Source organism: Pan paniscus, chromosome 1 (assembly GCF_029289425.2).
Source record: "Pan paniscus chromosome 1, NHGRI_mPanPan1-v2.0_pri, whole genome shotgun sequence".
NCBI classification, from domain to species: domain Eukaryota; kingdom Metazoa; phylum Chordata; class Mammalia; order Primates; family Hominidae; genus Pan; species Pan paniscus.
The window spans coordinates 192041833-192184415 of NC_073249.2; the positions used below are offsets into that span (position 1 = coordinate 192041833).

The following is a 142583-nucleotide window of genomic DNA, read 5'->3' on the forward strand; positions in this document are numbered from 1 at the left end:
TTGTGAAGAAGTCTAAATTACTAAGAGAGATTTATGACAAAGAGAATTTGAATAGATAACTAGTTGCTGAAGACAGTGAAAAAGTTTTTGAAGAATGACATATAAGAAAGACACTGAATCCAGTTGGCTTTACAGGCAAGTAACGTATCCAAACTTTCAAGGAATTATGCTATTAAAATGATTGCAGGCCTGAGTATAGGATTCCACATTGAAAATTGTTTTCCTCAGGATTTTGAAGGCATTGTTCCACTGTCTTGTAGCTTCCAGTATTACTGCAAAGTCTGAGGTCACTCTGATTCTTGAGCCTATGTGTGAAACTATGTTCTTCTCTGGAAACTTGTAGGCTCATCTCTTTGTCTCTGGCGTTCTGAAAATTTTCAGTAGAGTGGACCTATACTCATCCATTGGGCTGGGCACTCAGTGGCTCTCTCAATCTAGAGATTATTGAATTTCCTTTGATTATTTACATTCCTATTTTTTCTACTCCTCTTTTCCGAAGCTTCCGTTAGACCTTCTGGACTTGTCCTCAAATCATTTTTTATATTTTCTACTGTTTGTATCTTTGTATTTTATTCTAGTTTCTGGGGAATTGCTTAACTATCTTCCAGCCTTTTTATTGAAGTTTTCAATTCTGCTGTCATACTTTTACTTTCCAATACCTTGGTTTTGTCATTGTTGTTCTCTATGTAGCTGTTTCTTAGAGTATTGTCTTATTTCATGGCTGCAATACCCTCTTTATCATATCAGAAAGATGTGATAAAATCTTTCTGAATAAAGTAATATTAGTTTTAAAAATATTTTATTCTCCATGCATAATCTCTCTTTTCTCTGGAAAGCTTTATTCTGATTATTTTAGACTCTTTCATATAAGATGGTTTTCTCAAATGCCTGGGATCCTCACCCATGTGCTCATATTTAAAAGAGGGTCACTAAAACGCTGTCTGACCAAAAGAGAACCCTACTGTAAACTATGGACTTTGGGTGATAATGATGTATCAATGTAGGTTCATCAAGTGTAACAAATGTACCTCTCTGGTGGGGGATGTTGACAGTGAGGAGGCTGTGCATGTGGGAAGTGGGCAGAGGATATAAGGAAAATCTCTTTATCTTCTGCTCAGTTTTGCTGTGAACCTAAAAATATTCTAGAAGAGTATTTTTGAATATTTAGAAGATAAACTCTGTTCAACAAATACAAACAAAACATTTGTTTTGGACACTTTAACCATTGCAGTAGGCAAATAAAAACCCAACTTAATGGGGAAAAAAAAAGCTGTTTGGACGATCTGTATGCATGATTAGGACTTCCTGACTGTGATTTTCATTGTGTGGCCATCTAGCTGTCTATTTCCTTGGACAGCCCCTGGTGCCCATATCTTTAGGTTTTTTCTTTTGGATCTGTCAGATCCACTGGCAACACTCTTCCAAACACTTGCATAGAAAATACATACCTGGCTTCCAGGATTCTCAAGAAAAGTATAAGTAACAAAAGGAAAATGGATTCTACCAGATACTAAAACTGTATTACATGCAGGGTGTGGTGGCTCATGCCTGTAATCCCAGCACTTTGGGAGGCCGAGATGGGTGATTGCTTGAGCTCAGTTGTTCGAGACCAGCCTGGGCAGCATAGTGAGACCCCCGTCTCCACACAAAAATACAAAAATTAGCCATGCATAGTGGTGTGTGCCTGTGGTTCCAGCTACTGGGGAGGTTGAGGTGGGAGGATGGCTTGAGTACAGGAGGTGGAGACTGCAGTGAGCCAAGATCGCACCACTGCACTCCAGCCTGGGCAACAGAGCTAGATCCTATCTCAAAACCAAACGAAACGAAACGAAACGAAACGAAACGAAACCAAACCAAACCCCGAAAAGATTGTGTTAGAAAGCTACACTAATGAAAAGAGTGGTAGTATCACATAAATTGACAGATTAATGGAACAGAATTATAGGTAGTCTATAAAATGTAGTCTGTTACATGTAGTATAGTGAAGCTGTTATCACAAATTAGTATAGGAAGGATTATCCAATAAGTGCTGCCAAAACCATTGATTATTTGGGGGGAAAAGTTAGCACTTCACCTTATATGCTAAAATTAGGTTGTTTGTTCATGCTTTGTCTTTTGTTCAATAATTATTTTTCTCCTATTATGTTCAAGCCAGGTTAAAGATAAAATTAAAAATAATATTGAAAAGGGGATAACAGTGTAAGCCTAAAGTTACTGGAAAGGAAAAAAATCCATAAATTTGACTACATAGAAATTAAAAATATCTGCAGACAAAGGAACAAAATAATACAGAAAAATTTTTATAACATATGCCAGATGAAGGGTTGATATCCTCTACCTATAAAGAGTTTATACAAGTTGATCAGAAAATAGTAAAACCTGATAGAAAAATGGGCAAAAAACATTCATAGAACAAACATAAGTGCTGAAGAAGTGTACGTTAAAAAATCTACCCTCACTAGCCAGGCATGGTGGCTTATGCCTGTAATCCCAGCACTTTGGGAGGCCGAGGCGGGTGGATTGCTTGAGTCCAGGAGTTTGAGACCAGCCTAGGCTACATGGTGAAACCCCATCTCTACAAGAAAATGCAAAAATTAGCCCAGCATGGTGGCACGCATCTGTAATCCCAGCTACTAGGGATGCTGAGGCACAAGAATTGCTTAAGCCTGGGAGATGGAGGTTGTAGTGAGTTGAGATTGTACCACTGCACTCCAGTCTGGGAAACAGAGTAAGACCTGCCACACACACACACACACATAGAAGTCTACACTCACTAGTAATCAGGCCTCCCTCATGAAACGTGATACCATTTTTTCCCTGTTTAATAATTAATAATAGGCAAAGCAATTTAAAAATTACAATAATGCTTGTATGCATACCTTGAAATGAGCACTTTCATACAATGCTATTGAATGAATAAGTAATTTTTTTTTCTGGAAAGCAGCTTGGCAGTCTGTATCAAAAACAACCCTGAACAACAAATATATCAAGCCCCTTCCTCCTTCTTCAGAGCCTTGAAAGTGCTATTCCGTCTACCTGGAATGCTCTTCCCCATCTCTTCCTAGATCATTCCTTCTCACCTTTCAGGCTTTCTGAAGCCCACCTCCTGCAGGCAGGCTTCTATGACCTCAGGCTAGATCAGATTCTCTCTCTCTCTTTTGTTTTTCAAAGCCTGATCCATCAGCCAGTGTTTTGGAAGCCAATTTTGGGGAGAAGGCAGAAGGACCCACTGTTCAGTATGTAAACTTCCACTTAATTCCTCTGTTTTATTTATGGTGCTCCTACCCTCAATTATGCCTGGCATTTCTCGATTTTTTTTTTTTTTTTTTTGAGACAGGGTCTCACTCTGTTACCCAGGCTGGAGTGCGAGTAGCTGGGAATACAGGTGCACACCACCACACCTGGCTAGTTTTTCTATTTTTAGTGGAGATGGGGTTTCGCCATGTTGGCCAGGCTGGTCTCGAACTCCTGACCTCAAGACATCCGCCCGCCTCCGCCTCCCTCCTGGGATTACAGGCGTGAGCCACTGCACCCGGCTGCATTTCTCTGTTTTATCCTCTCCAGAGAATAAACCTCCACCTCTTCACAGAGTTGGGAAGATGTGGTCACCTAGCTGCTCAGTGCAGGGATGGAATCCCCAGGCCGAGGTGCTTTCAATGAACTCTCCTGTTTTCAGCTCCACCCCAATTCCCACTCAAGAGGCAGTTTGTGCTTTCATTTCTTGTAATTTGTGCTTTTCTGTGTTTCTGAGTCACCCACAATGAATCACTTTCACAATCAGATAAAAGCCCCTAAATTTTCTTTATTTAAAATTTCCTACTTTGTGACCCAGTAATTTTACTTCTTGGAATATCTTTTTCTTTTAAGGAAATAGAAATTTGGAAAACATTTAGGTACAGACATCTGCATCACAGTACAATTTATAGTAGAGGATGATTAGTTGCAAACATCGTAAAAATCCAATATCAGGGTCATGGTTTAAGTAGGCACTGATAAAGCCTTTAAGTGGTATTTCCAAAAATATGTTCTTAACGACATGGGAAAAAACTAATGATTTATCATAAAATGAAAAAAGCATAATATAAAATTGTAGGTATATCTTTACTAAGATTTTATTTTAAAATATGCATGGAAGAAGGCTGGAGGGAATTACTTCTGAATATTAACAGTTGTTGCCTCTGGATGGTGGGATCTCATTCACTCTCTACAATGATCATGCATTATATTTATAATTCAAAAGAATTTATATATATGTAAAGGAGGAGAAAATAAAAAAATTATAATCTTAGGTTGCATTAAGAGAGGTAGAAGTTTTGGGGCAAGAGAGGCAATAATCTGGATTCGGACCAACTGGAGTGTCATATCCAGCATACAGGGAGGGTGGCACATGTTAAGAGGAAATTAGGCCAGGCATGGTGGCTCATGCCTGTAATCCCAGCACTTTGGGAGGCCGAGGCAGGTGGATCACCTGAGGTCAGGAGTTTGAGACCAGCCTAGTCAACATGGTGAAACCCCATCTCTACTAAAAATACAAAAATTAGCCAGGCGTGGTGGTTCACACCTGTAATCCTAGCTACTGGGGAGGCTGAGGCACAAGAATTGCTTGAACCCAGGAGGCAGAGATTACAGTGAGCCAAGATCCTGCCACTGCACTCCAGCCTGGGCAACAGAGGGAGTCTTCGTCTCAAAAAAAAAAAAAAAAAAAAAAAAAAAAGAGGAAAGTAAACAAATTGCAGGTTGGCCAGAGACTTCTGGAAACAGGATTATCTGGAGGAATAGGAGGAGAGCAGGCTCAGGCTGAACCTGGTGGCTGTCTGTATGTGGCTGCAGTACTGTTTGGGAAGGACAGAACTGGGTGTCCTGTGGCTCTGGGATCAGAGCCAAGTCTGGAGAGAGATTCTTAAAGGTGGAGAGAGATGTTCTGACAATCCTGTGATGGATACCTCTTCCTGCAAACGTCAATAGTCATGCTGAGGTTGGTGTGAAAACGAAGAATCCCCAGTCAAGGAACTGGAGGTGATAGAACCATGAGGCTGGCAAGCCAGTGGCCAGTGAGCCAGCATGTTAGATTGGGAAGAAGTTTTGACATCACCCAGCTTGACAGCCTTGTTTATGTGCAGCCCGTGATGTTCTCATGCTCCCATCCATCATAGATAAGATGACCTTGGGTTATGCAAAATTCCCAGTGCACTCCACATAACCCCATCCCTGTCTTTCCTACTCAGGAAGGCAATGTGAATTTAAGCGACTGGAATTAATCTTATTGTAGAAACAGCCTTGACTTTTTTCTGATTCATGCGAAATAGCACATCACTCATGAGTTTCAGATCAATGATCAGTGACAGGTTACCACACGCAACGCTCCTCATACCTAATTGTCACATACGTGTTTCTCATCCAACCCTTTCATTTCACAATGGGGAAATTGAGGCCTAGAGAAGGGAAAGAGCCATAGTCAAGTGCGTATGAGAGGTGTGAGGTAGGAGCCAAGTCTCCTAACTCCAAACGATGGCTCTTTCTCTAACTGAGAGCCACTAGCTGTCAACTTAGATTTTGGTTGGTGGCAGCAAGGGATAGGCTGGTGAGAGGAAGAAGGAAACAAAGGAAAAGAAAGGTGTGAACCTGCTGTGTTTCATCCTAGTGACATCACCAAGGAGATGCCTGCGTCCAACAAACCTAGCGTTCTCCAGAGCCCCCTGCCTGACCAGTGCTTGGAGGTGAGGTGGGGCCACGAGGGTGGTGGTATGGGTTGAATGGTGCCTCCTGCCAGATATATTGAAGTTTTAACCCCTAATACCTCAGAATGTAACCTTATGTGGAAATAAGGTCTTTTCAGAGGTAATCAAGTTAAATCAAAGTCATTAGGGTGGGTCCTAATCCAATATGAGTGATGTCCTTATAAAGAGGGGAAATTTAGACACAGAGACACAGGAAAAGGGAGAACACCAGGTGAAGATGAAGGCAGAGATGGGAGTGATGTGTCTAAAAGCCAAGGAGTGCCAAAGATTGCCAGCAAAACACCAGAGCTGGGAGAGAGGCCTGGAACAGTCTCCCTCACAGCCCTCGGAAGGAACCAGGCCTTCGGATATCTCGATCTCAGACTTCTGGCCTTCAGAACTGAGACTCAGTTTCTGTTGCTTAAGCCGTGCAGTCTGTGGTACTTTGGTACAGTAGCCTTGGCAAGGGAATACAGGTGGGATGGGGCTTACAGCCACTCTTCTCTCCATAAAGTCTTCACCATACCCCCAACCCAAATGGTGTGATCCCAGCCCCATGACACTGTCCTCACTCTTAAACCCCCAGCCCATATGTGCTTGTGTTTGTGTGGCCGCCAGTCTAGGACCCAACTTGTCTTGCCAAAGGTCCAAGTTCCTGAGCCCCAGCCTGACCCCGGCTCTGACACCAAGCTCGGAGTGGGTGAGCTTTGAGGGAGGGGAAGGATGCCATTTCTGCTCACTGAAACCTTTCTTCTCCTACCTTTCCAAAGTAGGAAAGGTTGGGGATAACAGAAACACCAAACCAGGGCTCTCAAGCCCCTCAGGTAATGCTGGCTCTAACGCTGGCTTCTAACCTGCAGCCTCTGGCCTCTCACCCTGGCTGGAGGAGAATCTCTTAGACAGGGACCTCAACTTCCAGTGGTCATGGACTTCCAGTATGTGAACAGCCTCCTTTTTGAGGCTTTCAGGATTGAGCCCAGCCTCACTCAATCAAGCAGTGGTTCAGATCCCTGAGAGGTAGAGGTCATTGCCGGAGACTAGCTGGAGAAGTCAGAGAGCGCTTCCTGGAGGAAGAGCCTATGTTAGTCTGGCTGAAAGGTGTGAGCTTAATTTTACTGCATGACTACTGAGCCAGGCACAGTCACATACTTTCACTTATTTGGTTTCCAGTCAGTTGTGAGGCAGGTGATGTTATTTGCATTTTAGAGGTTAGAAAACTGAGACTCAGAGAAGCGAAATGATTGACTCCAGACCACAGCATTTAAATTCAGGGCCCTCTGGTGATAAGCTCATCTCACTCTTCTGCACCAAGCCCTTTTCCAGGGTCCAGTAGTATTTAAAGGATTTGTGGAGTTTCGAAGTGTGGGGGGCAGGGATGCTGCATGCTGACACAGGGGCAGGGTGGGAACATACTGGGTGAATCTGGGAGCCATGAGGAAGCTGGCCTGATCGATTTCAGCGATTCAGAGGGAACAATGGGAACCACAGCTGGAAAAGGAAGAGGGTCGTAATTTATTAGGCTGAGCATTCAGACTCGCTGGGTAAGCAGCGAGTGAGCGAGTGAGCTCTGGATGAGGGGTACAGAGCTGGTGTTTTCAACACCCATCCTGATGGGAGAGGGGCCAACTTGCCAACCTGCTGTAAAGGCATTGTGGCTCTCAAGGAGAAGCATGTGGCCACATCAGAGAGACCCCCTGTCCTTCTTCAACCCTAGCCCCAGATGTCCCTGGGAAGGGAGGACAACCAGCTTGCCTCTGAGGGTCACTACCTAGTGCTGTCCCCTACCTGGGTCGCCTCCACATAGGTCAATTCTGCCAGCAGTGGGCCCATCCTCAGCCACGCCTCCTGTATCTAGGTGGCTCATCAGGACCTAAATGCCCCCTCAGCCTGTCAATCCCTCCTCTGACTTTGCACAAACAGTTTTCTCCGCTTGAATGCTCAGTGTTCTCTTTCCCTCCCCAGTGAACTCCTAGTCAAGACCCAGTTCAATTGTTCATTTTGTTTCTGCAGCCTTTGTGGCTCATTGGCAAGATTCAGTCTCTTCCACTTCTGTACATTGCCATTGTCCTCACTGAGGTCTGGGTGCATGGAGAGCAGATATGAAGCAGATCCTTCAGTTGCTTCTCCTGGTGGGCAGACTAGAAAGGGCCAAGGTAGAAAGGACTAGTGACCTAAACCTCCCTTCCCAAATACCAAGGATGAGGATGAGGTGGGATGAGTGCAGGGCCCATCTGAACTGGACTGCGAAGGGCTTGGCTGGCAGGCACGCTTGGAGGGCAAACCATCCAGTAAGGAAGCACTTTGCAGGGGGCAGTGTGGCCAGGGCGACGATGGGCATGGGGGAGGCAGGGCAAGGACGTTTATGCTTTGACCACTGATTAATGCGCTGGAGCAGTGGGGATGAAAAGAAGATAGTGTCTGAGGCATTTCAAAAGGCAGAGCATTTAGAAATCAGGGCTGTTGGAGGCAGAAGGTATGAGTTTGAGGGTTCAAGGTGTTGGCTGGAGTCGGGGGTTATAGAGACCAAAGAGATTATACAGGACCAAGAAGTAAAGGAAGCCTGGGCAAAATAACTCTATCCCCCAACCCCCAGCACATCGTGATAGCATCAATACACACCTACTTGTGATCAAGTCCTGTTTATTTCAGAAGCATGAACAGTAGAACTAGGAAGGAGTGATGAAAACAAGGCACCAGTCCCCTTGACAGGGCCAAATCCGGCACAAGCTCTGTCTGTGCGATCAAGGCTGACCCAGCAGCCTCAATCCGCCTTTTCCTGTGAGGAGAGGGTTTGAGGACAACCTGCGCACAGGTGACTGTTCCATAGGGTGAGGTTGGGGTAAGTTGGCTCTGGGTTCCTCTGGATCAGCTGCAAAAGGCCAGAGGGCCCCCAGTACCCTTGGCCAAGAGCATTCCATGCTGACTCTGTCTGTGCTCAGGCAAAGCCACATTCTGGAGAGGAAGCCGTAGTGCCTGGTGGGCACCAGGAAGGCCTCAGGTGTTCAAGAACAACTTGCAATGAGGTTCCATGGCCAGCAAGCATCTGCTTCCCCAGCCCAGTCATCTCTGCAGAGCCTTCCAGGAGGGGGCAGGGGGCATCCCAGGCAGCCAGACTTCTCAGGACCCCTCTGTTGGGTGACATAAGCCACAGGCCTCTATACATACTGCTTCTTAGAAGCAGAGCTGCTGGGACGACTGGGGGATTTTTGGCCATTCTGAGGGGGTGGGTCCAGGAAGAGAGGGGGCCTGGAAGACGCCAGCCTCTCCTCTGTGGTCAGGTTGGCCCAGTTCTGCTCACTGGATGAGAGCCCATTGTAGGTGGGGCATGGTGGGGATGAGGGCCCCTGGCCCACGGGGAGGTAGAAGAAGACCTGGTCCGTGTAAGGGTCTGAGGAGGTGCCCTGGGTCGGGGGTGCGTCCTGGCCTTGCCGTGCCCTCATCCCCCGGCTGAGGCAGCGACACAGCAGGTGCACCAACTCCAGCAGGTTAAGCACCAGGGAGATGAGTCCAACCACCAACATGAAGATGATGAAGATGGTCTTCTCCGTGGGGCGAGAGACAAAGCAGTCCACGAGGTAGGGGCAGGGTGCTCGCTGGCACACAAACACGGGCTCCATGGTCCAGCCGTACAGGCGCCACTGGCCATAGAGGAAGCCTGCCTCTAGCACACTCTTGCAGAGCACACTGGCGACATAGGTGCCCATCAGTGCTCCGCGGATGCGCAGGCGACCATCTTCTGCCACCGAGATCTTGGCCATCTGACGCTCTACGGCCGCCAGCGCCCGCTCCACCTGTGGGTCCTTGGCCGGCAGTGCCCGCAGCTCCCCCTCCTTCTGCCGCAGCCGCTCTTCTCGCCGAGACAGGTAAATGACATGGCCCAGGTAGACCAGGGTGGGCGTGCTGACGAAGAGGAACTGCAGCACCCAGTAGCGGATGTGGGAGATGGGGAAGGCCTGGTCATAGCAGACGTTGGTGCAGCCTGGCTGGGCCGTGTTACACTCGAAATCTGACTGCTCGTCACCCCACACTGACTCGCCGGCCAGGCCCAGGATGAGGATGCGGAAGATGAAGAGCACCGTCAGCCAGATCTTACCCACCACGGTCGAGTGCTCCTGGACCTGGTCCAGCAACTTCTCCAGGAAGCCCCAGTCACCCATGGCTCCCGGGCCTCCGTCTGCAAGGAGACAGAGCACGTCAGTGTGTCAGCATGGCATCCTTCTCGTTCGCCCAGCAACAAGCCTGCAGGGAGGTCTGCCACGCCCGTTCTACCTACAAAGAAACCCAGGCTCAGGAAGGGGAAGGACTGGCCTGGAGGCTCCCACTCCGCAGTGCAGGCAGGACCCAACCCAGATTTTTGGATGATGGCTGCCCACCTCTTTGTATGGTCTCATTCTGCTTTGGCTAAGGTCCCTGCCTAATCAGACATCTATGTCCCTCTTGTCCCCGAGCCACTGCCCCAGGATGGACACAGGCCAAGGAAATCTGGGTGGAGTTGAGGCTCCTTTGCCTATGGGAACAGAATTTGAGGAACTTATCCAAAGTTGTGCAGCTGGGCTAAGCCCTTCCTCCCTTTTGCCCAAGGCTGGCTACCCCCAGACAGTGGGAGCTAGTGCTGATGGTAGAGGTGTTATCTTCTGCTTCTTAGGGGGCTCAAAGCCTCAGGTCCCTGCTCCCCGCCTCATATCTTACCCAGCTGGCTTCACTCTAATCTTTGAGCCTGCAGGGGCTGGGTAGCGGGAGGGGTTTTAGGAGCTGAAGGCAGCATCATCCTTTAGCTCCACCGGTCAGCAATAATGACCACCTGCCACTTGAGGAGGGACACTTGGTCCTGTCTTCTTCCTCCGCCTCCACTCCCACCCCCTTCCACCTCCAAAGCTGATGCTGGCAAATTCTAGACTCTTGAAAGGAATTGTCATTGCAGGGTGAGGCACAGGCCACAAAGTTCCCGAGGGGGAGGTGCCTCTTCCCAAGTGCAAAGCTGTTTAGAGCCAGGCTCTGGAAGCGGCCCTGGGTTCAAATCTTGCCTTTTAGTAACTGCGGCCCCTTGGATAAAGAACAACCTCTGGGCGCCTCAGTCTCCTCCACGATAGAGTGGAAACAATAGTATTCCTCCCGCCTCGGGTTGTTACAAGGATTCCATGGAAAGAGGGTGGGAGCCTGGCCAAGGCCACCTGGGTGAGCGCGGCTCTGTCGCAGCGGGCGTTCCGCAGCAACCCCCGTCCCGGCATCGGAGGACCCAAGACTCCTCCCGGCCTCCCGCGAGCAGGTGGCGCCCCTGGTCCCTTCCTAGCCCCCGACTCACCGCCTGCCTGCCGGGCGGCCCAGGTGGAGGTGGGGACGATGGCCGGAGTGACGCCCGCGGGAGCCCTGCTGGACCGCACGGGCGGCGGGGGCGCCTTAAATAGCGCAGAGGGGCGGGGTGGGGGCAGGAAACGCGACGGGGAGGGCGGCGGGCGCTGGAGAGAGGGCGGGGGCGGGGACTGGGAGGTGCAGACTCCCTAAACCCACTCCGGGGAGGTGGGCCTGTGTGATTTGCGGTGGGGAGGGGCAAGAGGGGCTGACCTACCCTTCCTCTCCTCTGTTCTCTCTCCACCAGGTATTCCAGACAGTAAACTCTCCTGTTGTTTCTTTGGCCAGGGAAGGAGAGTTCTCCCAGGCCAGGATCTCTCAGGGTGGCTGGATTTGAAGGGGTTGCAGTAAGGGCTGTGGATCTGGGCAACTGGCCTGCGGGGCTGTGAGGGGTGGGCGGATGGGGATGGAGTGTGGGGACCACTCATTTGCTAGGTGGCTGGCCCTAGTGTGCCAGGATGAGGCGATCAAGGCTAATTACGGCGCGGGAAGCTCCAATGGGGGACAGGGGTTGTAATCCACACCTCCAGCATACATGGTGGAGCAGGCGTCTCTACCCACGCCCAGCCCACGTTCTTCCAGAATTCTCAAACATCCCCATGTCTGGGCAGGCTACACAATCAGAGGCCATTAAGCAATTCCCATGGACTCCTTGAGACTGGGGGTGGGGGAACCACCTGACCTTTAGCTTGGACCCCGTTCTTATGCCTCTAAATGGTGGCCGGGTGGTGTGGGGGACATCCATAGGAATGAAAGGGCTATGCGGAGCCTGCCTTCATGCATTCAGGCATCACAGGTGGATGAGCATCAGTGAGCATCTGCTGTGCTGCAGACGCTGCTTGGGGACCTGGGGATACCCTGAGGAACCAGCCAAACTTGGTCTCTGGCCTCCTCCCTCACTGGCTGGTGCAGGGATTGAGCATATCAGCCCTTGGATAACGGTAAGATAATAAATGTGGAAAGTTCTCCTGAGAGGTACTGGGTGATTCCCAGGGGACTTGGTTAGGAACATTTCCTGGAGGAGAGGAAATGCTTTTCCCCCTCCATTAGCCAAGTGGAAGGGAAGAGCATTCTAGGTAGAGGGGCGGCATGAGTGTGGCTCGAGGGCCTGGAGCTGTGGGGTTCTGAGACTGTGGCCACTGCCCTCGGAGTGCTGAGACGTTGTTGGTGGCTGAGCCCAGGAGCTGAGACTTTGCTGTTGACTCCTGTACCCTTAGGCAAGTTACTCAAATCCCTGTGCCTCAATTTCTTCCTCTACAGAATGAGAATAGTGATAGTATCTACTTTGTGGGGTTGATGGCATACAGTGTGATCAAAGCACATAGTGTAATAGTGGTACATAAAGTTTTTCAAGTGAGTGGTGGCTAAAAACATTGTGATACTGTAACAAAAAGGGTCTGTGGGTTGTTCTTAGAGGGTGGTAGGGGCTGGCGCAGCTGAGGAAAGTGAAGGTGGCAGGGGGCTGTTGAGGCCTGGGGCTGGTGGCACAGAAGTCCCTGTTCCTCCACAGCAAGATTTAGTCCTTGGATTCCCTGGGCCCCAGGGCCGGGTCCCTGAGGGTTCTGTCTTCAGGACCAGCAGGAGGACATCTTTGGGGACACGCAGACCTGAGAACTTCAGGGCTAGCTGCCCTGGGGGATCCGGCTGGGCTGGCTTCCCCTCTAGGCCTCTCCCTCAGGGCCAGGCTGAACTGAGTCTCCTGGATTTCTGAAGCTAACAACTGCCCCACTTAGTTCTGACCCTTGAGGGCATGAGAACCGAGGCCCCTGGAGGCTGGTTCTCACCACGCCCCCACTGCAGCCTCTGCTCACTACCAAGTTTTCCTCTCTTGGGGCTGGGCCCAGCTCTCCCAAAGCCTTTCTGATTCAGTATACTGGGAAAGAGGGAAGAGCCAGTGGAGGGCTGGGGAGTGACGTCAAGGCTGCCCTCACCCTGCTCTGACTCCTTCCTCAAGGGCTTTGGAGGTTTGAATAACTCGGCCTCTTCCCCAGAGGATGAAGAAGCTGGGATCAACTAAGACAACAGTTGCCACAACCTGGTCATTCCACCTGGAAATGTCCCTGGAACCACATGCTTCCCTGCATTCCCTTTGCCCTGGTCCTGTTCAGGCTGCTGCCACCTCAGTGGCCTCCCAGCTGGTCTCTTGACCTCTAGCCCCACCCTTCCAACTCAGCCTCCACACTTCCCTAGAAATCTGACCAACATCGCCCTGCTGAAAAGTCATCTATGGCTCCCTATCACCTTCTGGGTAAGCCCTAGGCTCCCCAACCTCCAGTCCCTGGCCACTTCTCCAGCTTTACCCCTCACCCTTCTCACTGTGACCCAACCAGGTCTCACTGATGGGGTTCTCTGTGCGCTCTTGCCTTTGTCCATGCTGTTCCCTCTGCATGGAGCACCCTCACGTGCTGAACGCTGTGAATCAGGACTTTTCTCAGTTGTTGCCTTCTCCCAGAAGTCTCCTTGCTGGCTCCCTCTGTGCTAGGTGTACCTTTGTGCTCTCAGCAGCTCAGCTACTACCCATGGTGCTTTGTTTTTGTTATTTAAAAATTTTTAATTATGTTAAAAAGCAGCTACCATAAAATGTATCATCTTAAGGATTTTAAGTGTACAGTTCAGTAGTGTTGAGTATATTCACGTTGTTTTGCAACAGATCTCCAGAAATTTGTCATCTTGCAAAACTGAAACTCTGTCTCTAGTAAACCACTCCCCTTTCCCCATTCCTTGGTGCATGGTCTACTTATCTTTATTCCCCTCCTCCATTAGACTGTGAGCCCTTTGAGGGCAGGCAGCTGGGTCTTTATCTCTCCACCACCTAGCAGGGCACCAGATCTGTATATAAATTTGTTAATTTAACAAGTATTTAGTTTGGTGCAAAAGTAATTGTGGTTTTTGCTATTAAAAGCAATAGTTACTAAGCACCTCCTATGTGCTGTGATGCCATCCTAGACAGTGGAGATAACCAGGGAACAACAACAAAAAAATCCCTGTCCTCGGAGGTTTTACATTCTAGCAAAATGTAGAACATGTTAGACGGTGATGAATGCTCTGGGGGAAATGAAGTAGGGAGGAGCGAGAGTGCAGGGGTGGCAAGTTTCAGTTTCTTTTTTTTTTTTTTGAGATGGAGTCTTGCTCTGTTGCCCAGGCTGGAGTGCAGTGGTGCGATCTTAACTCACTGCAACCTCCACCTCCCAGGTTCAAGTGATTCTCCTGCCTCAGCCTCTCAAGTAGCTGGGACTACAGGCGCATGCCACCACGCCCAGCTAATTTTTGTATTTTTAGTAGAGACGGGGTTTCACTGTGTTGGCCAGAATGGTCTCGATCTCTTGACCTCATGATCCACCCGCCTCGGCCTCCCAAAGTGCTGGGATTATAAGCATGAGTCACTGTGGCCGGCCTCAATTTCTAGTAGGAGAGGAGAGAATGCCTCACTAAGCAGCTGACATTTGATGCAAGCCCTGAAGGCAGGGAGGGAGCCCCGTGGCTATCTGGGGGCACAGCATTTCAGACAGAGGGAACCTAGGATGCAAAGGCCCTGGGGAAGGAGTGTGCCTGGTGTTTCCTGGCTTGGGGGACAGCAGGAGATCAGTGTGGTTGCAGCAGGTGAGCAAAGCGAAGTGAGTTTAGAAAGGCAACAGGCGAGATGCGGATGGGGCAGATCTTGCGGGCCCTTGAAGGCCTGTGTAAGATGTCTTTGGAGGTTTGGGACAGAGGAGTGACATGGCCTGACTTAGGTTTTGACAGGATCACCCCAGCTGCTGTGCTGGGAATAGACTACAGGGGTGGGTGACAGACAGACATCCCCCTTCAATGTAGGACTTGCTGTGTAGCGGTGTGGAGTCTGGCCAGCTGACTGCCTCCACCTATCAGCACTTCCAGGTGTGCTTCTGCTGTCTAAGTGGCCATGTTCTTCTTGGGGTGGCCTCAGGCCATGACTGAACCAGGGGGTGGTCAAGGCCTCGCCATTGCTGTCCGGTGCAGAACTGCCCGCATGGACAGTCTCTGCTTCTGAGCTCCCTGGGACACGTCTTGTTGCTCAATCCTGCCTCCTCCCCTTTTACACTTATAGGAGTCACTCCCCAGTGCACCCACTTAGCCCTTCCTCAGAGTCCACTTCCCAGAGTCAGGGGCAGGAAGCGAGAGATGGAAGCAGTCATCCTGGGGAGAGATTTGTCAGTTTGGGCTGCTGTAAGACTGAGTAGTTTAAACAACAAACATTCATTTCTCACAGTTGGGGAGCACAGAAGTCCGAGATCCAGGTGCCAGCATGGTCAAGTTCTTGGTGAGGGCCATTTTCTCTTTGTATCCTCACATGGAGGAGAGAGAGAGAGATCATCTCTTTCCTATCTCTTCTTATAAGGGCACTAATCCCATTCAGGAGGGCTCCATCCCATGACTTAATGATCCCTGAAGGCCCCACCTCCTAATACCATCACACTGGGGGATAGAGCTTCAGCATATGAATTTTGGGAAGACACAAACATTCAGTCCATATGGGGACTTGGACCAGGGTGAGTGAATACAAAGGAATGTCCTGTTTATCTTGGGCTGCAGGGTGGCTGTGACCTTACACAGTAGATGTAGATTTGAAGACTATATGAAATCCTAATCTCATATGCATGATTGGAGGGAGTTTGCAGTGAATCCTCATGGGTGGGGAAGGCAGAGGTAGAGGAACGTACCCTGAGAACGTCAAGGGGACGTGAGGGCCACCTTGTGGTGACTTAACGTGCCCTGGGTCTTGGTGAATAGTAGTCACCCAATACATACTGGATGAGATCAGTGAACTGCACTGCTCAGAACAGCTTCAGGCCAAAGGCAGGCTGTGCAGGGCTGGAATGTCCCCTCCTCCATGGTCCTGGCCCACAGCCTGGAGAAATGGGGCCAGGACTAGAAGCTCAGTCCTTGCTGAGCGTTAATTCTCTGCAGGAATAGCCAGTGATGTTCTCTGGTTACTCTGACCTCCAAGCCATCCTTGGCCAGGCAGCCAGAACCACCCAGGAAGATGCTGGAATGCATGTCGGCAAGTAGGTGGAGATCACCCCTCCCTGAGACCTTTGCAACCCTCCAGCCCAAGCAGAGGCTGACCTCCAGTGCATCAGGCAGAGACTTTCCTGAGCACAGTCATACCTGGGAATTTATCAGATACATTAGTGCTGTGCTAATGTTTTACCTACAGTGTCTCCTTCTACCTCTACAAAAATCCTCTGTTTAGGAACAACTGGGTGTCATGCTGACCGTATTCCCTGTGTCCCTCAGGTCTAATCTCCACCCTGCCCTGTACACTGGGAGGCTGACTTGTCCTCTGACTTCCGGTTGGGTTAGGTCGGTGGGAGCCACTGGCAGGCAAGCAGATGGGAGAGTGAAGTTGGGGGATTTACTTGGTTGCTGGCATTGGATGCATCCTGTCCATTGTTACCCTGGTACTAGCCCCAGGGTGCTGCAGTAGCCATACCTTTGAAAACAGTCTCTCTAGGAAACTCCCTTTAAAGTTACTTGGTTTGAATGTGCCATCTGTTTTCTGCTAGGACCCTGATTGATCCATTTCCCATTGTACCGATGGCAAGACTGAGGTTCTAAAGGCCTGCCCAAGATGTAGTGTGGTGAAGCTGTGCTCAGGAATGGTCAAGCTATGAACCAGTCATGGGGGTGTAGGGACAGTGTCAGCCGGCCCTGGGTCCTTTAAACTTGGCTGGCTTATCCACCTTCTAATGGCTACTTGTGAGAGCACAGGTGAACCACTGGCTGTTCTGTTTCCGTGATGACCCCACCTGTCTTTGCTGGCTGTGGCGCTTGGCTCACTGGGACTGAATTTCTGACTCCCGGCCTTGGCTCTGATAGTCACTAAGTGTTCCACTGGGTTAATATAGCCTTGCATCCTCTTTTGCTTTCCATTTGGGTCTGGCCTTGGGTGTTGGTGTCCCCTAAATTTCAGGTCATGACACAGCACTGGGAGCAGGGCTGTGAGCCATCCCAGGGGTTGGTTAGTGTGGGAGATGAGCCTGTGTTCCTGTCTCTTAGCTCCGTGGGCATAGGTCCTACCTCCTTGCACAGTCCCAGCATCCTGCCAGGGCCCTAGTTCAGCGAAAATGTTCAGGGAAAATGGGATGAGCCGAATAAAATACAGGGTGAGGCTGGGATGGCATGCTTGAGTGCAGACTACATGCCCTGTTGAGAGTGCGCATAAGGAGTGAGAGTATGAATAACAGAGATTGTGTGTACACAGGGTGGGGATGTGTGTTGAGATGGCAGTGACTGGGTGACAGAGGAGGGAGTGTGGTTTGTCTATAGTGAGAGTGGCAGTGATTGTGTGTGTACTCAGGGCGAAGTCTAATTATGAAGGCTGGAAGCGCCATTGCAGAGGGAGCACAGCGCACTCTTGTGGCCACAGCTAGAATCCCAACATATGTATCAGTAGGTTCCACCCCAGCCTCCTCCTCTGGTACAAACCCAGCTCCCGGCTGTCAACCTCAGCCCCAGCCTAACCGAGCTCCAGCTCAAGCCTCAGCTGCAGCCACAGCCACAGCCCCCACCCTAGCTCCACCCCGAGCCATGGAACTCTTTCCCTTTCTGAGGGCTTACCTTCCCTACCTTCAGGGTCCTGTCAGTGGGTGGGAGTGTGGGAGAACCAGAGACAGAGCCAACCTGTATAAAACACAGCATTTATTGATTTCAAGGAAACTGTCTTGAGGATGTTCTATCAGCGCATCCACCCAAGTCCCTGGGAGCAGGGTCTGAAAGGCTGGCACCAGGCTGAGCACAGTTGTGGGGAGGAAGATGGGAGCACCACTGCCTGAGGCTGAGGGAGTAGGATTTGGGGAAAGAGGGCTTCCACTGAGCCAAGTGATGACCTGGGGGACCTCTGGGTATCTCCAGAACCTCTAGTCAGGCTCATTCTCAGGCCTCCAGACCTGCTGCTGCTGGAAGACCTCCTCCCCACTGCAGGAATCTGGGTGGCTCCTCTGGAGGGAGTGGAGATGCCTTAGGTCTGCTGAGGCTAGCCCAGGGAGAGCATCACTTTTTGTGTGGCCTCCAGACCTCTGTGCTGCTGTTGTGGCTGCTTGGGAGCACTTCTCACCTCTCTTACACATTATGTCCTCAGGGAAGCCTCTCCTGATCATCCCTTCCTGGGTTAGCTGGAAGCCCTGCTAGCAGTGCCCTAAGTGGCCCCTTACAGGCAGCGTAGATAGTTAATTTGCTTGTTTCAAAGTCTATGTCCTTTGAGGGCTGGCACTGGGCCTGTGGGTTACCTATACCCGGCTAGACAGCCCAGTGCCCAGTGTCAAAAAATATCTGCCAAAACGAAAGTTGCATAGCTTAGTGAACTCAGAGTGGGGTCACTCAGCCCCTGTAGGACCTCTCCACCTGCCACACCGCCCTGCATGTCCCATTGGCAGCCCGTATGTTGCCCCACCCCTGCCCTGTGGTCAGATGGGGGTCAGGTTGGGTGCTGAAGCCTGCAGCTTGTTATTGCCTGGGTCTGGATCCACCTCCCCAGCCTCCACCAGCTTGTGGTGGCAGCGGCAGGTGGAAGCTCGGCTGGCGGAGGACGAGGGGCTGCAGCCCCCTCGAGGCTTGTCCTTGTGCAGGCCTCGCAGGACCCTGTGGCAGATGAGGTAGCAGAGCTCACAGATGGTGAGTACAATGCAGACGGCGGAGGCGCCTACCATGAAGTAGGTGAAGATTTTCTTCTCGGTAGGTCGGGCAATGTAGCAGTCCACGATGTTGGGGCAGGGGGCCACGTTGGCACACTGCACCAGGCGCGGCATATTGAAGCCATGCCAGAGAGTGTGCAGCAGGTAGAGGAAGAGGAACTCAATGATGAGCTTGAAGATGAGGCTGAACAGATAGGTCCACCACAGGCCTCCGTGCTTCTTGCCTGCGTTGTCGTACAACTTGGCGCACTGGTCCCCGTGCTTCTGGCGGTGCCGGCGCTCCCGCTCCTCACGGTAGGCCACATGCAGGATGACCAGCAGCGAGGGGCATGTGACGAAGATGAGCTGCAGGGCCCAGAGGCGGATGTTGGAGATGGGGAAGTAGTTGTCGTAGCAGACGTTGGTGCAGCCGGGCTGCTTAGTGTTGCAGTCAAAGTCCTTCTGCTCATCCCCCCACACGCGCTCTGCAGCCACCACATACACCAGCACCCGGAAGACGAACACCACGGACAGCCAGATGCGCCCGAACGCTGTGGAGTACTTGTTCACGCCGCTCAGTAGGGCCTGGAGTGTCTTCCAGTCCATGGCGCCTGGTGGGGGCCGTGCCTACCTGAGAGAATTAGAGGAAAAACCATTGTATGAATGAATAGGTGACTTTATTGAGCATTTACTATGTACCAGGCACTGTTCTGAGTTCTGACTTGTTCAATCCTCACAACGACCCTCTGAGTTCAGAACTATTATTCCTCCCAAGCTGCAGATAGGAAACTGAGGCACAGCAAGGTTATATAACTTGACCAAAGGCAACAGAGCTAGTATGCTGGAAGGAAGCAAATGTGCTTTGGCTGATAATAACAATCACCATTTATTGAGTGTTTACTCAGAGTCAGGCACGAAGTTAAACACTTTATGAGCAGAATCTCATTTAATCTCTTAGAATGACCCCATAAGGTAGTTATTACAGTGCTCCTCACTTACAGATGAAACTGATCATTGAACGATTGCAAAGCAAGTAGTACATAGTAAGTGCCCCATAAATGCTGGCTACTCATTACTGTGAAATTTAGAGAGGTCAAGTCACTCACTTAAAACAAGAGGTGGATTCAAGGCCAGGCTGTTGGGTACCAGAGCCTGTGCTCTCCACCACCTCCTCTTCCCTTCTCCGCTGGACTCCTGCCCCAGACCAGATTCTTGAAACGTTTACTTTGTGGATGCCTCACTACTATACTGTGAAGTTGCAGTTATGAGTCCCATTCTACAGCAGGGAAACTGAGGCTCAGAGAGGAGAAATAACCAGCTCAAGGTCTCACAGCTGCTGGGTGGTGAAGAGGGGAGACCAGTTCAGGTGGGGGCTGCATGGAGGCTTATGATCTGACTCCTGGGAGGACACTAGATCCAGGGAATATTAGAGAAAACTCCCTGCTCCCTGTGCTGGGCCTAGGGAAGCCCAGCCACCCCCAGCCACACTAGTTGCCAGGGCCTTGTGGTGGAAAGATGTGCTTTGTTCAGGCCTTAACTCGCACATCTTCCTCCCAGTCCTGGAGTGACTCAGAGGGTGTGGACGGGTGGGTCTGCCTGAGTGTGCCTTGTTTCTGTGCTGCTGTTGGTGTGAGAGCACCCGCCTGCCTGTCCACGTGTGTGTGTGGGCCTATGTGCATGTGAGTCCCCCTGGAGCTGACTTGCACCTCTGAGCATGCATGATGCCTGCGAGGCCACCACCCTGCCCCAAACCACTATTATTCTGGCCTGTATTATGGCCTCTTTACTGGCTTTTCACCTTCCCCCTGTGCCCCTAGAGTCCATTAAATCAGTTCATGCCACTCCCTTGTTTAAGACTCTACTAGCTTCTCGCTAGGCTTAGCGAAACCCCAGATTCGACATTTTCACCCTGCCACCCTGGAATAAGGGCCTTGGGGGCTTTTTACTGATTCCTTCTGCCTGGAATGCTCTTCCTCCAGAACCTCACATGGGTGGATCCTTCTCATCACAGAGGCCTCTGCTCAAACCTCATCTCTTTAGAGGCCTCTCCAGATTACCCTGGGTCTGAAAGAGCCCCTGCTTCTGTCACTCTGTTCCTGTCCCCTTTCTTTTTTTTTGAGACAAGGCCTTGCTCTGTCGCCCAGGCTGGAGTGCAGTGGTGCGACCTTGGCTCACTGCAACCTCTGCTTCCCAGGCTCAAGGGAGCCTCCTACTTCAGCCTCCCACGTAGCTGGGACCACAGGTGCACACCACTATGCCCGCCTAATTTTTCCAGCCCCCTCTGTTTTCTTTATAGCACTTAGTCACTATCTGAAATTAAAGAATTTGTCCTTTTTTTTGGTCTTATTAATTATCTGGCTCCCCCTCTAGAATGTCAACTTGGTCTTGCTCACTGCTTTATATTTAGTGCCCAGTGCTTGGCACATAGTAGGCACTCAGCGCTGAATGGGTAAACAAATGAATGCTGAGTTTTCAGCAAGGCAGCTTGGAGGGAGGGGACAGGAGGGTGGGCAGGATCCTGGTCAGGGGGCAGCCTGGTCAGGGGGATTGGGGGAAAGACTTCCCTACACTGGAGAGAGGGAGAGAGCACAGTTCCTTCTCAGCACCTGGCTCTCCTGGCTGCGTTTCCTCTGGGAATCACAGTCTGGGCAGGATGGGGCGATTGGGAAGACCTCATTCTTGGAAACCCTCCTCTTCTCCCCTACTCTGCTCCTTCTAAGCCCTGGTGGTGGGGGAAGGGAGTGGGATAGCATGGAACACGGAGTTCCACCTGGATTCAAACCTCAGCTTGGCCACTTAGTAGCTGGGCGACTTCCAAGAATTCCCTAATCTCATTGACCCTATTTACTAATCTCTAAAGGGAAATAATTCCTACTTTCTGGTAGAATCCTGAGACTCTTCCCTCCCAGGCTGCTACTCACCTGGTGGGAGTTCACAAGAACTGAAGTGAAGGTTGGAGCCCTGTCTGTCTGGACAGAGAGCAGAGAGGGACCCTGACGGCTGCTTCCACCTGACACACTCCCATGGCTGCCCACCAGGGTGCAGCTCCCTCCTGGGCCCCCATCTTCCACCCTTGGGTGCTGTCTGCCCAGTCCCTCCTGACACACCCCAGGGAGGAGCTTCACCGGCAAAGAATTTCCTTCCCAAGTCTAGGCTGGGGACTGGTGGAGCCGGTTCTGGTTCCCCCAGCTGCCCTCCAAAGCCAGCTCCCAGCGCAACCGTTTTTTCCCTGACCCCCAGACTGTACTGTGCCCAGCCCTACCTCCCGCCCCACAATGTCCCTGAAGGATAAAGCTCCCTTTCCTTCCCAGTTTCCCTCCATCCTAGGCAGCTTGGGAGCTTGCGGACTTGGGGAGGGGGTGTCTCGGAACCTTCCCGCAGCCGGGACCCCTAATGGGCCCAGAATTGAGAGGCGAGAGGGAGGATTGAGAGGTACGGGGTGGCGGGCTCCCCGCACCCCCGCTTCGCGCCCCATCCCAGCGCACTGGCAGGCTCAAGCCCCAGCCCTGCCGCAGGGGGTCGCCAGGAGCGCTTGGCGCCCCTGAGGGTCCCGCCCAGCCTCGCCCCGCCCCGTCCAGCACTTACCTGCAGCGGCCTGGCCAACGCGGTGGCCTGACCCCGCGTCCCCGGGGCCCACAGCAGAGGCGAGGGCGCCGGAGCTGGGCTCAGCAGTGGTGCACACAGACGGCGGGCACACCCCGGGCGGCGCGGAGGAGGGAGCAGGAGGGAGCCGGCTCCTAGACCCGACGCTGCCAGGCGCTCCCGGGCCAGCCTCCGGAGGGGCTGGTGGCCCGTCTGAGCCTCCGCTTCCTCAGGCGTGAAATGGGGGCATCGGTGGCCATGGGCTGGGCTGTCCGAAGGCTCCAATGAGATCAGGGGCGGGAAGCACTCTGCAAACTGTTAAGTGCCGCGGCGGCAGGTCCGACTGCAATCAGGACTCGCCCACGCTAGTTTGCCGCGAGTACCGTGCCCGCTTCCGGCCCAGCCCGGTCCCCGCTTGGCGCGGGACCTTGACCGTGCGTGGGGCACCCCTGGGAGCCCCCCCTCCCGGTGCGACGGGCCTTCGACCTCGGCCTCCAGGGAGGCTGGTGGGCTTTGGAAAGCTGGGGTGGGGGGCAGACCTTGTACCCACAGCGGGAAGGGGCACAGTGAGTCCTGTGCCAGGAAAGAAGTTCAGGAATGAGGGCGGGTTGGGGGAGGTCACCGCCTGGAGTGACTCAGAGGGGCAGACTGCAACCGGAGCTGCCTACCTGAACACCAGGGTCCCTAGTTTCTTGTTTTCCTTCCTGAATCGTCTGTTCATATTCAACTATATAGTCTTAACCTGTGGAAGTATGCTATCTACACTCTTCTGCACGTTGCTTTTTTTCACTTAGCAAAATACGACATTTCTCCCATCAGTCGATATAGAGCTGCCTTGCTCTCTCATTTTAAAAACAGCTGAATAGTATATGTACTGTAATATATTTTATCAGTCCTACTCTGATAAAAATTAAGGCTGTTTCTAGTTTTTTATTTCATTCTATTACAAATACCATTGCAGTAAATAGCCTCTGCCAGAGCAGGTGGGTCTGCGGCTGGGGTGGGGCTGGGCTGTGCCCTGGGGATAAGGACACATTGTCTTATTTACTAGTGTGTCCTGACTAGGAACTAATAAAAGCCTGCAGCGCCCCAGCCTCTTTTGGAAAACCCCAGGGTTTCCAGCCTCCCTGGGAGTCCCTGGATCTTAGGGTGGGGCCCGAGTCCTGTCTCCACAGAGATGATATTGCTGGCACTATGGTGGCTCCACATGGTGTTTGCCCAGGACTGTACTGGTTTATGTTTGCAGTGCTGGCATCATTAACAATGTCCCCTTTTACTTTCAAAAATGCCCCAAAGTTAGGAGCATCAATTATGGTCACCCTCCTCCTACTCATTTTGGTAGAGAATGAGCACTGAGTTGGGAGCCCAGCGGCATCTTTGCACCCGACACTGTCCCACATGCTTTATTTCATCATGGCAGCATCCAGATGAGGAAGGTCCAATCCCTCCTGCTTTTATGAATGAGAAAGCTGAGGCACACAGGGGTGAGGTGACTTGCTCAGGGTCACACAGATAATAAGCAGCAGACCCAGCTCTGGAGGCCTCAGCAGTGTTGTTTCCAGATACAGAAAAGCCGCAGGGCAGAGGCTCCCTTGTACTCACTGGGGTCATGGCCCTTGAAAATCTTTGCTGAGATTGAGGAGTGCCAGGTGGCTCAGGTGCATGTGCTATGCTCTGTGCATGGGCAGCGGGGAAGTGAGCATGAGGGTGTGGGGCCCTGGACTCTGCCGCCTGCTGCTCTGCTCCCTGTCAGAGCAAGACTTGCTCCCCTCTACCTCCCCTCCTAGTCATTTTTTGACACATTTGAACAATGTTCCTGTCCCTACCATGTCACTAAAAACGGCTTATCAGAGTCTCCGTGGATCTCCATAATGCTAAATCCAGCAATCACAGCTCTGTCCCCATGACCCTTGACCTTCAGAAGCACCTGGGACAATGGGACACTCCTTCCTTCTAGAAACACTTTCTTCCCTGTGCTTCCTTGACACCACAGGCCTCACATCCTGGCCTCTAAGGTGCGCATGTCCCAGGGCCCAGTCTCTTCCTTCCCAGGTGAGCTCACCCAGTCCTGGGGCTCTAGATACCATCCACTCACTGATGATTCACACATTTCCAACACCGGACGTGACTTCTCCCTGAACACCAGACTGTAACCGGAGCTGCCTACCTGAACACCAGGGTCCCTAGTTTCTTGTTCTTACTCCCAAATCACCTGTTCATATTCAACTATATATTCTTTTTACATTTAACCTATGGAAGTGTGCTATGCTATCTGCACTCTTTTGCACTTTGCTTTCTTCATTTAACAAAATATGAGACATTCCCCCCATCAGTGGATATAGAGGTGCCTTGCTCTCTCATTTTAAAAACAGCTGGATAGTATATGTACTATATTTAATCAGTCCTATTCTGATGAAAAGGCTGTTTCTACTTTTTTATTTCATTCTATTACAAATACCATTGCGTGACTATCCTTGGATAATCATTATTTAACACATTTGAAAATTGTATCTACAGGACATATTCCTACATGTGAAATTTTTGCTTTAAAGTTGCATGTGTATTTAAAATTTTGATACATATTGCCTAATCGTCTTCACAGATGTTTCAGTTTGCACTCCAAGGGACAAGGGAGTGCCTGTATCCCCATATACGTACCAATAGAGAGCTTTATCAAACTTTATGATCTTTGTCAATGATATCTCATTATACTTTATTTTGCATTTCTCTTGGTATGAGTGAGATTGAGCATCTTTTCATATATTTAAGGGCCGCTTTTGTTTGTTATCCTGTGAACAGTCCTTTGCCTTTGCCATTTTTCTATTGGATGGTTGACTTTTATTATTTATTTCTCAGGAGCTCTTTACATACTAAAGAAATAAGCCCTCCTCTGTCTGTGATACAAATAGAAAGGATTCCCTCTGCCTCTGCTGCTGCTTGACACCTGTGATTTGACTTTATAGATGGGGGTTTTGCCATACAGAATTAAACATGTTTTATGTAGTCCAGTGTATTAATATTATCTTTTATGGCCTTTGGGTTTTGTTGTCATGAGAAATGCCTTCACCACTCTGAGGACTGCAATAACATTTTTTCCCGTGGTTGCTTCTAGCTGAAGTAGTGTTTTAATGATCTATTAGATTGGTGCAAAAGTAATTGTGGTTTTTGCCATTGAAAGTAATGGTAAAAACCGCAGTTACTTTTGCACCAACCTAATAGATCATGTCACTTCCCTCTTAAAACCTTACAGTGACTTATCATTAACTTTAGACTGGTATCCACTCTCTTGACGTTGAGCCCCAAGGCACCAGGCGACCTAGTCCTGCCTCTCCCCCATCTCTCAACCCCTTGGGCGCTGTAGTGGCCTTCTTTCTGGTTCTTGAACAAGCCACATTCAGGTCAGCCTTCTGGTTTTTGCCTTTGCTGTTCCCTCTGCCTGGACTGCCTTCTCCTGACTCTTTACTTGGAAGCTTCTTCCTCCTTATTCAGGTCTCACCTTCTTACAGAGGTGTTCCCTGGTTCCCCCACCCCCACCCCAAATGTTCCTTGCTCCACTTCCTCAGCAGACACTCTTCACAGCCGTCTCTGAAATTATCTCCAGGAGAGCAGGGAGCTCGCTGGTCACGTTCCTGCCACATTACCAGGGCCTGGAATGTACAGACTCTCAGTCACTATTTGTAAACACTGGGTGCACATAAGGTTATGTGCGAGAACTGTTTCTGTGTGTGTAAGCCTGGAGAGCTGTGTGTTAAGGGTGGTATGTGGGCCGTGTGTGTAGGCTTTGATGTGCGTTGTTGTGAATGTGTGTGATGGTGGAGATGGCTGGGGTGGTGTGGGAGGCTGTGTGCATGTGTGGTTGTGAATGTGTGTGATGGAGGTGGCTGGGGTGGTGTGGGAGGCTGTGTGCATGTGTGGTTGTGAATGTGTGTGATGGTGGAGGTGGCTGGGGTGGTGTGGGAGGCTGTGTGCATGTGTGGTTGTGAATGTGTGTGATGGAGATGGCTGGGGTGGTGTGGGAGGCTGTGTGCATATGTGGTTGTGGTGGTGTGTAGTGGTGTCTATGTGTGTGGTTGGGTTATTCTGCTCTGGTAACCAGGTGATTTTATCACCTAGGTCCTGTCATTCTGACTCTGCCAGATGCTGGCTTTTCACTCTTGATATGAGATAGTGCCCCCAACAACTGGCCTTTGCTTTTTCTGGAGTGAGCTGGAAGAGTTCCCCATTTCAGAGAGAATGGCTCTGAGAACCTTAATGCCTTGTGGTCCTGCCCTAAATTTCTGCTCCCTGAGTAGGGGAATGTGTAGGAGGCCATCTAGGCCATCCCCCTGCCTCAGGACAAAGCTGTGTTGCACCAGGGATTGGCAGCTGCCCTCAGGGCTTACACCTGCTCTCTAGGGGTGGCAGGGCCAGAGCCTGTACCTCTTCTGGCCCTGGCCCTGGCCCAGGTGGTGCTGCTCCCAGGCTGTCCTCTCCACCTAGAGCTCTGCCCAGGCCTCAGGCAGGTGCTTCCTGAGATGGGAAGACCACCCCGCCCCCCACCCCTGCCACCTCTCAGACTGGAGTTTTCCTTATCTTTGTGTGTCTGCGGCAGAGGCATGAGGCCCTTTCCTTCCTTGAGTGGAGAGGTGGGGCAGGCAGAAGCCATGGGAAACAGATCAGGCAGAGGGATGGGGGCTTTTGAGCCCTGCTCAGGCATGTCTGGGGCTGCAGGCAGGGAGGAGGCGATCTTCCAGGGAGGCCCTGGGCTGGAGTGTTGCTTATTTTCCAAGACACCTAGAGTTGCTCGAAACTTCTGCCCACACACCTTGCTCCTCGAATGGAGGTAATACGTGACTTTGCTGAGCTGCTGTCAGGAGCCAACCATACCATTCTAATATGCACGCACCCCTTCCTACCCACCAGGCACCTCCCTCCACCTCCTCTCTTCCTCCTCCATCATTGACCTTTTGCTCTTTACTGGATCTTTCTTGTTACAATAACCGTGTGGGTATTTCTCCATCTTAACAACAAAACAACAAGACACCTTAACCTGAACCCCACTTCTCCTTCCAGCATCTGCCTCATTTCTTTCCACTCCTTTACAGCAAAATCTATCCAAAGACTTGTCCTGATTCATTATCTCCATTTTTTCTCTTTCATCTTCTCTTGAACTTACTCTAATCAAGCTTTAGCTTCCTATATGACACCAAAACTGCTCTTGTCAAAGTCCCTATAGCTAAACCCCATGGCCAAGTTTCAACCCTCATCTTTCCCTGAACCCTCAGCAGCGTTGAATGAAGTTGATTCCTCTTGCCTTGACACTATTCCTTTGGCTTCAGAGACATCACACTCTCCTGACTTTTCTACTTCCTTTCTGCACTTTCTTTCTCAGTCTCCTTTGCTGGTTCCTCCAGATCTTCCTGACTTTTAAGAACTGGGATGCCTTGAGGCTCAGTCCTTGCATTCTTTCTCTTCTCTGTCCTCCCTTGCTCACTTGGTAACATCAGCCAGTCTCAGGGTTTAAAATACGAAAATTTAGCTGACAACCGCTAAATACGTATCCCCAGCCCAGACCATTCCTCTAAACTCTGTACTCATGTGTCCAGCTGTTAGTAAACTTTCTCCTAGGATGTTTAACATAGGTATCACAAACCTATGTTAAGCTCCTTACTTACTAGGGTTGCCAGATTTAGGAACAAAGCAAAAGCACAACCAGGACACCCAGTTAATTCTGAATTTCAGCTAGTACATGGGACACACATTAAAAAATTGTTGGCTGGGTGCGGTGGCTCACGCCTGTAATCCCAGCACTTTGGGAGGCCGAGGAGGGCGGATCACGAGGTCAAGAGATCCAGACCATCCTGGCCAACATGGTGAAATCCCATCTCTACTAAAAATACAAAAATTAGCTGGGCGTGGTGGCGCGTGCCTGTAGTCCCAGCTACTCAGGAAGCTGAGGCAGGAGAATCGCTTGAACCCAGGGAGGTGGAGGTTGCAGTGAGCCGAGATCTTGCCACTGCACTCCAGCCTGGTGACAGAGTGAGACTCTATCTCCAAAAAAAAAAAAAAAAAAAAGTTTGTCTGAAATTTGCTCATCTGGCAACCTACTCCTTTTCTTCCTCTCTGACCTTTTCTCTCACTTGTTCTAGTAAATGGCAGTTTTACTCATTGACTTGCTCAGGCCCCAAACCTTTGAGTCTTCATTGATCTTCTTTTCCCATATCCCACATTCAATGTCTGTGAATCATTTTGGTGCCACTTTCAAAATATTTACAGGGTCTGGCCACTTCTTGCTGACTCCATTAATATTATTGGGGTAACATGAAATCAAGAACCATTTCTTTCCTAGATGATTGCAGTAGCCTTGTAACTGGTCTTCCTGCTTTAGCCTTTGCCCCTACCCATTTGCTGCTAACAGAGCCGCCAGAGGGCTTGTGCTCCTGTTTGCTTAAAAATGCTGCACTGGCTTCCGACTCACTCAGACTGACAGCTGATGGCATCAGGATGGCCTGTAAGACCCTACACGATCGAGTCCTTCTCAGGCCTCACCCACAGGCTCTGGCCTCATTTCCACGTCTCTCGGCTCACTGGCTGCCCTGCCTCATTGGCTTCCTTGTGTCCTGGGTATGTGCCAAGACTTTCCGGGTCTCAGTGTCCCTGCACTTGCTCTTTCTTCTCTCTGAAATAGACTTACTGACCTTCCCCGGCCTCCCCATCTAAAATCGTAGTTCCTTTCTCAGCCTACCCTACTTCCTTTCCTGATTAATTTTTCTCCATAGCAGTATACCCATCTGACATATCCTGTATTTTGTTTGTGTTTTATATTTGTTGTCTCTCATATCACTAGAAATCTGTGGGGACAGCCATTTACTTTCTGTTGTATTTGCTGCTATATTCCCAGTGCCTGAAACAGTGCCTGGCACTTAGTAGACAAAAAATACTTGTCACACGAGTGAATAAAACCCCCACAGCATTGTAAGCTCCTGTCCCAGGCCAGTGCATGGCAGCCGTGTCATCAGTTCCCTTCTAGCTCAGCATCGCCACCTCCTACCCTCCAGAAGTTCCTCCCTGACCAGCTGCCCTCCTCCAGGGAGCCTTTTTTGGCTGAGCCTCATTTTTCCTCTCTCCTTCCTGCCACCAGGTAAGAATCCCTGGTGCTCAGGGGTCAAGTCAGTTGCGTGGCTGGCAGTAGTCTATCTGTCCTCATCCAGCTTCTTCCCTCCTTCTGGATGGGAGGAGGCTCTTTGCTTGGCTGTGGTTTGAGCTGCAAGAGTGTAGGGCATCAGGATGTCTGGGGAAGCCAGCTTAGGGTGAGGTGTGTGCAATAGGCCCTGAAATCAGTCTGCCACCTGCCATGTGGGAGCTTTTGGTGCCTTGATCCTGGGCTGAAGAGGTGATGGCAATGGATTTCAGGGCGTAGAGCTTAGATTGTATCTGAGCTGTAGGGCCATATTGTTCCCAGCCTTGCTGTCTCTACAAATTTGATAAGCACCTGATAAGATAGTTTGCCATTACCTGAGCTGTTAAGGATGAGGAAAGGAGCATATTGGGAGGGGCAGAAGAAAACAACAGGGTCGTCGTGCCTGGAGTTTGCTAAATGATCTGTATGTTTGTAAATGTGTTCTGGCACAACCATTTTTTTCCTTTTTTAAAATTTTATTTCAATAGTTTTTGGGGAATAGGTGGTTTTTGGTTACATGGATAAGTTATTTAGTGGTGATTTCTGAGATTTTGGTGTACCTGTCACCCGAGCAGTGTACACTGTAGCCAGTATGTAGTCTTTTATCCCTCACCCCTCCTACTGTCCCCCCAATTCCCCAAACTCCATTCTGTCACTCTCATGCCTTTACTTCTTCATAGCTTAGCTCCTACTCATGAGTGAGAACATACAGTATTCTGTTTTCCATTCCTAAGTTATTTCACTTAGAATAATGGTCTCCACTCCATCCAAGCTGCTGGTGCAGCCATTCATTTATTTATTTTAAAATTTATTTAATTTTACTTTAAGTTCTGGGATATATGTGCAGAATGTGCAGGTTTGTTGCATAGGTATACATGTGCCATGGTGGTTTGCTGCACCTATCAACCTGTCATCTAGGTTTTAAGCCCTGCATGCATTAGGTATTTCTCCTAATGCTCTCCCTCCCCTTGCCCCCGACCCAGCAACAGGCCCCAGTGTGTGATGTTCCTTTCCCTGTATCCATGTGTTCTCACTGTTCAACTCCCACTTATGAGTGAGAACATGCGGTGTTTGGTTTTCTGTTGCTGTTAGTTTGCTGAGAATGATAGTTTCCAGCTTCATCCATGTCCTTGCAAAAGACATGAACTCATTCTTTTTTATGGCTGCATAGTGTTCCATGGTGTACATGTGCCACATTTTCTTTATCCAGTCTATCATTGATGGGTATTTGGGTTGGTGCCAAGTCTTTGCTACTGTAAATAGTGGGAGCAGCCATTTTTGACAAGGCCATTGGAACAGTTTGACATGGCCTTTAAAAACCATTTCTTATTATGATAAAAGTGCACAACAGAAGCTTCACCCCATCCCACATGCATTCCCAAGCTTCACCTAATCCCCAGCACTTAGCCCATCCCAAAGCCTCAGGGCTGGTTGTTTTCACACAGCCAAAATGTCCTTTGCCTCCAGATGCCCTGCTATGGTTGGGTCTGAGTTTCCCGAGAGACATGTGTGTTTGGATGTCCAGCGGCAGCTGGATGCGTGGGACTGGGCCTCAGGAAAGAGAAGAGGAATTGGAACCCTTGTGTGAGTTGGTGCAAATGTAAAATAGTGCAGCCCTTCTGGGAAACAGCGTGGCAGTTCCTCAAGCACTTAAACACAGAATTACCATAGGGCCCAGCAAGTCACTCCTAGATATTCATGCAGAAGGATTGACAACAGAAACTTAAACAAATACTTGTACATGAATGTTCTTAGTAGCACTGTTCTCAATAGTCAAAAGGTGGAGACAACCCAAATGTCCATCAGTGCATGAATGGATAAATAAAATATGGTCTATTCACACAGTGAACTCTTATCCAATCATAAAAGTGAATGAAGTTCTGATACGTGCTGCAATATGGATGAATCTTGAAAACATTATAAGTGAAATAAGTCACACACCCAGGGACAAATATGGTATGATTCCATTTTTTTGAAATATTGAGAATAGGCAAATTCATAGAGACAGGAAGTAGGTTAGAGGTTACCAGGGGTACCAGAGGTTGCTGGGGGAGTGGAGGTTATTGTTGAATGGGTACAGATGGAACTCTTGCTGCGGGTGATAAAAAGCCTCTGGAAGGCCGGGCATGTTGGCTCACGCCTGTAATCCCAGCACTTTAGGAGGCTGAGGCAGGTGGATCATCTGAGGTCGGGAGTTCGAGACCAGCCCGACCAACACGGAGAAACTTCGTCTCTACTAAAAATACAAAAACATTAGCTGGATGTGGTGGCGCATGCCTGTAGTCCAGCTCTCAGGGGGCGGAGGTTGTAGTGAGCCAAGATCATGCCACTGCACTCCAGCCTGGTGACGAGCGAGATCCATCTCAAAAAAAAAAAGGGCTCTGGAAATAAGTAGTGGTGATGGTTGCACGACATTGTGAATGTAATTAATGTGACTGAATTGTACACTTAAAACAGTTAAAACGGTAATTTTTATGTTAAGTATATTCTATTACAATATGAAAATTAAAAAAAAAGAAGGGTGGAAATACAGATTTTGGAGTCAACAGTGTTGAGATGGTGTTCAAGGCCATGGGAGAGGATGTAATCGCCCAGGGAGGGCATGGAGACTGAGGAGAAAAGGTGGCCTGGGACAGAGCCCCAGGGACCTTCCTAATTAAGAGGTGGGCTGAAGGAGATTGAAAGGGAGCGGCTGGAGCAGTGGGAGGAAAACCAGATGAGTGGTGTCCCAGAAGCCTGGGTGTATTAGTCAGCACTCTTAATTAAAAATGACAGAAATGCAGCTTGAATTAGTTCCAGGCACAGAAGGCAATTCATTGGTTTATAGAAACACGGGAAGGGCAGGGGGGCCTTGGGGCCCCAGGGGTACCTGGAATTAGGTCTGGGGTGCATCTGGAGCTGCTCTCCTGCCTGCTTCACTTCTGCTCCTCTCTAACTGTTGGCTTTCTTCTCTCCTTGCACTAACGGGCTTTTGCACAAGGTTACTCTTAGCTTGAACTCCTCCCTTCCAAGTTTTACCATGACACTCTTCTCTTAGAAATGGTTGAAATGATCTGCGGAAGAACGCTGATTGGCCTCACCTAGAGGACACCCTGAGGACAAGGGGCCTGGACATCAGCCTGGCAGGTGCCTTTAGAACCCCAGTTTAGAGGAACAGGAGAAGTGCTGAGTGGGCAGAACAAGTAAGGACTCAATGGCCTGGCGGAGAGGCTGAAGAAGGAAGACCATCTACCCTGCTAAATGCCTCATCACACAGACAAGGGCTGGAAAGCATCCACTGGGCTTAGTGACAAAGGAATCGTAGGTGAACTTGGCAGAGGCAAAGCAGTTTGAGTGGCATGTGAGGACAGAGACAGATCATAGCTGGTGGGTGAGTGAGTGGGAGGTGAGGAAGTAGAGACAGTAAGTGCAGACATCAGTTTCAGGAGGCACAGTTGTGAAAGCCAGGAGAGAGGTAAGGAGGTAGCTGGAGGGAACGTGGGATCAAGGAAGGGTTTTGCTTTTGTTTTTGGATGGGAAAGATCTGAGCATGCTTAAATGCTGAGAGATGCAGGAGAGAAGTAGGTGTTAAAGATGCAGAAGAAAGCAAGGAGGTGGGAGAGAAAGAGGATCCTATGCACAGGTGGGGAGTTTAGAGAATTAACAGTGGGCCCACCCATTTGTGCTGCGGGAAAGGAGAGAGGGAGGTTGTGGATGAGCATTGGTCTGTAGGTTTGGTGGCAGTCGAGAGGAGAGCATTCTTCTCAGATAGCTTCTACTTTCTTTAAGAAATAGGATGTAAATAAGATGGAATATGCTAGAAAGTTTGAGGAGAATGGAGAAATTGAGGAAACTGCCACCATGTACAACAGCAGAGAGACCAAAGCAGAATTCGTCAGGTGGCACCGAGCACCCAGGTTAGGTGGGAGAGCAAGAATTTGCAGTGGCCTCACTCTGTTTGGTTGGGTGGTTTACTCTAGCAGAGTCCAACACAGGGTGGAGAGATGGAAAAGCCCCGTTGGATTGATTGGGGCCTGGAGTTCTGCTAAGGAAGGAGGGGCAGAGGGTAGTGGGGATGCCATGCAACAGCAGTTCATTCTAGTCACCATCTCAGCAAATATTCATTACCCTTTTACTGTGTACTGGCCGTGGCGCGAGGTCTGAGGATACATTGCCAAACCAGACAGATACTGTTCTTGCCCTCAGAGAGCCTGTGGTCTAGTAGGGAAGGCAGCTCCCATGTGAGATAAGGGTGATAATAAAGACACTGTGGAGCTCAGGCCTAGGCTGGCTGCAGAAGGAAGGGGATGTAGGGCAGGGAGGCTGGTAGATTGAGAGAAGGACACAGCGTCAGGTCTGGAAGTGCCTATGGGGTCACGAACAGGTGTTGAGGGAGGAGCTAAGTGAGGGGGCGGGGTGGAGGCCGTGGTCAGAGCATAGGAAGACTTCCCATCGTTAAAAAAATCTTCGCTGGTCCCCTCATTCTCCTGCCAACAAACACCCTCTTGTTTCCTATTCTTCTCACAGCCACGTTCACCAGCCAGTTGTTCACACCTGTTTCCATGTGCCCAGCCCTCACTGTCCCTTCACTGCCCTGGGACCTGGTTTCTACATCCCATACTCCTGCACAGGTACACATGACCATCTTGTGAATCGAACGAACACTTTTCAGTCCTTATTTGATTTGGCCTGTGTCAGCGTTTGGCTCTGATGATCACTTTCTCCTTCTAGAAACACTTCTCTTGGCTTCTGCGACACCATCTTCCTCCTCTACGATGTCATACCCCCATGGCTTGTATGATCTCTACTTACCCTGCCCGGAGCTGTCTTTCCCCCATGTTATTTGACCTGTAAGTCTCCAGCCTAGGGTATCTTCTCATCTCTCCCCCAGTCTCTGTATGGTCTTACCCACTCCCAAGGCTCAAGCCCCCAACTACCATAGAGGCCCAGATTATGTCTCCAGATAAAAGGTAACCCCCCATATTCCCATTGAGGAGAGCCTCAAAAATGTGTGGGGGCTGACCTGGATACATAAACTTTTAGTGTGGTTGAAATAAAATGTACTGTATTAACTTAGTTTGTTATACATTTTAAAAATCACATTGTATACAACAATGTAGTAAGAAGTATTAGTTTTTCTCTCCTCATGCTTTATGAAGTAATTTTATTTAAATTTTTAACATTTTTCTGTAACATCTGAGTCCATATCATTAGAGCTTTGGTTGTTATCAACATTTTACAAAACACAAAAACTTTATTTCTGCCCAAGTTATTTGTGACATAGTGCTTTTTGAATCTGTGTATGATGCTGGAGATTTTATTCTTTGCCATAAAAGTCTGGCTGCTTAATATTAGGTTGCATAAATAAAAAAAATCTTCCAGTAGTATTTGTCATCTCCATAACATAACCACTTCCTTTATTGTTTTAAAGTGATTTTTTAAAATGGGCTTGCTTACAAAGACAATCCTTGCAATTGTAAAGTCCTGCCCTTGGGAATAATGATTCAATATACGTGAAATGCCTTTGCCTTCACTTTTTTTTTTTTTTCTGTTTCTGCCAAGCAACCACCATGAATATCCAAAACTTCATTGATTGAGGTTATTTCGGGCTAATGAGTTTTCCCCAAAGAGCGTTTTGTTGTTCAAAATGCAATAATTGAGAGCATGCCCCGCAAATGCAGGGAACTTTGTAAAGACTTGAATGAAAGACAAAGGCTTCCTTCCTAAAGGGTAATTTTGGAGCAAAATCATGTCTTATATTCATGCATTTATGCTGACAACTCCCAAATAGATATCTCCTGACTTGTCCTTTTCCCTCTTACATCAGCAGCCTACTAGACATCTCCTGGGTGCCCATCATCAGTGTCAACCCATTTTAATTGAGTGCCTACTATGTGTCAAGCACTTTTCTAGGTGCTGGAGGATAAAAGGGTGAAGACAACACAGTCCCACTTCTTTTTTTTTTTTTTTTTTTTTTTTTTTTTGAGACGGAGTCTCGCTCTATTGCCGGAGCTGGAGTGCAGTGGCACGATCTCGGCTCACTGCAAGCTCCGCCTCCCGGGTTCACGCCATTCTCCTGCCTCAGCCTCCCGAGTAGCTGGGACTACAGGCGCCCGCCATCAAGCCCGGCTAATTTTTCGTATTTTTAGTAGAGACGGGCTTTCACCGTGTTAGCCAGGATGGTCTCAATCTCCTGACCTTGTGATCCGCCCGCCTCGGCCTCCCAAAGTGCTGGGATTACAGGCGTGAGCCACTGCGCCCGGCCCAGAGTCCCACTTCTTAAGGAGCTCATCCCAGTGAGGCAATAAAGAGAATAAATATGTAAAAAAATAAGAAAATTTCATATACTAGTAAGTGCTACAAAGAAGATAAAATGAGATCACATAATGGAGAGTGACAGTGTGTGGTGGGTGAGGAGGGTGGGTCAGAAAGGGCCTCCTGGAAGAGGGGATGTCTGAGTTGAGATGTGAATGCTGGGGAGACAGACATGTTAAGCTGGAGGGGAAGAGCCCTGTCAGCGAGACAGGTGCAAAGACCCCAAGATGGGAGAAGGCCAGTGTGGGTGGAGCATGGCAAGAGGGGAGAGTGAAGGGAGGTTGGCTTGGAGCAGGAGCAGTAGTCAGTGCCTGACCCCATAAGACCTTGCAGGTGATGGTAGAGTTTGGCTTAAATTTATTTTTCTGGCCATGATGGGAAGCCACTTGGAGGATTTTAAGTCAGGGAGTGACTCCACTGGTCTGACTGACGTGCTAGAAAGATATTTCAGGCTGCTATGTGGAAGAAGACTTTTAGGGGAACAAGAGTGGAGGCAGGGAGACCAGTTGCTGCAGGTGTCCAGGTGTAGAAATGAGGTGTCTTCGCCTGGGACTGAGGCACTTGGAAAGACTAGGGTGTTGGCTATGAAGTCACCAAGTGTTTGGATTTTGATATGGTATTTTGGAATTATAGCCAACACAACTTGCTAATGATGCCAATATGATTACGAGGAAACAGACTCCAGGTTTTTGAATTGAGCATCTGGATGGATGGGGATGACATTTTCCAAGGTGGGGAAAACCTGGAGAAAACTAAATCTGTTCTCAGTTAGGGGAATTAGGAGTTCTATTTTAGATGACCAATAGAAGTTGAATACAGGAGTCTGACCCTCATGGGAACAGTTAGGTCTGAACACATCAATGTGGGAGTCATCAGTTTATGGATGGTTTTATAGGTGGTACTGGATCAGGTCACTGAAGGGGAAATGTATAGAGAGGAGGAAAGAAGGTAGAGAACTGGGCCCTGGGGCATCTTGCATTTAGAGCTTAGGAAGAGGAAGGAGAGGCATTGAAGGACATCAAGAAAGACACATCAGTGAGGTGGGAGGAAAGCCAGGAGAGATTCTGCCTGGAAGCCGAGAGGAGACAATGTTTGAGGAAGGAGCTCTTCATGGCTGAATGATGCTGAGGGAGTTAGGCCAGGCTGAAGAATGGACCACTGGATGTAGCAGCTTGGAGGCCCTTGGGGATATTGACAAGAGCAGTCCTGACTGGAACAAGTTAAAGCAACAAGGAAGTGGAGGCAGCAAGTATAGGAGGCTTTTGTTTTGGCAATGAGGTAGCAGCTGGAGAAGACTGGAGTTTCAAGAGAGAATTCAAAAAAAGAGAGAGATGAAAGCATTATAGTGTATTGGTAGAAAGGGAAATGGCAAGGCAGGAGAGAGAGGCACCAACTGTGGAGCACAGTCTAGAGTAGGTGAGGGGTGAAGGGGTCCATTGTCCAAGTGGAGGAGGGTGTCCCAGGAGCAGGGATGCTTTGTCCACGTTACAGGGGAGGAGCAAGGCTGACAGCCGCTCATGCTTTGAGTTTGGCAGATGTGGTAGCTGTAGGCTGAGTTGAGCTGGCCTTTTGCTTCTATTCCCAGCACGCTGTTATGCCTGACTATCAGCTTAAATGGAGGATTAGGAGAATGGGGTCTGGAGGTTTGAGGAAAGAGGAGAAGGCATGATAGAGTCATTTTGGGGAGTAGGGATAAAGTTTTAGGAAAATATAGAATTTCTTAGAGGTGCTGAGTGTCCACTTGAACTTTGTGGTCAAAAGTTTAAATGGAGACCAGTCAGTCCAGTTGTATTATCCTCCAGGTGCTCAGGAACAGGTGCCATGTGGAGAGTTGGGTTTAACCGGAGTTAGGGTCTTGCCAGATGAGTACTGGAGAGGCATGAGAAGGCGAGGGAGTGGAGGACACCCGCAAGCTGGTGATTATCTGGGGGACTGTGGAGTCTAAGCTGAGAAAGGAGGGCAGGGAGAATGGAAAGGGGTGGGGGAACATAGTGGTGGGTCAGTAGATGGGGCAGAAGGATTGCTGGAATGGGAATCAGGTTGGGTGAGCCACATAGATGGGAGATGATGCAGCTCTTGGTGTAGACAGAACTAGGGTGTGAACACGCAGGTGGGTGGGTTGGAAGGGTGGATAAAAAGGTTGTTGAAATCAAGGAAGCCAAGGAACTGAGAAGTCAAGGTGTTGAAAATGGAGTCACTACTAATAAATGTAGTAGCAGATGGAAGACACTGAACGAGGGGCTGAGGTCATCCGTGAAGGAGAGGGAAAAACCACGATATCTTACTTGTATCTCAAATTCAACATGTCTGAAACTGAAGTCATCCACACCTCCCCACTCAAGTAAATGGTACCACCATTCACAGCCAGAAACCTGGGTGTCACTTTGATCCCCACACCCAATTAAATCACCACATCTTTTGGATTCTATCTTGTAAACATTTCTTAAGTCCATCTACTTCTTTCCATCCCCAAGGTGCACACCCTAGTTCAGGCCATTGCTGTTTCTTGCTTGGACGATTGCACCAGATTCCAAACAGGTAGACCTGCCTTGGCCCCGCCACGTTGTATCCAGAGACGTTGCAAATTGGATCATGTCACTTCTGTGCTACATCTCTCTAGGGACTTGTCATTGTTCTCAGGATAAAGTCCAAAGTCATTAGCAGAGATTTACAAAGAAATCATTGCAAGGAGCCAGCCTCTGTCTACTCCAGCCTGACTCCTACCTGAGCCCCTCACCTGGCCCAAGCGCTCCTGGGTTCTTTCCATCTTTGTCACCAGGTATACTCTCCCTTTGCATAAGCTATCCCCTCTGTCTGGAATTCCGCCTCCTTGCTTGGCAAAATCCTCCTTCTCTAGATGTCTCAGGGAGCCTTTTTCTGGATGCCTGGATGTTAGATCCTCTTCCCTCTCTCCCCAGCTTCCCCAGTGCACCATGAGTTTGGTAGTTGTCCTCTTCTCTAGAATGTAAACTCCATGAAGTCAGGGACCATGTCTGATTTTTCCCAGATGACTCCTTAGCACCTTATATGGAGCTTTCACATGAAAGTGAATAATAAAGAACAAATATTTCCAGGAATGGAAGGCTCTAGAGGTGAAACAGTTCTGGGTGATGACCAGGTCTGGGGTGGGGTCCTGCTAGTGGGTAGCTTAATGTTGTGGCAAAGGTGGTCATGGGATAGAAAGGACAGGGTGATGCACAGGTGACCCCTGAGGCCTTGGATCATGGGAGAATAGCAGGAGGAGAAGGCCTTGGCTGTGGGCTCAGTCTTCAATGAATGAGGAGAGGTAGGTGGCAATAATGTGGGCAGGACAGAGGGCAGAAGAGGAAGCAAAGGGGGATTTTTCAAGAAGGTGAAGGTGGACAGGTGTGAGTGGTGGTGAGAGCAGTGTGAGTCTTGACATTGTGGGTGGGATTGAGGATAAATGGCCTGATGGCTGAAGCAGTTCTTAGTCGCAGCCTCCTCTGAAGGTCCCCACTTGGCTCAGTGGCTCAGGACTCGAGATCTTTGGGAAGAGCATCCAAGGAGAGGTCGCCATGGGAGCTGTCAGGTCCTGGAGTGAGCTCACTATAAGCTGGACCAAGCAGCTGCCCCTGGAGGATGGATCTGGAATCTTGGGGGCATTGGCTATCGTGGGGTCCTCTGGCCTGGACTTGGGAGCTACTGTGGTCTGAGCAATGTGGGGCTATCTGGCTCTGAACTGGTCAGGAGTGCCACCCTGTTCTTTTGGGCTGGTGGTCACAGCTCTAGTCTGGATTGGAAGTGGGAGCTACTCTTGTTTCCTGGAGTCAGGAGTGTAGTAGATGGTATTGGTGCCCTGCCCATATCTCCTTTACTGGGGGAATCCATTCCCCAAATGCTGTGAATATTGGCTGCTGATGGCTTATGGCTACCCCTGAAGAATTGATTTTGACTGAGCCAGAGCCACCTACCCCTTCCTGCCAACCCTCCTGCCACTGGGGGCACCTGAAGTAATGACCGACTGAAATGTGGTGAGACTTATGATCTGAAGCCCCTTCATCCCACAGGGGTCGGGCCAAGGCTGCATCTCCCTGAGTCTGCATCCCTGCTCAGCTCAGCCCCTCCTTCCCCCACTCCCCTTGCTTCTTCCTTCACATGCACAGAAACCCCTGCCTCTGGCTCTGCTTCCAGGGAGCCTGCCCTAAAGACAGGTGACTTCGATCTTATGCCATAATCAGGGGTGGGTGTGGAGTCTACCTGTGGACCACAGAGGACAGAGCCCCTGACAGACTCAGCAGATCTGTGTGGTCTTGAAGGGCCTCTTCCCCTTTCTAGACCCAAGTTTGCTTACCTAAAGGTGAGACTTTGATGCTGGCTCTAGTTGAAACAACAAAAACAAAACAAAGCAAGCAAACAAATGCTTTGCTGAAGTCCACAGGCTAGGTGTGGTGGAAGTTTCCGATGAACAAGACTCAGTTCCTTCCCCCAAGCAGACTATTTACTCATCTAACAAGCATTTATTGAAGGCAGCAGGGACCTGGATGACTCAGTGACCTGCCCATTAAGGGCTCACAGACTGATAGGGAGACACTCAGGGGAAGTGACAATTCCGATTTGGGGAGAGTGGCAGAGGGACAAGCGAGGCTGGCACTTAGAGAGATGGGTAAAGCTGTCCTAGAGGTTCGAGGGAGGATCACAGAGGGGGTGGGAAGGGCATTCTAGCCAGAGGAAATAGCATGACAAAGGCACGAGGAATGATACCACATGACGTGTCTGCCTGGGGAACCAGGAGCCCTTTGGTATTACTTGCAGGTAGAAAAGGGGAGGAAGCTGGGATGAAGTGGGGAGGTCAGCGGGGGCCATGCTGAGGGCATGGGGCTGGTGATGGTGGAAGAAATTTTAAAGCAGGTGGAATGACATGGTCAGTTGCATAGACAGATAAATCACTCCATCCCTGTAGCGGAGGGCAGATGGGGGAGGTCCAGGAGGTAGTTAGGTTGTTGTAAGGAGAGGAAGAGCAGATTCAGGTGGCATTTAGGGACTGGAATCAGTGGGATTTGGTGCCAGTGGGGGTGTGGGGTGTGAGGGACAAGGATGTCAGGCTTGTCTCGTCCCCTGGCTTGGGCAGCTGGGTGAATAGCTGTGTCCTGCATGAGATGGGGTGGGGCATCTTCGAGGCGGCAGGTCTGGGTGAGCTGATGAGGTCAGCTTGGGAGTGGCGAGTATGAGATGCCTGGGGGCCTCCCAGGGAATTGTCTAGTGGGCATTTGGTGGGACTTGGAGGCATGTTAGGGTGGAGGTGTGGTTCTGGGTGTTGCCAAAGTCTGAGTGGTGGTGGGGTGGGGGAGTATGGGATGGGGAAGTTGTATCAGTGAAAAAGAACATGAAATTCCATAGACTCCAGGATCCAGGAGGGACCTTTCAGCTCAGACACTCTCAGTGGGCCCTGGCCTGTAGGATGTGCCTCTTGGGCACCTTGACAGATTCCCATCCCTGGCTTGCTCTCAGCCCTGCCCCTCCCACCGTCAGAGGGGACTCACCTATCCGGGACCTGTGCTGGGCAGGGCTAGGGAGGCCCGACCCACGCTCATTCCTGTGATGGACTATCACTGAGAACCGACTCCTGCTGGGCACAGGGTCTCCTGGAATTCCTCTCCTCCTGCTTTGGCCAGCTGGTTGCAGAACCCAGAGGCCCCTGGAGTAGCCTCTGCCTTTGGGCACAGCCCACCATGTTCTGGGGGCACACTCTGTGTGTGTTGGGGGGTGAGGGGTGAGCCTGGATCTGAGGTTCCAGTGCTCAGGTGCTCACTGAGTAGTCTCGGCATCCTCTCTGAGGTCCACCTAATCCCCCCCGCCCCCCGTTTTCCTATCGGCCACTCCCCACCTGGTCTGCAAAGTACTGGGAAAATCATATTTATTAAGAGGTTTGACATACACTGTTGCCATATACAAAATCCCTACTAGCCATCAACCTCCCTCCCCTGAGGCTCAGGACCCGGGGACCAAACTACCCCCAGCCTCCCACATTGGCCCCTGGGCGAGCTTCCTGAGCCCCCACAGCCACCCTCCTCACCACCCTGCTACCGCAAGGATGCCACTGCCCCTGCCGGTTTTCCTGGGTGGCCTCAGGTGGGGGGGACCTGTTGATCTTATCTGCTGATCTCGCAGGTTATGGATACCCACCTGCATCCACTGGGGCCGACCCAGCCTTCATTAGGACAGAGTTCCCATCCTCAGGGTGCCCTCCCTGGGAGAGGACATATGGTGGGCACGTGTCGGGTAGGCGTTCCCGGCGCCGAGGCCGCCGGTGCCTGGGGCCGAAGATCTCCATGCACCTCTTGCCCACCAGGTAGAAAACTTCACTGAGGTTGAGCAGGATGCAGATGGCAGCTGTGGTCACCATGAAGTAGGTGAAGACCTTCTTCTCCGTGGGCCGGGAGATGTAACAGTCCACAGTGTGGGGGCAAGGCTCCACGGAGCAGGCTACCACGCGGGGCATGTCATAATCCTTGTAGAGGTGGTGGAAGATATAGAGGAAGCCAGCGTCCACGGCGGCCTTGAAGATGAGGCTCAGCAAGTACGTCCACCACAGTCCGCCCCGCTTCTTGCTCAGGTTATCGTACAGGGACGGGGCATTGGGCCCGTGTTTCAGGTGGTGCTTGCGCTCGCGTTCCTCACGGTAGGCCACGTGCATGACCACGAGCAGTGAGGGGCACGTGACCAGGATGAGCTGTAGGGCCCAGAGGCGCACGTGGGACACGGGGAAGAACTCGTCATAGCAGACGTTGGGGCAGCCGGGCTGCTTGGTGTTGCAGACAAAGTCCTTCTGCTCATCGTCCCACACCTCCTCCGCTGCCACCACGTACACCAGCACGCGAAAGATGAACACCACAGACAGCCAGATGCGGCTCAGCGCTGTGGAGTACTTGTTCACGCCACTCAGCAGGCCCTGCAGAAATGCCCAGTTCATGCTGGCTGTATCCTGGGTGCTGCACGTGGAAGGTCTATACCTGGGTGCTACCTGCCCACTCAGGCCTTGGGAGCCTTGAGGCCTGGGGGAACCTGGAGATGGGCACCCTTAATGTTGGTGCGATTGACAAAATCTTTTCACAATCACCGTGTCATCATGTCTTCACTCCCAATGACTTGGTAGGGTAGGGATTACCCCTGTCCTCATTTCACAAAGAGTAAGTGAAGGCCCAGAGATACCTGCCCAAGGGTCCACAGATGGAAGTAGCAGAGCTAATCTTGCACTTTGGTCTTCAGGTTCCAAAATCAGGGTCTACCTTATTCTACAAGGTAATAGATACATGTGAAGACAATCATCCTGCATGGATATGCCAGCCAACCTCTATTACCCCAAGTTTCAGCCCATGACTTCTAAAGAGACCGTAGGTTTGAATTGGACGATCTGCTCTCCCATCAGCTTCCAGGGCTGGGCCAGGGCAGGAGGGGTGGGAACGTATCCTTATCTGTTGTCAGATCCATCCCACTTTTACTGAACACCAACAGGAGCCTGGCCCCGTGTTGGGGACGTTCACATCAGCCCCTTGGTAAATCCCAGAGCAATCTTCATCCTTACTCCTTGCCTCTGGCTCCAGGAAGGTTCTCAGCCCTGGCATTCCCTCCCAAACTAAACAGAGGTGCTTTGGAATCACGGGGACTTGATATCATCCCTGCCAACCCGTGTACTGGTGCCGGGGCCTGAGGGCTGACTGTCTTGACCACAGTGGGTTCCTCTGGAATTCCAACCATTCCAGCTTTAGGAAGGACCGAGGATGGATTCTGGCATGGTGTGGACCCCCCATTTACTTTCTCTGGGGGCACCCCCTCCTCTGTCCATTTAGTGGCTGTTTGCTAGCTGCATTTCCATTATTTCCTCTCAGGCCCCTCTCCTGTGGACTCTGACCTCCACACCCCCTTGTCTGGAGTCCCCGTCAGGCCCCATGTCCAAACCCTCCCCTCCTCCTACCCTCCTCCTTCCCCATCCCCAATCCCTGACTCTGCTCTCAGCCTCTTCAGACATCGTGTGCCTGGGACACTTTCAGAGCAAGAGGCATCGCCTGTACCCAAATGGTCTGTTTACCTGTCTTATTTTTTTTGCCAGGCTGTCAGCTGCTAGAGGGCAGGCTCTTCACCTCTGTCTCCCTAGCACCTAGCACTGGCCTGGCCCAGTGAACACACAATAGATGTTTGTTAAACTGAACTGAAACCCATTTCTTCCTGATACCCCCTCTTCCCCAATCTTCTGTCGTCCCTTAGGTCAGCCAGGACATTCCTTCTCCTCCTTGGCACTTCCCTGGGGATCCTCTACGGACACTGACCCTCTGGCTCCCTCCCTGAAGCCCAGCCCACAGCCTGAGGTCCCTTGGATATCCTCAGCTCAGCTGGTTGCTTGCTTCCTGGCCAGCCTCCTGCCCTATTCGGTCCTCACCCTTCTTGGGTCCAGTAGCTGCTTCCTTGTCCTTGGGCTTGTCTGTCTGCCTCAGGACCTCCCAGAGGCAGCTTTTGTTCCTCTCTCCCTTGCTGGGTGGGGCTTTCTGGGCCAATGAGCCAAGCGAGAGTGATTGGGTGGGCAGTCAGGAGGGCGGACTTCCCCGGGCACATACTCAGAGCAAACACCTGCGGCTCTTCTCTCCTGGCCCACGCCTCCTCTCTAGCCTGGCTAGGTATGGCTGAGCCTGGCTCCCAGGCAGGCAGGTATGTGGGTGAGACTGCGGATTCAGGAGCCTGATATCATTATGCCCAGGCCTAGGACTGCACCAGTGGGATTGACCCTGTCCCCTTCCCATTGCCTCCTTACCCTGCCTCCTTGCCCTCTCTCCTGCCCTTTTCCTGGGAAGCCTGATTCTGAGGTCCTCAGCAGCTGACATCTACGGAAACGGGCAACCTTAATTTAGTGCAGGAACGCATCCCATTCTGGTGGTAGGATATTTCTGGGACTGGAGTCTGGGAAGTTCTTGGATTGTGTAGGGGATGGGAGGGCTCAACTATGACTTTTCTAGACCGGGGCACCCATAGCCTTGGTGGAGGCAAGGAATGCAGGTCAGCAGCATGAAATGCCCCAGTTAGCACAGGGCCGGGCACAGCATCGCTGTCCATCCTCTGTGGGTCCTGGGGAAGGCCTCCAGGGAGGCTGGAGTGGGACCTCACATATGCTGGTGGGGGGCCTGGGACCCGTGTTCTGGCTGGGATGATGAAGGTTAATGTGCAGCTAGGGAGGGGCCTTCTGCCTCGTTTCTCACAGGCATTATTGAGCACTTCCTAATACCAATGATTAACATTTATGTGTCCTTTTACAGCTGGCTAACCCTGTCCACAGCTATGAGCTCATCAGTCCTCAGCACAACCCCACAGGCTAGGTATTATTAACCCATTTTGGAGAGAAGCTTAAGTTACTTTCCCAGAGTCCCGGTGGAACTTGGATTCCACACAGGCATTCTAAGTTCATGAACTTCCCACTGCAACATGGATTAAGCTCCATTCTCTCTGCAGGCAACCCACAGGCCTAAACTTGCCATGGGGGATAAAGGCTAGATGGGAGCATGAGCAAGTAGCACGTCCCCTGGAGTACTGGGGGCCCCCTTTCTGGAAGAGAGGATGCCCCTCACAGGCTGGATCAAGTGCAGCTCTTCACGGGGGCAGAGAGATTGACACCATGAACGTGTGAGGGTCACGAAGGCCGCACAACCAGAGGGCACCTGGAACCAGCAAACGAGTTGACTTTTATTAAGTTCTGACAGTGGGCCACACACGATGAAGGTGCCCGCATGTGTGTTCTTCTATGAACGCCCTCCTGCCTCCAACCCTGGGCAGTGGCCCTCACTATTTCCATTCTAGAAAAGGAAACCGAGCTGCAGAGCAGAGGGGAAACTGGCCCAGTGCTGTCCAGCTGGGACAGGTGGCTGGAGTGGAGGACTAGGAATTGGCTCCCAGAGCGTCTGAATCCTCTCTCTTGCCTGCCCCTACCTCGTGGCTTAGCTCCCCCACTCTCAGGTTGCACCTGCGAGAGATGCTAGAGCCTCCCCATCCAGGCCCAACCTGCCAGACCAGTCCAGGCAGCCCCTCACAAGATGGTTTTCTTCACATGGTCTCGGGGACGGTCTGGTAAGAGAGGAGGATGACTGTCTGAGCCCAGAAAGATGAGGTCACCCGAAAGGAGATCGTCTTGTTTGCAGGAAGAGGTGGTACCGTGTGGGTGATGAGCTGTGCACATGGCTCGAGCTTTCCTTGCTGCCAGGCACTCGTGGCATCTCTTGCTCACCAGGTAGATGAGCTCCACGAGGTTGAGCAGGATGCAGATGGCAGCTGTGGCCACCATGAAGAGGGTGAAAATGTTCTTCTCTGAGGGCTTGGCGATGAAGCAGTCCACTATATTGGGACACGGATCTGCGTGGCACTTGACCACAGGAGGGAGGATATATTTGGGGTAGAATGAGTGGAACACATAGAGAAAGGCGATGTCCACGCTGGCCTTGAACACTAGGCTGCAGACATATGTCCACCAGAGCCCACCCCGCTTCTTGCCGGGGTTCAGGTAGAGGCGCCCACTGTTCTCCCCATGGGCTTCTCGGTGCCTCTTCTCCTGAACCTCCCGGTAGGCCACGTGCATGACCACGAGCAGTGAGGGGCACGTCACCAGGATAAGCTGCAGGGCCCAGAGGCGCACGTGGGACACAGGGAAGAACTCATCAAAGCAGACGTTGGAGCAGCCGGGCTGGCGAGTATTGCAGTCGAAGTCCTTGTGGTCATCACTCCACACACGCTCGGCCGTCACCAGGTACACCAGCACGCGGAAGATGAAGACCAGAGACAGCCAGATGCGCCCAAAGGCTGTGGAGTACTTGTTGACCCCACTCAGGAGTCCCTCAAAGATACTCCAGTTCATGGTGGACCCACGCGTCAGCTGCTACTGCAGGGAAACAAGAACAATAATTTCCTACATTTATCACAGACTTGCTCTGAGCACTTTGTAGAAATATGTCATCACATTTCATCCTCACCATCACTAGAGGAGCTGGGTTCTACTACTGTCCCCATTTTGTAGAGGGAGGAAGCTGAGGTTTAGTGGCATTATACAAGGTTACACAACTATTAGGTGCAGGGCTGGGATTTGAGCATAGGTAATTAAGTCCAGAACCCAGCTCTTACCAATACCAGTGGATAAGGGCAGGTCCAGGGAGCCACTCATTCCTCCCGGGGCCTGAGGCTCTGGTCTTGAGGTTCTGCAGAGTGAAGACTGACGGAGCTGGGACAATCTGCCTGCTCCCTCTGTTTCAACCCTGGCCCTCCTCCTCAGGGGGCTGAGCCTTGAGATGGTTCTCTCCTTTCTGAGCACTGCTGCCTCTTCTCAGACAGCCCCTTCCCCAGGGGAACCTGCTCTTTGTCCTTTTCTTGGCTCAGGGATGGGACTGGAAAGGAGGCTGGAACCTTGTCCCCAAGCCCCCATCTGGTCTAACACTCTGTAATTAGCCAGGCAGAGTCCTGCTCAAGTGCCACTCATTTGAAGCATGGCCAATGCAATCCAGCTGAAAGCTAAAGCAGGCAGCAATAAATTCTCTTCATACAGTAGGCTTCCTAGAGTAACCTGGTATTCCAGTGTTTCCCAAACAGTGTTCCCTGGAACCCTGTCCCATAGGTTGGCAATAGGAGAAGTGAGAGAAGAGGATTCTGTGTGAAGAAAAGTTGGCAAACGTTGGGTTTAGTAAAGTTAAATAGGGTTCTTTTGCTCAACCGTGCTAATAAACTCACTAATAAATTCACCAAAAGAGGTATGAAATATGTGGCATTGCCCAAACTCATTTGCCCACAGAAGCCCTTTTCCTCCTGACATAACATTTATCATCTTGTGGAACAGCCTTGTCAAGACATCAAGTGGAAAATGCTGCTCCTGTCAGTTCTGCTGGTGAATTTGGCCTGATGAACTCACAGAATCAGATTCACCTCCACGTAAGGACTGTGACTGCTAGGCAGAGTAAGGGGTCCCCACTTCCTCACCTGCGAGTCCTCTGCCTGATTCCTGGGGATGGGAGTGTGTCCATTAAGACCCATGCACTGTGGTTTCAACCAACTGTGCACCCTGGGACCCCAAGGAACCTGTCTGCCTAGCCACTAAAGGGCTCATGATGGCCTTCCCATGCTGGTCCAGGCTGAAGCTCACCAGGCTCTCTGGAGCCTCTGCATGATCAACTGCAAAGCAGAGTAGTGATAACAGCCAATATCCATGAAGCATTCATGCCGTGCCAGGCACTGCTCTAAGTTCTTTATATGAATCAGTACATTATTCCTTCACAGCAACCTTAGGAAAGGGCATATTTTTTATTCCCAATTTACAGATGAGGAAAGAGGAACACAGAGGGATTAATTAACTTGCTCAACGTCACACAGCTAATAAGTGGCAGAGCTAGGATTTGAACCCAGGCAGGCTGGCTCTAGAGCCCACCCTCCGGGAACTGCCCAGCCTTAGGCCTCAGACCCTTTCCTCAAGTTTCAATGAGCTGCCTGCCTGTTTGTGTGCAGACGGATTCTGTCCTTCCCCTTGTGGGTGGATCCTGGATGAGGGTGGCTGGGGGAACCTTTGCCCACCACCCTGTCTCCATACCACCTGTGCCACTTGGATGGGGGATGGGTGGGGGTGGGGGCCGGGGGTTGGGGGGAGCTCTGTTTTGAATCACCAGCTTGCATGCTCAGTCCTGTCTAAGGTAGGACTCTTGGCAGCTTCTCAGGGAACACCCAGGAAGGCCCCACCCTTAGCCCCAGGGACTCTCACCCAGCCCATCCCTACTTGGGGAGGAGTGGGGCAGGGCTTTGCAGGCCCAGGCAGAGCTACCCTGCCTGCTGAGCTTCTGGTCTGGCCCCTGCTCCCACCTTTGCCCGGCTGGGGAGACCTGAAAGAACCCAGAGCCCCTTATTCCTCCACCATCAGGACCCAGGGTGGCAGATGTGTCCAGGCCACATCCCACCACTCCCCAGCAGAGAAGTGTCCTCCTGCCACGTATGCCAAGGGGCAGGGCACGTGCGGACACAGATGCCCTTACCTGAGTGACTACTCCTCAGGGCTCTTCTGGCTCCCAGCAGCTGGCAATAGGACTCAGCAAGCAGCTGGAATTTCATATCCAGAAGCGGGGAAGGTTTTCGGGGAAGCCCGTTGAAGCCTGTTTCCAGGACAGAGCCTGCCGGGTGTGCTGGCCCAGCCTGGGAGGAGGAGGAGCTGGGACCTGCACTGCCATTGGCTGGGCCCTAGCCTCCCCAGACTGCTTCTGATGAGGCTCAGGAAACTGAGGGGTTCACTCCTCCCAGGGCGCTGAGCCTCGAATCCTGGTATCCTCTCAGGGGAGAGCCACAGGTCCACTCTGACTCCTTGTTCATCCTCCCATCTGTGGGCTTGTGTGGGAGAAGCTGAGGCCTGAATCCCAGCTCTGCCACTTTCTCACTGTGTGATTTCTTGCCTTCTCTGTGAAACTGGGAAAAGAACAACACCTACACCATAGGGTGGATACGTGGATTAACCCAGCCTTAGGGGTGAAGTGTCAGTGCCTGACACAAGGGAAGCCCTGTCTACAATTGCCTATAATGCGTGTAAACTGCCCAGCACAGGCCTGCCGCATGGTATGTCCTCAAAAAAATGTTTCTTCCTCCTCCTTTTCCTTATTCCTAGGCCTTTTCTTTCTGAGATACAGGGAAGGCAGAGGAGAAGGGAGGGAGAGAGAGACGTATGCACTAGAGAAAATCTCATTTGGATGCATGTTGTCTTTGGGTTAAAAAGGCCAAACCCAAGCCAGGCAGGAACCACAGGAGAGGTGGAGAAGGTGGGCAGGGGCACCTGGGGAAGGCTTCTCATTAGTGCACAGACACAGTCTGTTGGCCTAATTAACTTCCAAGGTGCCCTGTATCAGCAGGTCACTTGGGGTCAGGATTCAACAGACAAAGTATCCAGGAGCCACAAACACCTCATGTCCACAAGCAAACACAATGCAGCTTCACATGAGCATACTCTTACACACAGGCCACAATTATGGGCACAGTGTTGCACACACATGCAGCAGTGGCTTTATTTTATTCACTGCTCTATCCCTTGTGCCTAGTATGGTGCCTGGTGTCTTGTCCAGTTAGGCTTCAATTTATATTTATTGAGTGAATGATGTGTGAAATGCACACACCCTGCAGAGAGTCACACATTTCTATACTCCATGCTCTTTCCAAAAAGCTGTTGCCAAGTACAGGAGAGAGGAGGCATATAAAGAGATCAGTTACAACATTGTGAGAAGTCCTAGAAAAGACACAGATAGAGAAGGGAGTTTTAAGTTCTGCCAGAGGGAGAGCCAGAGAAGGTAACATTTAAGCTGGGTCTTGAAGGATGTATAGGAGTTTACCAAGAAGAGATGCTGAGGAGGGGCCTTTGAGGCAGTGGGCACATAGCGTGCAGAGGACCTTTGTGAAAAATAATGGAAGAGCATTGGAGAGTGGGCTGGGTAGTGGTGGGGACACCACATGGCAAGGAGCCTGGAAGGTCAGCAAAGACCTTCCAGACCATGAAGGACCTGGAATGTCATGCTAAGGAGTTTGAATTTATGTTGGGTGCAGAGGGAGGCATGAGGGAATTCTTTTCTTTTTTTCTATTTTTACATTTGTATTGTGCTGAGGCAGGAAAAAGGAAGAGACATGGTCAGATTGGTACATTTGATTCTCATTGTTCAAGGTAGTTATAGTCTATGAGTCACCATGAACACCAAGTTAGTGAATATTGAAGCATTCTTCCTAGAGGACATATGAGGTTAGGTTCCTGCAAGCTTCTGTTTACAATGTGGTTATCAACTGATCAATACAGAAGTCTGTTTTATGTGTGTTTCTGAAGACACCTTGTTTAATATATATTGTTGACTCATTAATATTGGACTCATAGCCAACATCACTATAACTCATGACTGAATGAAGCTTGTCTAACACACATATTTTTTTCCATAAGGCCCATCATAGCCTTCGTGTGCTTAGAAACACTAGATGGCACTTCAGCACTGTACTCGGGGCCATTTCAAACAGCAAAACCCCAGCAAAAGGCAAGAAATGAGAAAAACATGGCACTAAGTAGACCTCCAATAGAACATGTTTATAGCATTAGAGCTGAAAGGGGAAGGCAGAATGTCACCTTGTTCAGCCACAGCTGGGAACACGTGCATTGGGAGACTCAAATTTTTGCCACTCTGTGCATGTTATAAATGGCCATGAAAGTGTCTTAAGTGTAAATTTTGTCTTAGAAATAAATTGTGGTGAGCTGGAGAATGCACAATACGGAATCTGTGACTAATGAAGATCAACTGTATGTTTAGAAAGCTTCCTCTGTTTGAGAAAAGAGGCTGGAGGGGCTTGTGAGACCAGTATGAAAATTACTCCAATGATTTAGGCAAGAAATGAGCAAGAGGGTTGGATTTGGGAAATAGCTGGTAAATACAGCTGGCAGCTTTGGGGGACTGACTGGGTGTAGGGAGTGAGGCAGGAGGCTGACCTAGGATGGTTCATTGGTCACTGGTTTTGGTGATTTGATAGGTGATTGGGCCACTGATAGAAATAACCCTATGAGGTAGGAACTCCAATGGCCCCATGTTTCAGATGGGAAAACTGAGGCCCAGAGAGGCTAAGAAACTTGCCTGGGCTTGCACAATCAGTAGTCAGGAGAGCTGGGGGTGGAATTCAGGTAGCTGAGCTCCAGAGCCAGTGCTCTTAACACCGTAATGCTTCAACATCTTCATACCCAAGGATTTGGCAACACTGTCGGCTCCTTTATGCTTGATAAACAGAATCATTTACTCATCGTCAAATATTCATTAAGCACCTACTATGTGCCACGTGTTGTGCCTGATAGTGGAAATAAATCAGTAAGCATGGTTGTCATGGTTCAACTTCTGGGCCTGGTCCTCTTGAAGATTACAGTCAAAAGAGGAAATAAGACATTAAACACACACACACACACACACACACACACACACCAATAACTCTAAAAGTGCAATTGTGATAGAGTCACAAAGGAGAAGCACAGTGCCAAGAAAATGTATAATGGAGAACCAGACCTAGTTTCAGGAGGCAGGGAAAGCCTTTCCGAAAGTGTAAGATTTAAATTGAGGCCTGGAGCTTTCTCCTCTGCCAGTAACCCTCTGCCTGCTTCCTAAAATGCCAGCACTCTCCAGAGCTCTCCTGGATTCTCTTCTCTCAGTGCACTCTCCACAGGCTGTGGCTCCTACCACCAGCTTGGGGCTGAGGACTCCAACTATTGCTGCCACCTCGTGACCCTAGATAGTTCATGTGGCTCTTAGCACATGTAGCACTGAACTCATTAACTCCAAACACATCTGTGACGAACCTATGCACCACTTTTCCCACTCACTCCCCCTGCTATGCTTGGAATGTGTCCCCCAATGCTCTCATGTATTGAAACTTAACCCCCAATGCAACAGTGTTGGGAGGTGGGACTTTAAGAGGTAATTAGGTTGGTTGGATTAACATCGTTATCATGGGAGTGGGTTTGTTATCATGAAAGTGGGTTTATTATCAAATGAGAGGTTTCAATGGAGGCTTCATGGCTGTTCTTTTACTGAGGGATGGGACTCAGGGGATGCTGGAAATCCAGGAGGAAGCTGGAGGTGGGAAGGGTGGAAGGTGGGCATGACAGAGAAGAGGCAAACGTGGAAAACAGGGAAAGAGTTGTGTGATGGGCAGAATCCACACAGACCTGGGCTCATACCCCATTTCTGCTCCCTAGCTATGTGGCCTTGGTCAACTCATTTTTTCTCTCTGAGCCTTAGTTTCCTTTCTTTCGAATGTGGAAGGGGTGGGGGGGTGCTGTTGTGAGGAGTGCTTGAGAGGATGTATATAAACATGGTGATTTACAGCTGGCATGTCTCACACATTCATTTTCTTCCACTCTGTGGGCTGTTGCTCTCTGACCTGTTGGGTGGACATTTGCTTTTCCTCTGGGACGAATGGTCATGCTCTTCCCCTATGATGTGCCTCCCTTCCTAGGCCTCTAGACCTACTCCACCAGCTCTGCCCATGCTTCCAAGCTCAGTCCGAGGAGGCTGAAACTGGGATGTGCCCCCTGGTCTCTCCCTACGATTTCTGAGGCTCTGTGTGAGCTGGGTCATGGAGAGGCTCACCATTCCTGAGACTGGGGCCCAATGCTTCTAGGTATCCTCGTCCCTCCAGCCCGGCCCACACTAAAGCTGAATCATTGGTCTCAATAACACAGTGTTTTGCCATCTCTGGGCGGGTTGTCTCAGTTCCATTTGGGGCCTCCCTTTTAGGGTATTGAGGGCTCATGAGCAGTTCTTGAAGCTTTGGCCACTGGCTGCCACATTTCCCCTTGCTAACAAGAGTTCCAAGGCCAAGGACCTTCCTGTTGGGCTCTTGCCTGGATGCGCAGAATCTCTGCTGAGTCATGGTCCAGTGTGGGGACCACAGGACTTACTGAAAGTAACCAGACAGCTCTGCATTTTAAATCTGGTTCCATCAAGTGGTCAGTACATGTAGCAGGTGCTATCAGTATCTGCCCCAGATCCTCTTGGCATACTCCTTTTCGGTGGTTAAGAGGACCTAGTACAGCACAATGATTTACAGCAGGCAAGACCAGTGTCCAATGGCCAGCACCTGCCACTGTGCCTGGGGCTCTCTGGGCTTCTGGGCCTCTGCCTACATATGAGGTAGGCTGGAATTGCTAGTGAACTGATGCCCCACTGGGAAAATCCCTCAACCAGTGACTGATAGAAGTTAGGGTATAAATTCTCCAGCCTCCTCAGCCTTTGATTGAGATGACTGTGAAGTCATTTTCTACTGTTTCCCAGCAGTCCCCAGCAGGATTAAGCTCCGTTGCCCATGGAGGTAACTCACTCAATTAAACACCCTTCATTAGCTTTCTTCCCTTCTCTGACTCACTGCCCATTCCCATGCTGATGTTTCCTCGGATGGCCTCCCAAATAAACAACTTGCATGCAAATCCTGTCTCAGGCTTGGCTTTTGGGAGAGCCCAAACTAAGACATCTCTTGTTTGAACAGAGAAGCAATCTCATTTCCTGGGGAATTCGCCTATCTTCACTCTAACCAGCCGCATCTTCGCTCATTGAGTGTTGATTGGCTCAGAGGTGGGACTGGCCCCCAGTTAAGCTAATCAGTCATACTTATCTTGCTCAGTTGATTGGTCCAATGTGACAACTTAACCCACGCTGATCTACCAAGGGGTCTTCCCTGGGACTTTTGAACATGGAATAGGGAGAGTGTCCATCTGATGATAGACATAGTGAGAAGTGAGGCTCCGGAATTGCTGGCAGCCTGCTGTTTGACAAAGCTGCTTTGCTGAGTGAGACAATGATTCTGATGCAGAAAGGGAAGCAGAAACAAAAGATAAGCAAGCGAGTGCTTGGAAGGCACTGGAATCCCTGGCTTGATCTATCTTTGGAGCCCAGCCATAATATTTTCTTTCCTGCATGCACATAAACCACTGCATTATCCTTTTGTTTTAGCCTGTTTAATTTAGGTATCTGTCATTTGCAGCCAAATATACTCTCTGTAACCTTGGATTTGCCATTTAATAGTGCCTGGTGCATAGTAGGTGTTCAACAAATATTTGTTGACTGACTTGTACCCTCTGGACCCTGTTTCCCTTACTTGTGTGTTGAGGGTGATAATTAGTAGCTCGTAGGGCTGTTGCATGGATGAGAAAATGAGAGGGAGAGGGCTGTCTTGGCCTGTTTCATGCTGCTGCAACAGACCACCACAGACTGGGTGATTTATAAAGAATAGATATTTATTTTCTCACAGTTCTGTAGGCTGGGAAGTCCAGGACAAAGGACTCTAGATGCCTCCTGGCATCTAGTGAGGATGTGGCCTCTGCTCCCAAGATGGTGCCTCAAACACTGTGTCCTTCAGAGAGGAGGAATGCTGTGTCCTCACGTGGCAGAGGCAGAAGGGCCAAAACGGTCAAACTTCTTCTATTAAGCCATTTTATAATGTCGTTAATCCATTCATGAGGGTGAAGCCCTCATTACCTAAACACCTCCCCAAGGGCCCCCCCCCACCAATACATCAGGGATGAAGTTTCCAACATATGAATTTTGGGGGACACATTCGGACCATAGCAAGATCTCTGTCAACTATGAAGTGTCAGACCCAAGCAAAGAGCTTTGTTCTGCCTGTGAGCCAGGGAGGGTGCCAGGGAGGATGCCAGGGAAGGCAGGGCATCTTGGGTGAGGTGCTCAGAGCCCTGCCTGGATCTGTGGATGCACAGAGCTAGTGAAAGCTGCATGAAGATGAAGATGATGGGAGTGGAATGGGAGGAATGGCTTGGGGAGATTTTTTTTTTCTTTTGAGAGAATCAATAAGAATGGCAGAGAAGGGAATTAATGTTTATTGACTCTCTGTTATGTAGCATTCACTGGGCCCAACTCCTCACATACATCAGAGAGTGCAAACTGGTGACCTGGAGGCAAATGTTTTGTTTGGCTTTCACGGTGCTAAAGAAACATTTCAATTAATTACCAACATATCAAAATCTGGAGGTTCCATATGAAAACATATTTTGGGGGAAGTTCTAGAGGATCTGGCAGCATGGGGTCTATATTCCCTGCAGCATCAAGAGCTGGAGCTGACAAGCAGCTGGCCCTACTTTGTAGTCATTAGGATGGTAATCCTGGACACTGTCAACTCATCTTCCCAATAGCCCTGCAAAGCCCACTTAGTTCCATTTTATAGATGATAAAACTGAGAGTCAGAGATAACGTGATTTGCTCCAGACCACATAGTTAGGGATTGATGGAGCTGGGGTTGTGGCTCAGTTCTTGTTGACCCCAGAGTCTATTCTCTTACCACAGTATGGAGACTGTCTGGCTATCTGTGGGAGGAGAGTGAGGAGGGAGACAGGTTTGGTATCAGTGATTAGGAAGGGTGGGGGTGCCACAGGTAGAGGCAGGAGAACTTGAGGGTGGGGAGATGATGTTGTCAGACCAGGCCATTGCCAGTGTGAAGGGACCTCAGGGTGTCCAGGTGAAGGGGTCCACTCCCAGGTCACTTTTAGCACCCGGAGCCTGGGCCTGGTGGTCTGAGGAATAGAGGATTGTGGCTGGAGATATTTTGGGGACCTGGTGTCTGATTAGCCAAGGGGAATGAGGCAAAGGGAGGAGACGGAAATGCTGTTCAGGTGCCTTGCTGGACAGCCTCGGTGGGTGGCGCTTCAGGAGATCAGGGTTGGGGAGGGGCAGGAAAGGGGAGGAGAGAGAGGTTGGGGGAAGCAGGTCTGGGAGGGGGAGATGGTGCATCCAGTTTGGAGGTGTTGAGTTGGAGGGAGATGTCTGGGGAGAGTTGGCTGAACAAGTCTGGAGCACGGGAGGACGCTCCTAGCTGGAGATAACGATCCAGAGAGTAAGCCGTGATGCCCAGGACAGACAAAAGGGGCCAGGCCTGGGGTGTCCAGACCAACTGTGGCCTTAGTGCTTGGTGGAGGTTGGAGGGATGCCCCCCCATTCAGTCTCTCTGACCTTCCACAAGGTAATGAGGATCCCGCCCTCCTCACCCAGCGGGCCCCTCTGTAATCGGCTTCCCTGGGGATGTTTGAGCGAAACGGAATAGCGAGGCAAGCAGGGAAGAAGGGAGGGAGAACTGGTTATCGCTTCCCCTCAGCTCCAAGTGGATAATTACACAGCTCTCCGAGCCCCAGGACTGGGCCAGGCGGCAATCCATACAGACAGCCTCTCAAAATTAATGGGACTCCAAGGGGTTTGGGGTGGGGGAGCACCAAGGCTGAGAGAGGCTGAGGAGAGAGAAACTAGATATGGGAAGACTGTCTGACAGAAAGCCCAAGACGCAGGGTCTGAAGCAGAGATGGAGGGAAAGAGCAGGGAAGTTGAAACTCAGAGAGGTTAAGTCACCTGCTCGGAGTCACACAGCAGCAAAGCTGGGATTTGGCCTCTGTGTGTGTCCAGAGAGCATGCTCTTTTTTTTTTTAAAGTATACTTTAAGTTTTAGGGTACATGTGCACAACATGCAGGTTTGTTACATATGGTGGACCTTCTCCCTCACTGAGAAGGCCCCTGGAAACAGGACTTCAGCACACAAACCCTGCATCAGAGCTGCTTCTGGTCTGAGTGAAGGTGGAGACCTAGAGAAGAGCAGTGACTTTCATAGATGTGAGGGAGGAAAAGGCAGCAGGTGTGACGGATCCTTCCAGTCAGCTGGCATGGGGCCCCTCCCTCGTCTGTTGGAACTAAGGGCACCTCTGCGTCCCGCCCCTCCGCACCCCCATCAGTATGCCTCTCTAGCATGCTTCCGGATTCACCTGGAGTTTGGTTTATAGTTACTGTGCCAATGGTAATCTCTTAGTTCTATAAATGTGCCACGGCTATGTGAGATGTTATCAGTAGAAGGTATACAGGAGCTATTTGTACTATCTTTGTAGTTTTTAGATTCTTCCAAAATAAAAAGTTTATTATAAAAACCCCACAACCAACAGCAGATTCCAGCTGTTGGTTGGGGGCAGGGAAGGGGGCTAATGAGGGGAGAGGCCAGTCCCCAGAGGGGAACTGGGGTGCAGAATATTGATGCAGGCCCCCACGACAGTGTTCTCATTTAGCTCAGGCATACGAGGGCCCCGTGGCACTCGAGTTAACCCATTCGGGTCAGTATCATTCACTTAGGTCCCCATTGGCCATGTCACCAGTGCCTCAACCTGAGTCTACACTGTGCGCACTTAAGATTCAATCCACTAGGAGGGTGAGGATGCCAGGGGTAAGCACCGGAAATATCTACAACTTACTTCACATCTGTTATGTGCTGGTAGTCTCCTAAGCTGCTTCATATACAGTGTCAGTTTGAATTCTCACAAAATCCCATCTCCTAGAGGCGTCTGAGGCACAGAGAGGTTAAGTAACTTGCCCAAGGTCACACAGTATGTTCTGACCAGAACCCTTCTGATAGCCAGGATGGGAGACCTTTTAAAGCTTGCCCCATGAAGGGGACACACTGTAGGTATGGCAGGACTTCTACGTCTCTCAGGGCAGGAGCCACTGGACCAGCAGGTTTCTGGCAGCCTGCAGCTTGGGAGCCAGCAGGACTGAGATGGGCTCTGGCCCATCTCCCAGGAGCTTCTTGGGCATCTCGGCTTGGCTCTTCTCTGCATGGTTGCTCTGTCCTCTCTTACACCTGGTCCCCAAGGCTATTCTGTCTGCTCTACTCCATGGTGAAGCTCAGCTTCTCCTCCTGGCCCCTGCGCTCACTGCTCCCAGTCTAGCTGCAGGAGTGACTGATTGGCCCAGCTCCTCCTCCTGAGGATTGGCCGCCGTTGGGTCTAGGTGTCTGTGACCTGGACGGGCAAGACAAGTAGGAGAGTATGGTTCAGTGCCATGAGCCCCGGCTCTACAGGTGGATTGCTTAGATTTGAATTCCACTTTCTCCCTGTGTGACCCTGGGCAAGTGACTTCACCTTTCTGTGCTCTTGACTCATCCTCGGAGGTAACAGTGCTATCTTCCCCATGTGAAGACTGAATACATGATGCTGTGTGAATGAATGCATGCAGAGCCCCGGCCCAGAGGATGCACTCTGCTGCCACCGCTTGTTGCCATTATTATTGCTGCCATCATAGATCACGGTGTGTCTACTTGGCAGGAGCAGTGAGTAGGGCAGGGAGTGATGGACACACCTCCTACACCCAGCCAGCCCAGGGACTGCTCATCCTGATGCTCCTAACCTGTCTGTGAATCTGGGTAAAAGGCTTCCTAAGGAAGGGGAGAGTTCAGGCTTCAGGCTTCAAGTTGTGTGACTGTGTGTGTGTGTGCGCGTGTGCGCGTGCACGTGGAGAAGTAATGCCCCCTCTGCCCCCAACTGCCGTGCCTGAGCCCCTGGGCTATGGCCTTGCTTTGTCTCTTATGCCGTGACAGTGGTGAGGGAGGGCTCTTTCCTACCTCAGCAGAACACAGGTAAATGTGTGTGCAAATGATAGGCTTTTAGGGGGGAAAGTAAGGACTTTGCCTGTCAATCAGGAATCTTCCAGGATTACAGAAGATTCTGACAGCATCTGGGTGAATGAGCGAGTGGGTGCTGGGAAAGGAAGGCAGATCTTGTGGGCAGAGCTGCAAAGCCTGAGCTCCTCCAATCCTGCTCTGTGGAACACCTACTTCTCCCACCTTAGAATCCTGCCTAGAAGTCTCTCTGCACCCCCAACCCCCGCCACCCACCTCCAGCTGCTGGGCACACTGGTGCAGATCACAGGCACAAGAAGCCTGAGGGCTCTGGTGCTAGGATGGCTCAGGCCTTCAGGTATGGGGCCCAGGCAAGACGTGGGATGGGGAAGAAAGGCCAAGAGGAGGCTGAGTTATCCTAGCAAACAATAAGACGTCGCACATGTGCACACCTACAAAGCTCCTAGAAACATCTCTAGCTCATGGCAAGTGCTACCTATGTGCTATTAATGCAAATGAAGATAGATGAGAATGAAGAGGCCTGCGTCAGAAGCTTCCGGAGTCTGCTGACAACCAGAACACAGTCTCCTTGGGACCCCGCACCTGCTGGACAGAGGGGACACCAGCACGGGACAGAGTGCTTACTTTGTGCCAGATACGGTTCATTTAATCCCAACAGCCACACAATGAGATGTGATGATCATCGGCCCATCTTCCAGGCAAGAAGATGAAGGCTTAAAGTAGTTAAATAACTCTTTTTCTGTTCATTTTGAGCATGTCAAGATGACTTCTTTGCACCTGCTCTTCCCTGTCTGCAGTGCTTATGCTCCGCCCTAAAATATTCACAAAGCCAGGATACAAAGCTATAACAAATCACCCCCAAATTTAATAGCTTACAATCACAAGTATTTATTATCTCCAAGTTTCTGTTGGTCAGGAATTCTGGAGCAGCTTCAGGACCACATGATGATGTTTATGGGACCTAGGCACTTTTGCCTTTTATGGCCTCTTCCCTTTTCAAAGAATATTTGAAAAATCACATTTCATGATTGTGTTGGTATAAAGATAAATATATTAATGTTATATATTAAAAACATTTCCTTTGACCTAAAAGTTCCTTCTTTCTCCTAATTTTAAAAGAAGTGAAAAACATTTTCACTGGTCCTAAATGTCTTGTGGGCCCAAGGCATGGTGCCTCCTGTGTTTAGCAGACAAATTGGCCCTGGGTGGCTTAGCCAGCTAGTTCCGGCTCAGGGTCACTCAGGTGGCTGCAGTCATCTGAAGGCTTGACCGAGGCTGGATGGTCCATTTCCATGATGGTGCACTCACATGGTTGCTGGCAGAAGGCCTCAGTTCCCCGCTGTGGGCCTCTCAATGGGTTGACTTGAGTGTCCTCATGATATGACAGCTGCTTCCCCTAGAGTGAGAGAGGGGAAAGTAGGGCGGAATCCTTTTATGCCGTATCTTGGAAGTCATCCATGGTCAAATATCATTACTTCTGCCACATTCTTCTTGTGAGTCATTAAATACAGCTTGCACGTAAGGGATGTAGGGGAAGGGAAATTAGGCTCCACTTTTTGAAGGCAGTGGACAGACATATTCAACAACCATTATACTTGGCTTCAGACAGGCCTTCCCTAGGTCACCTAATTTTGACCCTTGTTGCCACCCTCCAAGTCCCCTATAACACATCACTCAACTTATCGCCATTGGAGATTACCTTGTTCATTGATTCAATTGTTTGTCTGCCCCAGCTGGAAGGTAAGCTCCTTTGTGGGAGCGGACCTCATCTCTCTGTTCTCTGCCGTTGTTCTAGGGTCTAGCATAAAGCCCAGCACCCGTGAGGCTCTCAGTAAGTATTTGGTGAATGAAGGAAGGAGTGAATGAATGAGCGTTGGTGGTGGTGGTGGGAGAACCTGCAGTCACTTCAAACTGGTGGTGGAAGGGGAGTGTGTGGAGAGGCTGAAGCTCTCCGCTTGGGGTTTGTTGGCCTGGGATGGTTTCCAAGGCCCAGGGGATTGGGAAGGAGGTTTCGTAGGGAAGAGCAGAGTAGAGCAGTAAGGGAGTGAGAAGCCTGGAGAGGCTGGATGACCAGAAGGCATGGAATTACCTTGTGAGCGCGGACCCCAGATTATAGGATCTGGTGGGGTCTAGTTGCTACACATGTAGCAACAGGAAAATTACAATGCATTATGGCAGATGCCTAACAGGAGTGTGTTCAGGACCCATTAGGCTGGACGCTGATGCTGACCGCTGAACGGAGGACTTTGCTTTTGGCCACACCCTTGACTGTGGACTTTGCTCACTTGCCGAGGTGTTAGGGGATTGCTGAGTCCTGGGGAGACACACTTGGCTGCTGGTCGCTGCAAGACTAGCTCACCTGCCCGGGCTGCTCCATTCAGCCGCTGGGGGGCAGCAGAGGCCCAGGCTTGGCGGCAGCGCCCGGGCTCCTGCAGCCTCCGCCCTCAGAGCCGTTCTGTGCTGCCAGCGACCAGCCACCAGCGACCAGCCACCAGCGACCAGCCACCAGCGACCAGCTCCCGCTCCTGTAGGGGCAGAAGCTGCTGGGTGGGGTGGAGGTCACAAGTTTGGGGTGTTCCAGTCTGTGCTCCTGCTTCTGAATTGTTCCTTCCACTCTCCCCTGAGCCTTCTCCTAGTATCCTTTCCTCCTTTACAAATCTTCCCAGAAGATGAAAGCAGAGAGGTGGCAGTGGAATGGGGGCCTGGAACTTGTCGACTTCAATGAAGGAGTTGGACTTTACCCTAAGAGCCATGGAAAGTTCACTGAAGTCCCTGATTTGTGTTTGCAGAAAGATACCTCTGGCTATCGGGAAGCAGAAAGCCCAGACAAGAAGCTGCTTCAAGGCTCAGGTGGGAGAGGGGTCAGAGAAGAACCAGTGATACAATGAGGTGGATGGTGGGTACCCCCTCGCTGGGACATGGGGAGAGCTGGGCTGAGTGCAGGGGGGCAGTGCTTAACCCCAGAATGAGCACACTATTGCAGTGGTGGCAGAGGGTTCAGGACACAGGGCCCCCAGCCCAGATAGGCCTGGGTTCAAGGCTAGGATTCCCTTCAAGGGGGTGACAGCAGGCAGGAGGGGAGCAGCCCTCCACCCTAGATGGACTGGCTTGCTAGAAAGTGAGTCAGGAACAGGGGCCAGGGACCCACAACTGAGCACAAAGTGAGGTGTTGGACTTGACCGTGGTGGAGTCTCTGACCAGAGCTGGGCTCAGAAGGGCAGCTGGCCCTCTAATTCCTAAAGGATGTTCTCTCATGCCATGTGCTCCAAAGGTGCTGTCATCAGACATCAGGGACAGTGTGAGCAAGCCCTAGAGGATTGGCCTGGTCTTGGCCCTGACCTGGAGTTGACTGGAGTCCTACACTTTCCAACTTGGGGCTGAATCCACAGGCCTCACCAGCCTTTGTGCCTGCTGCCTGCTGGCCTTCACCCCACCTGGCTCCAGGTCCTCCAGGTCCTCCAGGTTGGTACTGAGCTGGAAGCTGGCTGTGTGATCACAGTTGAACTTGTGCCCAGAGACTACAGTTGGGCTGGGTCTAGCAGAGGGCCTCGCTGCCTCCCAGGGATCATAAGGGGGACTGCTCCTCTAAACCTTTGCTGTAGGTGGTGAAGGACTCATCCCTGAGCCGCCAGGAAGGTTTGGCCCAGAGACTATAGTTGGGCTGGGTCTAGCAGAGGGCCTGGCTGCCTCCCAGGGTTCATAAGGGGGACTGTTCCTCAAAACTCTTGCTGCAGATGGTGAAGGACTCATCCCTGAGCCGCCAGGAAGGTTTGGGCTTGTGCCCCTCTCCCCCTTCCCACTGGCTGCTCCTGGCATCTGCAGCATTCTCTCACTGCTCCCTTTTACCTGGCCAACTCCTAGTCATCTTGATGTCTCAGTTTAAATGTCACTTCCTTGGAAACAATTTTAGTGCACCCATTATTCTTGCTCAGAGCGTCCTTTGCTTTTCCTGCAGTGTATTTATTACAGCTTATTATACTTTTACTTGGAGAGAGAGAGAGAGAGAGAGTGTGTGTGTGTGTGTGTGTGTGTGTGTGTTAACATCTTGACCCCCTGAATAGACTGGAAGCTCCCTGGAGACCGGAAGCATGTCTGTTTTACTCATGATTATAGTCCCAGGCTCTAGCCCCAGGCCTGGGATACTGCAGGCACTCTAAAAATATTTGTTGAATGGGTGAAGGAAAGAAAGAATAAATGCATTATGGATGCCCCTGGGGATGCCCTATGTGTTGGGAATTCATAAAGCCACAGGGTAAACCTGGCATGTCTCTGGATCATCAATTTTACTTGATGGTAAGGAATTAGAAGCATTCTATTTACTTATTAATAGAATATTTTACATTACAAAAGTAATACATGTTCCTTGTCAAAATTCAATCAATAGGCATTGAAACAAACCCTGACACATTATGGAGTACAACAAAAAGTTCACTTGACTTTTAAAGAGAAAATAGGAGGCTTCAAAGACATTTTGAGCTTAAGAGGGGCCAGACTGGCCTGCAGTGCAGGCTCCTGCAGGGATGAGGTCACTCCTGTGGGTTAGGGCACCTCCATGGGAGAGGCTGAGAAACTGCTGTTAGGCAATTGCGCTGTTGTTGGCGTTGTGGCTCTAGAGCCTGGGCGCTGACTGCACTTGGAGAGAAAGCAAACGCCCGCTTTATATACCGAGAAGTCGGCTGGCCAGACTCCAGGGGCAGGGGCCTGGAGGAGAAGAGTGTTTTTGTGGAGGAGTGGGGATGCAGGGAGGCTTTCTAGGGGGTATCAGGAAGGAAACCTTCCTGGTAACGAAATAACAAAAATCCTTTCGGAAGAGTGAGAGAGTGGGGGTGCTGTAACAGGTCAGCCGCTTCAGAGGGGCTGGCTGTCCCAGGCCGGGGGCATCACGGCTGGAGAGTACCGGGGAGGTGGGAAAGTAGGTGGGGGGGTGTCATTGGGTTGGCTGAAGGGGCAACCCATGGCCATCCAGGAAGACCAGCAGCGAACGGGCCATGGAGAATGACACTGTTATGTGCAAAATGTACAGCTCGAGGTGGAGTCAAAGATGTGGGCCTGGAGCCTGACAGATCCGGGTTCAAATCCCAGCTCTGCCATTTTTAGTGATGTGACTTTGGTCAAGTCTTTCCCTCTCTGAGCCTCATTTGTTCCATTGGCACAAGGAGAATCCTGATCACCATATTGAAGGGGGTTGTGATGATTCCATTAGGTATCTGTTCTCTGTATGTTCAGATCACCTGGGTAGTGTTTTAAAAAATACTGATGTCTGGGCTTCAGCTCAACTATCTGAAGCAGAGTCTCTGGGAGTGCATCCCCAGCATCTAGGATGCTTTGACAGAGCCCCAGGTGATTCCGTGTGCAGCCGGGAGAATCCCTGCCAGAGGTGATCTGAACACAGCCTTGTGATTGTCTCCAGCAGAGGAAGAGGTTCATGTTTCCCAATTAATCCACCATAGTCTGCCCCAGGCTTTGTGGTCAGTCCACAAGCTGCCTTTGTGCCTCTCACTGGGCTTTTCTCCTCTGCCTGGCTTGTTTGCTCTTTGTCTGGGTCCCAGCTATCAGGTGCAGGGCATGAGCCAAGTGCCCACTGGGATGCAGCTGCTTTCTGTCCAGTGGCTTTGGGGGTGACAGACAGATGCAGACCTACTGGGAGAATGACGAAGGGGCGGACAAGCCAGGCCTTGAGCAAGGAACACCCCTCCTTCCCCGCAAGGAAGATCCAGAAAGAGATTGACTTCGTGCTTAAACTTGAGCTGCACCAGAAGCCCCGGGGGTTGGGGGAGGGGTGTTAAAATACAGATTGCCAGGTCCCCAACCCCAGGGCATCTGATTTGGTAGGTCTAGGGTGGGGCTGGGAATGTGCACTTCTGACAAATTCCCAGGTGACACTACTGGCCCCCTGGACTACACTTTGAGAACCATTGACTTAGAGGCCCACAGAGAAGTCAGCTACACACCACCTCGGCCCACACATACCCAGAGCCAGAGAGCAGCAGGCCCAGAGGAAAGGCGGGCCAAGCAACCCACAGACACACTCTAGTCAGAGGAGGCACCGAGGAGGCGAGAGACCCGGACACACATCAGCAGAGCTGGGGGAGACAAGGACCCCAGTATAGACCCAGGGAGGAGACACCTAAGGGACAGAGACAGTGACATCTTCCTGGCCCCTCACCCCAGCTCAGAGAATGACCTCGGGAAACAGAGTGGTGGGCTGACCCAACGACAGACAGACAGACTGACTGAAGGACAGAGAGGCGGGTGGAGATTCGCAGTGCGTGAGCACCGAGCAGCCGGGGGGAGCTCTAGGGTGTGCTGGTGCCAACTTGTACCCCTCAGTTTTCAGGACATTTGCGGGTGAATTGTAAACCCTTAATTGTTGGAAGTTAGCCCTGGTGGGAGTGTTCACCCCGTGTGGACACCCTGTGAACCCCAAGTGGTGGCGACTTTAGAAGCAATGCCTCCTCTTTTCTGACCTAGGTTTGACCCATGTGGGACTTTTTGCCCTTCTGCTCAAAGCTCAGGTGCTGCCACCTGCTCCAGGAAGCCTTTCTGACTGCTCCACCCATGGGGTGGAGATGCTTGTCTCCCGGGAGTTCTGTGGCGTCAGCTTCTCAAGCCTTCTGTGGATTTTTCAGGGTTTTGGTTCATTGTTTCTGGTGTGACTCCGGGTTGTATCACCCCTTTCCCGGCCCTCAGTGTCCTCAGTGGGGATTGGCTGAAGGATTCCTAGGGCCTCTTCCACTTGAAATAATTTGTGTTTACTCCCTCTTTCCTACCTTTTTTGGGTTGTGTTCCCCTGTCCTTGAAATTTTCTTGCGTAAGGCCCATCAATATATGTATGTTTATTTATAAAATCTATATGTTATTAGACATATATGAAGTATAAATTTAAAAGGATGAGATAAAAATACAAATGGAAGTTACTCTGTGTGTATATATACACACATATAAATGTATGTAAATAGATATATATTTATATATTTATTTTCAACAGTGCTTGAGAAGTAATATAAATATATAGTAACTATAAATATTTGATTACTATTATCAAATAATCAGAGAACAGGGGTAGCTGTTTGCTCATTATTTGATAGTAACAGTAATAGAATATTTACTCAGCGCTCTTGTTATAAGCTGGGTACCGTGCTAATTGCTTTACATGAATTGACTCTTTTAAGCTCCTTAACAGCCCTATGAGGTGGGCACCATCATCATCTCTACTTCCCAGGTGGGGAGACTGAGGCACAGAGATGGTGGGTAACTTGCCCATTATCACACAGCCAGTAGATAGTGTGACTGGGATTTGAACTCTGGTCCAGCCACCAAGCTCAAGCCAACTGTTAGAGGGCAAGTGAGGGAGGTTCTGCCTCCGAGGGCTGGTCCCTGAACTGGCATGCTCCCAGAGGTGAAGGCCATGCTGTCTGTGTCTGTTTTCTTTTTTCTTCTTCTTCTTTTTTTTTTTTTCTTTTCTTTTCTTTTTTTGAGACTGAGTGTCACTCTGTCACCCAGGCTGGAGTGCAGTGGTGTGATTTCAGCTCACTGCAACCTCTGCCTCTGGGGTTCAAGCAATTCTCCTGCCTCAGCCTCCCAAGCAACTGGGATTACCAATGCCCACCACCACACCCGGGTAATTTTTGTATTTTTAGTAGAGACAGGGTTTCACCATGTTGGCCAGACTGGTCTCAAATTCCTGACCTCAAGTGATCCACCTGCCTTGGCCTCCCAAAGTGCTGGAATTACAGGTGTGAGTCACCGCGCTTGGCCCACGCAGCCTGTTTTCGTCAGAACCACTGTTAAATAGTCTCTGAGAACTTCTTGGACTTCCGGTGTCCTGTTCAGAAGCTGTACCCGCATTATCTCATTGACTCCTTCCTCAGACCCCGCAAGGGCAGTATTGCTATCTTTACAAAGCCCGAGCTCAGGAGGCAGCGCTCTTCCCTGGGACGTGGCTGGGCCACTCTCCTGCCACCCTGGCTGAGCAGAAGGGTGAGATTTCCCCATAAACATTAGGAGAACATTAGGAGATGCATCAAGCTGCCCTAGAAACTAGGCTCTAGTTAAGTGCTTGAAAAGTAATTATAAACTCCAGAATATCTTTCAGCCGAGCAGGTGGCTGGAAAATTAGAAATCTATTTCTGAGACACCTGCTTTCCAGAAAGGCTGAGGTTATGTTTCAGGCAGGTCAAGTGCTGGTGGCCTCTGTTGGGGATGTGTGTGTGTGCACGACTGCATGTGCATGCGGGGTGCAGCACCGAGGGGCCAAGGAGAGAGGAGACGCCAGTCTGGGGGTGTAGCTGTCATGACTGCCCTTCCCTGGCACTCTGTGCAGCGTGGAGGCGGCAGGCGCCTCCTCTCTGGTGTCACCCCTTGAGAGCTGGGTTGCTAGGACACCGGAGCCGAGGAGATGCCAGTTGATTTGCCAAACAATTTTTCTTCCAATTAGGAATAATTAGACAAAGGGAGAAAGTGTGTGCTTTGATGGTGGCAAGAGAGGCTTGGAGCTTGGGGACCCAGAGGAGCTGTTAGGGTTTCGTGGCTGAAGATGGCTAGGAGTGTTGCCCCACCCCTGGGAAGGAGCCTCTTTCTGGCCCCGTGGCACCCAGCTTGGGGGAGAGAGGAGGAGATCTCACATTTATTAAGTGTCTACTACATGTGTGCAGCCCTCTTTCATACTCACGATAAGCCAGGAAGAGGGACTAGGATCGCCTGTGGTCTCTTCACTGCTTGCAGCCACACTGGGCTCCCTCAGTTCCCAAACTTCTTGGGATTCTTGCACACGCTCTTCTGTCTGCCCAGAATGCTTGCTCTTCTCTATGCGGCCGGCTCCTTCTGACCCTCCAGGTGACCACTGTTATTATCCACAATAGGCCCTCACCCAGCTTTCCCCCCACAGCCCCTGGCTACCTCCCTGCGTGGTGCTCATTACGGCTTGCGGTTATTTTATTTGTCTGGTCACTTGTTTTCTTGTCTGTCTTCCTAGCTAGAACATCACATTCGTGAAGACAGTGTGTGGCACATGAAAAGCTCTCAGTAAATATTTGTTGAACGAATGAATGAATGAAGATCTCTCTTCAAAAGGAAGCGGAGGCTTAGCGAATCTGAAGTTCTTCCTTATGGTCTGCCCCTCAGTAAGGGGTAGAGGGATAGAGCCAGGCCGTCACCTCGTGTCCCCCTCGCTTTCAAGCTGGCTCTCTTCCCATGGCATCACACTGCCTGCAACCTCTGTTTGCCTGCAAACAGACAGGAGTGGCCTCTGTCTGTTTCCCTCTCTCCAAAGAGGCCTGCATCAAGGGAAGGCTGCTGGTCCTCCAAGTGCCAGCAATGGAGCAGTGCAGGGTAGTAGTCCCTGGAGTCTCCCTGTCTGGGTTCAAATTCCAGATCTGGGCTGGGTGCAGTGGCTCACGCCTGTAATCCTAGCACTTTGGGAGGCTGAGGTGGGGGAATCACGAGGTCAGGGTATCGAGACCATCCTGGCCAACATGGTGAAACCCCGTCTCTACTAAAAATACAAAAATTAGCTGGGTGCAGTGGCGCACACTTGTAATCCCAGCTGTTCGGGAGGCTGAGGCTGGAGAATCGCTTGAACCCAGGAGGCAGAGGTTGCAGTGAGCTGAGACCATGCCACTGCACTCCAGCCTGGGAAACAAAGTGAGATTCCATCTAAAAAAAAAAAAAATCCAGCTCTGCCTGGCTGGGCCTCAGTGCTCCTGGCTATAATGTGGAATGAAAACAGAACCCATTTCTGAAGGGTCTTGTGAGGATATAATGAGATAATACACGTGGAATGTTTAGAGCAGTGCCTGGCACATAGGAAGTGCCTCCTATGATATAAGTTATAGGAAAAACTGGGGTGACAGAGAGCTCTGATCCTTCCTGCTTGTGTCAGTGACACATAGTGGGCCAGATGATGCAGCCCTTTAGGTGCCTGGTATAAATTATTCATCTTGGCATCCGGGGCCCCAAATTCTTAAGAGCTCCACTATTAGGAAGCTGAGAGAAGCTAGCCAATGTGAGAGAGCCCAGTACAGTGTCTGGCACATAGTAGGTGTTCAGTAAAATGGCAGTTGAACCACTCTTGAAATAGCCGGGCCGAAAGTCCAACTGACTGTCGAAACTGTCCACCTGGGTGTGCCATTGGTCCCTCAAATGCAAGAATAACAATAGCTACTGAATTTCATGTACTTTTAACTATTTGAAATTATCCTATGTAACTCATTTACTACCTGTCTCTTCCCACTAGAATGAAAGCTCCAAGAAAGAGGGATTTGTCTCCTTTTTCATTGCTCTTTTCTCCATGCCCAGAGCAGTGCCTGGCTCATAGCAGACCTTCAAGAAATATTTGTTGAGTTAATTGCCCTCATGTCTGTTATGGATCCTGTATTAGATTCCTATTGTTGTAACCAATTACCAGAAATGTTATGATGTAAAACAGTAACATATTTAATATCCTACAGTTCTGGAGGTGAGAAGTCTAAAATGGGCCACAGTTTGTGTTCGTTTTGGAGGCTCTGGGAGATCATCTGTTTCCTTGCCTTTTCTATCTTCTAGAGGCTTCCCGCAATCCTTGGATTGTGGTTCGGCATCACTCTGACCTCTGATTCAATCATCACATCTCCTCTGACTCTGGCCCTCCAGCCTCCCTCTCAGGCCACTCAGAGAATCTGGTAGAAACTCCTCATCTGAAGATCCTTAGCTCAATCATACCTGCAAAGTCTCTTTTGCCCTGTAAGGTAACAGTCACAAATTCTAGGAATTAAAATGGGAACATCTTTGGGGGGCTGTGATTCTGTCTACTGCAGGCCTGATACCCCATCTGTTCTTTCTGATGATTTATTCGCTTTCTGTCTACTTTCTTCTTTCTCCTCTATCCCACTGCCCCACACCCCTGGCCCGCCCAGGCTCCACAACATCAAGGGTTTGCCTCCATGGACAGACCATGGTTTCTGTTCCCAACAGCTCTTCACTCTGAAGTCTGGGAGTGATAAGGGGATTCTAAGACTTCTTAACATTTAATATTTGGGTGTTCTAGTACACTGTAGTGTTGTTATGCACTGAAATGCAGGCAATTTTTGTAGTACCAGCATTTTTTCAGTATTTTAGAAACATCTGAATCACAGCTGCCTGAAGTCTACTCAGAGAGGGATATGCTGCACTGAGATTTCCAATTAAACAAAGGTGTATTCATGTATAAGGCATGCTGAGCACCTCCTGGCCCTCATTGAGACCCTTCCAAGGCCTCTTAGTGTTGTTTTAATTCCCTCACCCTGGGCGATAGTGAAGATGCAGAGCTGGATGTCTTCCCCCTGTTTCAGCCACTGTGTTCCCTTTAGAACCACTTTGGGTCTCTGATGGAGTCTACCTAGGATCAGGTGGTGGAGAGGACTTCAAAGAAAATGGGAAGAAGGTTTGGTTAGGGGACTTAGGAGAGAAGAGAGTGGAAAAGGTATAGGGAGATTCCCCAGACCCAGTTCTCAGCCTTCCCCACTCTCTTCACCAATTTACTTAACCAACCCTCATTAAGAACTTAACATGTGGCTGGGCGCGGTGGCTCACACCTGTCATCCCAGTACTTTGGGAGGCAGAGGCGGGTGGATAACTTGAGGTCAGGAGTGAGGTGGGTGGATCACTTGAGGTCAGGAGTTCAAGACCAGCCTTGCCAACATGGTGAAACCCTGTCTCTACTAAAAATACAAAAATTAGCCGGGCGTGGTGGTGCACGCCTGTAATCCCAGCTACTCAGGAGGCTGAGGCAGGAGAATCGCTTGAACCTGGGAGGTGGAGGTTGCAGAGAGCTGAGATTGCACCACTGCACTCTAGCCTGGGTGACAGAGTGAGACTGTCTCAAAAAAAAAAAGAAGAACTTGACATCTTAACATGTGCCAGGCAACTAAGCACTTTATATATATTAAATAATTTACTCTTTAAAACAACCCATTGAAGTAGGTATTATCATTAACCCTGCTTCACAAAGGCACAGAGAGGATAAACAACTTGTTCAAGGTCTCACAGTGATGAACGGAGCCGGACTGGACCCAGGCAGTTTGGCATCAGAACCCATGAATTCACCACTGCACGCTGCTGGATTTTGCCTGATAGCTAAATTCCCTCTGATTTCCTCCTCCTTCTTCCTGAGCCAGCTCTGATATGGTTTGGCTGTGTCCCCACTGAAATCTCATCTTGAATTCCCACGTGCTGTGGGAGGGACCTGGTGGGAGGTAACTGAATCATGAGGGCAGGTCTTTCCCGTGCTGTTCTCATGACAGTGAGTAAGTCTCACGAGATCTGATGGTTTTAAAAAGCGAAGTTTCCCTGCACAAGCTCTCTTCTCTCGTCTGCCACCATGTGAGATGGGTCTTTCACCTTCTGCTATGATTGTGAGGCCTCCCCAGCCACATGGAACCGTAAGTCCAATAAACCTCTTTCTTTTGTAAATTGCCCAGTCTTCGATATGTCTTTATCAGCAGTGTGAGAATGGACCAATACAAGCTACTTCCTCATGGGCCCTGCTCCTTCCTCCCTGATAATTTATTTTGGCCAGGACCTTGCCCTCCATCATTATACCTGGAGAGACTGAAATCAGAAAGATGGAGGAAGCTTATTTATTTATCCTGGCCCATCTCAGATAAAGCAGCATTTGAGGACCCCGGGTGGGTTCAGTGGTGATCCTAGATTGCTTTTTAAAAAAATTAGTATTTTAGTATCATTTTAACGAACTATGGAAATACAGCAATGGATTGTTTTGCTCCAGAGCTGCAGCCACTAGGTCAGAATCAGAGCCTAGTTAATCATGAGGCCATGGGGCAGTGACCTGGAGCACCCGCCTATATGGAATTCCACACATCTTTGGAATAAATTGCGAACTAACTGAGGTTTCCTCACCAGACCCTGTATGTGGCATGTAGAATGTCAATGAGTCCTACTTCTGCAACACCCTCAAAGGGAACACTGCACAACATCTTGGACATAGGTTATTTCTTTTACTCCGAATAGCAGTTCTATGAAGTATGCATTACGATGTGCATTTTATAGATGAGAGAATTAGGCTCAAGGAGGCTCAGCAATCTGTCCAAAGTCACAGCTAGTAAAAGGCAGAGCTGGAGTGTCACCGTGGAGTTGGCTGTGTCCAGGGCTTGTGGTTTTAATGTCGTTCCTCTGCTGCCCCAGGAGATGGATAGTGGGGGAAGAGACGGCCGGCAACAGTTCCTCCTCCCTCTCCATCTCACAGCCAACGTGGGGCAAAAGTGCCTGCAGTGAACTTAGGTCTGTGGCTCATAATAAGTACTTGCCTGTTATGGAGGTGCAAGCATCATGATTGGAAGAAAAGGTAAAGGAAAGAAGACAAGAAGGTTTCAAGAAAGAAGTGGCATTTGAATGAGGCCTTTGATACAGGGAAGGGCCTATCTCCGTTTATGACTGTGCGCACATGGGTGGGTTCGTTCACTTACGATTTCCTGAACCCCTACCATGTGCCAGATCCTATGCTGGGCACAGAGTACACATTAGTGAGTAGAAGAGGCATTGCCCTGCCCTCTGTAAGCTGCAGTCTGTGGCAGCACTGTCCAAGGGAAGTTTCTGGGCCGATGGAAATAACTCACGGTGTTCAGTGCAGTAGCCACTGGCCACGTGTGGTTACTGCAGGTTTGAAATGTGGCTACTGTGACAGGAACTGAATTTTAAATTCTTTAAATTAATTTTTTAATTTAACTTCAGTTAATTTAAATTTAAATAGTCACACGAGGCCAGTGGCTATGCTATTGGACAGTGCAAGTTTAGAGGGAAAGACAGACAGTGAACATAAAGAAGTGCTTATGGTGATAAGTGCTATGCAGGAAGCAAGATCCAGTGGATGAGAATAATGGGGAGTGTCCTATTTAGATTAAGTAATCAGAGGAGGCCTCTCTGAGGAGGTGACGTTTCAACAGAGACCTAGAAGATGAGTGTGGGCCATAGGAAGAGTCAGGGGCAGAGGGAACAGTGGGAGAGAGGCCCTGAGTAGGAGAGGGGTGGGTATACCTGAGATAATGCGAGGAGGCCAGTGGGTGAGAGTGTCGTGGGCAAGGGGAGGGGATGCAGGAGATGAGGGCAGGGCATGAGGGGAGCAGGGTCTGATCACGTAGGCTTGTAGGCTCGGGTAAGGAGCCTGCACTTATGTAAAGTGCAATTGATGTCACAAAAAGGTCTCTTGCTCCGACTGCCACAGATTGTAGGTGGTAACCGTGGGAGCAAGGACCTCAGGGAGGAGCTATAGCAATGGCCTGGGGTTGGGGAGATGGGGGCACGGAGTGGAGTGATGGCTTTGGAGGTGAGGGAACTGACTGAATTCAAGACATACTTTCAAGGCAGACATGGCAGGTAGCCTGGCTGTGGAGGGTGAGGAAGTTGCTCAGGTTTTTGGCCCGAGCCACTGGGCAAATGGTGGAACCATTTTCAGAGAAGAGAAAGTTAAGAACAAAAAAATCAAGAATCCAGGCAGTCGGATGGTCATCCAGATGGTTGCAGAAGTCGGAGGGAAGCTGAGTGTTTATCTGATTATGTTGTGTCTCTGTGGGCCGAGCATGTGAGCACAGTCTGTGTGGGCGAGTATGCATTGATGTTTGTACACATTTTTGCTTTGGGTAAAGTATATGCATCCATTTGGGGTGGGGTGAGTGTGTATGCACATGAAGGTCTGTGTTTGGATGACTGTATAGGAATGTCTGCACACATCCATGCAGGTGTGGGTGGGGTCAGTGTGTGTGAGTGTGTACCTCTGTGTGTGTCTGCGTGTGTGGTGAGAACGTCTGTCTCGGGTTCAGGGTGAGCCCAGGCCTGGTTTATCTCTGTGAGACGCGTATAAGTGAGGTTTGTGTGTATGCGTCTGTGTGTATGCAGGGTGAAGGCGTGTGCATGTATGTGGGGTGACTGTGTGCAAGTTGGTGTACATGTGTGGATGCAGCAAGTGCGTATCTTCATGCATGAGGGTGGAGCTGCATGTAGTTGCACACTTCTTCCTACATGAGGCATGAGTGTGTGTGTAGGGTCTGTGTATGCACATCTATTTGGGGGATCATATGCACAGACCTGTGTGTATCTGTCTATGAGGAGAGTGCATGCACATAAGTGTACAGGCATGGAAGGAGGATGTTCCAGGGATGGGTGTGTATGGGGGTGTGTGCCCATTTGTGGGCCTCGAGTGTGCCTGCCTGTCCCCTTTGAAGCTCCTGTGACTGCAAGTCACAGAGGCAGCAGCTTGCAGAGCGTGTTACATCATGTTTATAGGTCTTTCAACCTTAATGCATTTTAAATTTCCAACCCAAGGTGATCCCAGTGGATGGCAGAACCATTTGTTCCTTGCTCTGATTTAAAAAGAAAGTTTCCAGAGTAGGATCCCTTCTGTCTCCAGCCTGGCAGTCCTGCCCGATTCTTTGACTCTTCAGTGGAAGGAGGACCCAGACGTGGGTCCCCAGACAGTGCAGGTGGATGGGGACATGGGAAGCGAGCTGGGGAGAGAGGCTCTTTGAGTGTGGAGAAAGCGGAGGGGTAGAGGCTGGAGTGGAATGGGAACAAGGAGGTGGGAAGAAATCAGACCCTCTCCTCACTAGGGCAGGCCCAGGACACAAAGGCTTGCAGACCTAGTCTCTTTTGCATACCCTCTTTCTTTCTTGTCTGCTTGAGGATTGGCACTGGGCCTTTTGCTTCTCACACTACACACACTCCATGAGCAACTTGACCTCTAGCTGCTCAAGGCAAACCCTGATATCATAAATCCCTTTCCAAGCTGCCCTGGGCACCTTCTGGGACCCTTCCTGTGTGCCTTTGTCTACCATGAGTGTCCACCACTTTCCTTTCATTATACTCCAAGTCACTGTGGTGATGTCTCCTGTTCCTATTGAAGCCCAGCATATCAGCTGTGTCCCCCAGACAGAAGGGGCCACAACTCCTGCTTGTCACAATGTGTGCTGAGGGCCTGGGGGGCTGCTTCCAGCTCAGCTGCTTGCAGAGACCCACAGAGGTAGGAGAGAAACAGCTCAAACTTCAACTTGTAGAGGTGAGGAGCTGGAGGCCACCTTGTGCCAGATCTCAGGGATGAGGTGGTTGGGGTTGTGCTGCAGCACACACCAGAGCTGGAGTGACACACCAGAGCTGTGCTAGAACCTCCTCTACGGTCATCTTTGGACCAAGTTTTGACCTCAGTTTTCCTTTCCCTTTGATGAGTTTTCCCTCCGTCATGGCAACAGCTCCTGGTGGGCCTGCCTCACCCCTTCTGCAGATGTACTAGAGTCCAAGGATGCACATAGATTGATCCCTGGGTCTCAGACCTCTGCATTCGTTGATACCACCTCTTTGGTGATCTCACTTGCTAGCCATTTGGGTCTCATTTGAAACAGATATTTATCATAACAACACATTTTTCTGGCTTTGAATCAGGCATGGGCTGGGTCTGGGGCTTGGAACTGAATGCCATAGGCATCTCTTTCTTTACCGTTGGTCAGCTGTAGACTCACAGGATGGACCTCTCACCCCACCAAGGGATAAGCCTACAATCTGGGGTCTCCTTAACATCCCTTCCACCATGGGGCTTCCTGGACCAGGTCTTGTCATGTCCCTTGAACTTACCTTGTAGGAATTCTGTCTATGCCCCCAGCTGGTAAGGAGGCAGGAGAATCATCAACAAAGCCCTGGGGATGTGTCTTTTGGAAACATAAGGCACCTTAAAGCCAAGCTGATGAACCTTTTTTTTTTTTTTTTTTTGACAGAGTCTCGCTCTGTCGCCCAGGCTGGAGTGCAGTGGTGCGATCTCGGATCACTGCAACCTCCACCTCCTGGGCTCAAGCTATTCTCCCATCTCAGCCTCCCTAGTAGCTGGAATTACAGGTGTGCATCACCACGCCTGGCTTATTTTTGTATTTTTAGTAGAGACAGGGTTTCGCCATGTTGGCCAAGCTGGTCTCAAACTCCTGGCCTCAAATGATCTGCCTGCCTCGGCCTCCCAAAGTGCTGGGACCACAGGTATGAACCACTGCACACGGTCTTTTTTTAAATAAGAAAAATGGTCTTACTGTTTTCGTAGAAATAGTGTGTAACCACTGTGGAGTAGGACAGCTTGATGGCTAAGCACACGGACTCTGGAGCCAGGCTGCCTGGGTCTGACTCCTGTCTTTGCCACTTACTGGCTGTGTAACTGTAGGCAAGCTATTTGACCTCCGTGTGCCTTAGTATTCCAGTCCTGTAAGATAGAGGTAATAGCAGTATTTACTTTGTAGCGTTGTTGTTAGGATAAGATGAGTTAACATATATAAGGGATTTACTGGAGTCTGCAGCACAGAGTAGGTATAATAGATGCACCTTCATTATTATTCTTGAACACTTTCAATGCAGAAGAAAGCAAAATTGACACCAGATGCTATCACCCAGGGGACCTTCATCCAGAAATCTCTCTTGGGGCTAAAACACAGATAGTTTTATATAAATGTGATTTATGATATGTATTGTTCACATACCTTTTTTTCTACTTAACCATATGTCTTAGAGATTTTTTCATATCAGTCCCTATAGATCTACTTCATTCTTTGAAAATTAGTATTAATGAGCTACAATTTATTTGCCTGATCTATCACTGACGTGTGGGCATGAAGGTTGTTTTCAATTTTTCTCTATTGTAAACAATACTGTGTGTGTATGCTATGCATATGTCTTCTTTTGCATTTGAGCTGTTATCTCCTTGGGCTGAATTCTAGAAGTGGGAATGCTGGGTTAAAGAGTACGCACATTTTACATCTTGATATATGTGGCCAAGTTGCCCTTTGGAAAGGTTGTCTCAGTTCCCAGTTTACGCTCTTTCTGTCCTCTGTCTATGATGTCTTCTTGTGGAACGTTTTTCATTTTGATTCTGGGTCTCCCATTATGTCCCCCTTGTGCCCTGAGGTAAGGCCACCTAGATGCAGAAGGAAGCTGGATGAACACATTTTTTTTTTTTAAACTGGTCCACGAGATCACAAGCTGCCAGGAAAGTGTTGCCACTGAAGGCACTTTCTGATGTGGCTGTTGAGGGACCTGTTGCACCACTGCAGTTCTTCCTGAAGCAGAAAGGGGGAACTATGAAGCATGAGGAAGGCTGTTGAAAAGTGACTTTGATGAATGTTAAGCATTGTTCTCTCCAGGCTGCAGATCGAAGCAACCCGGTTGATTTTACCGGATTTTGCATGTGAACAGAGGCTTGGAGTGGCAGATTGCCCTTTTCAAAGATGGCCACAACAATAGCATCCATGCCATATGTTTGTGTACAGTGGGACCTTGCCATGACCCATCAAGAGGTGGAGTCTAATTCCCTTCCTCTTGAATCTAGGCTGGCTTGTGACTGCTTTGACTAATGGAGTCTGGTGGAAGAAATGCCCTTCTTGAATTCCAGAACCACGAATTTGGGAGTAAAATAAAATGGTGATCATTCTACATTTTGGGGGTCATCTATTACACAACCATAATATCTGGAACATTTAGCTACTGCTCACTGGGGAAGACAGTCCAGTGAAATGCAGCAGTTTTCAACCTTGGGATACCTGAGAATCAAGTGGAGCTCTCATGAATGATGCGGATTCCTGGGTTCCACCTCTAGAGGTTCTGACTCACAGGACTTAGTGTGGGGCTGAGAAATCTGCATTTTAAAATGAGCACCCTGGAAAATTCTGACACTGGGTAACCAATCGAAAACTTTGGTGAATCATGTAAGAGCAAAAGCTGAGGAGCCAGAAAGACTTGGATCTGAATTCTGGTTCCATGGCTACCATCTCGCTGTGCCTTTGTTCCTCATCTGTAGAGTGCAGGCAGTCATATTTCCTACTTCATGGTGGTATTGAAGGGTTAGATGAGATAATGCATGTGGTCCTTATCATAGCCCTGACACATAATGAATACAAGGAAATAGTGTTTGACATTGTAGCTTCATGGGGCAAGGATTCTTAAGGGATTCCTCCCTGTGCTTTGATATTAAATAGAAAATGTTGGTTTGGGTGTATTTAAGTAGGAATGGGGTCCATAGTTTTAATCAGATTCTCAAAGAGTCCTATATCTAAAGAAAGTTGAGAATGCTCAAGAGAAAGTTTCTGCTGTTTGACCTGGCTCCAGCCCCAAGAGCCCCTTTTCCTTCTAACTGAAGCCTCTTGACCATACCCATGGGGTTGGCTTCATCCCAGAGCATGGAAGAATGACTTTCATGTGTCCTAGTTTCACTTTCTGGGACTCAGTGAAAGTATAAGGTGGTTGGAACAGCATGGACAAAGATCTGGAGGTGGGATTGAGCTGGAGTCCACAGGTGGCAGCAAGCTGATATTCAGAGAAAGAGGTAGTTTAGAGTCTGATTACCAGTATTTAGAATGTCAGGTTAGGGAGTGAGGAAGTAGGGAGGCAAGGCAAACCTCTGAGCAAGAAAGTGGCAGGATCACCACTGCGATTCAGCAAGGCATCTCTGTGATGCTGGTTGAGGCAGGATGGTGGCCTGGTTGTTAAGGCAAGGGAAGAACCCTGGATTCAGGAACAGGCTCAGTGCAAAGGCAAACTGTGATATTCCTTCCTGGGAGTTTTGGAAGAGCTGGTAGCAGCTGACTGCTTCTATACCTCCCCTGCCCGGGCATGTATGGTTGATGGAAGAGCAAAGGACTCCATTCTTTGGGCTGGAATGCCAAGGCCTGGGTGGTGGTGTAGCAGAGGGAAAATTAAACTCCTGCTGTGTCCTTGAGTAAGCCGCTCCTCCTCTCTTGGCCTCAGTTTTCCCATTAGTAGAATAAGGGGTTAGGAGACCTGGGTAGGTTTGTGACTGCTTCATCCTGTTTCTTGGAGTCCTGCTATCATACAGTAGGAATGGCAGGTGTGTTTTAACTTCTGTGCCACTGCTGCCTGGAGTGTGTGCTGTGTTGGATTCTGAAGTGGAATCTGGGCTCAGTGGGAAAGAGCTCTGATAGATTAGCAATGCCTGCCCTGGTTGTGACTTGGGCAGTGGCCTGTCTCGTTAATGCCCCATCATATGGAAACCTTATGTTCACACGGCATGACTCTAGTCACTCAGGTTAACATCGTCACAATTTTTGCTCTATCTATATACCACCTCAACTGACTTAATTAAAAAATTAATATATCTTAAAAATTGACTTATTTTGAAATTATATTGATTGTTTACATGGTTTTGAATCCGGATTATTTAAAAACACACATGCAGCTAAGTCTAATTTTTATTCGTAGTCCCTTTCCCCTGTTCTTGCTCTTACTCCCAAAGAGAATTGTTTTTATTTGTTTTTGTTTTATCTTTCTATTGTTTCTTTTGGCAAGTTATATAATGCATTGTTATTTTCCTTAACTGTCTATAGATCGGTAAAAGGGCCAAAATGTTATTTGCTTTTACTTGTCCAAATTAAAAATCTTTTTATTGTAGTGTAATTGTGGTATAATGCATATACAGAAAAATACACATATCTTAAGTGTACAGTTCCATGAGTTGAAAGTTGGAAACTCTAAAAGTGAATGTATCCATCTGATCACCTCTCAGATTAAGAAAAAAAATATTCCCAGTTCTCCACAAACATCCTGCATGGGTTACATGTTTATTAGATGTTTGGGCATCTTCTTTTTTGGAGTTCCTATGTCTTTGGGTAATTTTTCATTTGCATTATATCTGCCTTTTTACAACTGGTTTGTAGGGCTTCTTTATACATTCTAGTTGTGTGTCTAATGTTGATTACAGATATTGCAATAGTCTTCTATTTTGTGGTTTTTATTTTACTCTCAGTGGTGTCCTTTGATAAATAGAAGTTCTTAATTTTTAAATAGTCTGGTTTATCCATCTTTTTCTATATAATTAATAATCTTTGCTCCATTTAAGTAACTGTAACCCCAAAGGCATAAGATCCTCTTATGTTTATGATCTAGAAGCTTTTTTGTTCTATCTTTAGGGTGAGGATACTTGGAACAGACTTTTGTGTATGTTAAGGTAGGGGTCTGATTTTCATTTTTTCCGTACAGATATCCCACAGACCCAGCACCATTTATTGAGAAGACAATCTCTTTCCCCTGCACTTCAGGCATTCCATTTAAAGAAACTGACTATCATTTTGAATGGTGAGTTTGATGTGCTAAATTATTTTTGTAAAATACATTAAAGTACGCATGTATTTGTGAAAATAAAACATGTTTAATCTGCATTAAACCACCTAAAATCATCTTGTGTACCACACTTTAGGAAACCTCTCAGTGGGATGTTGAGATAATAGCCTCAGATAAGGGAAGAAATTCTCAAAGTAAATTTTAAAAATTCCTTTAAGAATTCATTATATAAGAAGTTCATATTTGTTTTAGAAACAATAGAAAATACAGATAACTATAAAGAAGTAAATAAAAATCCCCTGTAACCCTCTTAACCAGAGGTAAATGCTCTTACCATTTTGGTATATTCTTTTCCAGCCATTTTTCCCTCCATACACACACACTCACACACACACTCACACACACACACACACACACGTTGTATCTTATAAAAAAGGGGTACTGAAATACATACTATGTTGTATCCTTAATTTTTACTTAATATGTTGTTAACATCTCTTCATGTCGATAAATCATATTTCTACATAATAATTTTATTAGACATCTAGGCATGATATGCTAACTGGCTCCCACTTTTTCCATTCTTCTAAACATACATTCTTATTCCTTTCTTCCTTTCTCTAAGCCCTTGCTTTCCAGACCCTCATTTTAATAGTACCTACCACCAAGCTTAAGAAATAAAGCCAGGCTGGGCATGGTGGCAGGCACCTGTAATCCCAGCTACTCAGGAGACAGGAAACAGGAGAATCGCTTGAACCCAGGAGGTGGAGGTTGCAGTGAGCCAAGATCATGCCACTGTACTCCAGCCTGGGTGACAGAGCAAGACTCTGTCTCAAAAAGAAAGAAAGAAAGAAAGAAAGAAAGAAAGAAAGGAAGAAAGAAAGAAAAAGGCCTCCTTTGATTCCTCCTTATCTGATTCCATTTTCTTTCCTGACTCCTGAGTCACCATCATCTAGAGCTAGTGCTTCTAAATAATTTAACTTGCCATTTATGGTGTGCACTTTTACTATATTCAAGTATATTCATTAACAATATATAGTATTGCTTTGTATGTTTAAAAACGTATATGTAAATGACACCATACTGTACACAACCTTTTGCAGGATACTTTCTTTACTCAAAATTATGCTTCTCGGTTTTATCCATGTTGCTGTAGGTAACTTTCATTTATTCATTTTTAACCACGATGTAGTAGTATTCCCTTATATGAGTGTACCACAATTGAATCATCCATTTCCTTCGTTAGGAAAAATAAGGAATGATGCTGTCTTTCTGAGTAATCTGTAAGGGTTTCTTTAGTGTTCATACACAGGACCAGAACTGCAGGGTATGCAATTTGATTTTACTAGTTATTGCCTGCCCAGTTGTTTTCTAAAATGGTTGTAAATTTACAATCCCATCAGAAATGTATAAAATTTCCAATTTCTTTGAGTCTCAACCAAACTTTGATATTGTTACATTTATAAATTTTTTCCACCCAATTGGGGTGAAATGACATCTATATTAGCCAGAACTCAGAAAACCAGACAACACACAAGGTATTTCAAACAGAGTGACTTTAATACAGGAAATTGTCTACATAGATGTTGGAGAGCTGATAGGGCCAAAAGGGAACACAGAGGTAACTCAGAGATAATAACTGCAGGAAGCAGGTACCAACCTGAGGGCTAGAGGAATAGAAGAAGTTTGGGAACCAGGACCTAGGAGCTCAGAGTATGGGTCCTGCGGTCCTGCAGAGCTGGTGCTGAGACCTAGGAATGGTATGTGGCTGCTATTGGTATATGGAAGGATTGTGGTGAGGCTGGGTTTGGGAGTACATCAAGAAAGTAGGGGCTGGAGCCAACTGCTGCTGCTGGAGTGATGCTGGCAGGAAAGGAAGAAACAGGAACCAAGTCCCTTCTCTCCTCATCTTGCCTTCCAATCTTCCTCGAGTGCCTTTCGTTGTGGGAACCTAACAGGAAGCCAGCTGGTCCTGGAGTCTGGGAAGCGTTGTGTTCAGAGTCCTGGCCTCAGCAAGAGCAGAATACAAAAGGGTAGATGTGAGCTGAGAGACATTGGGTAAATAACCTGCATAGAATTGCACTGTGTGTATATTGCATCTCGGTTCTTTCCATTTTTATGTGTAGCTATTTTAAATGGTGCTTCACAAACATCCTTGCACATACGTTTTCCTTAGAACTTGTTTCCGAAAGTAGAATTGTAGAGTCAAAGAAAATGCATATTTTTAAGGCTTTTGGTCCAGGCTGACAAAATCACCAGAGAGTAGGTTTTGGAGGAAAGGGAGTCCCCCCCACCACCCCACACAGTGTATTCCTGGAAACCACATCACAGAGCAGATGGTAATGGAGAAGATCATCTTTCTACGCTGGGGTGCTGTTACCTGGGAATTGCTTCCTGCCCAAGGAATGAGTACCAGGAGACAGCAGTTCTAACAACCCTATCTCAGAAAAAGAGAGCTACAGCCTCAAACTTCTGTGTCATTTATACTAGTTATATTATTCTCTGAATTTTATATCTATTACCCATTGACCACGGAAAAGCCACAGTGAATTTTAAAGTGTACCCACACAATTGAAGCACACAAAAATGTAATTCCACAGTATCACTCACGCAATCTACCACCAGCGATGTATCCTTCTGCTAAGTGCTCAGTATTAAATTAACTGTGGATTCGTTTGCTTAATTGGGCTTACAGGGGCCAGGAGTGTGTGTATGTGTGCAGTGAGTCTGGACAGCTGGAAGGCAGAGGCTAGAGGGAGTGTAGAGAGGAGATAAAAGTCTGAGTTTAGGAGGGTGAAGAAAGTTGGTGTCAGTTGGCACAGTGGGAGCTCCCGAGGCATTTAGGGGAACAGAAAGTGCAGTGGAAAGAGGGATGCATGGGCGTGAAGGCCTGGGAATCCGTGGGGCAGTGCTGAAGAAACACCTCACCTGTATCACCAGATAGCTAAGAACTACTCCACCTGGCCCAGATTCTTTGGCGTGTGTCTCTGCTCAGCTCCGATGAATGCAGGAATCCCTAATCAGATGGCTGCAAGACTCCCCTCCAGCAGGTAATCAAGAAGCCAGAGCCCCTGAACATTGGGCCAGGTATCCATCTCCAAGGGAGCTGTCCCTCCCACGGTCACCTTGGAAAAAAGCCCTGCAGAGGGACCTTGGCCTTGGCTGGGTATTGTGGGAAACGAAGGGTTGAAGTCTGGGCCTTGAAGAAAGCTTCTCATAATTTTTCCAGCTCTTGACACTTCTGAAATGTGTCTGGGGCATTTGGGAGAAGGTCCCCAAGCCGTATCCAGCCCTGACTATTCTCTGAATTGTCTCCTGGATGTCTCTTGGTATCTTCCTCTCACCAAGGCATACCTCCCATAAGGGCAAGAACTATGTTTGGCAAACCATAATATACCCAGAGTCCCATGCAGTGCTTAACACAGATACTCAAGACATATTGACTGGATGAAGGAATGGAGTTCTAATACAAAAATGTTAACTTTCCACTTGCAAACAGTTCCATCTCTGGGCTGCTTTGTCTGTCACTGATGTCATCATAGTCATTGTCAGATTCATTCTCCATCTTCCTCCTTCTCTCATCCAATTGGCCATGTGTATTCTATCACCACTCCAGTGCCCTAGCGTAGTCCTCTTTCTGCGCTTTGTGCCATCCTTCAACTTCACATCTAAAACCCCCATTGGTTCCCTTTCACTTTCAGCATAAAATCCAAACTTCTTAGTTTGGCCTTCAAGGCTCACCATTGGTCTCCAGCATCCTTCTGTCTGCCTCATCCATTTCTCTCCTGCATGTGTCCTGATGCTGCCAACCTGGTTTCCTCCTAACTGCTCAAATATGTTCCGGATTTACCTGTTCTTATATCTGGGCTCATCTCCCTGCCTGTAATCTCCTCTTTTCACTGGCCAATCCTGTTTGATGATTTCTCCTTCCACTGAACTGAGAATCAGACTGAAGTCACAACATGAGACCAGCTCTGTGTCATGGTAGGTGTCGGGAACTGGTGATGAAGCTGAGGCTCTGGTACATGTAGTGATGGTCAAGGTCACACAGCTGGTAATAACAGCTGCCACTTATTGGCTGTCTTCTATGTTTTAGGTCCTCTTCTAGGTGTTTTACACACTTCCTTTCCAATGTGCTCAATACACTTGCAACATATCATTCAAGTAAGGATATAGCATTAAAAGATTCCACAACTGTGCCCATTGCCAGGCAGGACCATTGCAGGAAACTGGCTCAGTGATGGAGTAAGTTATGGCTGGAGTAAGGAGAGGATAGGATCTTGGAATGCTGCTGAGGACACCAGGGGTTACCTTGTATAATAAACGCTCAGTTCCTGGGGAAGGCAAGGGAAAGGAAAGGAGAGATGCAATGAAAAAAATCCTCCATTTGTGTCGAATTATTTCTCTCCTGGAGGAAGAAGAGATAAAATCTGGAGGTGCAAATGGGGCATGGTTCTATCTATACACAAGACACACAATGTCTTTTTAAAGACATTAGTGCAGACTTCAATGTACTGCTTCTCAGGTGGGGCCTGGGATTCTTCATGTCTAACAAGCTTCCAGGTGATTCAGATGCTGTTGAGTCCTGCACTTTGGGTAGCAAAGCTGTAGGAAGGTTCCATCTTCCTGTGACTGGGGTCTAGGCCGATGTGTGACCAGGGCCTAGGGTCAGTCTACAATTGGGGAATTGCATCAGTCCAAAACTGGAGAATTGTATGATTGACCATACTTTTGGTTTTGACCAACACTGCATCTGTCCTCCAACCTATAGCCATGAGTCATAATAAAAAAATCACACAAGAGTGAAGGAGAGAAAAGATATTTCCCCTGAAAGAGGAGGTGCAGAGCACATGGGGGAAAGATTCCCGTACTATCCGGGTTGGTTAGCTCCTTTTTTGTAAAGGAAATTTCTCCCTCTTCTTTTCTCACTCTCCATCCCCGCATTTTACATATGTTCTTAACAAAGAAATATATGGTTAGTGCCACATCTGGGAGTCTTGTCCACAAGGCCTGATGGCAATATATAATCAGTTTGGGAGAGGGGGCGGCACAGCATAAAGAAAGGAAATGGTTTCTCTAGACTAGGAAAGAAAAAAGGAAGAAAAGGAAACCAATATGTATTGAGCTCCTGCTATACACAAGGCACCCTACCAGATGTTTATATGTAAGCCAATCATTTCATCTTCCCAAGAATAAAATATAGTTCTTATCTTATTTCACAGATAAGGAAACTGAAGTCCATGAAGGCATCAAGTACCCATGGTTGCTTGAGTGTTAAAGCCAGGACTCCGTCTAGATCAGTAATCTCAAAATCCTTGCTGCCTCATGGGACCTAGTCAGATGAGTTCAGTTTGGGAAATAACGCATTTGAGGAGCCTGTGGAGTGGGGTGGGGCGGGGAAATACTCAGGTGGAGTGGTTGAGGTCTTAGAAGTCCCACATGGTAGAGTGCAAAGAGAGAAGAGGCCACGGCAGAGACTGCTCTCTTATTCTTCCTCAGTGTTCAGAATACCTGAGTTTTAGCTAGACACAGCCATTGGAATGAAGATTCTGCTTCTCATCCACCCACAGAGCTGGGTGTGGCTATGTGTTAAGTTGTGAGTAGTGGGAAGTGTGGGAGAGTGGTTCTCACCTACCTTTGTCCCTCCGTGCTCCCTTTTCCTTCCTGCAGGCTGGAATGAGGCTGTGAGGCTCCAGCAGCCGTTTTGTGCCATGAGGCAGTAGAAACCTGGGTTCCTGATGACTGTGGAGCTGCCAAACTAATCTGGACCTCCAGATTCCATACCTGCAAGACACATGAACATCTGTCTTATGTAAGCCACTATTACTTTTTTTGTTTGTTTTTTTTCCTGTATGGCAGAACATAATCTTAAGGAACACAAAGGCCAAGGGCATCTTTTCCATTCAGGGCTGCCGTTCTCAAACCCAGCCACACTTCAGAATGCTCGGGCCTCCCAAAGACCAACACATTGAGACTTGCTGGAGGGCGTGGCTGCACATTGGTCGTTTGAAGCTCCCTAGGTGATTCTAGTGTGTAGGAACTGATCTAGGACTGAAAAGGATGTGAAGAGGGCATGTTCCTAAAGAGAGAAGAACCAGGAGAGTGAGCTGTGAAGGCCTGAGGAGGGAATTTGAGTTAAAAAACAGGCGGGCATCAGCACTGAATGCCTCAGTTGGAAGCTGGGGAGGGGGGAAGCCATGGAATTAGGTTATTGAGCTCACTGGTGACTGGGTGAGAGGCATGAGGTCAGGGTCCAGTTTGAAATGGGCTAAGGACGGGTGAGTGCTTCATAAGAAGCCTGGTAGCCCATCAATGATACACTGGATAAAGAAAATGTGGCACATATACAACTTGGAATACTATGCAGCCATAAAAAAGAATGAGTTCATGTCCTTTGCAGGGACATGGATGAAGCTGGAAACCATCATTCTCAGCAAACTAACACAGGAACAGAAAACCAAACACTGCGTGTTCTCACTCGTAAGTGGGAGGTGAACAATGAGAACAAATGGACAGAGGGAGGGGAACATCACATACTGGGGCCTGTCGGGGGGTGGGGAGAAGGGAAGGGAGAGCATTAGGACAAATACCTAATGCATGTGGGACTTAAAACCTAGATGATGGGTTGATGACGGGTACAGCAAACCACCATGGCACATGTATACGTATGTAACAAATCTGCACGTTCAGCACATGTATCCCAGAACTTAAAGTAAAATTAAAAAAATAAAGAAGCCTGGTAGTGTAGGAAAGAGAGGTAGGCCACTAGCTTGATGGGACAGTGAGCTCATATTTATACTAATGACTAAATTTCCTTGAGTGATGAAGGGGCAGGCAGCGTGCTAAGCCTTGCCAGGCATCAGCACCTCATTTCACGGTGACCCTTCGTCTGAGTTAGTGGCTGTTATTTCCACTTCACAGATGTAGAGGCTGAAATACAGAGATGGAATGACTGGCTCAAGGTGAATGCAGCTGGTAGGTGATGGAGCCTGAACTTGAATCCAGATCTAATTCCATCCTGGGAAGGCCACCTTTAGCCTGGAGGCACCTGGAGCCTGTTTGTTGCTGGAGGTCAAGGGAGAGGTTTTACGTGCAGATCCTTGAGGATGCAGAGGGCATGGGAACTCAGCTGTAGGTTTGGGCTTGGATGAAAGGAGGGGCCCTTCCTCTCTCTGAGATGGAGGTGAGGATGTGGGGAGTTGTGGAGAGGAGGGAAACTGGGGCCCTCCTGTAGCACCTCCATCTTTCCAGGAGCCAAAGCAGGGTCATGGCAGGGCACAGGGGCAGTAGGGACTGATGAAAGCTTGAACAGCAGGAATTTGTTCTCTGCCAGAGGGCAGGAGAGTTGGCCTATCTCTAGTATTGTACTGAGGCCATGGGACCTTGTGATAGAAGGCTGATTCCAGGCTCTGATAGTGCTAAGCCAAGCAGAGCTGATTATTAAATGTCCAAGGACTCCTCTTCTGATAGAGACATAGGTGAGTTCTCTCCCATCCCCTGCCTCCTATCCCCAGGACAGCCTCCTAACAGGATTCTGCTGTGCCTGCAAATGAATTTGCTGTGATCCCAAACTCTTTGATTCCAGCAGCCATCCCTGGAGAGGATCCCTGGAGAGGAGAAAACCCAGGCCATCCGGATTTTCTGCATGGGAGACCTGGCTGACCGCTGCCTGGGCTGCTTTCAAGTCTCACCGAATTATGAAGTCAACTACTGGGTGTTTAGAATGTCTCAAGTTCAAAGACTAGCAGGCTAGAAGCAGACATCTGAGGGAACTTCAGGCACCTTAGCAGGAGGAATATTAAGATGTGGCACGCTGAGCTTATCGGGAGACTGGATAGGGATCAGAAGGAATACATTTCTATTCTGAGAGCTGCAGAGCTCAGGAGTCGTTCTTCTGATATCAGGCCCATTGGTGGGTTTAGTTTTGGTGCAAGTTTCTTGGCCATGGAGCTTAACTAGGAGGAAGCGAATTGCAATCATTTTGGCCTGTGCTCCTTAGAGTCCCAGGGATCAATGGGAGGTGAGTGGCTGGGTGGGCGGGTAGAGCAAGGAGAACAGGGTACAGGAGACACTGCCACTTATTTATTTGTTTTTCCTACAAATATTTATTGAGCCTCTAAGTATGTACCAGGCACGTTCCAGAAGAGGGACTCAGAGGTCGTTGGAAGTGTGTGCCAGGAACCACTGAGCAAGGCCCTTGTCTCTCTTTGTGGGCCTTCTTCAGACACTTCCCCCTCATACACGGGATCTGGGATCATTAAACATCTCATTGTCCTTTGGATTCACCAGCTTTTGAAAGTGCTGCTCCTGCTGGAAAAGCCCTCGCTTCCACTCTTCACCTAGAAAACTTCTATTCATTCATTAAGGCCTGACGTCACGTTTTCTGGGAAGTCTTCCTTGCTTATCCTCTGACAAATTTGATTTTTTGTCAAATTTGTATTATTTATATCTTTGTGTTATTAAATTTCCATCACATTTCAGAGTTTCTGAGTGTTTAAATAACTTAACCTAAGTTCACACAGCTAGTTAGAGTCTCAGCTAGGATTTGAACTTGGAACTTCCTGACACCAAAGCCAATACACTTAACCACTAGATCACATGGCCACTGAAGTTAGTGGTTCCTTCTCTAGGCTCCCAGGGCCCCAGAGTTTTGTCATGGAACTCATCATTGTTGATTGTCATTATTCATTTGCTGGTGAGATTTCCAGGGGTACGGGCTATACGGAGTCACTATGATGACTCAACATAGAATCGACAGCCCAGATGCTGGTGGGATGATAAGAAAGGCTATTAATGTGCCCGGTACTGGGCTAACCTCTCCATATTCATTGTATCATTGATTACTCATGACAATCCATGAGACAATCATTACTATTCTTCCCATGTCATATTTGGAACAACTGAGGCTTAGAGAGCTGAAACAATATGTCCAACTCCCACAGCTAGAAGAGGCAGACCTGGGGTTCAAACTCAGGTCTGGCTTATTCCAGAGCCCATGCTTTTAACTGCTGTATCACACTACTTCTCCTCGACGTGTTCTCTGAAACCCTGTAGTGATGCTGGGGTACAGAGACAAGTGCCACCAAGCTCCTACCTTCAAGGAGCTCACAGTCAAGTGGAGAAGACAGGCATCCCGGCATCCCAGGCATCCCTGATTATCCTGGTATGAACAGATAATCACAACACAAGCTATAATGCAGGTAGCCTGGAGAAAGGAGTAAATAATTAGTCAAACAGAGGGAGTGCTAGGGAAAGATTTCAAAGCAGTGGGGATACCTGAACAGGGTTTTGAAAGTTAAATAAGAGTCTTCCAGGAGACAAGGAGGTAGAAGGACACCAGACATACAGAGCAGCATACACGAAGGGAGGGAGGGAGGGAGAGAGAGAGAGAGCTGCTGGGTGGTAGGGAAACTCCAAGTGATTAGAAATTTCACCCTTCCTGTCTCTCCTTCCGCAGCTGACTCTGCTAGGAAATGTGGAAAGCTGCAGCTGCAGACAGCTGGCTGTGCCTGCTTCACTGGAGTTCTCAGTTCTCTTACACCTGTCTGTTTAGAAAGGAGCAGACGGGCGGTGAAGCTCTGCAGGATTCTTTTCAGTGCTGGGGCAGGAGGAGAAATGGTGGGGACAGCCACTCTGGGCATCAGAACCGAATACCTGCTCCCCACTCCTCTCAGTTGCACAGCCCAGCTCCTGGCTTCGCTGCAGTGGGAAGGGAGATGAAGGACTCTTGAACTCAGAATATGACTGATCAAGACCCTTACAGCTGGGGTGGAGGTAGGGGGCTGAAGGCAGGTTCTGGAGGTGGAGATTGAGTCTTCCAGTTGTTTTCCTGGCAACAGCGGGAACAATAGATTCTAGGTTCTGGCTGGCTCAGGAGTTGGGGTGTCTGACCTGTCTTTCCTCAGTCCCTTCTGCTATAGATACTGATAGTCCTCTGCCACCAGGCTCTGCCTACCAAGTCCCTGAGCTCTTCCTGACCTAGCCTGGCTCTGAGAGGGGAGCCAGCATGGCAGAGGGTGGGCCTGGTACCAGTTGTGTCTCCCTGAATACAGGATCTGAGAGCTGGGGAGCTTTGGACACCCAGAGCCCATCAGCCTGGTCTCTCCCCTCACTGTAGGTTCCCAGGCCAGTGGCTGGTTCCTGATTTTACCTAGTCTTCTGCACTGGGATAAGAACCTGACATCCAGCTTCCCCTTTGGGAGTAAGGCCTCTTCCACGGGCTGCTCCTGGTCTGTGTTTTCCACTGCAGTCTGGGAGCCTACTTCCCCCATGAAGGCCCTAACCCCACCCATGAAGACACTACACGAATTACTGTCCAGACTGGACTCCAGATGCAGCCTCGGATTAGACCCAATTTGGCCTCATCTCCTTGGAGCTGTCTAGTAATTTGGAATACACGCTGCTCCCTACTTAGCCACCTGCAAAGCAGGGTCCATCTCCCAGCCTGGTTCTGCCTTTTCCTCAGTCTTATATGTGTGTGTCTGAGTACATGTGTCAGTCAGTGATCATGCCAGGATGGCCAGCTGGACTTGTGTCAGCATGCATATATGTTCCTTGAGCCTGTCCCGTGCAGGCGTGCACTTTCTCAGCCCAGTTCTGAAGCGTGTTTGTGAATATGCCCAGATACATCATGAACATCGCTGGGATGCTAGGAGGGGGATCAGTATGAATGACATTGCATGTCCTCAAGTACACAGGTATGTGTCTACGCACACGCACAAACCTCTCTAATATGTATGTATGCACGTGTACATGTGTATAATATGGCTAAGTGTGTGTCTGGGAGTATTTGACCATGTCTGATGTGAATCTTCTGCCCATTCTGAAAGGAAAGGGGACATGGGCCCACTCTCCCTTTTTGTAGTTACACTGTGGTCAGGGCTGGCTTGTGACAGAGGGAGTCAAGGTGAGTGCCCCTCTGAACTTCTGGGATCTTTCTGCCTAACATTCTGAGACTTCCCCAGCTGTTCCCTAGTCCTGCAGTCTTGGCTGTCAGTACTTCAAGATTATCTGGCCAGGCGTGGTGGCTCATGCCTGTAATCCCAGCATTTTGGGAGGCTGAGGCGGGCAGATCATTTGAAGTCAGGAGTTTGAGACCAGGCCAACATGGTGAGACCCCATCTCTACTAAAAATAAAAAAATTAGCCAGGTGTACTGGCACGTGCCTGTAATCCCAGCTACTTGGGAGGCTGAGGCAGGAGAATCACTTGAATCCAGGAGACAGAGGCTGAAGTGAGTCGAGATTGCACCACTGCACTCCAGCCTGGATGACAGAGTGACACTTGGTCTCAAAAACAAACAAACAAACAACAAACAAACAAACAAAAAAAAACAAGAAAAGAAAAAGATTATCTGGTGCCTTGGCCCAGTCCCCACCCTTCACTTTGGAAAGGGTGTACCTGCAAAAGGTACGAGAGGAAGTCCACACCCCCACATTTAGTCTGGCAATGATGCCAACTATTCAGGACTCGCCTACTGTGGCCTGTGTAGGTCCTCCTCCTCCCCTGCTCATGTCCAGGCCATTGTCCTTAGTGGGACAGGGGGGCCTGAGGGAGGAGCTTCTGACCTGGCTGTTCTGGAGGCCTGGGCTTGCCAGAGGCCTTCAGCTTTGGCAGAGGACTCCGGGCTGTTTGGAGGCACTCCCAAGGCCCCTGTGCTGTGTCAGGGGCAGGAGGTGATGGCGGGGGGGTGGGTAATACGTCCAGAGCTTCCCCTTCCCAACAAATCTGTGGATGGGCAGGGGGAACACTCGTGGGGAAATTACCAATTTAAATAGGAAATGCAAGCAATGTGGATAGAACCCCAGGACTGCAGTTTGAGAGCTCATTCTCTGCCCCGTGGGGGTTTGATTACAACCAACTTGGCTGATAACGTGCAGAGAGGGCCAGAGAAATGGTTTCCAAGGAAACTCAGATCTTTCTAAGCCCCTTCTGGCTCAGGTGGGAGCCAGGGCTGGCCGGGAAAGCAGAGGCTGTGCTGAGTACCATGGTGCTCAATTCCCGGTGAGCCCTCTGCCCACTCTCTGCCTGCTTCTGTGCTTATCCCTGCTTCCCCAAACCTGGCCTGCACTTTCATTCCTGTTTACAACAGTTGTTTCTCTCTTTGTCTCTGCTCCCTTAGTCTTCTTATTTATCTCAGCTGATGTCTGCACTTGGGAAAGTTGGCAAACAGTAAAAAAAAAAAAAAAAAAATTCTAATTTTTTTCTTATTAATGGCGACTATTCATTCAACACCTACTCTGTTCCAGAAATGCCACAGGATTTAGTTCTATTATTTCCATTTTCACAGCAACCATATGGTAGACAGGATACTATGTGTTCATCAAATCTTTTTTCTTCCTGGAACTACATTTCCCAGCATGCCTTGCTGTAAGGTTGAATCATGTGACTGAGTGCTGGTCAATGGAATGTGGGTAGGAGTAATATATGCCACTTTTGTGGCTGCCTGCCCCCCCCAAATATCACGAACAATCTTCTACACATACTCATTTACTCTTTTTTTTTTTTTTGTAGGCCGTGGAAACAGAAATCTAGTGGAGGACTCTGATCCCTAGGGAATGTAGGGCCACTGGACCCAATTGCCCTATAATCTTGTGTGGTATTTCCCTGCCCCTGCTCAACTTCATTGGATGGTAATGTTACATTTGTTAAGCCACTAAGGTTTTGGGGGTTGTTTATTAGGCTGTTGTCTAGCCTGATAACACAAGCCTGAAAGAAGGGCATTCTTATCCCTATTTTTCCATGGGGGAAATGGGCTCAGAGATACTAAGTAACTTGCTAAAGTCACACAGCAAGTAAGTGGCAAATCCAGATTTGAGCTCAGGTTATGTCTTTTCCACTAACCCAGGCTAACAGGATGATTGTTCCTGCTTAGGTATTGCCTTGGTCTTTGTTTCTTGAGGAGTCACAGAAAGAAAGACACAGACCAGGACTGGGAGGTAGGGAAGGAGGGAGCAGCTGGGGGGCAGGTGTGTAGTGGTGCATCATAGCAGCAAAGGGAGGTAAAGGTTCTAGGAAGGGGTGGTCAATTGTGTCTAATGAGATCCAGCCAGGTGGAGGAGGAAGAGGGCTGGGAAGAGCCCATTAAATTTAATGACCTCAGTGACAGTTTTATCTGAGTGATGGGGCAGATGCCAGCTTGCAGAAGGTTTGGGAACAAGTCAGTGATTATGTTCGTTAAGGGAAGGAGAGAGGAAAAAAAGAGAGATAGCTTTAAGTGGAAGCCAGGCCAAAGGAAAGCATTTTGAGAAGGAAATCAGTGGTTAGGGAGAGGTTAAAAATAAGAAAGGGAATCATGACCTACATAATGCAAGGCATCTGAATGTGATGATTTCCTCCTTTAGGCTTGGTTCTGATGTGCATTTCCAGGGCTAAGCTGACTGGCCAGGAAGCAGGGAGCAAAGGGGGTTGGACACAGCCAGCAAATCACGCAGCATTAACTGGGCTGCGAGGCCGGATCCTGAGTGGGCAAGCAGGTGGCAGCTGAAGTATTGTGAATCGAGAGCCTGAAATTCTTCAGGATCTTCTAAGATTATCCATTTGATTGGGTCATGGAATTAATGCGGGTAAGCCTAGTTGATCAACCTGAGTAGAGGGTGCTGTCACCTGCACAACACCTACCACAACTTCCTAGAACCTAGTGGCCGAGCTTGTTAAGTGTCCCCAAATACCCATTCTCTCCTTCCTTTTAGTCAAGGAGCTGTGAATTTTAGGGAAGAACATGATCATTTAGCTCAGGACCACAGTTCCCAGACTCCCTGCAGCTGGATGTAGATGTCTACTCAGTTCTTGCTAAAACGATGTGTGCAATTTCCAGAGCACATCCTTATATGGAAGCTATTTGCAGTGAACATTGTCTGTTTCCTCCTTTCAATGAGGTGGAACTGGAAGTGCTGGAGATGAGCTGCTGTGGCTGTATGGACAAAGGCAAGATCCTATGGGATGGCCAAGCAACCAGACAGAAGAACTCTTGAGACCTTGAGGAAAAGAACTGCCCGCAACTGCTCTTGACACTCTCTCCCTCTGGCCTGTTGTGTGGGAGAGAAATAAACTTCTATTTTATTCAAACCACTGGATTTATGGGTCTCATTGGTACAGCAGCTTGTCCTGCACCTTAATTAATATTCCTCCTACCCCTCTCCCTGTCAACATCTCTTTCTATAGTGTTCTCCTTCATTCAGCAGTCGACCCACCCCCCTCTCTCATTTCTTCCCTTCTTTCTCTTCTCTCCCCACTTTCATGGCAATATTCTTTGAGTCTCCACCCCACATCTAGACCATCTTCTCTTTCCTATTCCGTTTCTTCTGTAGAGCAATTTATGCCTACCAACACTAGCGCTCTCCAGGGTCCTGGCCTTGGCCCTGCACTGCTTTCCCCTCCACGCTGTACGTGCTTTCTTGAGTCAGTCTCATCTACTTTCTCAGTTTAAATTCTGCCTGATGACTTGGGTCACCTCAGCTCCATTCAACATATCTGTGTCAGTTAGGATGCTCGTGGCTGTACATGGCAGAAAACCCCACTCAAAATGTCTTAAAACAATAAGGAAATTTATTGGCTCATATAAAAGAAGGGGACAGGTTGACCTTCTGGATGGCTTGATCCAATGGTTCAATGAATTCATTGAGGGTCCAAGTTTTTCTATCTTTCCATTATATTCTTCTTCTAGAATGGCCTTATCTCTTGAATTGGAAGATCACTGTCAGTCCTAATCAGGACTGTTTGTTTTCTGTTCTCAGCAGAGAGCTCCTCTCCCACAGTTATTGAAGACAGATGCTTTTCTTTGGTCTGAATGAATCAACTTATGGCCCCAATACCAATAAAGACACAAGGGAATAATATGTGCTTATTGGCTTAGATTTATACTCCAACCGGTTATTAGCAAGGGGGATTATTACAGGATGGGTTATCATGATTGGGTTACACGGGTCAAGGCCCATCCTGGATCTGGAGTGATTCCTCACATCGCATTTCTGGGACAGGTGGCAGAAGGCCTGAATGGATGTTGTGCGTTGATTACAATGTCAACGTCAATATCAAAATCTAAATTCATCATGTATACTCATTCCCTACAACCCAGACCTCCTCTTGTCTTTTCTATTTCAGCACATGCTCCCACCATGAACTCAGCTACTTTAACCAGAAACTAGAGTCAGCCTTGAATTTTTCTTTTTGACCCTCTCAATGATTACTCAGTTATTCAGTACTTTTCTCATTTGTAGCCCCCTCTTCTATCTGCTCTCCCCAATCTAACAGCTTTTTAATTGGTGTTCTTTCTTCAATCCCAGCAATTTTCAATCTACTCTCCCTGCTGCTTCTAGAATGAGCTTTTGAAAATACAAATATGATCCTTTTTGTCAACCCTTTGCTTATACCCTTCATTGGCTTCATATCATTTACGTGATAAAATCTGACCTCTCCCTAGGTAGCTGGGGGGTAAGTAGGAATTAAAATGATTTATCTTGGCTACAAAAGGAGCACAGCTAATCCTGATGCATAGTAATGTCAGTAAATATTTGTTGCACTAAACAGAATGCTGCGTGGTGTGTACATGTGTGTACAAGGGCCTGATGAGAGAGTGAGTGATTGGCAGGAAGGGAGAGTCGACACGAGGTAGCCTGAAGTTTGACAAAGCTCAGAATTCATACTGGCACGGTAGGTTGGTCTGTTTGTTTTTAATTGTAGTGTGGTGCTTAGGAGCTTTGGTTTAGAAGTTACGCAGCTGGGGTTGGGTTTGAATCCTGACGTCATTCATTGCCACCTTGGGCAAGTTGTTGAACTCTCCAGCATCAGCATCTTCATTTTCTCTGCAAATGAAGAGAATACTATTACCCAAATCCAAGATTTCTTGTGAGAATTTGCTGAGGTGATGCTCAAAAAGCACTCAGCATGTGGTGAATATGCAATTAATGTTGGTTGTTATTGTTATTTCTTAATTGAAACGTAACATAAATTGTAGTCATGCTCCATATAATGATATTTTGGTCAATGTCGGACCATATATATGACAGTGGTCTCATAAGATGATAATGGAGTTTATACAGAAACTTGATATATGGCACTTGATATTGGCATTGCAGATCAAGTAGGGGGAAATGATTGATATTCTGTAATGGTGCTGGGACATTTAGTTTTCCATATGATAAATATACATATAAATAAAAATATATATACCCTCTAGGTTTGTGTAAGTACACTCTATGATGTTCACGCAATGACAAAATTGCCTAACGACACATTTCTCAGAATGTATCCCCATCGTTAGGTGACACATGGTTGTACTAATATTTAAAATGATTAAGAGACGTTTTATTAGTACAAACTTCTCCTGTAAGAGGATGAATTACATAATATTTCCTTTCACACATGAACACAAATTTTTCTATTGATTATCTTCACTGCATTAAAATTTGGAGTGGGATGTCTTTAAGTGCGAATATTTTTACATTACTTTTTAATTTTTAAAGTTTTTGAAATTTTTTTTTTTTTGAGACAGAGTCTCACTCTGTTGCCCAGGCTGGAGTGCAATGGCTTGATCTCGGCTCACTGCAACTTCTGCCTCCCAGGTTCAAGCAATTCTTCTGGGTTCAGCCTCCCGAGTAGCTGGGACTACAGGCGTGTGCCACCACACTCAGCTAATTTTTTTGTATTTTTAGTAGAGATGGGGTTTCACCATGTTGCCCAGGCTGGTATCGAACTCCTGAGCTCAAGTGATCCACCAACCTCGGCCTCCCAAATTGCTGGGATTATAGGCCTGAGCCACCGCGCCCCACCATTACTTTTTAAGTAGTTAAAAATTCCTAAAAATGAAATTCAAACCAAATGTTTAGGGACCTCTTGAAACATTTCTGAGGAAGGCTGTGTTCCATGGGACATAATTTAAAAGCCGTGGATCTAGCCCTGCACAGTACAATACTAGCTATGTGTGGCTATTGGGCGACTGACATTGGCCAGCCCAAACTGAGAGGTGCTGTAAATGTACAATACACATGAGACTCTGAAGACTTAGTACAAAAAAGGAATGTAAAATCTCATTAATGTGTTTTCATATTAATTACCTGTTGAAATAATATTTGATATATATTGAGTTAAATAAATATATTATTAATATTAATTTTACCTGTTCCTTTTTACCTTTTTAAATGTGGCTACTAGAAAATGTACAACATAGGCTGGGCGCAGTGGCTCACGCCTGTAATCCCAGCACTTTGGGAGGCCGAGGCGGGTGGATCCTGAGGTTAGGAGTTCCAGACCAGCCTGGCCAAGACGGTGAAACCCCGTCTCTACTAAAAAATACAAAAATTAGCTGGGCATGGTGGCAGGCTCCTGTAATCCCAGCTACTTGGGAGGCTGAGGCAGGAGAATTGCTTGAACCCGGGAGGCAGGTTTGCAGAGAGCCAAGATTGTGCCACTGCACTCTAGCCTGGGCGACAGAGCAAGACTCCATCTCAAAAAAAAAAAAAAGAAAGAAAATGTACAACATGATATATGTGGCTTGCATTATATTTCTATGTATTTCTAACAGGGCTGATCTAGACTTCCTCCAGCCCTACCTCCTTCTTGCCTCTGGATTCACTGCCTCTCTGTTCTGCTTTGCTCTCCTTAACTCCTTTGGAAGATCTCCAACATCCACTTTTTGCCCCGCACGTCTTGTGAAAGACCTGTGGCCAGAGGTTCTGCACAGTTCTGCTCTGGCACCTGTGAATTCTCATTTAGAACTTCCTTGGTCCATTCTGCCACCTCCTGTGGGTGGAATTGAGACTCAGGAGCACAGCCTGATGTCCCTGGAGACTTCATTAGGGCCAGTTCTTGTGTGTGGAACTCAGCAGAGCCTTTGGCTGAGCAGGGGCGGCCGGGTGCAGGGCAAAGTATACACTTTCTGTGACCCTGGGGGATGCTACTCCTCCAAACACCTGCTCCTGGATTTCTGCACTGTGGTAATTATCAGTGTAACAGCGAACAATGGTGCAAACACAGGCTTTGGAGCTAGACGTTCTGATCCCAGCTCCACCTTACGAGCTCTGCAACACTAGGCTTGTTTGTTGATCTTTTTGCATCTCGGTTTCCTCTTCTGTGAAATGGGAGCAATACAAAGCTGTGAGAATTATTGATAGGCTTTAAGAGGGCATGCATATAAACTGCCTAGCCTGGCATATGTGCAGACCCTCAGTGGATCTGACTTCACTTCCTCTCCCGAAATCCGTCTCCACACTGGGTGAAGAGTAAGTTTGGTAAAGGAGATGAAGAGAACAGGGAGATGGAAAGGGCTCAGAACAGAAAGGCTGAGGGCACCAAAGGAAAACTTCCTGACTGTCCATTTTTGTCTAGGGCTAGCCCTGAGGGAAGAGACAGGAGTGGGGCTGCTGGGAGCTCTGGGTTAATGAAGAACTGGAGCCCACTCCACTGCTGTCACCATTGATTTTTCGTTCCAGGCAGCTTGCAAGCTGCCCCAGGAATCAATGTCGGAAGGTGAAAACAAATTTCTAAAATTAGCCCAGAATACACTGCAAGAAAAACCTTTTGTGCAACAAATTGTAATGAAGCTAATATCTGAGGAAGGTGTCATAACAAGGAGTTCAGGGGACAGGCAGCACATCCAGCACTCTCTGCTTCACCACAGGGGACTCAGTCCCCAAGGGTACTGATCCTATCCACCGGGAAAGACATACAACTCGTCACCACACGGACACATGCACAGCACATTCCAGCACCTGTGAGTCCTATTATGCAGCCATTAAACCAGCAAGAAAGGACAGCCAGGCTAAGTGCTAATTTTGGGATGGTGTGGAGGGAGGGGCACACATTTGTACTCTGCTGGTGGCACTGGAAAGTGTTCCATCTTGCCAGAAGGCTCTTATCTATGGGCAGTAAGTGCTGGAAAACCATTTAGATTTTTGGCCAGATTACTCTGCTGAGCAGAGTCAGATGTGACCATTTGTGCTGGGTTAGGAATCCCAAACATGACAGTTTTCTGCTTGCTTTTCATGATGATGTATCTGCGGTAAACCTTACTATCTGAAGTGAGCACCCTCACAGAAGCCCAAATGCCTGAGTGTCTTATTTCGCAGTCTTCCCACATCCTCCTGCCAGCATAAGCTATAAGAAGAAAGGAAATAAACAATGAATTTCAGGAGAATCATTTTGTGCCAGGAGACCCTCACCTGGGACCCATCTCCAAGACTGTGGAATTGTAGCAGGGGAGTTTCAGGAAGGGTGTGTGAAGGGGGAGGATATTTATTCTGGCTTTTTGTGACTCATGGATGACATAAATGAGCTGAAGACAAGCCTATGGATTTCCCATCCTCAGAAGTCGTTGGGATGTTTTAGTACAACTAAGCGTCTGAGTAAGAAGGCTCTTGGTCTCTTGTCCTCTTGCAGTGGGACCGAGACATCATTACAATCCCCAGCAGCTGGAAAAACTTGAGTTTAAGGGCCCAAATCTGCCAGAGGAGATAGTCAACAACTGGAGGAAGACATCCCACAATCTCCTTTTGCAAAGCTGACTCCAAGGAAATAACCAAGAGGGAAAACAAATATTTGCAATACCCATGTTTTTAGCTGCATACTTTTGTAGGTGCAAAATATTGGAAACAATCAAATGTGCCACTTCTGGGGCTTGGTTAAGTGGCATAGTGGGATCATGGGGTGCTATGTGGGGGCTCAGGGCGAAGCAACTAGGGTGAGATGTTATGGGCTGAAAGGGACACAGAGTCATTTGCCCACTGGGACTGTAACTGGGTTAAATGCAGGCACAGAGATGAGATGAGACATGATGCATTGTAAGTGAATAGATGCATAAAGCAGGCGGAATCAAGTAGGAAGAGCGGATTTATTTATGTGTGTACTGTTTTGTTGTTAGTAAAACCATGCTTAATGTACCTTCAAGAAAGAAAGAAAGAAAGTAACCTGAGTCCGTAAGGCATCTGCAATTTGCTGTGCTTCCTGCCTCTCCTCCTTCTAAATAAACATTCACTTCTGTATTTAAAAAGAGTCGTGATAAAAAAGAGAGTTCATCGACATTAACTATAAAATTCACCAAGATCACAGACCAAATTCTAACAGGGCCCTTAGGGGTAATTTTGTCTAACCCTTCATCTCACTCAATTCAACAGCATCTACGGTCAAGCATCTACCACAATCTAGGTCATGTGCAAAGGACCTGGGGAAAAATGTTGAGCAAACCCAGAGTCCTGACCCTCATGGTTTTCAAGGTTTAGGGTCTTTAAGGCTTAGGTCTTCAATGTTTCAATGTACGATCCCTTCTACATTGCTTCTCATAAACAGTGGTCATCTGATATCTGCTGGAATACCTGTGGGAGACCATCTGCTGGACACCACTTCTTTTTGAGATCAGTGCTCCTCCACTGTAGGACATCACTTGCTGGGAGCTGAAATGTGGCTCTCTTATTCCTTCCACATTAGAGCTGAAGCTGCTCTTTGGGGTCACACTGAAAAGATCTCTTTCTCCTCTAGACTAAGCCCATGTGTTTTCAAGACGGGAGAAGGTATTTAAAAGTCCCAACCCTGGTGTGCTTGGCTGTGGTCATACCCAGGGGGAATGGTGTGCCCAGAGCTGCTGTGCCCTCTCCCAGGACTGTAGATGGCCTGGCTCTGCTGATCTGCTCCCTAGGCCCACCATGATGGGCTTTCTTCCTCAGTGGAGACCTTTCTAAATATGTGGACTCCTCAGTTGTCCTAATATGGGCTGGCACCCAAGGAGCTACAGATCTTTTAGGCTGTTCAGTTTTTAACAAGAAGGAGCTTTAACGAAGTCCTTTAGAGGCTACACTGGGTTGAGGTGTGTAAGGATGTGACTAGTTTTTTGACTTCACACTCCTGTTTCTCCTCCCCTGACTCCAGTCTTATGTTCTTTGACTTCCTCAAACCCAAGAATCAGAACTTTCTTCCTTTTCTGCGAGAGGGGGTCTTAATTTCAAAGTTCAGGATCCAGAAATTCAGTCCCAATGGCCCCAATATTCAATCCCAATGGCACCTTTCCAATTTCTCCCAAGAAGACTAGGGACCCTTAGTCAATCAGAACCCTTGGCAGCCAGCCGTAGAGGATTCCCAGTGTGGGGCTGTCAGGAATGCTTCATGCTCAGCAGCACTCACAGTATTTGGGAAGCTGTCTCTTTCCAGGTTCCTTTCTCAGGGTCTAATGTCTTCAGGAAATCTTGATGCTGCTGTTCACTAACTGTCTGGTCTTGGGCAAGCTCCTTGGTCTCTCTGAACCTTGTCTTGTAAAATGGAGAAAGCCCTGGTATCTATTTCATAGGGAGCCATGAGATATTGGAACTGAAAGAGATAACTGATTAAAAGAATATGCCCGGCCGGGGGTGGTGGCTCACGCCTGTAATCCTAGCACTTTGGAAAGCCAGGGCGAGTGGATTGCCTGAGCTCAGGGGTTTGAGACCAGCCTGGGCAACAAGGTGAAACCCCGTCTCTACTAAAATACAAAAAAGTAGCCGGGTGTGGTGGCGTGCGCCTGTAGTTCCAGCTACTCAGGAGGCTGAGGGAGGAGAATTGCTTGAACCTGGGAGGCGGAGGTTGCAGTGAGCCAAGATCATGCCACTACACTCCAGCCTGGGCAACAGAGCAAGACTCTGTTTCCAAAAACAAACAAAAAAAGCATATGCCCCATTACCAGGTACACTGTAAGCACTCAAAATGTTTGCTTCACCGTCTATCACTAAGTTGTAAAGGGAGGCACCGGAACTAGACTCAAGACCCCAGGCTTGGTCATGCCAAAGTACAGTAGAATTTTTTTCTCCAACTTTTTAGACACTAGCATTCTATGTCTGGGAATTGCATTAGTTTTTGAATACCTTCAAAAGCTTTATGCATTTACTGAGACCTCCCCCACCATCCTCAAGTCACCCCGAATACCACCCAGAAACTGGGAAGTTCACATTTTGGTCTGTGTCTTTCCATAACTTTTTTCAATTCTTTTTCTTAAAAAATAAAAACGGGCTTGAATTATTGCTTTGTAACTGAATGTTTTTCCCTTCATAATATTTCCTGATGTTGTTTAATATATTCTTATGCCATTATTATTTTTAATGGGCATATAGTTGTCAACTTCACAGATGAACCATGTCTAGTGGACACTTAGATTGCTTCCACTGTCGAGCTATTATAAGCAATGTTGTATGAACATCTGGATTTTTTTTTCATGTCGTAGCCATGTTGACTGTGTTCACTGAACCTCTAAGTCTTATTAAAACCTGCTGTTGCTAAGTTCCATTACTGTCCCACCCACCTCAATCCTGTCCTTGAGCAGTTATTATTTTGAAGCCAAGTTCGGACATGACATTTAAACCCTGTTTTATTTTATCTTATTAGATTCAGCCCATCAGTCCAGCCTGTCTAGAGCCATCTGGATCCTGTCAATGTTTTTGTAGGCTGCCTCTCCTTTTATTCTTTTCAAAAATTAACTACAAATTTCGTAAACAAATCTTTTATGTTTTCAACTAAGTCATTAATAAAAATGTTGTACAGGTCAAAGTTGAGGCCAGAGCCCTGTGGCAGGCTTCCAGAGACCTTCTTCAGGTTTGATCAGCCCTCGCTGGGTTCAGCAAGTTACAAATTCTCCTAATTGAACCAGCATTCAGCTCACCTCCTCCTATAAGTTTATAATAAAGTTCATAAAACAAAGTTGGACCAGATGGTCTCAATACCCAGGCTCAGTCAAGGGGAACCATCTTCAGATGCAGAAGCTCAGGTTCTGGATGGAGAGTTGGGCTCCCATTGTTTCTATTTTAACTGGGGCACTTGGCCACCTGGTCTACTCACTGCCTCCTTAGTGACCCAGGCTGAGGGCTCCCTGGGGTTACTCTCCCCATCATCAGTCAGTGACAGCCTAGGGGAAATGGCTGACAATACCAGCTGAGCCTAAGTAAGAGGGAAGTCCAATGCTGAAGGAACCCAGCCAGGGAGGGGAACCTCTGAGTGCTTCATCAGAACGTCAGTCTTGACCCCACATGCAGCACTGGGCCGTGGACACGGGGAACAACACATCCTAGGCTTTCACCACTGGGGAGCGACCTGGTGTTGATAGGGTGGTTCAGGGCCCTGCAGAAAGTACAGACTCCAGTTGCAGTACTTAGCTGTGTGGCTGTGGGCAAGTCCCTTTTCTTCTTTGAGTCTCAGTGTCCTCATCTGTTGGATGGGGATGAATATTATATACCTTTTAGGGGCTGGCATGTGCATTTAATGAGATAAAGTAGAGACAATATATATGGTACAGTGGGGGCAGACCAGTGGCTAATGGACTTGATTTGGCCAGCAAATGTGTTTTGTTTGGACTCATAGCATTAAAAAAAATGCTATGAGGTGGTTTTCAAAAATCAGGCTATTTTACTTTATACTCTGAATCCTGGTTTCTCTTGAAACATTAGAAGATATAGCAACATCAGTTTCACATTCCTAGCTTCCCGCACATGCAGCAATATGGCAGGCCATTCACGACTGTTCCCCTTGGACAGGCATCCTTTCCGTTAGCTTTTGCTGTAGTCTCCTCCACTCACACAGCATATGCCTAGGCATGTATGCCCAGCCTGCTTGACCTGCTTACTTCGCAGGCCTGGGCCCTGGAGAGATGGGTTCATCACCCCTGGTGCAATGTGGATGAGCACTGGCTCAAAATTGGGTTGCTTAGCCCTTGTGTGACCTCTCAGTGCCTCAAATTCCTCTTCCATAAAACTGGCGTTAAGAATGGGTTGTTACAAAAATTGTGTCTGTCGCAGCTCTTAGCTGGTGCCCTGTGGAGTTGTGCAGACTGCACGGCCACCCATGGTGGCCTCGGCTGGGAGACCAACCTTGGAAACTGGTGGCAGCCAAGGGAAAGCCAAAGTGCAGAGCAGCAGCAGGCACAGCACCTGCCTCATGGCCTCGCCACCTCCCTCAATTACAAGAGGTCATGGAAGCCATCATAGGGCAAAGGGACGTCCCAGGTGACATTCACTATAGATCACGAAATGCAGCTACTGGGGAAAATGTCATCTGTCATAGAAGAGGCACCCTATTCCTGTGTTACTGTGCCTTCAATCTCTTCTGTCTGCTTTGCTGCAAGGGTCCCCGTGGGCCTAAGACATCAGTCAGGTCTTTCCCTATGCTTCCTCCTCGTGTCTTCAGAGTATCAGGGCTCTTCAACATGGATTTCCCTGAGAAACCAGAACGGGCCCCTGTGGGCCTCAGAGGAGCAAAGAATTCTTAGAAAAGGGTGCAGCCTCACCAGGCCACAGGTGGCAAGCTGCTTGGAGACCAGAGCTATTTTACTTTAAGACTAAAAACTTCCTGGTGCCACAGAGCAGCCCAGTACGGAAGTCTCTGGGCAGTGGTGGGTATAGATGATCATCCCTTATGCCTGTCCAGTGATTTCAAAGTGCTGGGCTAGTAAACCAGCTGGCTTCTGTCTACAAGTTTTTGGCCCAGTGCTCTGGCCTGTTGTATAAGTTTGTAACAAACTCGTCTGTGTGCTATCAGCAGATTTCAAAGCTGCTTCCCCTCTCTGCACTCTGGTCTCCACTGGAGACCTCCTTCCTCTCATCTGATGGGGGTGGGGGTGTTAATGAACCCTGTTGGGCACAGCTGTTGGAGTGGCTAGGCTCTGATGCCTGCCTGCCATGCAAGCCTTTCCCACTTTCGTGAAACCACCAATTCTCCACCTCCTGATTTATTCCCTTTTCTCTCTTCAGAAGGTGAAGACCATCAGGCTTAAGCTCAACATTTCTCTGTACATTTACCCAGTGCCTTGTTCTTCCTTCCTGCCTCAGCATCCAGGAGTTCCTGTCAGTGTTCAGAGAGCACCTACTATATGTTGGCACTGTGGACAGCACTCAGCAGACAAGGTTCCCCTTCTCTCCAAAGTTTATTACCCCCAACTGCTCCTCCAGAAGCACCTGCAGCATCCTGTGCTCTAGATTATGTGGTGTGAACTTACAGCCCGTGGGCCAAATGCATTATGGTATCGATTTTTGTAAATAAAGTTTTATTAAGACATGGCCATGCTTATTTGTTGACACGTGGTCTTTGGCTGCTTTTGTGCTATGTTGGCAGTTGGGTGATTGCAAAAGAGATTGTATGGCCTGCAAAGCTGAAAACATTTACTCTCTGGCCCCTTACAGAGAAAATTTCCGATCCCTGCTCTAGGTGCCATGCCTCCCTGCCTCCCCTACACCAAGGTGAGTTGCTCCTCTCCACCTCCATGAACCCCTTTCTCTGGTCCAGGTTGCTTGCCTGTTCTGTAAAACCTCCCTCTCTGTTCATTGACGGGTTTCTTGAAGGAGTTCTATATACTCACTGTCTCCACTGCCTCCCTGTGCTAGCACCCAAGGGGGTGAGGGTGTCCGTCTTCCCAGGCTCTGAAAGCCACTCTCTGGATGGGACCTGGGAGTGGTGGGAGTGGCATGGAAACCTTCAGAGGAATCTGCCCGCTGAGACCTTCCTCTTTGTGGGGCTCCCCCAGCCCCCTGAAACTCGTTTCTAGTCCAGCTATGCACACAGATGATGTGAGGATCTGAGAGGGGAACAGGATCATACAGAGAAGAGAATGCAGGATGAGGACTGAAGCAGATCTGGGGGTGACTCTGCCACTTGCTAGATGCGTAACCTTGGGTTGGTTCCTTCACCTGCGACCCTCTCAGTTTTCTCATCTGTACAATGGGGATGTGATGCCCTGTCTCTGGCACCTGTATCTAGAAGGCTTCCTCTCCTCTCCTGTTCCTGCCCCTCCAACTCCCTGGGGGTACCGACTCCCCTGGGGGATGGCTAGAGGATAATAGAGGCAGGCCATGCTGAGCGTAATGGCCCATGAGATCAGAGCCAGAGGGGCCGATGGCCCGTGGCCTGGCCCATTTCTGGACTCTGGATCCCTACCCCATGCCCCTCCCCTGAGCCTGGTCCTTTCTTACAAGTGTGAGCTGAGGATGAGTGTGCCCAGCCAGTGGCGGGCTGCAGAAGGCAGCAGCCACGAGAGCTGAGGGCCTTTGAGAGGCACAGGTGCTGGGGCCTGGCAGAGGAGGCCGGGCTGGTTGCTATGGAGAGAGAAATGTTATGTGGTTAAGTTGTTTGACTGGCGGCCTTGAGAAATACCCATGTGCCCCCAGGGCCTCAGAGCCATCTATCACTCAGAAGGCCTCCTTTCATGGTGAGGGTTATTTATTTGGCTAAGAAAACTGCAATTACAGTCCCTTCCATACAGACAGCCCTTCCCTTTTTACACATTTTATGGAGCCCTCTTCAGTTTATAAGGATCCTGAGGCTTCATTCTGTTCAGCGCTGACTTCCACTGTGACAGGCATTTTGGGGCACATTCTATGTGCTGGGCACAGAGTGGTGCGGGATAAGCCCCACAGAGCTCTTGCCTTGCAGCAGCTCCTAATCCCATGCAGACAAGCTCAGGCCAGGTACAGTGGCTCATGTCTGTAATGCCAGAATTTTTGGAGGCTGAGATGGGAGGCTTATTTGAGGTCAGAAGCTCAAGACCAACCTCTACAAAAATAAAAATAAAAATTAGCTGGGCATGGTGGTCCCAGCTACTTGGGAGGCCGAGGCGGGAGGATCACTTGAGCCCAGGAGGTCAAGACTGCAGTGAGCTGAGATCCAGCCACTGCAGTCCAGCCTGGGTGACACAGTGAGACCCTGTCTCAAAAAATAAAATGAAAAAACAGAAAAGAGATGAGAAAATCTCAGAAGCAAGGTTCTGAGTGGGAAAGAAATGGGATGTGGAGGTGGCCTGGGAAGGGAGGAGGGACACTCTCATCTGAGATGGGAGGAGAGGAGGCAAAGAAGGATGAGACTACAGGAGTGCTGTGAGGGGAGCTAACAACAATCACGCATCTGCTTCGATCCAGGCACCGTGCCAGGCATTTGGTGTACATGGATTCATTTATCACAACAGAATTCTTTTGGTTGTGAGTAACGGAACCACAGTGCAAACTGGCTGAGATGAAGAGATTATTACTGGCTCAGGTGCCCAGAATCTAGTAAGGGCCGTGTTGACAGAGTCTGAGGAGTCACTTTTTCATACCATGTGGGAAAATGCCACCAGCTGTTCCCAGCCTCCCCATTTTGTCTCTCAGGCAGGGGACATTTTGCTCTTTCCCTGGCTGCAGTTTGAAATATCCCCGGGAAGGACTTTCACTGGTTCAGACCACATCAGGTGGGCCTTTGAGTTGGTCGCAGTGGCCAAGAAGAAGGGCATGTCAGAAGGTGGCTGGTAGCTCCCATTGGACCCGGTGCTGGAACTGGGGTGCGAGGTTAGAAGTAGTCATTTCTAGGGGAAGTGGTGGTGGTGGTAGCACAGAAATGTCTCCAGAGAGTCATTAAAAAATTCATTTAACAAAATCTGATGAATACCAACTATGCGCTAGGCATGGTTTTGCCATGGCAGCTTACTAGGGCCAATACTCAGCCCCTGCTCTCTTGGAGCTTATACATTTGTGAGGGAGACAAGGAATAAACAAGTAGATGAAGTAACATAATTTCAGGTCTTAAGTGATAAGTAAAACAAAGAGAAATAATGTAAAGAGATTAGAAAAAAATGGGGGGAGGTGCTGGTTTTGTTGGGGTCATCAGGGAAGGCCTTGCTGTGCTGAGGAGGCTGCACTGGTCATGAACTGCCTGTAGGGGAATGAGTCATGCCAAGATCTGGCAGAGGGAACCACATGTGCAAAACCCCTGAGGCAGAAATGAGCTTGGCATGTTTCAGGAATAGACAAAAGTAAAGGTGGCTGGAGCAGTGTGAGCCGGGGAAGAGGAGTGGCTGATGGGGTGAGAGTAGACAGGGCCGGGTTGCATGGTGTCCCCTTTGCTGGCCATGGTAAGGAGTTTGGATTTTGTTCTAAGTGTGATAATCCTCCATCTTGGAGCACTGACCTTTCACAGATAAGGAAACTGAGTCACAAGGAGGTGGAGATAACTTGCCCAAGAAGGAAGGTCATGCATGGTGGGACTCTCTGGAGCCAATCCTTGCTTTCTTTCTTCCACATCTTTCTTCCTCTAGTTAGCTGTGAAAAAATTAGGAGAGGGCAAGGAAAGAAAGTGGGCAGCAGCCTCATGACCTGTCCTTCCTCTGTAAAGTAGGACAGATGGTCTTCAGAGAGGGAGGGGCAGCGGTGGGTCAGTGAGACTGGCAGAGGGTGGAAAGGGTTGGCACAACTGTGGAGCAGAATGGGAAATGGACAAGTCCGGGAGTGAACAGGAGGATTGGAGGGCAGAGGAGAGCCTAGCCAAAGCTGGAAACCGCGAATCTGTAATGGAGTGGATCAGCACAGTTATTTGATTTTCTCCAGCAGTACTTGGCAGGCAGCCAGCCTGGGACAGGGGCAGAGAGGAAGGAGGGATCTGTGAATATAGGTGGGGATTGGGACCACAGGTTCGGGGGCAGTGGAGGGTGCTGGTGGGGATGTGGTGGAAATGACATATACACATGCGCAAGCATATGTTTTGGTGTTTTCTAGGACAGGCGCAATAAAATGTTAATTAATTTTCAACAAAGGTGGTTATTTACAGTTTTAATTCATTGAGGTTTCAGTTTTATACATGTATAAGATCTTGCTTACAGATAACATCACTGTCATGAGCTGAGCTGTGCCCACCCCACCAAATTCATATGCTGAAATCCTAACCCTCAGTACTCAGAATGTAACAGTATTTGGGGATAGGACCTTTACAGAGGAGATTAAGTTAAAATGAGGCCATTAGAGCAGGCCCTAATCCCATCTACCTGACGTCCTCATAAAAAGAAATTTGGAGGCAAAGAGACACCAGGGGTGGCGTGCACAGATGGATGACCGTGTATATGAAAAGGGCGGCAAGAGGGTGGCCATCTGCAACCAGTGAGAGAGGCCTTGGAGGAGACCAACCCTGCCGACACCTTGATCTTGGACTTCCAGCCTCCAGAACTGTGAGGAGTAAATTCTTGTTGTTTAAGCCACTCAGTCTGTGGCATTTTGTTATGGCAGCACCAGCAAACTAATACAATCATGGATCAGAACGTTTTCCTTGGGTCAGACTGTGTCCTAACTCGGCCTGCTCAGCCCTGCCTGATCCAGCCCATGCCGACCTTTCCATCCTCACTGTCCTTGCTCCCCTGACTTCTCTCATGCTCAGTGTTCCAGCCACACTGCCTTGAAATGTCCTTCTTGTCTCAAGGTCTTCCCACATTCTGTTCCCTCTGCCTAGAACATCTTTCCTCTCTTTTTTTCGTCTGGATAATTCCTTATTCTTTGGATTTCCACTCAAATGTACCCCTTTTTTATTAGGGAAGCTTTCTGTGACCATCAAACATTCCCCTCACCCCTGGCCACCAACTAGAGCAATCCTTCTTTGATATGTTGTCTTTGTTGTTCCTTCGGGGACAGATTCCAGGACAGGGACCTGTGTGCATGGAACCGACACCCACAGGGTATGAGGTGGGAGTGAGAATGAGCAGGTGGAGTGGTAGAGCTGTGATAATGTCATAATCAAGGCCAACATCAATTCCTTAAGGAGCTGTGGAGCTGGGACCATCCAGTAGCTTTCCCGTGACTGCATTTACTGGTCATTGGCAATGACATACCCCAGGGATGGGGCTTGGTCTTTGCAAGGTGGCTGTTAAGGGCTGAGGGCAATTCTTGAGGAAGACTCAAGTGAGAGCTGCCAGCATCCAATACCCTTGGCAGTTGGGAATAAGTGTCTCAGCCCTGAAGGGAGGATTGGGGGGCACACCATAGCACCCACTACCTATGCTCCCACCTTTCCTTCAGAGCACTTGGCGCCAGTTGTAAGTAGATATTTCTGTGATTAGTTCACTAATTTTCATTTCCCACTAGATTTAGAGCAGAGAGGAGTTCCTTGACAGTAAAAGCGGCAACCCACAGGGCATAGAGGAAGGAGGTGGGATGGGTGCATATATGCGGAGAAGATAGTTGGACCAGGGAATGGAAGAGCAGGGACCTCAGGAAAATCTAGGAGAAAATGCTTGTGCGGCTAGAAAGACTTGACATTGGTTATTATTGTAGGAAAAAAGGGAACCGAGTGAGAGGGGAATGTTAGTTCATTTGCCACCTGCTGTGTCCCAGGCACTTCCTTGTTTAATCCTTATGACAACCCTGGGACTAAGGATTGTTGCAGCTTGAAAAGGGTTGATGAGAGGTTGGGCATTTCTAAGAGGAGGCTGATAGGTTGGCTGCTAAGAGGCCTTTGAGCCTGGCATCAACTTTGTGAATTTATTGCAGAATAAATATGGCCAACTTCTGGCTCCTTGGGCTCCCCTTGTCTCTGCTCCAGGCTAGGCATGTTCTCTCTGTTCACGCAGTCTTTTGTCAACTGATTTAGTTAATTAGGTTTCTGCTTACTCAATTACCATCACCCCCTCCCAAAGTCTTGCCTCCCCGTGACCATACCCAGGCCACCATGATTGGCGTTTGGGGTCTTCCCAAACTCTGTTCAGTCACATTTTCAGGTCATCTCTTGGTTTGTGCCAACAGACGACGTATCTCATCATTCTGCGTGGATTTTACTAACCTCTTTCTCAGAGGGCAGCCTTGCTTCTCGGTCCCACGCTCACTTCCACATGTGGCTGTCAGGTATTGCTTTTGTAGCTTTGACAGTGAGGGGCTGAAGCTCAGAGAGGTTAAGTCACTGGCCCAGGAGAGCTGAGATTTGGTGGCAGGTCCTCTGATTTCCAAGGCAGAGTGAAGGGATGGATAAAGGACAGGAGGGTCACAGGTCAGAGGTGCACAACCTCAGGTTCCATGGGGAGTTCTGGGCATAGATTGCTTTGTGATCTTGTACTTAGGGTCTCCCAAGGCTTGGTAGAGACAGTTGTAGCCAGTTCAGCCAAGAGCCACTGGATCCTTGGAGCCACATCTGTGTTGGCCGGAGCTGAGCCTGTGCTCCAGGGATCTCTCAGAGCTGAGCCTACTATGGTGGCCGCAATGGGAGCTGACTAGTGCTGCTGCCTGTGGTTGGGTAAGTTGAGTCTGGGGGGTGATTGGGGTTAAAAACCAGCTCACTTATACTCTCCAACCTTTGCAGCCTGGTTTGGGGCTGCCATAGCCTAGAAGAAGGAGCAGCTTCTCCCTTCCAGACGAGGCAGCATTTTGTAATTTTACCACCTTGTGGGGGAGGCTTTTTCTAATTCCCGCAAAAGTCCAGCCTGAAAGTCAGCCGAGTGGGTTGTGCCCAGCACTCCGTGAGCTCTGCAGACCTCTCATATGCCCCTAGATTTCTGGAAAGCCCTCTAGGCAGCCAGCACAAGGTCAAGCACTTCTGTGCAGCGAATCCCTGCAGGGGGATTTGTTCCGGGAAGGGAATTACATTTCAATTTGATTTAATTCAATGAGAATGACACCAAATTGATCAGCTGGTAAAATGCCATTTGACGGGCAGATGTGCTCTTTCCAAGTCAATAGGAACCACCAGAAAAGTCAGTCTTGTTTTTTCAGACAGAACTGAAAGTTTTACCCATTTTCTTTGCCTTTTAAAAAGGGCTCAAATTCCCTGAAGGTGGAGAGACTTTTCCTGATAGGCCTGTTGACCTGAGCAAAGTGATTAAACCACCAGGCACCCAGGGAACACAAAACAAGTTCTATATCTGTTTTTTCGTTTTTGTTTTTAATTAAAGTCTCCCTAAAGCCTAGGAGCTCTCCAGCTGTGGTTCCTTGCCCCTTTCTATATGCCAGCTTGTTTTCTGGGGTGTAGGCAGACATTTGGGTACTTGACCACGTCCTCTGCAGGAGTTCGCAGAAACCATCTGGTCACCTCTGTTGACCTAGAAGGGTGCAGCGGTCCAGACTTCTGTGCACTTTGTACCAGACTCTTGTATGATCTTGAGAAATTTCTCAGATTCTTTGAGCCTTAGTTCTGTCATCTGTAAAATGGGCATGCAGCCTCCCTTGGTCCATCTCTGGGCTACTCTCTTTGGAGTAGTAACATGAAAAATAGCTATGGCCCCACAATAACCACTGCCATTGTTCCACACACCACAGTCACTAGCATTATTTTTGAGCAGTTACCATGGGGTTCATCTGCATTAAATCGCATAATCCTTGTAACAATTCCATCAGGTAGATACAGTCTGTTTGGCTACGGTGCTTATTTTGAAAACGCAAATTTCTTTCAATGCGATCCATGTGTCAGGAAACTATTTGAGCATCATGTTATTTTTGCATTTGCTTATGTCTGATTTGGTGTGTGAGAAACACAAGGTGAGCGCAGAAAATTGCACCCAGTTGAACTGAGCTGTGTAGGAATATACATAACACACACATGGACACACTTCAAACATCTCCCAGCATTCTCAGTTCATGTGTGTTATGGCCACTCACAGGATGCTACAACCTTCCTTCTGACTCCAGATCTACCTCCTCCCACCACCTGACAGTAATTCTGAAGCTCGCTTCCACATACAGAGTGAAGTGTGTGTGGCGTCATGCTTATTGTAGTGTCTCTGTATGTCTTTTATGGCATTTAACGTGTGTAAAACTGTGTTACCTTTTTTATTAGGTTTCTTTTATTTTTCATGTGTTGCCGAAGGAAGTTTATGAGCATTGTACCCCAACTCCATTGTTCTCATGAACCCTGTGGTTTTTGCACAGTGTGGTGATTCTTTGTTTTATTTATTTTATTTTTTTTCTAAATTGTGATAAAAAGACACAGCATAAAAATTTCCACTGTGATTTTTTTTTTTTTTTTGACAGAGTCTTGCTCTGTCGCCCAGGCTGGAGTGCAGTGGCATGATCTCAGCTCACTGCAACTTCAGCCTCTTCGGTTCAAGCAATTATCCTGCCTCATCCTCCTGGGTAGCTGGGATTACAGGCATGTGCCACTGTGCCTGGCTAATTTTTGCATTTTTAGTAGAGATGGGGTTTTACCATGTTGGCCAGGCTGGTCCTGAACTCCTGGCCTCAGGTGATCCACTTACCTTGGCCTCCCAAAGTGCTGGGATTATAGGCATGAGCCACCGCGCCCAGCCCAATGTGACCATTTTTAAATATACAGTTCAGTGGTACTAAGGACATTCATATTGTGGTGCTACTGTCACCACCATCCATTCACAGAATTATTTTCATCTTAAAAAGACTGAACCTCTATACCCAGTTCACAACTCCCCACTTCTCCTCTCCCCTGCTCCTGGCAAACACCGTTCTACTTCCAGTCTCTAGAAATTTGACTACTCTATAAGTGGAATCATACAGTATATGTCCTTTTGTGACTGTTTTATTTCACTTAGCATAATGTCCTCAAAGTTCACGCATGTTGTAGCATGGGTCAGAATTTCCTTCCTTTTTAAGGCTGAATAATCTTCCATTGTATGTATATAATACACTTTGTTTATCCATAGCGGGTGACTTTTAGGAACACTTACGAGGCATGACAGCAGAGCTCTCCTGTTATTTTTCTGTTTTGCACATGACGAAACAGGCACAGAGTGGTTAAGTGACTTCCCCAAGGTTTCCCCACTAATAAATGGGAGATTTGAGATTCAAACCCAGGCCTCGCTCATTCTGCAACTTGTGCCTCTGACACTGTGTCACCTCAAATGCTGTGTTACCTGCTTCCTTTTTTTTCACGTTATTGTCATCAAACCAGACGATGTTGACTTTGAGTCAGCTTGGTTATTAATTTCCTGTTGTTAACAGAAGCTTTAGTGTCTGAAATCTCTGCTGCACCATCTGGAATTTTTAATAAAAACTCAAGGAATTTCCAGGGGTTTCTGTGTATTGCATATGTGTATTAGCCAGGGAAAAATGCTATTTAAAAATAGAAATGCCTACAGCCACTTTTAAACTCCAGGTGTGGGGCGAGGAGGTGCCCAACAGAAGGAAGGCTGCTCTTTTGTTTTAAAAAAAAAAACAAAAAAACACTATAGTCAGGCTTTTTGGATTATTCAAGGGAAGGCTCACTCCCTACCTCCACCTCGAATTGTCTGGAAAGGGGAGGCTCTAAACTAAGTTGCTCTACAGAACAAGCTAGCAGGAATTCCCGAACAGTTCACTGGCAGCTCAAAAGGGAGGGAGTTTTCAGGGTCTTGTAACAGTCAGGAAAAGAGGAGATTAAATAATGTTCATGGTAGAGAAATTAAGTGCCTCTGAACAGGGCAGCAGTCTGGGGCTCCAGAAGAGTGATAAGACAGATGGGTACACAGTCATAGTAATAAAGAATACTATGGGAAGTATCCTTTGTTGAGGTGGTTAAAGAACTCTTTGATGGTGACAATTTTAAATGTTTTCAGCTGTGTGCTATTTTATACCCTCCTTCACCCTTAACGTAGTCAGCTACAGAGAGCAGGCAGGCTTGGGTTAGTGACACCTTAGTGCAGGAAGGTGGATGGAATGGGTTCCTGAGAAGGAGCAATTGTAGGGAACAGGACAGCAGGGGTGGGAAGTGCAACATGCGAGGGGCTCTTCCCACAAGTAGCTTAGATGGAGGCTGAGATTGCTTTTCATGGATGACAGAGGAATGGATGGTTCAGAAGGCAGCACACATGGCCATCTGGGGAGCTGGCTCCCAGGGAGTGATCCACATGCTGCCCCTCCTGGGCTGTTCTGCAACTTAAGGGCGTGTACTTCATAATGAGCATGGCCATGATCTTTTACAACTATCACTTGCACATCTCCAAGGCACTCTTTGCACATATAGGTGCCCTTCTTAAAGTCATCCACATAGATTTGAAAAGTTAGCACGAGTACTTCCCTGTAATGGCAATAAAGCAGCATAAGGAAGGGACTCTCTTTTCTAATTTGCCCAAAGTCATCATTTGGGCTTGTGGCAGGTAAATAGCGCTGCCCTTTTTTGAGTACTTAGTATGGGTCCTTTATGCATATTACCTCTTCAGATCCTTAAAACAACCAGACAAAGTCAGCCTTGTTCCAGTTTTCATCAAAGAAGAGAGGCTTAGAAAGGCTTAGAGGTTGGTGACTTACCCAAGGTCATGCATCTAGGAAGTGGCTGAGGTGAAATGTGAACGAGGATTCACCCATCTCTCAAACCTGTGCTTATAACCACTTTGGTTTCTACCTTCATCCTTGAAAAAGATGGAGGGGTTCTTAGATCCATCCTTTGGCCTGTAAGTCCCCTCTGCAAGGCTAGGGGTTCTTGTATTGAGCAGTGTTAGAATCACCCGGAGGGTTTGTTAAAGCAGATGGTTGGGTTCCCACCTGCAGAGTTTCCAGGTAGAGTCTGAAAAATGTGCACATCTAACAAATCCTCAGGTGAGCAGAGTAGCTCTTCTGAAGACAGCAGTTGAGAGCACTGTACTAGGCTCATCTAACTTGCTAGGTCACCTAGGCATTGTCTCTGAACCCCATGCTGTGCTCTGCTATACTTCCACAGCCAAGGACACAGACTGGGTGGGGCTTTGATTTACTATCCTCTCAGGCTGGGTGCTGGGTGCTGTCCCTGTCTTCCTGGCCAGCTGCCCAGGTCTGTCTGGCCCTGGCTTGGTCTGGTGTCCGGGCCCTCCCTTCTCCCTTATGGGAACATGCATACTTTCTGTGGCGAGACTGCACATCAACAGTGCTGAGATCTGAGGGACTGGAGGGAGGGGAAGCAGGACCTCAGAGCTGAAGCGGGCTGGAGGACAATGGCTTCATCTGTTCTCTCCCTCTAAGAGCAGGTGCATGGGGCGTGGGGCATGCTGACTCAGGGATTCGAATGGCCTCTGCAGCAACTCAGGGGCTCCTCTCCTCTCCCTGCTGGGTTCAGACAGCCTTTCCCTTGGAGACAGACAGGTTGGAAATCCAAGCAGAAAGAAAAATATCTTAATGTATCAATGTCTTTCAGCAGTGGTTTAAAGCGCCCAAGAGATAGGCTGTCAGATGCAGTCTCTGGGTACCCAGACCAATATGCCTCTGCTCTGCTCTGCTCTGCTCCTGACGCCAGTCTCTTAACTCCACAGCTGGAAGGGGAATCAAATCATGAGAGTGTGTGAGTGTGTGTGTATGCATGGAGAGTGGTATCTTCCATAAAAGAGGAAGCTAAGGAGCTGGGATAAAGCTTCTATGTGGTGTGAGGCTGTATGGGGTCAAGGGGAAGCAGGAAAACAGGGAATCTGGATTGGAGAGATTCTCACACCAACCCCATGAGGTAGGGACTGTCACTCTGTTTTACAGAATCTGAGGCATGGAGAGGTTGAGTCACTTGCTTGAAGTTACAGTTGGTAAGTAATATGGATGAAATTTGAACAGACACTTCACCAAAGAAGAAATGATGGAAAATAAGCCCATGAAAAGATGCTCTACATTATTACTCACCAGGGAAATGCATATTGAGGCCACAATGAGATGCCACCACACATCCACTAGTCCCACTAGAATGGCTAATGTTAAAATACCCAAAACTGTATCAAGTGTTGGCAAGAATGTGGAGGAGCTGGAACTCTAACACACTGTAGGTGGGAATGGAAAATGGTAAAGCCACTTTGGAAAACAGTTTGTCAATTTCTTAAAAAGGTAAACCTATACCTATCATAGCATCTGCCATTCCACTCCTAGGTTTTTACCTGAGAAAAGAAAGTCTTTGTTGACACAAGAAGAACTCGTACATGATTGTTTCTAGCAGCTTTATTTGTTATAGCCCCAAACTGGAAACAACCTAAATGCCCATCAGCAGGTGAACTGATAAACAAATAGTGGCAAATCCATACAATGGAATAATACTAAGCAATGAAAAAGAACTATTGATATATGCAACCACGTGGGTATATCTCACAAGAATTATGCTGAGTTCAAGAAGCAAGACATAAAAGAGTACATACCGCATGCTTCCATTTATATAAAATCCTAGAAAATACAAGCTAATCTGTATTGACAAGAAGCAGATCAGTAGTCGCCTGAAGATGGGGGAGTGAGGAATGGAAGGGGCAGGAGGAAGGGATTCAAAGGACACAAGGAGACCCTTGTTGGAGGGATGGAGGTGTTCAATATCTTGATTGTAGTGATGTATTCAAGGGTGTATACATAAGTCTAGACTTGTCAAATTGTGTAGTTTAGACTTGCACAATTTGTTGTATGACAATTATGTCTTAATAAAGGCTGTTAATAATAATAATAAACAGAACCCAGGCTGCAGTCTGTCTCTGTGCTGGAACTCTAATTTACTCACTGTTCTATTTTGCAGCTGTATTAGAGAGCAGGGCTGGCTCTGGGTCTGCACAAGGTAGATCGTCACATCACCCTATTCCGGGTAAAGTGCTTGGTACTTCACATTGTTTACTCTTCCCATTCCTTAATTCTCTCAGGAAGGTCCTGTTTGATTATGCCCATTTAATGCACGTGGTGTGGAGTTAAGTGACATACTCAAGGTCACATGGGTGGGGCGTGGGAGAAGGATGGCCCCCCTCCTTCACCACTTACACAACCAGCACCTCTTTCAGAAGAGAGGTGAAGGAGCAGCAAGCTGAGCCCAAGTGATTTCCAAGGCCTTTGGTCAGGGTCCAAGAACAGGCTGGCCAGGGCAACAAATTTCTTCTCCAAAGGGATGGAAGCAGATCCATTCTAAGGCTCCCTCCAGTTCTGGTCTCCAAGGAGTCTGTGAAATGAAATACCTAAGTGGATGCCCTTGCCTGCATTTTAGAAATAGACCTGGTCCTGCCGTTTACCTTCCCGGTGACCTTGAGCAGTTCAACTCTCTGGGCCTCTATTTCCTCATCTGTAGAATGGCAATAATTAGACCTAACTTCTAGGGTCTTAAAAAGGGTTCAATAAATTAAGGGATATAAAAGTGCTTTGGACAATGATGAACCCTAAAAAAAAAAACAAACTTTGTTTGTCTTGGTATTTCATAGTTTGTCGTTTGCCCTAAATAAGGTCAATTTTTTAAAAATTGTGGTAAGGTATATAATATTTATTATTTTAACTCTTTTTAAGTGTGTAGCTTAATGGCATTAGGTACATTTGCAACGTGGTGCACCACCATCACTTTCCATTTCCAGAACTTTTTAATCATCCTGAACACAGATTCTGTCCCATTAAACACTAACTCTTCATTCCCCCTTCCCCTCACCCTCTGTTCCCTGGTTACCTCTATTCTACTTTCTGCTCCTATTAATTAGCCTATTCTAGGTCCTTCATATAAGGGGAATCGTACAATACTGGAATGGGATCATTAACCCCACATTAATTCCCACTTTTTTCTGTTTGCTTGGTTTTGGTGTCGGGGTAGGAGGAGAGGGAACTTTGGAGACTGCTTTGTAGACAGTGGAACCCATTCTTTCCAGAACAGAAGATGGTGTGCTAGGGAGTCCTTGGGCCTCTCTGAGAGGCTGGACTTGGCATGTAATCTAATATGACTGATGTTTTTATAAAACAGGGTAAATTTGGACATAGAAAATTAACACCATGTGAAGGTGAAGGCAGAGACTGGGTGATGCTTCTATAAACCAAGAAACTCCAAGGACTGTCAGCAAACCAGCAGAAGCTAGGAGAGAGGCATGGAACGGATTTCTCCTCACAGCCCTCAGAAGAAACCAACCCTGTCACCATTTTGATCTTGGACTTTAGCCTCTGGAACTGTGAGACAATACATTTGTTTGTTTCAGCCACCTAGTTCATAGTACTTTGAAGTGACCTTTACACCACTCTCACTTAGAGATGAGGTCTGTGTCCCCTCCTCTTGAAATTGAGTGGCTTTTGTGACTGTGTACACAGGTAGAGTAAACTGCAGAGCTGCCTGTCTGTGACTTCCAAGGCTAGGTCATAAAAGGAGATAAAGCTTCTTCCTGGCTGGTTGGGCTGCTTGCTCTTGAAGCCTTCAGTCTCTATGCACGCAGCATGCCTTCCCAGCCTCCTGTGGTTGTAGAGTGTATAGAAGGCAGTTGGATCACTATGGACAGCGGGTAAGAGCTGAGGAAGCAGCCTCCGCCAGGTGGTAACATGGAGGACCCTGAAGGTAAGAAAGGGCTCTTACTTGTTGGAAGCCCAGTTGAATCCACTTACAAATTAATTAGACACAATGCCATTTCCAGATGAGAGTTCTGGGAAGGCTACTGTGGTTAGGGCTTGTTCTCGTTCCTCCTAGGAAACCATTTAATCCAGACTCTGAAGGATCAGGGGATGGGAGGATCTTCTTGCTGGTAGGCAGAGTGGCTGGCCTGTAAATGGCATTATTGGAGAGGCATCCCCAGCCTGAGCCCCAAACACTTCCTCTGCTCCCCTCTGTCTTTCCCTGTTAGCAGCACTTCCATTGAGCTGTCTTCACTCACCCTCAGAACGGGTTTTTATTGAGTTCCTACACTGTGCCAAGCACTTTACCTACATTATCTCGTTCAAACCTTGCAATGACTCTGCCCAACAGGTTTTATTGTCTTTCTACTCTATCATTCACATCTCAGTAGGATTAATTAACCAAATTAATCCTATAAGCAAATCTCAGTTGCACCGTGAATGTCTCAGGCAAAAGAACAGGTTTTAACTACTGTGGAGGAAGACCGGCCCCTTTAAGGAAGAAGTGACTGCAACCAGGGTTGAAGCAGGTTGTAAAATGTTGAAATCTGCTGAGCTCCGGAATGGAAATTTCTTTCAATGTAGATTAGGCCTTGATTCAGGGTACGGAGAGAGACTGGTACCTGTGGTTCCCTTGGCAACTGCTCTCTGATTGGAAGGAGCCTGAGTGCAGAGAAGGGAGCAGCTGGGGGGCCCGGGTGACTCATCCAAAAGTGGGCAGGAAGCAGTTAAAAAGCAGCCATCCGGTGAAGCTGTAGAGGGACAGGGTTTTTGCTTTCTTTTAATCAACATGCCAAGGTTTTGGGAGGGACTGCTGACACCAGAGATATCAGAGAAGTAGCATAGAATGGCTGGCTTCTGAGAAGCCTCTTGGTTAGGAAGGAAGTTGTTCTCTTTCCACTGCAAGCTTAGAAGCCTTCCAAGTTCTCTCCTTCTGCAGCATAAAGAGACAATAAGTCAGAGGAAGGTATCCCCAGGAGTTTCCAGACAGCGGCACAGATTTAAGTGCAGAAATCTGAGCAGAGGTATAGTCCTGGCATTTACATGAACACCTTTCAGTAGCAGGAAGAATAAATGGAAAGAGAGCTACAGAAATACCAGGGGTGAAGTCTTCATCTGAAAGTCCAATCTTTGATCAAGAGCTGGTAGGAAGTCTGAGAATTTGTATCAGCAGTGATTCTAGGCTGTCTGGTCTGAGTAATTGGGATCAGAGCAAAAGTTGATATCATGCTTACCTTGTGCCAGGCTCCCTTCTAAGGGCTTCCTGGACACCTGCTCATGTCAGTCCTCACAGCAATCACATGAGGTATGTTCTGTCGTTGTCTCCTTGTGCAGATGAAGACACTAGGCACAGAGAAAACTAGAGAAAACTGGCCACAGGTGTACAGCTGGGGAGGCCAGAGCCAGGATTCAGACCTGGGGTGTCTTGGCGATGTGAGCTAGTGTGGGCCAGCATGGGACACAGAGGAGGATTAGCTGGAGAAGCAGGACAGGGGGCAAGAGAGACGATATCTCGGACAGTGCTAGGTCAGAGACACTTTCCTGAGCCATGATTAAACCTGATTATGGACATGTTTTAGCCTGTCAGACTCCAGCACCCAGAGCGGTCCCCTCCTCAGGGTAGTTCCTGGCCAGTCCTGAAACAAGATGGGTGCTTTTATTGTTACTATTAATTATTTTTAGACACAGGGTCTTTCTCTGTCACCCAGGCTGGAGTGCAGTGGCACCATCACAGGTCACTGCAACCTTGAGCTCCTAGGCTCAAGCAATCCTCCTACTTCAGCTTCCCAAGGAGCTGGGACTACACACATGTACTACCATGCCTGGCTAATTTTTTAAAATTATTTTTTTTAGAGACAGGATCTCCCTATGTTGCCCAGGCTGGTCTCAAACTCCTGGCCTCAAAAGATCCTTCTGCTTTGGCCTCCCAAAGTGCTGGGACTATAGGCATGAGCCACTGCACCCAGTCTAGATGGATGTTTTCAAAACACAGATCTAGTTATGGTACTCCCCTCTATAAAAAAATCCCTTGTTTGTAGGATAAAGTCCAGGCAGGCCCTTTGGCCTGTCATATAAAGCCTTTCTGATCAGACCCACCCTGCTTGGCCCACGCCTTGCTGCATTCCTGTGATTCCAAGCCCTAAGTTTCCCAAGTCTCTCCTTTCCTCTGGCAGAGCTAATCATGGCTCACCCCATATTTTGATGGCTGTTCTTTCCAGGTGATGCCACTCCTGTGATGAGTTTTCGGTAAAGAGAGGCATGCTTCCTCTGCAGGACTCTCAGATAACCACAGATATAAGCAACATCGGAACATAAAGTCAAGGTACAATAACCATAAACCTTGACAATAATCTTAAAACAAGAAAACAAGTGCTGAGTTCTAGAAAATGAGCCTATGTACATTAATTATACAGTATACCCTCATGTACTATAAAGCGGGCATGAAGGAAAATGGCGCAACTCCACCATAAATTTGATATCAAATGGATGTGCCGGAAGGCAGGGTGCGGCAGAGGCAAGTCAGATCAGCTTCTGCCACTACTGATTGTGTGACTTTGAACAAATAAGCCTCTGTTTCCTTAACGTTAAAGAAGAAATACCAATAGTGTCCAGGTCATGGTGGCGGCATGATAATTAAATAATATGTGTAAGGCTCCAGGCAGTCCTTTACCTTACCTTTCCTGACCAGTAGGAAATGTTCAATAATAATTAACGGCAATTTTCCTCACTTTGTCACAATGATTCTTATGAATTATCTAGATGAGAAGGTAGAGCTGAGGTCATCTTTCCCTGTGTGACATTCAAACTCTTTCCACAATACTTAGAGACACTCAAACTCTGGCTATGTACTTAGAGACACTTAAGATCTTTCTAGGTACTCAGGCTGAGGATTTTCCAGGCATGGTCCTTGGCCCACACAGGGCCCCCTGATGGGCTATAAACAGATTAAAAAAATCAAAGTTCTTGTTTTGTTTTTTGTCTTTTTTTTTTTTTAAACAGACAAATGCTGTGCAATCTGCAAATGTTTGTTTTTATATAGCACTAAGGGTTGCTTACTGAGTATGTTATTAAAGATCACCAAAATCACTATTAAAAATATATTTATAGTAAAAATCCACCAGATCAATTAGGTGATGAATCATGATAGCCGCCTTGGTTCTTTTACTTAAATTTTTTATAAAAAAAAATCTTTATTGAGATAGAATCCACATACCACAGAATTCATCCACTCATTTGTGATTGTGCAATTCACAAATCATTGTTTTGTTTCTTACCAGTTTTTTGATATCGCAGCACTTCCCAAATCTCCCTCTCCCTTTGAAAAGTGGGACCAGGTAGAGAGGGACGCCATGGGTCTTTGATGACACCTGAGGGACTGTGGTAAAGCATTTTGAGACCTTGTGCCTTGCAGTGGTTTGGAAAAGTAGCCTGCATTCCCCACTTTTACCACTGGGTGTCAGGCTTGAAGGTGGGTAAAGTCTCATGCTTGGGGAACCCAGCAGGGTACAGGGCCCTGCACTGTTGCTCTGCAGGTAAATGTGATGAATGGAAGAGAAGTAAAATTAGACAGCATGGGATGATTAGAACTTTGACATTTCTTATGTTTGGGCTTGGAGAATTGCTTCACATTTCCTTAGGCATGTGGCAAAAAAAAAAAAAAAAAAAAAAAAAGAATAGTTTTTTCCCCCTCCTTTTGCTCACCCTTTATTACTATATTTCACCATGTTTTGAGAATTGCTGTGTGTCAGGAACTGTGCTGGAAAGGAGAATACAGAGATGTACAAGACACAGCTGGTTCTTTCCCCTAAGGTGCTCATACTATAGGGAGGAGGGAGATTATAAATAGATCAGCAGGCCACAAATGGCAAATGCGAAGAAAGTGGAGAGCACAGGGTCAGAACCAGGGGAGGGGAAGGGCCGTACTATACACGTGACAACAAAAGCAACACAAATGACACGTCTGACCTGTGTGGGGGCTTACACACTACAAATGCTTTCACAGACAGAGTTTATCTATTATTTAAATTATATTTGTTGAGCACTGGGTTAGGTACTGAAGATACAACAGTGAAAAATTACTGTGGATGTTATTGTTTATACTTTGCATGTGCCAGACACTGTGCCTGGCTTTTTTACATACATTATCACATTCAATCTTCCAAGAAATCATACAAGGAAGGATCTCTTAGACTGATTTTTCAGATGAGGAATGTGAGGTAGAAGTTTCTCCCCCAAGAAACCTGTAACTTAGTGATTTTGGATCGTTGTCCCCACCCAAATCTCATGTTGAAATATAACCCCCAATGCTGGAGGTGGGGCCTGGTGGGAGGTGATTGGATCATGGGGACCGTTTCTAAAGGTTTAGCACCATTCCCCTAATGCTGTTCTCATGACAGAGTTCTCACAAGATCTGGTTGTTTAAAAGTATGTATCACCTCCCCCATCTTTCTATTCCTCCTGCTCTGGTCATGTAAGATGTGCCTGCTTTCCCCTTTACCTTCCACCATGATTGAAAATTTCCTGCGGCCTCCCCATATCACTATCAGCAAAGAGCCTGGCTGTGTTGTGCTCTTGCTCTAGGGATCTGTGGAACTTTGAGCTTGAGAGTGATGATTTAGGGTATCTAGTGGAAGAAATTTCTAAGCAGCAAAGTGTTCAAGATGTGGCCTGGCTACTTCTAACAGCCTATGTCCATATTTGTGGGCAAATAAGTGACATGAAACTGGAACTTATATTTCAAAGGGAAGCAGAACATAAAATATTGGAAAGTTTGCAGCTTGGCCACGTGATAGAAAAGAAAAACCCATTTTCTGGGGAGGAATTCAAGCCAGCTGCAGAAATTTGCATAGCTAAAAGGAAGACAAGTGCTGATAGCCAAGACAATGGGAAAAGGCCTTGTGAGTTTTACCAAACATTCAGGAGATAGATATTTTCAATCTTACACAAGCTAGTCTATAATATAGATAAAGAGGAAATACGAATATGCCCCAACCCATTTTATAAAGCTAGTATAATTTTAACACTAAATCTTGACAATGATAGTGTGAGAAGAAAATTGCAGGCAAATTTTACTTAAGAACATTGACACATAATTCTAAACCGAATGTTGGTAAACAAAATCCTACAATGTAGAAAAGAGATAATATGCCATAAGCTAGTTTACCTAAGGCATGTAAGATTGGGGAAACATTAAAGCATAAAAAATCAATGTGATTCCTTACACTAACAAGATAAAGAAGAAAAGCAATGTGAGCATTGTATTAGTCTGTTTTCACACTGCTATAAAGAATTACTTGAAACTGGATAATTTATGAAAAAAAAGAGGTTTAATTGACTCACAGTCCTGCAGGGTTAACAGAAAGCGTGACTGAGAGGCCTCAGGAAACTTACAATCATGGTAGAAGGCAAAGGGGAAGCAAGCAACCTTGTTCACATGGTGGCAGAAGAGAGAGCGCGCGAAGGGGGAAGTGCCACACAATTTTAGTGAGAACTCATTCACTATCGCAAGAACAGCAAGAAGGAAATTTGCACCTATGATCCAATCGTCTTCCACCAGGCCTCTCCTCTGATTTGACACGAGATTTGAGTGGGGACATAAATCCAAACCATATCAATCATTTTAATAGATACAAAAATATAATAAAATTTAATATTCACTTATGATCTTTTAAAGAAGTCTTTGTAAGCCAGGGATAGAATAAAATGTTCTCACCTGATAAAGGACACTTACAAAAAACCTATACCAAATATCTTTTTTTTTTTTTTTTTTTTTTTTTTGAGACAGAGTCTCGCTTTGTTGCCCAGGCTGGAGTGCAGTGGCGCGATCTCAGCCCACTGCAAGCTCCGCCTCCCAGGTTCACGCCATTCTCCTGCCTCAGCCTCCTGAGTAGCTGGGACTACAGGCGCCCGCCACTACACCCGGCTAATTTTCTGTAATTTTTAGTAGAGACAGGGTTTCACTGTGTTAGCCAGGATGGTCTTGATCTCCTGACCTCGTGATCCGCCCGCCTCGGGCTCCCAGAGTGCTGGGATTACAGGTGTGAGCCACCGCGCCCAGCCCCAAATATCTTATTTAAAGGCGAAGCACTAAAATCATTCCCTTTAAGATAAGAAACAATACAAAGCCGTCTGCTATCACCACATCTCTTCAGCAATATGCTAAAGGTCCTAGCCAATGAAACAAGGCAAATAACACACACACACAAACACACAGAGGAAATACAGATCACGAAGAAAAATCATATTGTTATCACTTTAAAATGTTAGCTTATAAACATAGAAACCCTCCATGAATATGCAGATACATTATTAAATTAATAAAAGGTCTCTGGATATAAAACCAGTGCAAAAAGTTAACTGCATTTTCTACATCAGCAATAAGCAGTCCAAATTTTACTTCAAAATAGATACCATTTACAGTACCTCCAATGAAATGAAATATCTAGGAGTAAATCTAAAAAAATATGTACAGGAACTTTATGGAGAAAATATAAAAACTATTGAAAACATTAGAAAGTGATAAAATAATAGTGGGCTAGTTTCACGGATTGAAAGGCAATAATGTAAAAATTTCTGTTTTCCCAAATTGACTCAAACATAGATTTGATGCAATTTCAGTTAAAATTCAATAGGTTTCTTTTTCAGAGATTCTGAAAAACTGATTCTAAAATATATATGAAGAAATAAGAGGCAAAGAATAGATACCATTTACAGTACCTCCAATAAAATATCTAGGAGTAAATCTAAAAAATATGTATGAAAACTTTATGGAGAACATATAAAAATATTGAAAACATTAAAAAATGATAAAGTAATAGTAGGCTGGCTGGGTGCAGTGGCTCATCCTGTAATCCCAGCACTTTGGGAGGCCAAGGCAGGTGGATCACCTGAGTTCAGGAGTTCAAGACCAGCCTGGCCAACGTGCTGAAACCACATCTCTACTAAAAATACAAAAATTAGCTGGGCATAGTGGCAGGTGCCTGTAATGCCAGTTACTTGGGAGGCTGAGGCAGGAGAATTGCTTGAACCCAGGAGGCAAAAGTTGCAGTGAGTCAAAATTGTGCCATTGCACTCCAGCCTGGGCAACAAGAGCAAGACTCTACCAAAAATAAATAAATAAATAAATAAATAAATAAGAAAAAGGCTGAGTTCATAGATTGAAAGACAATAATGTAAAAATTTTTTTTTCCAAATTGATTCAAACATAGATTCAATGCAATTTCAGTTAGAATTCAATAGGTTTCTTTATCAAAGATTCTGAAAAACTGATTCTAAAATATGTATGAAAGAATAAGGGGTAAAGAATAGTCAAAATCTGCTAAAGAAGAAGAGGGTGGAGAACTAGTTTATCAAAAAGCATTACAACACTATAGAAATTAAAACAGAGTGGCACTGTCTTAGGAATAGACAGACCAATGGAAGAAAATAGAAATCTCAGAACAGCTCCTAATACCTAATACAAAGGGAAACTTGATTTATGACAGAGTTGGTACTACAGTTCAGTAAGGAAAGACTCAATTTACAAAACTGTATTGGGTAAATTGATAATTTGCCATAAAAAATGTTGGGATAATGCCTCACACCATATATAAAAATAAATTTTAGATTGCTAAAACTTTAAATGTAAATGTCAATATTCTAAAGCTTGGTGATGATGATTATGATGATAGCACATAATACTATGTTGCAGACTATTTTCAACAGAGGTTATTTAGTCCAACAGAACATGTATATGATGTAGGTACTAATACCGTTTCCACTTTGCATTTGAGTAAATTGAGCCACAAAGAGGTTAAATAAGTTGATCAAGGTTTCATCACTAGGATTTGAACCTAGGCAGTTTGGCTTGGGAGTTTATGTTCTTAAATACTGTAAATAGAGAGGCAGGGTGCATTTATGACCTCAGGATAGGTAAGGATTTCTTAAAATCCAAAAGTAGGAGCCACACAAACAGGTATGAAAAATGTGACTATGTTACAAACTTTTGTTTGTCAAAAGACACTCTAACAGAAGTAAAAAGAAAAACCACACGCTATAAGAAAAGATTTGTAACACAAATAAGTGGAAAAGATTAGCATTGAGAATATGTTAAAAACAAAAAACAAAAAACAAAAAACCTCCTACAAGCCAATGAGAAAATGACAACCTGATATATGGTTTGGCTGTGTCTCCACCCAAATCTCATATTGAATGTAAGCTGAATTGTAATCCCTATGTGTTGAGGTGTTAAGGGATCTTTGGGGTATCAATTGGCCAGAAACCTCTGTGGCTGGTGGCACCTTTGCTGAGTTCTTGTCCTGTGTCCAGGAAGAATGAGGTACACAGACAAGTGGAGGGTAAACATGATGAAGAGGAGGTTTATTGAGTGTTAGAATGCTCAGAAGAGACCTGCGGTGGATAGCTCCTCTCTGTAGGCAGGTCATCTCGTTGAGTGTTCAGCTTTCAGCAGAGAGGAGGCCCTGGGGTCTGTGGCTCCTCTCTGCTGGCAGGTTGTCCCATTAAGGGTTCAGCTCTCAAGAGAGAGGAGGCTCTAGAGAGGGTAACTCCTCTCTGCAGCTGGTCATCCTTGTCCTGTCGGGGGTTCAGCTCTCAACAGAGAGGAGGCCCTGGAGATGGTAGTTCCTCTCTGCAGGTGGTCATCCCAATGTCTGCTGCTTTCAACAGAGAGGAGGCCCTGGAGAGGGTAGCTCCTCTCTGCAGCCGGTCATCCTGATGTCTGCTGCTTTCAACAGAGAGGAGGCTCTGGAGAAAGTTGTTCCTCTCTACAGGCAGGTCTTCCTGTCTTCTTCCCAGCTCTCAGCAGAGAGGATAGCTCCTCTCTGAAGTTGGTCATCCCATCATCTCTCCATCCTCTACCCTGCTTTAGCTGAGCCTAGGGCTTTTACGGATGTCAGAGGGGAGGAAGTGTGTGTCAGTTGGTCCATGGGTGGCCATGGGCAGGCCTGAAAGGCACTGCAAGTCCCCACTTTGATCTGCGGGACTGACTGCTCAGCCCCCAGCCTTCAGGCCATCCCTGGCCTAAAGGTAGGGCCTTACTGGGGATCCACTCCCTTCAATCCAGGAGCCTGTCTGCCTCCTGCTGCCATCCATGGTGCCTATGGTGCCCAGGCTGCTTGCACCAAAAGGCACCTGCAGGCCAGTGCCAAGCCACCCTCAGCCCTCCCCCTCAGTTTCTCCTCTCATGCTCATTTTGCCCAAATTCTGGAGGAGGCCGAGGTAGCAGGGTACTGGCATGTCAGCACTGCCCCAAGCATGTGCACACCTGGCCAGGCTGTGCCAGTGCCCAGGATGGGCCCCAACCTGGCTCCAAGATTGGAGTAGGGTGCCAGGAGTGGAGAGGCCAGGCAGCAGGAGCAGACACTCCCGAGCCTGTGGGGCCAGGGGGTTGGGGGGGACTTCTGAGGCCCCCAAGAGTGAAGACTGCAGAGACTCTTGGGTCCTGCACTTGGGAGGGTGGTCACAGCTGCACCTAGGGAACTCCCACCTTGCCAACTCAAAAGGGGTGGGGCTCCCACTTGTCACCAGCTCCTGCCTGCCTCACGGAGTGTGAAGCCCTGGGGTGGTGCCTCCCTGCTGCAGCCTGCATAATGGCAGCGGCCACTGCCAACAGAGGGAGGAACCTGGTGGGAGGTGATTGTATCAAGGGGGCCAGTTTCCCCTGTGCTGTTCTCGTGGTAGTGAGTGAATTCTCATGAGATCTGGTTGTTTGATAAGTGGCTCTTTCTCCTTCTTTCTCTCTCCCTCTCCTACTGCCTTTTGAAGATGTGCCTTGTTTCCCTTTTGCCTTCTGCCATGATTATAAGTTTCCTGAGGCTTTCCCTGTGAGTCCATTAAACCCCTTTCTTTATAAATTACTCAGTCTCAGGTAGTATCTTTATAGCAGTGTGAAAACAGACTAATACACAACTCAATACAAAAATGGGCAAAGTAACTTAAATAGACACTTAATGAAACAGGAAATCTGAATGTCTAGACTGAATGTTCAGTTTCACCAGGGAAGTAAAGGAACTATTTGTATTTATTTGTATGATTATTTGTAACTTGGGAAATACAAATAAAACAGATAACATTATATGCCCATTACATTGTTAAAATTGAAAAAAAGTCTGATAAGATCAAGTTCTAGCAAAGGCATGGAGTAATAGGAACTTTTACACTGCTGGTGGCAGTTCTAAGTGATGAAATTTCTTTGGCATAAATTTAGCATTATCTAATAACATTAATAATGCACATACCCTGTGATCCAGAAATGTTACTAGGTCTATACCTTAGAGAACTTATATAGGTGCAGCAGTGGACACATCAAGAAAGCCCATGGTAACATTGCTTGTGAAAGCAGAACAATAAGCAATGTCCATCAATAGTATAATGATACAGCAAAATACAAAACAATAGTAGAATGATATAGCAACAAAACCAAAAAAATCCATCTGCATAGATAAAACTGAGGACAATAATCTTGGGTCAAAAAGCAAGCTATAGACAAGTTGCTGAGTAAGAGAAGATATTTTCAAATCACACACCTGAAAAGGACTAGAATCTTGATTATATAAGAGCTCTCAAAACTCAATGGTAAAAAGAAAACAAGTAATCTACTAGAACATGGGCAAAACACATGAATAGATATTCCATAGTGTAAGTTATTCAAATGGCAAAAAAATCCATGAAATATGTTCAACATAAGGGTAATGCACATTAAAACCATGATAACATATCACTATGCATCTATCAGAATTGCTAAAATAAAAAAAAATGAGAACACCAAATATTGGCAAGGATGTAGAGAAATAGGCTTGTTCATATATTGTTGATGGGATGTAAAATTGTAGATCTAGCCTAGAAAACAGAGGGCAGCTAATTATAAAACCCAGCATGCCTATGACCCAGCAGTAGCGCCCTCAGGTGTTTATCCCAGGGAAATAAAAACTTATGTCCACACAAAAACCTGGGGAGCTTTATTTGCAATAGCCAAGTGTTCACAGCAGCTTTATTTGAAATAGTCAAATATACTACAGCTTGTTTAACCATTCAAATATACCACAGTTTGTTTAACCTTTTGCCTGTTGGTTGAAGATGCCTTTCAACAGGTGACTGGTTAGACAAACTGTGGTATATACACAGGATGGAATACTACTCAGCAATAAACAAGCAACAAGCTATTGATTGCGAACAACTTGGATGAATCTTTGGGGAATTATTATGAGTGAAATATGTCAATGCCAAAAGGCTACATATGTATGATTACATTTATATAACATTTTGAAATGACAAATGTTACAGATAGAGAAGGGATTAGTGGTTGTTGAGGGTTAAGAATGTGGTGAGGTGGAGGGAGGTGGTTATAAAGGCACAACATGAAGGATCCTCATGGTGATGGACTGGTTGGTGTCTTGACTTTAGTGATGGACACACACACACATGCACACACAGACCACAAATGATACAAGTAAATTGGAGAAATCTGGGTAAGATTGGTGAGCTGTATCATGTCAATAACCTGGTTATGATATTGTACCAGTGTTTTTAAAATGTTATTGTATTGGTCTCTTCTCATGCTGCTGATAAAGACATACCTGAGACTGGGTAGTTTATAAAGGAAAAGAGGTTTAATGGGCTTACAGTTTCACATGGCTGGGGAGGCCTCACAATCATGGCAGAAGGTGAAAGGCACATCTTACATGGTGGCAGATATGAGAGAAATGAGAACCAAGTGAAAGGGGTTTCCCCTTATAAAACCATCAGACCTTGTGAGACTTATTCACTACCATGAGAACAGTATGGGGGAACCACCCCCATGATTCAATAATCTCCCCCTGGGTCCCTCCCACAACACGTGGGAATTATGGGAGCTACAATTCAAGATGAGATTTGGGTGGGGACACAGCCAGACCATATCAGTTACCACTGGGGGAAACTGGATAAATGATACACAAAATTGCATATGAATTTATAATTATCTCAATAACAAATTCTAATTAAAAATTATTAACTCCTTCACTCAAAAATTTCAGAAACAAATTTATCATAGCTTTGACTTGGCTACAAAAACCCCAAGCCATACAAACCTACATAACTGCAAGATTCTAGTCTTAGAGATCAAAAACGTATTAAACAATATATTGTTCAGGATATAAGGTGATAAAGAAAAAAAACATTGGAGAATGAATTCAGATTAGCATTTCTCTGGGTTACGAAGAGAGGCAATCAGATCAAAGAGGTCATGCTTGATGGTCACGCTTTCATTTCTAAACTGGATGGTGGGATACACGAATGTTCCCTTTATTGTTATTCTTTGTACAGCAGACATGTTTTATAAATATCTTTTGTACCCACTCAGTATTTAATGAAACCTTGTAGGAAGTCTTTGGTGTGTGTTGGTGTATATGTTGTGTGTGTATTTGTGTTTGGCAATGTATGTTTCCACCTCCTGAGCCTGGCAAGCTCTTTCCTGCCACAGGACCTTTGCACTTGCTATAACCTCTTCTGAGAACTCTCCTTCTTTGGTTCTTCAAAGATTGTGGTCCCACCTCAGCTCAGGCAAGTGAAGTGAAGAGACTTTCAGATCAGTGCGTATGCATCCTGAACGGTCTTGTTTGTTGATTCACGTATCTGCCTCTTCTGACTAGAATGTAAGTTCCCTGACATCAGAGAGCTCCTCTAACTTATTCACCCATTACCTAGACGTGGGTTGACAGACTGAACGAACGCGTATTTATGCATATGAATTTAGGGTCTAAAAAAAGCATGCCAATTGAAAGCGTTGGCTTCCTAAGAATTTCTTTGGGCTACTGACTATTTTACTCTTTAATAGTATCATGGTAAACTGGGGGTTAAATTGCTTTTGCAATTATTGAAGGCTTCTGAGTGAAGGGAGTTACGTAGAATAACAAGGGGCATGTCTTTGAAGGACACAGGTAACAGCAAAGAACAAGTTTAAAAGAGTTAAACACATTCTAGCTAAAGAGGGAATAAGTTTAAATTGGGTTATTTTCCCTGGAGATTATTGCAATTTTAAGAGTAATGCTGCTTCCAAGAATATTAGCTTTTCTCTTGGTGACCACGGATATAACAGTGTGTGGGTCCGTCATTAATCAGGATAAGGCATTTCAGATCTGGGTCCTATTACCCTAGGTTTGTTTGTAAAATGGATTTCTTTGCAGGCAGCACTGACGTGTGACCATGTGATGTTTGGATTGTGCTTCAGAGCAGGGGATGGTTTGGCAAAGGCCTTTGCAGTTTATAACCTATTTTATTTTCTACAATTGAATTTTGAATTTTGAAGTCCAATCAATTTGAGTTCTTTACAAGTATAATTTGGTTACCCGTGGGATGGTTTGAATTTAAGTTTCATGGAAGTAAGTTTGCATGCATTTTGGTGTTTTTAAATTAATTCTCATTGGAAACGTTTCATTATTCTGAAATGTTTGGTGATAGTAATTGTGAGGCTAGAACTGCTTGTTCATAAATAGGGTTATTATTGGATCTCCTCATGCCTTGATTGATTTATGATGAAGAAGACACACCTGTAGCATAATGCTCTTTTTTTGGTGGTGATTTCAAGTACAATCACTATGAAATATAAAACCAGGATACAGAAGTAGAGAATTTAGTTCATGCCTTTCTGTGTAATTGATTTGAATACATTGAGTCAGGCTACATGCTTATGGGGAATTAGAGGATCAGCAATTTACAAATGTTGCCATTATAGTCGGATCGGAAAAAGAAGCGATGGGACCTGCTGAGTGGTGTGAGGCAATGGGAAATGTATCTTTTGACAGGAACCCCAATGCCTAGGATTTTCTGTAGCATGAAATGGAGTGAGTGTGCTGGGCGAGGTGGAAAGCCACCATTTCTGCAATCAAAATTATAAAAAGAATTATAATAACTGCCAGTTATTAAGCATTAACTGTGCACCAAGCACTTTGTTAAGACTTTGTCTCTGCATTATTGCATTTAATCTCATAAAAAGCCTATGCAGTAGGTTGTGCTAGGTTGTTGATTGTTCATCTGGCATCACCACCACCTGTCATCAGGTGTCCCTTGCTTTGTGGAAGAGGAGATGAGACCTACATTTCCCAGAATGCCTTTTGCCATATGGCTCCTGGTTTGAGTCTGCCAAAAGAGGTGCTTAGGGAAGGTTTGGAAAGTAGGAAAGGTGGCGAGGCTGTGATTCTCCAGAATTAGTTGCAGGTAGGTAGATAAATAGGCAGACATGAGGTTTGAAGCACCTTCCACTTGAGCTTTACCTGCTTCATTGCTGCAGCCTGAGAAGGCCAGCAGAGCTTCCCAGGGGTTTTGGGTAAGACCTTGGATGTCTGCTGTACTGGTGTCCTTGGGTGCTCAGTGGTGGCTTCCCCAGCTATTCTTTCCCAGGTCTTCTAACAACTGTAGAAGCTTCTAATTCCCTTCATTAAAGCCCTTCCTACTTGGACTATGTGGAATTGGCTTTGGTGTTTCTGATTGGACTCTGACTGATACATAGGGTATTATTCTTCTTTCCAGTTTTTAGACAAGTGAACTGAGGTTTAGATAGGTGAATTGACCACTCACAAAAAATGGCAGAGTGGGATTTACACCCAGACTGTAATCACAAGCCTTCACCATCTCTGAAAAAGCACCTGGAGATCCAGGTGCATGAACACTGCTCACAGCCTCATACATATAATGTTTGCTCGATCCCAGAACTATAGCCCCACATTAATTGTGACCGTGGGCACCCCTCTCAGAGACAGGGTTTTCCATTTGTTGGTCCACTTAGACTGCATGGTCACTGGTCAACTATGGTTGCTCTTCCTTGTTGGAAACCCAGACAGCCTCTGGAAATTAGTTAACTTGTGGATGAAAACAAGAAATATATATTCATATCTTGCCTTGCTCATACCAATTGCTATCGTAGGTGACAGATTCTTGCATCAGTAATTTTAGAGACAGCTAAAATTGTTCATGATAGATGTCCACTTGAAGGTTACATAACGGGATATTAACACTGCTTACATCAGAGGAGAGGTCATGGGTGGGGACTGGCGCTATAATTTACCATCTTTTTATTGTATGTTTCAGTTGTTATAATCAAACATGTGTTACTTTTGTAATTTGAAAAACATGCTATAAACAAACTGAATATAAAATCAAAAGACATGCTCACTTAGATACTAGGGCATGTGGCATGATGTATGTGATGGTGACACCAAGTTGACAACGGACATCTATAATGTCACATAATGCACTTTAAGTGATGGCACAGGACTTGTAAATGGTAGCGAGCAGAGCAGCAGTGGTTCTCAAATCTTTGTCTAGTTGGAAGAACCACTTTTAAATAACATTTCACATGGAACCGCAATATACAAAACTGATAAGAGGGAAGCTACTCTGAATAAAACTACAGTAATCCCTGGAGCCTCAGAGCCCCAAAGACTAGTATTTTTGTTTCAATCCCATGTTCTTCCATTAGCCTTAGAAATGCCACTGTAGAACCTTGCTGCCATGAAGAAAACATAATGACAACATAAATGGCAACAAGAAATCAGCTCTCATGCTGATTGATTACTTGTGTTCTCTCATTATTGTTCCTTCTCTTTGTAGGGTAGGCCATGGGAATGAGCCCTCGATGCTTCTCTACAATCATGAGTAAAAGTCAGGCTTCTCCATGGAGCAGAACTAGCTTGGACACTAGCTTGATGAGCAGATATCTCAGGAACTACATAGGACAGAGAAGATGAGGTCCCAGTGAGCATTGTTTCCCCAAAGCCTGGAGTCAGAAAGCCCCATGGGATGGGAAGAAGAGGGAGTGTGTCTTCAACTTGAGATATTCTAAAACCCTGAGTCACCTTAGATTGGCAGCCCGACACAGATAGGCTTGGAGCAAAGAACAAGGACTGAGGGATGGATGAGTCAGAAGGAAGGGGTCTGGACCAATGCCTCCATTGTGAACTGTGAGGCTCTTGCATATTGGGAGCTCTCTGAAGGCAGCAGTGTCTCCAGCATCACACCAAGAGCAACTGAGGCTAGGCTTGTGTCTCTACCCTCTCCCTTCTAAGTGAGGGAAGTCTTTGGTTTTCTGTGTGTCTCCCCACAATTCCCAGAATAGGGATTGATGCAGAGGGTGATGTTGTCTGAATGCAATCAAGTGACTTTGCTTTCCTGTCTCGGCCGTTTCATACTGATATCACAAAATGCCACAGAGCATGGATAGATCTGTAGGCCATTATCCTTAGCAAACCAACACAGGAACAGAAAACCAAATACTGCATGTTCTCACTTATAAGTGGGAGCTAAATAATGAGAACTCATGGGCACAAAAAGGGGAACAATAGACACTGGGACCTACTACTTGAGGGTGGAGGGTAGGAGGAGAGAGATGGTCAGAAAAATTAACTATTGGGTACTAAGTTTAGTACCCGAGTGATGAAATTATCTGTAAACCAAACCCTTTTGACACGAGTTTACCTATATAACAAACCTGCAAATGTACTGTGAACCTAAAGTAAAGTTAAAATCCCACAGACTGTATGATTTATAAAGAACAGGAATGTATTTTCTCACAGCTCTAGAGGCTGGGAATTCCAAGATCAAAGTTCCAGCAGGTTCAGTTTTCTGATGAGGACCTGGTCTCTGCTTCCAAGATGGGACCTGGAATGCTGCATCCTCCAGAAGAGAGAGATGCTGTGTCCTCACATGGCAGAAGGCAGAGGTCAAGAGGAGCAAATTTCATCCATCAAGTCCTTTTGTAGGGGCACTTAATTCCATTCATGAGGGCTCCACCCTCAAGACTTAATCACCCCCTGAAGGCCCCACCTCTTAATATTGTTACATTGGTGATTAGTTTCAATGTCTGGATAATGGAGAGGCCACATTCAAACCATAGGATCTCCTCTCGTTAAACATGAACCCAGTGTCCCCATCTAAGTCTGGGCTTGGATCCTGGATTCCTGGTTTCAATTCTCAGGGCCTCTGGACAGTGTTCTGGTGACATCATGGCTCAAAAATATCTTGAATCTTAAAACCCATAGTCTGTGTTGAAGGACTCACTTACCACTCCAGAGCTCAGCTATGCTCTGGGAAATACAGCAGAAGGGGCTGGCATCTGGGAGGACCATGCAGGACGGGGAGGACATGGACTGGGAAAGGAAGAGAGCGGCAGTGAACATGGCAAACTTGGCTTGTGAACATGGGGCCCTCTCTTGGCCAATTTCGAGGAGCTGGTGGCAAACTAGGTGGTTTAAGTTTTAGACTAGTCATGGTACAGGTATTTACTGTCAGATCTGAGCTGAGTCTGCTCAACAGAGCATCCCCAACAGGCCTGAGCTCTCACACTCATTCCTTCTTCTGCTTCTCTTCCTTCTCCTCCTCCTCCTCATCATCATATTAGCCTGAGTTCTCCATATAAAGAGAACCAATAGCATATGTTTATGTATAATATATTCCTTATCACATAAATATACATGTCTTCTATATGATAAGGAATTGGCTCACATGGTTATGAAGGCTGAGAGGTCCCATGATCTTCAGTTGACAAGCTGGAGACTCAGGAGAGCTGATAGTGTAGTTTTGGCCTGAGTCCAAAGGTCAGAGACTGTTGAGTGCTATTGAGGGCCCATGTCCTTGAGGCCATCAGCAAGGGGAAAGGCAGCTTTTCTGTAGGAGGAAAAGAAGATAGCAGAAAGGAGAAGCCACAGAGAGACAGTCAGAATTGCTGATGGTTAATTTCCAGTCTGAATCTTAAGGCAGCAGAGAAGACCAGTGTCCCAGCTTGAAGACAGTAGGGCAGAAAGAGTGTGAATTCTCTTTAACTCAGCCTTTTTGTCCTATTCAGGCCTCCAACAGATTGGATGAAGCCCAGATGAACAAATTGGAGAGGGCAATCTGCTTTACTCAGTTTACTGATTCGAATGTTAATCTCATCCAGGAACTTCTTCACAGACACACCCAGAATAACATTTAACAAAATATCTGCGCACCCAGTGGCCCAGTCAAAATGACATAAAATTAAGCAATTATTATTATCATCATCATTAAATACCTATTTAGTAGCAGATCAGATCAAGCACCATTGGCCTTGGTGAGAATTTTTTTTTTTTAAATTTTAATTGCCATGGAAAGCCTCGATGATGTGATCCGATTTACACTTACAGAAGGACAACTGTGGCAGCTGTATGTGAGGTAGAGACACCTGTTAGGGGGCTGTTGCAGTAGGCTAGATAGACAATAATGGGGCTTTGACTAGGGGTTTTGGAGGTAAATCTGACAGGTCATTTGGAGAAGATTTGAGGAGGAGCAGATTTACGAGGATGGTTGGTAGTAAAATCAAGAGTTATGTGCCAATGTTATGTTTGATCTGCCTGTTAGATACCCAAGTGAAGACTGGAACTGACAGTTGGATAGATGGGTCTGAAGCTCAGAGAAAAAGATGTGCCTGGAGATAGACATACAAGACCCATCAGGCGGGGGCTGTGGCTCACGCCTGTAATCCCAGCACTTTGGGAGGCTGAGGTGGGTGGATCATTTGAGGTCAGGAGCTCGAGTCCAGCCTGGCCAACATGGTGAAACCCTGCCTCTACTAAAAATACAAAAATTAGCCGGGCATGGTGGTAATGCCTGTTGTCCCAGCTACTCAGGAGACTGAGGCAGTCTCAAAAAAAAAAAAAAAAAAAAAGCCATCAGCATGTGGAGAGTACTTAGGGCCATGCGGCTACATGAAATGTTTCAGTCAGCTTTCACTAGGTCATGCTGCACTAGCAAATGACCCCCAAATTCCACAAGTGCCAGTGGCTTACAAACAACACACGTTTATGTTACTCTTACTTTACCTATTATCTGCAAGTCAGATCCCAGGTCTGTTCCTCATGTCTTTTCATTCTGGTAGCTGGGCTGAAGGAGGAGGCCCTGTCTAGAGCATGCGGTTCCTGGGGCAGAGGAAAAGGAGCAAAGGCAGAGCAATATGACCCTAGAAGCTTCTGTTCAGATGTGGCATGCGTCACTTCTGTGCACACTCCCTTGGCCCAAGCCTGATGTTCCATGGCCATGCCTGATGTCATTGGGGTGGGAAATGATATCCCTTCCTGCAGGGAGGCCCTGCAAGTCACATGGAACAGGCAAGGAGGCAGTGAAGAGTTCATTTAGTCAGAACAAATGGCTGAATACTCTGTACATTCCCCTCTCCCGCAACATTCACATCTGCATCCTCAAACACCATGTCCTCCAATGCATAGATCAGCTGTTTCGTGCAGTGGCTCACACCTGTAATCCCAGCACTTTGGGAGGCTGGGATTTGCCTTGCACAGGTGGGACCTGTATGCTCTCAAATAAATGGCCCTCGTGGTGTTCACGTGTCCCCAACGCAGGGTGTATGAACTTTCCTGATGACTTCGGAGGCTGAGCACATGTTCTTCCCGTGTAGCATGTCACCCTGTATGTGTGGCATGTGTTAACATATCCATCCCCTCTCTGCATGCACCACACTTCACGGAAAGAGGATCCTCAGGCTGCTTCTGAAGATCCTATCTTGGGACTTTGGAGGTTTTTCTCCTGCCCTGATCTTGAGCTTTTCCCCCTGATCTCTAGAAGTCACCACCACTGGAGGTTCTAGGATTGGGGGAAGGGACACGAAGGGAAGGGCAGACACCCCAGATAGAGGAGATTAAAAAAAACCCATCTGCAATAAATCCCTGAGGAATAGAGAGGAAAAGCTGGTCTGCCACCAGGAAAACAATGAAGAGGTAGCAACAAATGCGTGCAGGTGCTATTGAGGCCCATATCCTTGAGTGCGGACAACGAGGCCATCGGCAAGGGGAAGCGCAGCCGTTCTGTGGGAGGGAAAGATGGTGGCAGGGAGAAGAAGCCACAGAGAGGGAGTCAGCAAAGGTGGGCAGAGACATGGTGACCGAGCAGAGCCACAGACACACAGAGAAACTCAGGCATGGCAATGCTGATGCAGGGGCCAAGGCCCTTGGCCACCTGAAGTTTCACTGAAAAATCAATTCACAAAAGATAGATTAATAGGAGAAAAGGCATACACATTTTTTTAGTGCGTATACATGAGAGGCTTCAGAATGAAGGCCCAAAGATGCAGGAGAAAATGTCCACTTTTGTGCTTGGGTTCAACAAAGTATGAACAGTCGTGTAGAGATACGATTGGACAAAAGGCTATGATCGAATGCTAATAGACTGAGAGGGGAAACCCAGCAGGGCCTGTCTGCTTAGATTCTTCTTGGCATCTGTGAGCACGCATTCCTTCCTTCTGGGCAGGGAGCAGGACCTTCACTGGAATGGGAGTCTTATAACCTAAAGTCAAACAAGGTAGTTCAGATAATTTCTTTTTCTTTTTCTTTTCCTTTTTTTTTTTTTTTTTTTTTTTGAGACAGGGTCTTCCTCTGTCACCCAGGCTGGAGTACAGTGACTCAATCACGGTTCATTGCAGCCTTGACCTCCTGGGCTCAAGTGATCCTCCCATCTCAGCCTCCCAAGTAGCTGGGACCATAGGAGCACACCATCATGCCTGCCTAATTTTTTTTTTTTTTAAATAGACAAGGTCTCACTGTGTTACCTAGGCTGGTCTCAAACTCCTGGGCTCAAGTGATCCTCCTGCCTCAGACTCCCAAAATGCTGGGATTACAGGTGTGAGCCAGCACCCCAGGCTAGATAATTTCTTTATGGCCAGTTTTTACACAGAAAGGCAGAGGGAAAGTTAGAGTAATATTTTTGGGTTTTATGGCTGGCTTTGGGTAAAGGAGGTTCTGGTTTCCATGACCCGCCTCAGGGAAGAGAGATTCTAGTTTGTATGGCTAACCTCAGGGGAGAATGAGACTGAGAGACAAGAGGGCAAAAGAAGGTTAGAGAAGAACTGCTTCTGAGTCTGCTTCTGAGGCCTTCCTTTTGGGGTGTTGCTTTCTGAACCCCAACACTGACAAGGTGCAGAGACAGTGATGAGGTGAGATAGAGGTGCAGAGAAATGGGGGTGTTCTAGAGAGCACAAGAAAGAGGCAGGTAGAACTGGCCAGAGGCAGGGCTGAGGAAACAAGAGGGCTATTTTTCCTGTTTGCCTTTATCCAGGGGGTTGGGGGCCCTGGCAGATACTATGAGGGATTGCCCTGGGCAGGTTCCAGGCAGTGGGTATCAGTAGGAAAAACTCAGTCAACAAGTGTGGCTATGTGCCCATCAGCCCATTCAGTCAACAAGGGCCAGTGAGCAGATATCAGCTAGCAACACAAACAACATGAGAAACACGGATGCAACGCTCCTGGGGTGCCAGGTATGGTGCTGGGTGCTGGGGAATGGAAAGAGACAGATGAGGAAGGCTCAGACTCTAATAGGGCAGGCGAACACATCACCATGGAGAAAATACTGCTGTTTAGTGTTTGCTCTGGATGAGTACTGAGCCTGTCGGATCAGCATGGATGCCTGCCCGAGGCCTCACAGCACCCCAGGAGGTAGGCATCAGTACCCCCATTTCACAGAGGAAGAAACTGAGCCTCAGAGAGGTTAAGCAATGAGTGCTGAGCAGAACCAGAGTTTGCACCTGTCAGTTGGATTTCCAAAGGGGCTACACTTGCCCACGGTGCTTTCTTAAGTCTGTCCAGCAACAGAAGATTGAACGCTGACTGGTGCACAGAATGATAGAATGATGCTGCTTACTGTGGACTGTCAGAGAAGGGAGTGAGAAGAATTAATTGGTGGGAAGGCAGCCCAGGAAGAGGGAATAGGCTGGGCAAAGGCAAGATGTCCGAGGTTTCTCTTGCCTCATGTTTTCCCTGCTGAAGTCCTGGGATTGGTCATTTCTTCAAGGAGCCCTAGCTCCTTTTAGTGGAGAACAGTATTTAAAAACCAAGACCTAGGTGCTAGGTGTGCTTGTTGCTACGGGGATTTCTTTGCATCTTGGCCCTCTCAGCAGACAGAGCTGGGAGATAAATACATGTTTGTTTGTTTTTTTTCTTCACTCTTGTTGCCCAGGCTGGAGTGCAATGGTGCAATCTCGGCTCACTGCAACCTCTGCCTCCCAGGTTCAAGTGATTCTCCTGCCTCAGCCTCTCAAGTAACTGGGATTACAGGTGCCCACCACCACACCCAGCTAATTTTTGTATTTTTGGTAGAGACATGTTGGCCAGGCTGGTCTCGAACTCCTGACCTCAGGTGATCCACCTGCCTTGGCCTCCCAAAGTGCTGGGATTACAGGCGTGAGCCACCGCGCCTGGCCCAGATACATGTATTTTTATACACACATACTTAGAGACTGTCAGGGGATGCAGTCTGAGCTGCTTGAAAGGACTGTGGTTGTGAACAGCATGGGGGACCTTACACTCACCTTAGGATCTGGAAGAAGACAATGTGACACCTGCGAGCTGGTCCTGAGACCAGACCCTCTGTTTCAGACTCGGAACGAGAGAGTCTGGGAACGGGGTCTGCTGCTAGTGGGATTGCTCAGGAAGCCCCCCAGCATTCCACCCATCTGCGGTGAAGAAACGTGAATTTATTTATGGTTCATCAGTAGGAATCTGTTTGGGGAGAAAGCATTTGAGCTCTCCCCTGCTCAGAGCTAAATGCAGCAAGCCAACCACCCCACATTGTCCCTCAGTCCCTCCCACTGCAGCCTTATGTAGGGAGGCCACAGGGCTGGCACTGTCATCCACCAGGAGCTATGGAGCACCCTGGCTGCAACTCGGAGGGACAGTGCACCCCGCAGAGGGATGCCACCCAGAAGGCAGAGAAAGGAATGCCTGGAGTCAGGAGCCTGGGAGAATGCCATGTGCATGCCAGTAGGAAGGTTTTCTTCAGGGCTACACCTGCATCACCTTTGTATCATCAGTGTAAAGTTTCACTCTGGGAAAACATTTGAAAATGTTTAAGAAATGAATGAGTGCACAAGAAACACCCAAGGATGTGGGAAGGAGGAAAAAGCCAGGCAGATTCTGTTTCTATGACTTAGCTCTGAGTTGTCTGATTCTTGTTGCCTTTAGAAAAATCCTTGCCTCCCTTCAGCCTCTGCACTCTGGGCAGGACTGGTTCAGATGGCTCAGTTTATCTATCTACAGGAATAACTGCAGATGATGGGATCCCAGTGGATGGATTCCCAGAGTGAAGGAGGACTTGGTGGGGTCTCAGCCTGAGTAGACTCAGGCAGGCCATGCAGGGACTCAAATCCACTGATCTACAATTTAAGGCAGAGATTTCATTTCTGAGGCAAGACTGAGGCCACTGCAGAAGTGGGCATAAGGCCAGAGCAGGGTAGACAGCCAGGCTGGATTGAGGCTGTGTTCCTTTGGGCATGGGCTAAACCCTGTTGGGCTCCTTCAGTTGGGGCAGGGTTGGTATTGGAGTCTGTGTTTGGCCAGGGCTGCAGGTATGGGTCTGATTTCAGCATGGTGAAGGTGGGGAGAGGTGGATGTACTGGGGGAGGTGGATGCAGGGATTCTGGGGGTGTTCAGCTTTTGTCCTGGCTTTTTTATTTCTTGCAGCCTCTTAAAGGGCTTTCTAAATCTCCTCCCTCTCAAACCATCCATTTCTTTCATCGGCTTTGATATTGTAAACACAATTTTATGGGTTTTCTTTTTAAGGAGGTTGGATTTTATCTTTCGTGTCTCCTTCATTGAGTCCTTTTCAGAGGCCTCCTTTTCTGTTTCTGAAAACCTTTTCTCTGCTTCCCCCCCAGCCTGCTGCCCCAGCAGGTAGGGTTTGATGTTTGCCCTCAGGCATTGTTATCCTCGACCTTCTTGTGTTGACAACACAAGTCCAGACACCTGAAAGCTGTTGTGTATTGATCCTGCCGGGTCCTCCTCAGTACTGGGCGCTGCCGAAGGAGGCCTCACAGAACTGGAGCTTGGGCAGTTGGCCCAGACTCTGCCTAATAGGGCTTTGCTTTTTCTTTTTGGTAAAACATACAGATTTCCTAAGTTTCTCTTCTCTTAACTTGGCATTTAAAATCCAGGAGAGTCTGACGTTGAATGAGTTTTCTAGCACTG

General features: G+C 47.8%; 4 protein-coding genes and 1 long non-coding RNA gene across 8 annotated transcripts; 1 reads left to right on the forward strand and 4 right to left on the reverse strand.

Moving 5' to 3' along the window:
• Positions 1-8196: 8196 nt before the first annotated feature.
• On the reverse strand, positions 8197-11107 carry GJA4 (gap junction protein alpha 4). 2 transcript variants are annotated; one of them, XM_014344447.4, is made up of 2 exons: positions 11020-11107; positions 8197-9986 (listed from the first exon to the last, which is right to left on the reverse strand). In XM_014344447.4, exon 2 carries the CDS (start codon positions 9872-9874, stop codon positions 8873-8875), a length of 1002 nt encoding a protein of 333 aa, XP_014199933.1. In that variant the 5' UTR covers positions 9875-9986; positions 11020-11107; the 3' UTR covers positions 8197-8872. The 2 variants fall into 2 exon arrangements, with proteins under 2 accessions (XP_014199933.1, XP_003812599.1); XM_003812551.5 differs by having other exon boundaries at positions 8198-9891; positions 11020-11094.
• Positions 11108-17711: 6604 nt separating this feature from the next.
• Positions 17712-22847, reverse strand: GJB3 (gap junction protein beta 3). The gene is made up of 2 exons (XM_003812557.4): positions 22283-22847; positions 17712-19328 (listed from the first exon to the last, which is right to left on the reverse strand). The coding sequence occupies exon 2, from the start codon at positions 19301-19303 to the stop codon at positions 18491-18493; it is 813 nt and encodes a 270-aa protein (XP_003812605.1). The 5' UTR covers positions 19304-19328; positions 22283-22847; the 3' UTR covers positions 17712-18490.
• Positions 22848-41578: 18731 nt separating this feature from the next.
• On the reverse strand, positions 41579-43808 carry GJB4 (gap junction protein beta 4). Its single transcript, XM_034960839.3, has one exon. The coding sequence runs from the start codon at positions 42661-42663 to the stop codon at positions 41863-41865; it is 801 nt and encodes a 266-aa protein (XP_034816730.3). The 5' UTR covers positions 42664-43808; the 3' UTR covers positions 41579-41862.
• A 1591-nt stretch (positions 43809-45399) lies between these two features.
• Positions 45400-48897, reverse strand: GJB5 (gap junction protein beta 5). The gene is made up of 2 exons (XM_003812561.4): positions 48731-48897; positions 45400-46605 (listed from the first exon to the last, which is right to left on the reverse strand). Exon 2 carries the CDS (start codon positions 46579-46581, stop codon positions 45760-45762), a length of 822 nt encoding a protein of 273 aa, XP_003812609.4. The 5' UTR covers positions 46582-46605; positions 48731-48897; the 3' UTR covers positions 45400-45759.
• Positions 48898-70914: 22017 nt separating this feature from the next.
• On the forward strand, positions 70915-93775 carry LOC129393506 (uncharacterized). 3 transcript variants are annotated; one of them, XR_008620410.2, is made up of 7 exons: positions 70915-71041; positions 79629-79724; positions 82650-82759; positions 85380-85521; positions 92222-92340; positions 93052-93273; positions 93586-93775. It is a non-coding gene; the product is annotated as an uncharacterized LOC129393506 (long non-coding RNA). The 3 variants fall into 3 exon arrangements; XR_008620408.2 differs by lacking the exon at positions 82650-82759 and adding an exon at positions 92583-92646; XR_008620409.2 differs by lacking the exon at positions 82650-82759.
• The last annotated feature ends 48808 nt before the right edge of the window (positions 93776-142583 follow it).

Excerpts from the sequence above, each read along its gene's own strand:
- GJB3 (XM_003812557.4), bottom strand. The coding sequence starts at position 19,303 with ATGGACTGGAAGACACTCCAGGCCCTACTGAGCGGCGTGAACAAGTAC.
- GJA4 (XM_014344447.4), bottom strand. The coding sequence starts at position 9,874 with ATGGGTGACTGGGGCTTCCTGGAGAAGTTGCTGGACCAGGTCCAGGAG.
- GJB4 (XM_034960839.3), bottom strand. The coding sequence starts at position 42,663 with ATGAACTGGGCATTTCTGCAGGGCCTGCTGAGTGGCGTGAACAAGTAC.
- GJB5 (XM_003812561.4), bottom strand. The coding sequence starts at position 46,581 with ATGAACTGGAGTATCTTTGAGGGACTCCTGAGTGGGGTCAACAAGTAC.